Here is a 133,340-nt window from a genome sequence, read left to right as displayed (position 1 = left end):
ATTTGAATAGATAGGTGTCTTAGATGTCTGCAGGGCATCAGGGTAAAGATGTTTACAGAAAGCTGGTAATATCACAAGCACCTTCCACATTTTCTCCTGCTACTCTTCCTCAGATCATCTTGACAATCTAGTCCTTGCTCCAAACGCATATTTCCTGCCTTCATCTCCTTTGTTCATTCCACTCCCTCTGTAAAATGTACATTCCATTGACCATCATCCTTACTGAAAATATTCCAAGGTCCAAGTCAAATCATATTTTCTCTGATAAGCCATTCCTAACACTACCTATTGCCCTAATCACTCCCTTCTCTGAAATCTCAATTTTTTCTCAGAACCTCTCTTACCATATTTTACATTTTCAATTTCAGTTATGTTATTTTTTAAAGGCATAAAGAGAGGGAAAGAAATCAAGATAGATGGTACAAATAGATACCAAATAGCAAGATGGAAATTTTAAACCTGACTATATCAAAAATCACATTGAATGTAACTGGTCTAAACACCCCAATTAAAAGGCAGAGTTTGTCAAATTGCAGTATAAAAGCAGTATATAACTATACAAGAAATACCTTTAAATATAAAGACATGAATTTAACCTATTCATGGTTATATTTAACTATATATTTATAAAAAGAAAGGGGAAAATATATATCATGCTAACACCAATCAAAATACAGTAGAAATGGCTATATTAATACTAACTGAAGTAAATTTCAACTGCTAATAAAGTAATTGGAGTAATACTTTAAGAATATTACCAGGAATAAAGAAGCTCATTTTATAATGGCAAAGAAGTCAATTCATCAAAAAGACATATCAGAGATTAAAAGTACAAAATCATCCCTGACTCACTGATTAGGCATTGGCTCAGTTCACAAATGCAGACTTCGCCAGTTTGATTCCCAGTCAGAGTACATGCCATGTTGAGGGGTTGGTCCCTGGTTGGGGCATGTGCAAGAGGCAACCAATTGATATTCCTCTCACACATCAATGTTTTTCTCCCTCTCTTTCTGCCTCTCTTCCCCTCTCTCTAAAAATAAATAAATAAAATACTTTTATTTTTAATGTACATGAATCAAAAACTAAAAGAGATGTGAGTAGAAATTGGCAAACCATAATTATAATCAGAAATGTCAATCCTTTCCTCTCAGTAATTGATAGAACAAGTAGACAAAAAGTCGGTAAAAATAAAAAGGACTAGACCAAAGTTATGAACTAGCTTGATTTAATTCAAATTTGTAGAACATGCCACTCAGCAGCAGAATGCACATTCTTTTCAAGTGCCCATGGAATATTTACCAAGATAGGCCATATCTTGGACCATAAAAGAAATCTAGATAAATTTAAAAGGAGTCAGATCATACACAATATATTCTCTGACCAAAATGCTATTAAATTATACGTCAATAATAGAAAGATATCTGGGAAATCCCCAAACAATCGGAAACCAAGTAACACAATTCTAAATAATTCATGGGTAAAGAAAGAAATCAAAAGAAAAATTTAAATTTTTGAACTGAGTGAAAATAGAAACACAGCATGATAAAATTAGTGGGATGTAGCTAAAGCAGTACTGAAAGGGAAATTTGTGGCTCTAACAGCTTACATTAGAAAAGGGAGAAAGTCTTGAGTTGATGACATTATCTTCTACCTTTCAAAATTAGAGAAAAACATAAATGAAATCCAAAGTGAGATGAAGAAAGGAAATAAAGATCAAGCAGAAATCAATAAAATAGAAAATGGAAAATCAACAGAAAAAAATCAGTTAAACCAAAAGCTGGTTCTCTGAAACAATAGGTAAAAATAGATAAATCTAGCCAGACTGATAAAGAAAGAAAGAAAGAAAGAAAGAAAGAAAGAAAGAAAGAAAGAAAGAAAGAGAAAGAAAGAAAGAAAGAAAGAAAGAAAGAAAGAAAGAAAGAAAGAAAGAAAGAAAGAAAGAAAGAGAAAGAAAGAAAGAAAGAGAAAGAAAGAAAGAAAGAAAACTCCAATGACTAGTATCAGGAATGGGAGAGGCAACATCACTACAGATTCTACAGATATCAAAAAGATAATAAAAGAATATTATGAATGGCTTTATGCCAATAAATTTGACACATTAGATGAGTGTAAAAATCCCTTGAAAGTAACAAAGTATCAAACTCATTCAAAAATAAATAGATCTTTTGAATCCCTCTACAGCTATTAAAGAAATTGAATTGTAGTTAAAAACCCTCCCACAAAGAAAATACTAGGTCTAAATGTCTTTATTGGTGAATTTTACCAAACATTTGCAAAAGAACTAATGCCAATTTTACACAAAGTCTTCCAGAAAACTGAAGCATTGGGAATACTTCCCAATTCATTATATGAACCCTGCATTACTCTGACACCAGAGTGAAACAAAGACATCACAAGAAAACTACAGACCAATATCCCAAATGAACATAGATGCAAAAATCCTTAACAAAAATCTCACTAAATCAAATATTAACATTATATAAAAAGGACAATACATCATGACCAAAAATGCAAGGTGGTTTTACTATTTAAAACACTGAAAGCATTTTAGAAGATTTTTAAAAAACAAAAATAAACAAAATATGATTATCCTACTATCAAAAACATTTAACAAAAATCCAATACTGGTTTTTGATTAAAAAGCAAAAAAAAACAAAACAAAAAAAAACCTCTCAACACATTTGAAATAGGAGGGAACTTCCTCAACCTGATAAAATGCATCTACAAAAAATTATGGAAAACATCATATGTAATAGTGAAAGGTTGAATACTCTCCTCTTAAGATCAGGAACAAGGCACGGATATCTGCTCTCACAACTTTATTCAACATTATAATAGAGGTTTTACCCAGTGCAATATAAAGCAAGAAAATGAAATAATGGCATCCAGATTAGAAAAAAAAGAAAACCATCTTTATTCAGAGATGACAACATCATCTACATAGAAAATTCAATGAAATCTTTGAAAAAGTTACTAGAACTAAAAACTGAGTTTATCAAGGTTTCAGAATACAGGATCAATGTGCAAAAAATAATTATATTTTTACATACTCACTGCATTCGTTCCCTAGTTCTGCCGTAACAAACTATCACAAACTGGAGTGACTTAAATCAGCAGAAATTGATTCCCTCACAATTCTGGAGACTAGAAGTTGATATTAAGGTATGTGCAGGGCCATGTTTTCTTGTAAGGATATAGAGACGAACCCTTCGTTGCTTCTTTCAGTTTATGGTGTTTCCTGCCAATCTGTGACTGCCTTGGCTTATAAATGCATCACTTCAATCTCTACCTCCATTGTCAAATGGCAGTCTTTTTCCTCTCATTTTCTTTCCTGTCTGTTTGCCTGTGTCCAAATTTCCTTCTTCTTACAAGGACACCAATCATGGATTTAGGGCCCATCCTACCACAGTATAAACTCATCTTAACTAAATCTTAACTAATTATATCTACAGAGACCCAATTTTAAATAAGATCACATTCACAGGTACTGTGGGTTAGGACTTCAAAATATCTTTTTTAAAAATATATATTTCATTGATTATGCTATTACAGTTGTCCCATTTTCCCCCCTTTATTCTCCTCTTTACTGCACACCCCCTCCCACTCACATTCCCCCCCTTTAGTTCATGTCCATGGGTCATACATATAAGTTCTTTGGCTTCTACATTTCCCATACTATTCTTATCCTCCCCTGTCTATTTTCTACCTACCATTTATGCTTCTTATTCCCCGTACCTTTTCTCCCATTGTTCCGATAACCCTCCATGTGATCTCCATTTCTGTGGTTCTGTTCCTGTTCTAGTTGTTTGTGTAGTTTGCTTTTGTTTTTGTTTTAGGTGTGGTTGTTAATAACTGTGAGTTTGCTGTCATTTTACTGTTCATATTTTTAATCTTCTTTTTCTTAGATAAATCCCTTTAACATTTCATATAATAAGGGCTTGGTGATGGTGAATTCCTTTAACTTGACCTTTTTGAGAGGCACTTTATCTGCCCTTCCATTCCAAATGAAAGCTTTGCTGGATAGAGCAATTTTGGATGTAGGTCCTTGCCTTTCATGACTTGGAGTACTTCTTTCCAGCCCCTTCTTGCCTGCAAGGTCTCTTTTGAAAAATTAGCTGACAGTCTGATGGGAACTCCTTTGTAAGTAACTGTCTTCTTTTCTCTTGCTGCTTTTAAGATTCTCTCCTTATTTTTAATCTTGGCTAACGTAATTATGATGTGCCTTTGCGTGTTCCTCCTTGGGTCCAACTTCTCTGGGACTCTCTGAGCTTCCTGAACTTCCTGGAAGTCTATGTCCTCTGCCAGATTGGGGAAGTTCTCCTTCATTATGTTTTCAAATAAGTTTTCAATTTCTTTGTCTTCCTCTTCTCTTTCTGGTACCTCTATGATTCAAATGTTGGAACATTTAAAGATGTCCTGGAGGTTTCTAAGCCTGACCTCACTTTTTTGAATTCTTGTTTCTTCATTCTGTTCTGGTTAAATGTTTCCTTCTTCCTTCTGATCTACACCATTGATTTGAGACCCAGTTTCCTTCCTGTCACTGTTGGTTCCCTGTAGATTTTTCTTTATTTTACATAATGCAATTTTCATTGCTGCCTGGGTCTTTTTTTGTGTGCTGTTGAAGTACCCAGTGAATTCCTGGAGCATCCTGATAACCAGTGTTTCGAACTGTGTATCTGATAGGTTGGCTAGCTCTTTGTCACTTAGTTGTATTTTTTCTGGAGCTTTGAACTTTTCTTTCCTTTGGGCCTTTTTTCTTTTTGTCGTGGCATGGCTGCTATGTAGTAAGGGGCGGATTCGTAGGTGTTCACCAAGGTGGGCAACCCTTGTTGCTGTGTTGTGATGCTGTATGTGGGGGAGGGATCCGAGAAAGGACAGTGCTGCTTGCTTCAGTCACTTCCCCCTGCTATCCACCAGCAAATTGGACCCTTCTGGTGCTGATTCCCAGGTGGGTGGGTTTGTGTACATTCTAGGACCCTGTGGATCTCTCCAACAAACTCTCCTGTGAGGATGGAAGTTTCTCCCACTGCTGCCTCAACCCCCACAGGTGTTCTCAGTCAGAGGTTTTGAGACTTTATTTCCCTGCACTGGAACCCTGGGTTGTGCAGTCTGTCTCGCTCCCTAGTTGTTCCTCCCAGTTTATCTGCATGTGAATGTGGGACTGCCCAGTCTGCAAGGCATGCTGCGAGTCCTTTCTACCTGGCTGCCCATCTCCACCCCTCCTACCAGTCTGGATGAATGTTTCTTCTTTAACTCCCTGGTTGTCAGACTTCCATACAGTTTGATTTTCTGTCAGTTCTGGGTTTGTTTGTTTGTTTGTTTGTTTTTAAATTTGTTGTTGTCTTTCTTTTGGTTGTATGAGAATGCAAAGTGTAACAACCTATGCCTCCATCTTGGCCAGAGTCAAATGATTTTTGACAAATGTGTTAGGGCAATGCAGTAGACACAAGATAGTCTTTTTAATATAGGACAATTAGATACCAATGTGCCAAAATAACAAGAAGAATATCATTCTATGCCTTGCATCAAACATAGAAATTAACTCTTAATTGATCATAAAACTAAATGTAAATCATGAAACTTCCAGAACAAAACAAAGGAGAAAATTTTTGTGACCTTTGAGTTAAATAAAGATTTTCTTAGCTCTGACACTAAAAGCATGATCCATAAAAGATATACAATCTTAATTGGACTTTACCAAAATTAATAATTTCTGATTTCAAAAGATACTTTAAAGAGGTAAAATGACAAGTCATACTCTCGGGGGAAATGCTTACAAATAACATATTTAATAAAGAACTTGTATCCTTGTTATATAAATAGCTCTCAAAACTAAAACATAGAAACAAGAAAGAAAGGAAAAGAAAAGGAAAGGAAAGGAAAATAAATATGTAAACATATTGCAAGTGAAGAAATAAGAGTGTTATTTCAATAAATAAAAGACAGATTGTTCATACACGGTATTGGGATAATTGGGTAACCACTTGAAAAAAAGTAAAACTAAGTTTCTATCTCACTTTTTATCAAATGACATGCAAATAGATAAAAGTCCAAAGGTAAACAATAAGAACAACAAAATAATAATAAGTATTAGAAGAAAGTAATGTAGTGTTTTGTTTTGTTTTGTTTTTTTCATTTGTGAACTTGGAGCAGGGAAAGCCAAGGCCTAAAAACCAGAAGCCATAGAAAAAAATTATAAATTTGAGGAAATAGAAATGTTCTGCATAGCAAAAGAGTTATTGTCCATATATTGTGGATGCTACAATCTTGTAATTTTAGAGATCCTACCATCAATTGCAAAATTCCCAACCATCAAAGAAAATAGGAAAAGAATGCCTCTGACTTTACACCTACCTGAACAGCAAAATTTAAAAATTAGATAATATTAAGTGCTAGTGAGGTGGTAGGAAATAGAGATCTTCATGAGTAGCTGGGATGGGTATAAATTGATGTTTTGTAGGGCAATTTAGATGTTCTTAGTAAAATAGAATATGTGTATTATAGACTATAATCCACTTGCCTTTTTAGGAATACATTGCAAAAATAATCTTGAAAATGATACATAAAATGACATATTCTAGGATACTCATCATAGCAAAGAATTGTAGAAAATCTTATATGATATATACATGGTGAAATGAACATATGGTATATGTAGATAAAACTGAACTAGTTCACCACACACTGTGTTTTAAATTCAACCTCATAAATTAAAACAGAATAGAATCTTAAAACACAATGTTTAGTAAGAAAAAAAGAAAAAGAAACATAGTGAGATGTATATCACAATATTGTCCTGAAATGTAAAACACGCAAAATAATATAATATGTCAATCATTGTTACATATATGCGTAAATAAATAAATGAAAGAGAGATTCAAAGATGTACACTAACTAAATGAGTAAATGCCTCTGGGAGGGGTGGCAAAGAAATCAAGGTCAGGGATGGGAAAAGAGAAAGCAACAAAAGGGAAGTATGGACCAATTATTTAATGTGCCACATTAAATAATTTAATTAATCACAGCAGCTGAATTTGGTGAAGAACAAAAACATTTTTGTTTTAATTAAAATAAACTACATTTTTAAAAAGAAAAATTACTGCATAAAGTTAAAAAAATAAATAAATAAAACAATAGGCCAAAGATGTGAATAGGTAATTTACAGAAGAAATACAAACATCTAGTAACTGTACATTATTATCAACTTAAAATATAAGAAAAATTCTTATTAAAGAAAAATCTGTTATTTCTTTTACCCATCAAATTAGAGAAAATTTTAAAAGAATGCTGATACTTATTGCTATAAGTATCAAAAGGGTGTATAGAAATGTGTAGCTAGAAATAGTGTATATTGATAAAGAGTTTTTCGAGGGCAATTTGGAAGTGCCTATCAAAATTTAAAATGTACATTCTCTTTAATCCAAAAATTGTTTAATGAATTTATCTTCCAAAAATGCTCACATAAGTGTACAAATATGTATGCATAAAATTGCGTGCACTGTTAGTAACAAAAGATTGGAATTTATTTTTTATTTTTAAAAATTATATTTTACTGATTATGCTATTACAGTTGTCCTGATTTTTCCCCCTATGCCTGCTCCATCCAGCAGCCCCCACCCCCTCAGGCAATCCATCCACATTTGTTCATGTCCATGGGTCATGCATGTAAGTTCTTTGGGTACTCCATTTCTTATACTGTACTTTAGATCACCATGGCTATTCTGTAACTACATATTTGTACTTCTTAATCCCTTCCCCTCTTCACCCATTCTCCCATAACCCCCCTCCCATCTGGCAACCATCCAAATGCTCCCTGTATCCATGATTCTGACTCTATTCTTCTTGTTTGCTTAGTTTGTTTTTTAGATTCAATTGTTGTTAGATATGAATTTATTGGCATTTTATTGTTCATAGTTTTGATCTTCTTTTTCTTAAATAAGGCCCTTTAACATTTCATATAATAATGGTTTGGTGATGATGAACTCCTTTAGTTTTTTCTTGTCTTAGAAGCTCTTTATCTGCCCTTTGATCCTGAATGATAGCTTTGCTGAGTACAGCAATCTTGACTGTAGGTCCCTCCCTGCTTTTCTCGACTTTGAATATTTCTTGCCAATCTCTTCTAGCCTGCAAAGTTTCTTTTGAGAAATCAGCTGACAGTCTTATGGAAACTCCGCTGTAGGTAACTAACTTTTTTTCTGTTGCTGCTTTTAAGATTCTCTCTTTATCTTTAATCTTTTGCTTTTTAATTATGACATGTCTTGGTGTCGGCCTCTTTGCAATGTCTTGTTTGGGACTCTTTGTACTTCCTGGGCCTGCATATCTATTTCCTTCACCAAATTAGGGAAGTTTTCTTTCATTATTTTTTTTCAAGTAGATTTCCAATTTCTTGCTCTTACTCTTCTCTTTCTGGCACCCCTATGATGCAAATGTTGAACTGCTTGAGTTTGTCCCAAAGGCTGCTTATATTATCCTCATTTGGGGGGATTCTTTTTTCTTCTTGTTGTTCTGATTGGTTGTTTTTTGCTTCCTTATGTTCCAAGTCATTGATTTGATTCTTGGCTTCGTCCATTCTACTGTTGTTTTCCTGTAAATTGTTCTTTATTTCAATTAGTGTATCCTTCATCTCTGACTGGATCTTTTTTATGCTGTTGAGGTCCTCACTAAGTTTCTTCAGCATCCTTATAACCATTGTTTTGAGCTCTGCATCTGATAGATTGCTTATCTCCATTTCATTTAGCTCTTTTTCTGGAGTTTTGATCTGTTCTTTCATTTGGACCATGTTTCTTTGTCTCCTCATTTTTGCAGCCTACTTGTGTTTGTTTCTGTTATTAGGTAGAGCTGCTTTTGACTCTGTCTTGGTAGTGTGGCCTAATGTAGCAGGTGTCCTTGAGGGTCCAGTGGCACAGCATCCCTTATCACCCAAGTCGGGTATTCAAGGTGCATCATTTATGTGAATTGAGTACACCCTCCTCTTGTAGTTGAGGCTTGATCACTATTGGCAGGTCAATGGGAGAGATTTACCCAGGCCAATCAGCTGCAAAAATTGGCTGTGACCAATGACCACCAACCTTTGCCCTCCGTGGAGTATCAGCTGTGCAGGGGCAAGGTGGTAGTGCTCTGACATGGTTTGTAGCTGCCTACTGGGTATGCAGGCTCTGAGATTTCCCCAGGTGGAGAAGGAAAAGGTCAGTCCCCCACCTGTTTTGCCTGGGGACATCTGCCTGAGCTATAAAGCAATTGGAAATGGCTGCTACTTATGCTGGGCTTGGAGATTCCCAGGCAAAGCCAAGCTGTGAATCTAAGCTGGCTGCTGTTAGTGCTGGGCCTGGGTGTCACTGAAGCCAGCTGTTGCTTGTTTGAGATGATTTAGGAAGGTGTTGAAGCATGAGCCAACACCAGCCATTCATATAGAAAAGCAGCTTGGGTGGGTTCGTAAGTTGGGTGGGTCGGAATCTCTGGGGATCTCCAATGCAGGTCAAACAATGTTAGCCAGGTTGGGAGTTTTAGATATGGCACCAGCTTACCAGCTCTGTGGCTCTGTGGCTCTGTAGGGGAAGGTTCAGAAAAGGACAATGGCCTCTGCTCACCTTGATGCCAGACACTTCAGCTTCTCCCTGTATACCACTGGTGCCTTTCAAGCTGCTACCCCATCGCTGGAGCTCAGAGGGAGTGAGTCTGTATAGGGGAGTCTGTGTGTGGGTTCTTTAGGAGGAACTGCCTGGGGCTCCAGAAGTTTCTTCCACCTACTCTATCCCCACTTGGTTTTGCAGACAGAAGTTGTGGGGACTTATCTTCCTGGCCCTGTAACCTTGGGCTAGGGGGCCTGGTGTGGCGCTGGTACTCCTTGCTCCTGAGATAACCCTCTTGAATTTTAACCCACCACATTCTGCATCTGCATCCTTCCTACCAGTATGGATGGAGGTGGTTTCTTTAATTCCATATTTGACAGACTTCATTCAACTTGATTTCTGAGAGTTCTAAGGGACAGTTATTCTGTATTTTAATTGTACTTTTGATGTGGTTGTGCAAGAAGCGATCCATGATTGCCTATGCCACCATCTTGACCAGAAGTCAAGATTGGAATTAATTTAAATGTCCATCAGCAGGACAGTGGTTATACATAGGTCCTATGCAGAAGTTTAAAAAGTGAAGTTAGTCCACATATAAAAATATAAAAAGATGTTTATAATGTATTGTTAAAGGAGTAGTACATGTAAGGTAAAAAAAGTCTAATAGTAAATGTGCAATACAATTTTAATTTTAAATGCATGCACCTATATATTTGTATAGATTTATAAAACCTAAAGTCTGGAAGGATATAGACCAAGTGGTTAATATGGATTTCTTTTGGGGAAGAATGTGTAATTCATACCTACACAATTGGTATGTAGGGGTCATACATTTACTTTTATGTTTATGTACTGTAGTATTATTTGAATTTGTTACAATAGGCATATATTACTTTGGTAATTTTTTAAACTTTTTAAAAATTAGTATCTTATGGCTCACAGTGAAGTGAAAAGATAAGACACAGCTTTACAGGAGAGATAATGTATGAGAACCCCACCTGAAATGTCAAATGGATTGGAATATATGAACAAATCTGTATTCTCAAGGTGAATAGTAAAAGGTAGATGTTGGGACAACTCAACAAATTGAAGTGGAAAGTAATAAAAGCAGTAATGATCCTCTAATAATCACCATTTACTGAGCTTTGTTATACACTAGCATTGGACTAAGGGCCTTACATGTTGTCTTTGATGAGGACACAGATGCTCAGAGATTTTAGTAACTCATCCCAGGTCACACTGAAATTCATTAATGATTTCAGTACAATTCATCAGGAGGAGGGCAATCATAGAGATATGCATAGAAAGTTAAGGGGTCCAGGAGGAGCCAAGCTTAGGGGCATTGGAGGGCATACAAAGTCAGGAGGTGTCCTGGAGGGGAGGATATCTGCATTGTCTTGAAGGATGAGTAGGACTTACCTAGGTGAAGTAAGAGGAGGAATTCCAAGAGCACAGGCACAGAAATAGGGGACAATAGGGAGTGTGCATGAGATTTGAATTCTGTTGAATGTTAAAGCACAGTTTGGCAAAGGATGGAAGGTGGGGCTGGACAGACTGGCAGGAGCTGCCTTGTAAAGGAAATTTCATGCCATATTGAAGAATTTGGATTTTATTCTGGAAAAAACAGGGCGCCAATAAAGGACTTCAGTATGGAACTGTCCTGATTGGTTGTACATTTTAGGTGGGTCACTCTGATGGCAGTCTAGATGGTGGATTTAAGGGAAGTTAGCCAGAAGGCAGGGAGATCAGATCAGGACTGCAATAGTGACAGTGAAGGAATGCAGGAGTGTTACAGGTAGAAATATAGAAACCGTTCCAAGTCACATTTAGAACACAAAATAAATAGATGTTGATGATGGACTGGAGGTGAGAGTGAGGGAAAGAAAAGTGTGATATCGTCAGGGCAATTTTATGCTGACAATGCCATGTATTCATTTGAGGAACACCAAGGGAAAAGTAGGGTTGAGGGAGGAGGAAATGAGGAGTGCAGTTTAGGGTATGTGGAAATTCCTGGGAAAGTCCTAGTAGAGAGGTCCTGTCCCATCTACAAACCCAGGAAGCCAACTTCCTTCTGGAGACCTCCACGGGAAAGAACAGTTCTCATTCAATTTGTCCTCATTATGTCACCACTACTGCCACCAGCTATAATTTCGCACAAAGTTTCTCCTATATGGCCTCTTTTGGAATGTGGCCCCACTGTTTATTCAGGCCCTTAAGTCAGAAACCTGAGAGTTCTTTTCTAGCACACCACATTTAATCAATTATCAAACCTTATTGAATCTACCATTTAAACAGCCTTCCTAAATCTGTCCTTTTTCTCTATTCCCACTGCCACTGCCTAAATACAGACACTTATCCTCTCTCCCATGACCTTGCAATGACTTCCTAAAACTTTCTCCTATGCAGATCTTCACTTGTCTATCTTCAGAATTGCCCTTAAAATTATTTTTCTCACATGTGAATCTGATCTACCCTACTGAAGAACATCCACTCGTTTCCTATTACTATGTGGCAAAGTACAAGCTTCCCAGCATAACATACACTTCCTCTCCTGACCTGGCCCATGCTTACTTTTCCAGGCCATTCTCCATCACTTTCCTGTCCCACCAGCCCCTTGCATTTTATGTCCTAACAGTATCAAACTGCTTATAGTGTGCTCTTGTTCACCATGTCTCTTCAGGCCTCCATGCCTTCATCCCTATAGTGCCTTCTACCTGGAACGTCACACTCTTAGGTAGGGTTCCCTGGGAAACAGATTCTTGAACTCTGAGATTATATGCAGGAGAGTGCTCTTAGGCATGCTCCTGGGAACACCCATTAAGTGTGTGGAAGCTGGATTAAACACAGAGAAAAGCTGAAATGCAGTGCAATTACAGCAGAGGCCTCTGGTAATCTCAAAGGGGATCTCAAGCTGAGATGGTCCACTGTGAGTCAACACTGCTGCAGCTGAGGAAGTGAGTGTTCCAGTCCAGTGAAGGAGGAAATTTGTGAAGGGGGCTCTTGACAGCACACCACGGAATTCTCCGCAAGCACCTTTGCAGACCTGGAAAACCCCTATTAATCTTCAAAGCACAACTTGGGTTTTACCCGCTCCCTCCCTCATCAACATTCCCTCTAAGTTAATCTTTCTGTCCTTGAATTACTTCTATTCCATGTGTGTGCTATTCACTGTCAAAAAATTAATGTGTTTACATGTCCGTGTCCCCACTCTACCTCCCCAGAAGATGGTCAGAAGAGCCTGGATCTGTATCTCAGAACCTAGAACAGTGCCTGGCACACACTGGCTATTCAATTAATGTGTAGGAAATTGAATAAAATGGGATTGACTAATGAAGGAGACAGCTACAAGGCTATGAAAGGAGAAGGCTGGAGTTTAAATGCCAGTAAGGATAAAAGGGATGATGGTAGCAAAGAGGCTCTGATCTCAGGGCCCTCCATTTCCTCTCACTTCACTTGGGTACCAAGGTCCTTCTGGGGAGGTCTAAAAGTCCCAGGTGAGAGCAAAGCAAGGCTCTGAGCTTAGAATATCCAACGTGGGGCAGAAGCCAACAAAAGACTGTCACGTATAAATAGCCCTGTGGCTTATGGAGCTAGAAGACAGAAGTAAAACCTAGAGAAAAGGAAAGGGCTTCTAGGGGAAGAAGAAATGAAACAGGGTCCAGCCTGACAGCTGTCACTCAGATTCCTATGTAAAAAAGAACACACACCCTGGCCAAGTGGCTCAGGTGGTTGGAGCATTGTCCCATGCAACAAAAGTTTGTAGGTTTGATCCTGGTCAGGGCACATACCTAGTTTGTGGATTCAATCCCTGGTTGGCCGTGTATGGGAGGCAACCAATCTATGATTCTCTCTCACATAGATATCTCTCTTTCTCTTTCTCTCTCTCTAACCCCCTTCCCCTCTCTCTCTAAAATTAATAAAAACATATCCTCATTTGATTTTTTTAAAAGGACACAAAAACAACACATTGATGTACACATACACAGAAACCACAGAAGCAGGCAAACACCTCCAGAGACAGAATACACATACTATACACACATACACACAAAACAAATTAAATGAATAAAGGCAGGGGGAAAATCAATCTGAAAATTATAGACCATTAATATATGTAAATGAACACCTATGAATTCTGGTCTCTATTTATCCCTAGTCAGTAATCAACTCTCATTCACCTTAAAGAATTCTGGATGGCAGTTTCCCCCACATCTTTTTCACTCTGTGTACCCTGTCTGGTCTTCTGTTTTCAGATTCTTAGCAGCTCCCAGCCAAAAAGAGGGGAAGAGTGAGAAAGTCTCTGAGTGTGGCCAGCAGGCGGCAGTGTTCAACAAGCATTACTCAGACCAGGCTTAGGGGAGGGAATGGAAGAGGAGTGAGGATCAGAGGTCAATAAACCAACACAATTTTCTGATCACATTCCCCACCCAGCTCTCCCTCTTTTTCTGTTTTTTTTTTGTTTTTTTTTTTTTATCACACCTCCTCTCAGTTGCAGTGTGTCTCCTCAGCTGCAGTGTGTCTGTCTTCAGTTTAGCAAATTTCATAGTTTGTTTTTTTCTAACTTTCCAGAGAACACTGAACTAAGGGATCTTCCTCTCTGATGTTCCCATAGTCTCTTGTCTCCTCCTATTCTATCTTGGTTTCCAAGGTAGTTGGGACCTATAACTTTTCTGTTGGACTTGTGACTGATGCTCAGCACTCCACAGAAGGGATCTGATTCCAGGGCCACCACCTCTCAGGGGTTGCATACATCCTCACTGGCGCACAACTGGTATGATGGAGCAGAGGCTGGATGTCAGGCCCCTTCACTGCCCTGGCTTAGCTACTTTGTACAGTGCACAAGCTGTACAAGAGTAGAGGTTGACCCCACTACTTACTGCCCCTGAACCAGCGCATGGTGACACTTACTGCACTGAGCACCACGAGGATGAAATCATTTAATCCTCCTAACACTCTGTGAGATAGGTCTTATTATTTTCCTCAGTTTACAGATGAGGAAGCTGAGTCCCAGGAAGGCATGTGGTTTGCTCATTGTGGCACAAAGAGGAAAGGTGAGTATGGAGCCTAGATGCACACAGGTACTTTGGCTGCCAGGTATGCACTCTCTCATCCCTTTAGCCCAATATTGCTGTTGTGGCTGCTGCTGCTGCTGCTACCCACACTGCTGGCCACCAGCCACACTGACTCCCTTCTCCACATTCCCTCTATGCTTGTATTCTTCTCTCCCCAAACCAGCAGTCAAGGACTGTGACCCTCCTATCAGCTTCTTTCTCCAGCTCACAATCCTCACACAGTAGGATTTCAAGAGCTCAGGAAAGAGGCAGAAAGATGAAGGAAGGGATCATAAAAGAGGCCTTCCACATAGAGAAAGAGAAGGCAAAGAAGGTGGACACTGGATTGGGGATAGAGAAGAAAGGAGGCTGGGCAAACCGAGGAAGAGGGCACTGGTAAGGCCTCCATTGTGTTGGCACAAAGGGGCCATCTGCCTGGCAGCCTACACAAAGTGCATGTGTGGGTGGGGAGGAGTGGCTAAGAGTCCTTCCTCCCCCTCCTTATCAAACCCCAGGGGCCCTGCTGTCTGCTCTGACACTGGGGGGTGGGGTTTGCTGAGAAAGAGGGCAGAGGGGAGCAATTATGACAGACAGGACTGGAGGGTTAGGGCCTATAGCAACTAGGAATGGAATAGGACATGGACAGCTGGAAGTGGTATGGCCTGATGAGAAGAGATTGGAGGAAGAAGGGGAGGGTGATGTGCCAGAGCCCCCCTGGTCTGGAGCCCCAAACTGCCCCTCTCTCACCCCACTGGCACACTTGCTGGGTTTTGGAGGATATGAAATGAGGATCCCAAGAGGGCATGCTCTTCTAGCCTTCCCTTCCTCCCTCCTCTGTGTCTGTTAGCCCTGGAGTTCTCACTTTCCCTTCATCCCTTAGCCTCAGGACTCCATCTCCCCAACAATCTCCTCTCCCAGTGTCCTGTCCCTTCCTCCTCTCACCCCCACCTCCTTCCTTGCCTGTCTTTCAGAGCCCAGCAATAGCGAGGCCAATTGATTATCTGAAGAAATTTGGAGCTAGCAGTAGAACAGCTGCAGCTGCCCCTTGAAACCACCCCCAGGTCATCAGGGATCCCTGAAGAGGTTGCCCAATAACCCCTTCTGCCTTCCAGCCTGGCAAAGTGAAAAGTGAGGGGGGCAGGGAGCTTGAGGCTGTGGCTGCTGTGCAGGGGAAGCAAAAGCACTCAGGGCCAGAAGTGGAAGACCCAGGTTCTAGTCCCATTCCACCATCATGTGTGAGACAGCAGCATTGTGGACAATAATAACCTGCCTTTAAAACAAAGGTGTCAGGTTCATTGCTTTCTGTGCTCCCTTCCCACTCTTGCTCCTTGTAGTCCTCTACAAGAACTGAACTGGCCTCAGTTCAGCCCTTCTTCTTGTAGTGTTCTGGGAAGAGCACGTTTCACTCTAACTCAGTGGGGGAAGGGAAGATATCAACTCTCCTTAAGTCTAACTCAAACCTCTTGCTGCTGATGTCATTCATTCTGTGCTCATTGCAGATGAAAATGGCATCTTTCAGAAACTGTATTTCCCTCCCACTGTCTGCCTGCAGCCTTCTCAGATGACCTCAAGTTTGAAAAGGATCTTAAAGACCACCTAAGCAGGAATGTGCTCAGAGGTACCAGTGCCTGTCTACTTGGACCCCTACTCCTTGAGGCTGGCCCTTCTACTGTGGGACAGGTCCAAGGCTTGAAAAGTTTTTGTTGCACTAAAAATCCGTTTCCTATAACTTCTACCTACTAGTTCTGGTTCTGACTCCCGGGAACCCACAGAATGTTGGTTTTTGTTTCTTCTTTCAGTATTTAAAGATGGGTAGCACGCTGCCCCTAAATCTACTATTATAAAAACACATATCCTCACTTTTTCAACTATTCCTTCTGTGAAGTAGTCACGGGCCTTTCGCCTTCTTGGCCACACAATTCTGAATACTCTAGTTTATCAATGTTCCATTAAAATAAGGAGTTTATAGGGTGCCACCTGTTAGGCCATCATTTCAGGGAGGCAGAGGGGCCTTGGCAGTATAGAGGGGCCTTGAATTTTATCTCTGCCCACAACTACCTGTGTGACCTTGGGCAAAGCCTTCCTCCTCTCTGGGCTTTAGTTTCCTCATCTATAAATTGATTGTAGGTGCCTTTTAGGATTCCTTTGATATTCCTTCAGAACTCCTTTTTGTCCCTTTCCTTATTATATTCTCTTAGTCCTAGGTCCTCTACTGTGTTCTCCCTAGTATCCTAATGTTGGGGATCACAAAATGAGTCAAGAACTGGGACTGTAAGGAATTTTGATCCTGCTTAGGGACAATAATGGGGAAGGCAATGGTTCATGCCATGGCTTTTCCTAGGAACATGGACTCACAGACACATGTTTAACTTATGGTAGGTTCTGCTGGGACACTCAGCTCCTTCTTAGGCCCATATAGAGCAGCAGCAGAGCACATCAGAGAGATCAGAAAGTGTCAAGATGGGGGTACAAGGTACTTTAGATGGGGAGGTCTGGGACCTGTGTGTTACACCTTCCTCTGCACCTCTCTACTCTGTGACCCCTTCTCCTTTCTGTCTTCATTTACTGACCAGGCTGAGCTCTCATGATCCAATGAGAAGAGCCATCAAGGCCTAGAACCCTTAATGCCTTCCCTACCATAACCTGCAGGCCACCTTCACAACCTAATCAAATGATCCAAGCCATACCTGATGCTACAATGAGGTCACTTTAATTTTTCTTTTTGTATGAAATCAGAAATGCAACAGGAGGGAATCATACAGAGGAAATTGGACATAGACCCCTAAGGCCCACTCTTGGGGGTACTAGGAAGGAGGGTCATGGGGGAGGGCTGGAGAGAGAACAGAAGCAGGTGGGACAGGGTGGAATTGTCTGGGAATGGAGGGAGGGAGGGAGGAAAGATCCGGGATCCCTGGAGCTGGGAGAGGGGCACCATCCCAGAGGACTAGGATATCAGGACAAATGGATCTGAGGAAGGGACATGGGTGTTGTCAGCAAAGGGGATCCCTACACATACCTGGAGTTGCAGAAGGACAAAAGGGAAAGCAGTAATCAGGGAGGAAGCAAGAGGGACTGGCTAGGGCCCCCCTTGCCCTACCCCAAAGTGCACAATTGGGCAATAAATAGTAATATTTATAAATAAATAAATAAATAAATAAATAAATAAATAAATAAAATTGTAGAGCTAGGAGTTTGGTATGAGGGAGGAGCATATAAGTGTAGTGAGCTCCTTTCTTCTACACAGGTCTCAGGGCCCTTGCTCTACTACTGACCCTAGGCTCTAGTGAGCAGGTTGGGGCTCAGCTACATGGGTGGTGAGGGCAGAAAGCCTGGAGGTTGGGTAGGTGGGGTCTCTTCCATTGCTGAAGGCAGCTTAAAGAAGGAAAGAAAAGTAATAAAGACCCTATGGCCAGGAGAGCTGCACATTCCCAGAGGGCAATGATGGGGCACCCCGTGCATCTAAGGGAGGAACTGGTGTGGGTTTGCACATTTCCATGGTGGGCTTGGATGGAGAAAGCAGGTGTGAGATCTGGCCCACCCATTCCCTGGGATGGGAATGGGTGACATCACCCCCTACTGCAAGATCTAGGTTTCCTTTTCTCTAGCTCTACACCCAGGGAGAAAATTGGGACTGTAGAAGCAGGAGGGCACACAGAGGGGGCCAAATAGCACAGAGAGGGCAAGGCACTCACTACCAAGTAAGATCCAAGGTCTGCATCCTCAGAAACAAGATAGAAAACAAGATAGGAAGCCTTATTCCTTAATTTCAGCTACTGAGATTCACCTCACAGGTATTAGCTCCCCAGGCCCTTCTGCCAAACTAGACTGAGATCTTTGAGGAAGAAGCTCACTCCACTCTAAGCCCAGCCTACCCCCTTCCTGTTCTGATGCCCCTACCCTAAAAGGGGCAGAAGCTGGAACAGGGTGGAAAGAAGATGGCTGTGTGTGTCTGGATCCCTGATAATTTGGATGTGGGGTAGAAGAGGCAGTAGCCCATGAGAGAGCTAGGGGAGACCCATGTGTGGTGGGCTTAGTAAATCCAGCAAGGACTGTATACTGGCCTCCCAAGCAGACACTTCTAACAGTGGGGGCCCAACCACAAACTGCAGAAGGTGTCCATAACAGCCTTGGGATGCCTGGGTTGGTAATAGAAAGTTGCCTTCATGACCAGCTGGTAATGGGGCACTGTTCCTGGGCCCGGTGCCTGGGGGACTCCATGTCAGGGTATAGGGCTCAGGGAAGAGGTGGCTGTTGTAGCCAGTTGGTGATGAGAAGGGACCTAGTCAGGCCCGGCAGGGGGTCACATCCAGGCTGCCTTCAGACATCCAGCACGTGGTTCAGGTAGGAAATGTAGCAGATGGCCAGACGCAGGATCTCAATTTTGGAGAGCTTCTTGTCCGGGGGCAGTGTGGGTAGCAGCTTGCGCAGCTCAGCGAAGGCTAGGTTGAAGGCCTCCACACGGATTCTCTCCCGCGTGGCATGGGCTGTACGGTACTTGGCTGTGGCCCGGCGCCTGCGCCGCCGTTCCTCCCGGCTCAAGTGCTGCAGGTCTTTCCTGCCAGGCTCTCCTGGCTCCAGGCCCCGGGTCTGGCCCCCTTCTAGACCCTTGGGCCCAGCCTGGTCAGGGGCCGCCATGCCCCCACAGTCGCTGAAGCCTGACTCTGGCTCTGAGTGGGTGGGGGGCAGATCCAGCTCCATCGTGTCTGAGTTGAGCATCATGATGGATGCTCCCTGCTCTGTGAGATCAGGATTCCCTCCCCACCTCTTCCCTCTGAGAGCCTGAAAACTGGTTGTGGGAAAGGCAGGAAGGGCCTGGGGTGGTAGGGTCTGCCACTGAGCTGAAGAAGTCAGAACCACTTCAGGGTTCCATGGTCAGGGTTCCAGTTGGGAGCCTGAAAGAGAGAAGAGGAAACTGATAGGAAGGAAGGAAGGACACAACTCAGAGATGAGGAGAGCATAAGGAAGGTTTGAGACAGACTTGGAGGAAGGAGGTATTGTAAGTATAGGGGAAGGAGGACAGAAACAAGGGCAGGAGGTAGGGGTGGGCAGCAGGATAGTTAGGCAGATGGGCACATTGTGAAGGAGTAATAGAAAAGATGGTAAGAAGGAAGAGAATACAGAAAGTGAGGTACAGGAAAGGAGGAGAAGTAATGAAGAGGACATGGCACAGGATAAAACCATGCAAGAGGATTAAAGACCTAAAACTATATAGCTCCTAGAAGAAAACATGGGGGGAATTTCATGACATTGGATTTTGCAATTATTTCTTACATATGGCACCAAAAGCACACGTAACAAAAATAAAAATAGACAAGGACTACATCAAAATTAAAAACTTCTGTGTATCAAAGGTCACAGTCAACAGAATAACAAGGCAACCTACAGAATGGAGGAAAATATTTGCAAATCATCTATTTGATAAGGGCTTAAAATCCAGAATAGTATAAAGAACTGTACCTCGGCCCTGGCTGGTGTAGCTCAGTGGATTGAGCATGGGCTGTGAACCAAAGTGTCGCAGGTTCGATTCCCAGCCAGGGTACATGCCTGGGTTGCAGGCCATAACCCCCAGCAACTGCACATTGATGTTTCTCTCTCTCTCTATCTCCCTCCCTTCCCTCTCTAAAAATAAATAAATAAAATCTTTAAAAAAAAAAAGAACTATACCTCAACAACAAAAGATCAAGTAACTTGATTAAAACATAGGCAAAGGACTTAATTAAACATTTCTCCAAAGACAATATACAAACAGCCAACAACTATATGAAAAGAAGATTAACATGATCGCTCATTAGAGAAATGCAAATCAAAACCATGAGATATCACCTCACACCAATTAGGGTGTATGCTATCAAAAATACAGAAAATAACAAGTGTGAAGATGTAGAGAAATTGGGACACTTGTACCACGTTAATGGGATTGTAAAATGGTGCGACCACTATTAAAAACAGTTTGGGTTGTTACCATATCCAAAAAAACTGAAATCAGAAATCAGGATCTTGAAAAGGGAGGTATCTGCTAATGTAATGTTCATTCACAATTACAAAGATATGGTAACAACCCAAATGTCCATTTGCAGATGAATGGATAAGAAACCACATAGATGAACCTTGAGGACATTATGCTAAACGAAATAAGCCAGTCACAAAAAGACATATTGTATGATCTCACTCATATAAGGTATCTAAGCAGTCAATTTCACTAAAACAGAAACTAGAATGGTGTGTCAGGAGCTGGGGGAGGCAGAAAGGGGAGGTACTGTCTCATGTGTACAAGGTGAAAAATTATGGAGATCTGTTTCACTGCAATGTGAATATACTTAACATTATTGAACTGCACACTTAAAATGGTAAATTTTATGTTGTATTTTTTACCCCAATAAAATTTTTAAAGAAATGATAACAGAAAAAGAAAAAGAATTGAGCAACATGAAGCCACAGCTCTGAGAGATTGGCTGTGACTCTAAACTTTTATTAGTGATGGGGAGAACCGCAAGCCTTGGCCCTGTGATCCCCTCCCTCCCATGGCCCTTTTCTATCCTTGTGTGCGTGGGGTGAGGGTGGGGGGGGGGTGGGGGTGGGGAGAAGGCAGGAATAAATACACAGATTGCCCATTGTAGAGGGGACTGGGACATATGGAGCTCTGCCCAGCTGCCCCAGCTCAGTGACTACCAGCCCACATTTCACTCCCAAACATGACCACTGCAGACACCAGATCCCACCAGCTTGTCCACTAGAGTCAGGGGAAGGTATCTCCTCTGGCTGTGATTCCCCTGCTCAGGACCAGCTCTTTCCTCTAGCTCTGAAGTCAATAACCTCAGACTTTCCTCTGGCCCTTCCTCTGCAAGGAAGGTTGGAGAAAGGGAATATAAGCAGCTTTGCACTTAGCACCCTCCCACAGCCCGAGGTCAGTTCATATGCAGCCTACAGAGGAGGATGTGGAAAACTTCTTGGGGCCACCATTATGGAGCTCACCTAAGGTTTGCTTGTCCATGGGACCAAAAGATGTCAGGGCAAGGCAGCAGGAACATGGCCTGGGAAGGCTAAGGAAAGGGCTCTGCTTATAGGGAGTGTTTAGCAGGAATTCACTGTGAGCTCAGCTGGACTTAACAGCCAGAAGCAGAAGCACTGAGGCTCCCCCACAGTCACCATCACCCCTTCCTAACCAACCTTGGTTCTTCTGCCTGACAGACACCCTCACAGGCATCAGGAACCCCCAAGCTTGCCCCACCCTACTGCATAGCAGACAGACTCAATTGCAGTGGACAAATAGTAACTATGCTCTGGGGGCAGGGGGCATCAACATTTGACTGGCAGGTACAATACAACCATAACACAAAACAGAAGGTGGTTAGTCCTGAAATTTAGAAACAGTCCATAGTCTGGGGTCCAGAGGAACAAGAGGGGATGGCAATAGTGTGGGAGGCGCCACAATCCGCACCTTCTGGTACATGTTCAGTTCCCCAACTTCCCACCCCCATGCTTCAGGAGTCCAGCTGTGGAGTTCTAAAGACATCTCTCATCTGGCCTAATTCTCCCTCTGGCCAGTCCCCATGTCCCTGCATCCCTGATCACTTTGCCATGCCCTCTCTTCCCCTGTCTGCTCCCAACCTGACCCCTTCCCCATCTCCACCTGGCCCCACTGTCCTTCCCAGCTCCAGTCCTGGCAGCAGCTTCTGTTTACCCATCAAGTCCTCACTCCAAATCCACTTCTGGTCTCAAAGTTCCAGGCTCCAAGGATCAGAGAGAGCAGCAATTCCAAGCATCCAGGACATGACTTCCTGTCCCACTTCTGCCATCCCCAACCCAAATGAAGAGAGGAAGGCACAGAGTCAACAGGGAGAAGTAGGTAAGAGGGTGGTGCAGGGCAGAGAGACACAACACACTAGAGGGAGAAGTAAAGGGAGGCTCTGGGAGGGGACTTTAGCCAGAATGGGAGGGACATGCCCACCCCTCCCTAACCCGTGGTTCCCCTTTTACCTAGGAGGACCCTGTGAGGGGATCCAAGCTGGCAGGACAGGGGCAGCGCTGATAGCCCCAGTCTCTTCTGGCTGCTCAAAGCTCATCCATCTGCAAAGTTAGTGACCAGCTTTCTATAGCTCTCAGGGTCAGCGTGGCGTGGCTGTACAGGCTCCAGGGCAGATGAGAGGGGTACACATGGTGGGGATATAGGACCCAGGCGGAAGGGGTGGGCTTGGTCAGGTACTGGGTCACCAGTACTCACACACGGGCACACACACTCACAGACACATGCACACCTGGGCTGGCTCAGCCCTATGTGTATATATATGGAGACACATACACACCCCCAGCTCTCCATTGGCTGGCCCAGGCTCCCCCCTCATCAATATTAAACAGGCAGGCCAGGCAGTCATTGGCAGAGGGACCTTGGAACCCCCCACTCCGGGAGCTGGGGGCGGGGGCTGGCCCTGGGGGGCGGGCAGGCAGTAGGGGAGCAGGGACATCTGTTCTCCATGCATATTTCATAAGAAAGAAATAGAGAGCTGGGGAAGGGGTGGGGCTGGGGCGAGAGCCAGGGCAGGATCACAGATGAACCCCTCAGTCTCCCACAGCAGAAGCAGCAGGGACACAGACCCCCAGCAAGCTCAATTTTAGTGCCATGGTCCCATTCTAAGTCCCAGCATGACTTTGACAACTCCTTCCCATGTCTCCTTCTCCCTGGGAAGAAGGTTCTCCAAGGCATTAACAGGGAAATGTAGAAAGTACAAGTAGATGGTACAAAGATGCAGAAGAGGACCCGTGAGTCCTTGCCCTCATCATTGTGGGACTCAATCACCCACACCTTCTTATTCCAGCCCCCATTCTCCCACCTACTCTATCACTTGGGGAAACAGGATCAGATTCCTGACACAGATCCCATAAGGAGTTTTTCTATGCTGCCCAGCCCAACCTGACCCACTGGGAATTAGGGGCTCCTAGGAGGAGTCAAGACTAAAGGAACAAAGTGGAGGAGAAAGGAAAAACAGCATATGATGTACACTGGGGTAGGAGGGCAGGGCGGCCCCGGCAGGCTTCACATATGCTGGAGCATCTAATGAGCAATTAGAAAACTAGATACGAAATTATATGCAGCTTTGGCTGGTGTGGCTCTGTGGGCTGAGTGCCGGCCTGAGAAACAACTGGTTCAATTCCCGGTCAGGGCACACGCCTGGGTTTCAGACCAGGTCCCCAGTTGGGGCTGCGCGAGAGGCGACCACACATTGATGTTTTTCTCCCTCTTTTTCTCCTTCCTTTCTCCCCTAAAAAAAAAAACTTTTTAAAAATTATATGCAAATGGGCATTAAGTTCATATCAATAGTTCAGCTGCCTCCAGCCTGTGTGTGCATGAGCATGAGTGCATGCATGTGTGTGTTGCAGGGTGGCAGGAGCAGGGACCAAGGGAAGCACAAACAACAGGCTAGGTGTCAGTATCTGTAGTTCTCTCCCCCCTTCAGCTGTTGAAGGTTTTCACTGAACCTTTCCAAGTATCTAGAACAAACCATGGCTAGGACTCAGAGGCAATGTGCTACAGTGAAGAAAGCCCTGTCGGCTGTGTGACCTCTGACAAGCAACATAACATCTTGATCCTCAACTGTTCTTTTCTGTAAAATGAGGTTAACTCTCGCTGCTTCTTAGGTTGCCATGGAAATTAAGTGAGATAATGCAAGTGACAGGCCTAGACCTTAGTAGGACCAACCACATCTCCTGTTTAGGCTGTAGGAGGCATTTGCCATTTCCCTTGCTGATCAACCTTTTCTGGTTGAGACATTCCCTAAGGAAGGCCTGCAATTCTTCCCCAAGGTCCCCCACCCGTTCCCACTGCCAGGTCTGGGAGATGAGGTGCCAACTCCCACCTGGGCAGGCCCAGACAGGTGCCCAGGCACCAACAGATGGGCTGAGCTAGAGGGGAAAGGAGGCTTGAGGAGGGGGGTTGAGAGGGCAGGGGATCAGGTGGCATCTCAGTTCTTGCATCATCATTTCCATGGTGCTGATTAAAAACCAATCTCCACCTAATGAGCCCCCAGCAACAACAATTTTAGCTCCCCCACCCTCCTGCCCTCTATGCCATCCAAAAAACTGGGAAACCGAGATATAGGCGAGTGTGCTATGAGGGAGAGGAGAGATACTGACAAATGGGAGATGGAAAGGAAGCAGATGAAATGAAGGGGGAGCTGTGGGGAGAGTGGGAAAGGGTGGGGGTGGGAAGGGGGGGAGAGAGACAGAGAGACAGAGAGATGACCAAACAGAATCATCAGAATCACTGGGTAACAAGCATGGAGAAGAACTGTCACAGAGAGATGGAGACATAGGGGAGATGGAGATAAAAAAGAGGGGAAGGGAACAGAATTCTCCCAGGTTGCCTAGGCTTTGTGGGAGACTCAGAGTTGCAAGACGTGAGTGGGGCAGGGACACAGGATGAAACCTGAAAAGAGGAGAGCATTAAAGAGACACGGACCTGGGAGAAATACAAACGTGGAGAAACACAGATGTTCAGGGATGGGCAGATACTGATCCTGGAACAGAGTCCCGAGGAAATTCCCAAGACAGGGTAGAGACATACAGACATGGGAAAGACAGAGCCCAGACAGTTGTAAGAAACCAAAAAAAAATACCCCAGATGAGAAATAGGTGGGGAGACACAATAAACAGAACTAAAGAGATGAGGGACCGTTACTGATCCCAAAGGATAAGATAGTGAGGGAAACAAAAGCAGAGACTACAGAGACCTCAGAAGCAGGAGGGAAATATGGTGGGGGTGGGGAGATGTGGAGAAAGAAAGAACCAAATCCCTGTACCTAGTCTCCCTCCTTCAGGCCCTTCAGCTCAGATTTTTGATCCTCCAGACTTGAAGCATCCAGCCCATGCTCTCCCCAGTGCAAACTGAGGTTTGATGGTAAAGGGCGGGCGGGGGCGAGGGGAGGGGCGGTCTGAGAGTGCTCTGGAACCACCTCCTTGTCCTCTGTCATCTCAGGATCCTGGACTCTGGGGTCCCAGTCAGTCATCATTCAGGGATTCAGTTTTTGCTCCTTAGGGGAGTAATGAGAACATAAGTGTGTGACAAAACGGAGCTAAAAGCCTAAAATGGTAGAAAGAACCACTAATTGTACTGAACCTGGGGCCAGTAGACTTGGATCTAAGGCCTGGTGACCCTGAACAAGTCACTTAAGCTTGACTGAGTCTGTTTTTGTCATCTGTGAAGTAGGGACAATGGTGCTTTCCACACAGGGCTTTTGTCATACAATGCATGGCAAAGTGTCTAATAAATTGTGAAGTGCTGACCCCAACCTTTACATCTGTGCACAGTGATCTAAAGGTGGCAAGAAGTCTCCTACACATGTATATGGGGCATTATGATTGAGGGAGGTTGGAGGGCTCAGGCTGCCCTCCAGCCCCTCTCAAGAGTTGTGTGGGGTCTTTGCTTAAGGGAAATAGGAGGAACAGAGCCACATGATGAGGGGATGCTGATGGTTCTATAGTTTTATTTTGTATTTTATAGGTGTTCTCTTTTTCAGCTTTGTACAATCTTTTCATCTCCACACAGCCTTCGAGGTAGACTGCTGGAAAAGGAGGTTGGAGTATAGGGAAGACCCTGGGGCCTATGCCTAGTCCTTGAGGGTGGGGGAAGGGCCTGAGGAGCTTGGAAGCAGTGGGTTTGGCAGGAGAGAGGGTGACATATGTGGGGAGCCCTGGGGACCCAACCAGGCAAGTGGCTGGCAAGGAGAGCTGACAGTATTAACCCTTGCTGTGCCACATGGCCTGACCCTTCCTGGAGTAGCCCAAGACAGGGTGCTGTGTTCTGGGTCACAGGAACAAGGCAAGCAGGAGGACTTGTTTTCCTGGGGAGCAGCTGCAAGTCTTGGATCTTCTTCCGTATTTGAGGTTCTCTCCTTGCCTGCTCCACGCATCTCTGTCTGTTTCCACCTCTGTGTCTCTAGAAGGTGACAGCGGGTCTCCACTCTGGCTAACTACACAATCTGTTACCCTCTGCTGCCAGCCTGGCTGGAAGCCCCCCTTTTCAGAGCCTGAGCCCCTGAGCCCTCTCTTGCTTCTGGCTCCCTACCCTTGCAGCCTTTGTCTCCTAAGGCAGCCTCCCCTTTCTTCCTTCCTCTCCACTCACCTCTCCTCAGCTCAGAGCCCATCTCCGTTCTTATTAAGACCTCCTATCATTGCATCCCCTCCCCCAGCTGCTTCTCTTCCCTCCCCCATCCATCTGTCTTCCCTGAAGCTCTCTTCTTTGTGTCCACCCATCTGTCACCAGCAGCTCAGGGCCCATTCCCCTCCCTGCCACGCCCACCTGGCCTTTCTCCCCCTCAGGCTCAGTTCCCTCCAGCACTCCCAGGCTTCCTTTCCCCCTTTAGCCCTACTAGGTCTCCTTACTTCCTATATCCCATTACTTCTTTGTCCACCCTCCTCCCCACCACCACCACCCCTGCTCCACCCCATACCCTCTTTCATCTGTTTTCCTTCTTTTCCTCCAATTTCTCCAACTACTCCTCAGTTGAAGGGGAAGCGGGGAGAGTGGGGACTCTAGGGTCCTAGCCCCCAGCCCCTGAGCAGCTAGTCAGCCTGGACCAGAGGCTGGTAACATTTACTCACAGTTGCATCACCATCTTAGGCCTCCTGAGATACTTGCTGCACTCCTGCTCAGTTTTTCCTGGCTAGGAACAGAGGCTATAGCTTCCCTTCTCCACAAAAGGAGTGTGGAAGCTCTTCTACTGAGTGAAGATTCAGAAAGGAATTCAACCTGAGGCCCATTCAGACCCTGACCTTCCAAGGGTCTCTGCTTCCCAAGCTCAACTTTCAGCAATTCCTGCCAAGCTTTCTTTGCAGATGGGATTGAGGGCCAGGCCTCTTTTCTATGGCATATGCCACAATTTCCCCAAATTCCTACTATCTCTGGGTTAGAGGATAAGTACCTCTTAGGCCCCCCTCTCTAAATTGACCCCAAGACCTAGAAAGTTCATGAATTATCAACCTTTCAAATCAGCCCTGCCCGAAGGAGTTTAAGATGAAAGGGAGAAAGGAAGGCCACACAACCAGATGTCAGTGCTAACAGAGGGACCTCAGAGAGTACCCACTTCACATTTCGTGAATGAGAACACTGGGGCCCAAAGAAGGGGTGTGCCCTTTCCAAAGTCACACAGATCATCAGGCCATACCAGAAAATCTGGTCCTGAGCTCTTCCCACAACAGGAAGCTACCCTTTATTGGCCCCACCCAAAGCAAACCCTCCATCCTCTAGTTTCAAGTAGAACCTGTTTACAGCACTGGTTTGGTTTTACAAGCATATGCTGCCATGCCTGGTTGTTTTATATTGTATCACGTCCCATCCTGCCATCTAGACTTTGGGTCGTCAGTCTCTGAGGGAAGGCAGCCTTATCCCAAACTCATTTATGATGCTGGGATAATGCCTTGCCCATAGGCATGTTCAATAAATGTTTATTACTGCTACAGCTGTCAGTGCAGATATAAGAAATGTTCTAGTCTCAGCTCCTATTTGCTGTGTGACCTTGGGCAAGCCACATCATTCCTCTTGGTTACTGTTTCCCTCATCTATCAAATAGGTTAGACCATGCACATAACTTCTAAGTTCTTAATTATATGGTCCCTAGAAGAAACAAAGTACTACTGATTAAGGTGGAATCGCAGTGCAGAACACGACTCTTTGACAAATCTCCTCAGAGGATGGGATTTTTGGAGCAGTGGACAAGGTGTGGGAAACAGAAGAGGAGCTGGGGAAAGAGGTCTTGGGGAAGGATGTCTGTTACTCAACTTTCAGCATGGAGTGAAGAAAAGGTGCAGTGTGAGCTACCCATGGATAGAAGCAGGGAGGGAGGGAAGCCCTGTGAGAAAGGGAGGGGCTGAGAAGTAAATTTCAGAGAGCACAGGGGTGAGCAAGGCCTACAGCAAGTGAAAGGGAGGCTAAGGAATTAAACTCTGTGGCCCTAAGGTGCTGCCAGTCAGTCCCATGTGATCTCCAGGGCACAGGAGGTACCTGAGGAGTCAGATCAGTCTCAGAAAGGCAGCCCCAGTAGTTCATCTGGGGGCCTGTGCCCCTCCCACAAAGTCTAGCCTCCCAAGAGCCATAGAAAGATCTAGTTTTTTTTGGTTCTGTATTTTTGGGGCAGGGTGGTAGGGGTTGTGAGGTGGGATAGCATGAAAGGCAGAGAAGCAGCTTGAGGATTCTTCCCGAGGCAGGAGACTGAATATTGAATGCCCTACATTTTGTATCCTTTTTTCTTGCCCACCCTATTCCCTTGATTCTTCCCATCCCTCTGCTTCCCTGTTCAGCCCCCACTGATAACCTAGCCACTTCCTTGCTTCCTGAAGCCACCAGCAGAATGAGGGAGTAATGCTCTGTCCGCTGGGAAATGTGTTGGCCAAGGGAGGTGTGGAGTCAGCCCAGATGATGGTGGCAGCTGTGCTCAGCTCCCGCCAGCACAGCATACAGCTCTGTAGCTCAGACTGGAGGGGGGCAGTAAGGGGGGAGCAGTAGTGTGTATTTCCATTTCCCAGAACCCCAAACATTCCCCTGAGGGAACTTGGAAAGGAACCTGGAGAAAAACTACTTCCTCTCAGCAGGATTCAAAAAAGTAACCAGCCCAATCAGGAAACTAAGAGAAGGGTTTAGGACTCTGAAAATGGCCAGTTCTTTTCCATCTCTGCTGTCCCCAGGCACATGGAAAACAGCTTCCTGGCCACAGTGAGGGGAGACGGCTGGCTTCAGTGCCACTCCTGTCAGTTCTTTCCCCCTCAGCTGACTAAGCCTCTGCCCCTAATTTAACAGTGCTGCTACATTCCAGAATTTCGCCTCCATTAAGATCCAGGGCATCAGAGTGTCTCCAAAGAGTCCCAAACCATTCCTTGCTTTGGTCTACAAAATGCCCACAATCAACAGAAAGCACACCACCCAAGGGCGCCTTCGTGACCTAGCCCCAGCCTCTCCTGCTGATCCTTATGGCTTGAACACACTGAACAACTCAACGTTTCCAAACACGACTGGTGTTTTCTCTTGGCTCTGTGCTTCTGCATCTGGTGAATCTAAATCACACCTCAAATGCCTCCTCCTCTGTGTAGCCTTCCTAAATGCCACCACATTGCCCCAAGTCCCACTATGTGCTACCATGGCACTCTGGACATTCTGTAATTATTCCATTTATCACACTGGATCACGCCCATTTGGGAGTGTATCTGTCTCTCCCCTCATCCCAACTTGGAGCTACTCAAGGGATGTATCCCCTTCATCTCTGTACCCTTACCAGTATCTCAAAGTGAATAAAGAAATGTCTGTGAAACACAAAGGTGGGAAGAAACTGCTAACATTGTTCTTATGAAACAGAGACCAGGGCTCCAGGACTCCAGCTGGTTCTGACAGAGCCTTACTCCTTGGGCCTCAGAAGACCCAGAAGAGAGCATGAGGTAATAATTTTGTGACTCCCAGTCTAGGTCACTGAGCAAGAGAGCCCGGAACGCGTAATAGGTCATGTGGGATAATCTATTTTAATGAAACCCATTATTTATATATTTATACACAAACAAACAAAAAAAGGAAAACAACAAAAATAGATATTACAGCTTATTACAAATGACAACTCAGCACTGTGGGCTGGAGGTGGGATACCCACCCAGCAGCATGCCCATCCTGATGTGCCATCTAAAGGCCTGGAGACAGGAAGGCGGGAGGGAGACAGCAGGCTTGGCTCCCAGATCGCCCCATCCTCCTCCTCAGGGTTCCTTGTAGTTGGTTCCTGGCATTCAACCCTTCATGTCATTCTTCCTGGTCAGGAAGGTGGATGGGTACAGGAGGTGAAGTGGGGAGTAGAGGAAGGTATGGGGCAGGATGGAAAGAGCAGTAGAGGAAGTATGAGGAAGGGTAAGTTATGGTGGGTGGCTAGGAGTTAAACAGGAGCTAGAAGCTTCTGTTTGTTATCCTAGAATCTGGCAGAGGGGAGAAAGAAGAAATGGGAAAGGGAAGACTGGAAGGGGGAGCTGGGGAGGGAAGGAGACTTGTTTATCTCTCACTGTCTCTGTTGGGCAGTTCCTCTTCTTTATGTTAATCCCAGTCTGAGCCAGGACCAGAAAGGTTCCAGTGACAAACTAGTGGTTTCTGTCCCAGTGGGACAAATGATCTAGGGAATGAACCACAGAGCTGCAGGAAAAGCTGGGGTTCTCCTCAGAAAGACACAGCACCCGGCTCCCGGGGAGCAATGAAAAGGACATCGGCTTTAGCATTGATGCAGTAGGTGATGATGAGAGAGAAGACAAGGACGCCAAAGCCCACCGTCAGGGTGATGAACTGCAGGGGGGAGACAGGTGCTCTGATTATTCTCTCAGTGCAGTCTGGGGTAACTGCTTGGGGCTGGGAGCCAGGACATCGGAATTCTGGAGCTGGCTCCAAGCACCAAATACTGACCAATCATAGGCAACATCTCCCCAGTCTGGAGACTTATAGTCTCCACATTTAAAAAGAAAAGCAAAGTACCTCTGTTCTTGCTTGTCTTATATTACTTAGATTTTAGGCATCTTGAAGGCAAGACCCACAACTTTGACTCTCCCATGGCAATTACATTACTGACTTACTTGTGATAGGTACTTGATAAATACTGGATTGACCCATCCCAACTACGCCAGGTGGGAATGCTGGTGGGAGTGGAGCTGTGGAAGGACTACCTGGGGACTACCGGGCTAGCAGTGAGAACATATCTCCAGAATGAATACAGAATCGAATTATAAATGAAGATAAGCTTCCTAATGGGGTATACTAGCTGACAAGGGACAGATTTGCAGTAGGTTTTTGTGGCAAATCTGGGGCTAATGGGAAACAAAGGGATATGAGACAAGAGGCAACAGAGTCAAAGAGATCTCTGCCACCACCTGTCTCCCATCTTACCTCAAGCTCTTTGCTGGCTATCAGAAATATCCGGGCACGGATGTCTTTCCAGCGGCTTTCAGTCCATGTAGAATACTCAGTAGAGCCCCACTGCCCAAGTTCAAAGGCAGGGGACAAGGCCCTGGCCAGTCGTGCCGTGGAACGCACACACCGGGGGAGCCGGTCCGTCTCGTTGGAATTTAGAGGGCCCTGAACCCAGGTGTACTCATACAGCTGCCACAGGAAGACATGCCAGAGCATGGGCTGAGGTGACCCCCTCTCACCCACTCCCTTTACCCTTTAGACAGTCCTTTTGCACTCAGGCTACTGCCTGTTCAACACTCAAGTTCAAAGAGCTGCATCCCTCCACCTCTCCATCCCCAGCCTTGGGTCCAATTGGGCCCAGGAAATCTTCTAGTTTTCCCAAGGGAAAGGGACCCTCAGGGCACCTCCAACACCCACTACCACTCACATCCTTGTTTTCATTGGGGACTTTACTTGGATCCTGGCACTGCTCTCGGGTAAGGTCAGTCACCTTGCCGGTTAAATTTGCCAAGGCACACTGTACAACATAAGTGGCGTTGGTGGGGCTGGAGACAGCGATGTAATGCTGAAGAGGCCCGTCACCTGATTGGAAACCACAGGGAAGGGAAGGATTTTGTGGATAGATGGTGCAGTACAGATGGGCAGAGACAAAGAAAAAAAAAGGGAAACAAGGGAGGGGGGAGTAGAAAGGAAAAAGAAAAAAAGTAAAGATTAAAGCAAAATGAAGATTTTTCCTACCCTTTTCCTTGGCCAAGGGTCCCATTCCCACATCAGGTGCTTACCCAAGTAGGACCTCAGGTCCTGCCTGAGGATAGACTGGAACCATGAGTTGTTGGCTCTAACCAGGAAGCCATAGAGCAGGCGGGTGACCTAGGATTGGGACAGTGAGAAGAGAGAGTTTTGTGATTTGGATCCCAGGAACAGAGTGATTAGTGGAGGTCCAGTCATGGAGTGGAAACCACACTGACCAGATAGACTCTGGGGTTAGGGAGACAGTGGCTGACTCGTGAGAGTACAGATGAGGCCCAGTCAAGGGCTCCCTGGGGTGTCAGGTATCCTCACAGGCACATGCCGGCATGGTGAATTCCAAGGTGTTGGGAGACCAGGCAAGGGACATAAAGGCTGAGGCAGCCTGTGGTGTAAATGGACAGAAAGGAGTCAGGGCCATTTGTTCTTACTGTTTGGGGATCAGCCAGAATAGTGTCACTGAAGTTGGTTCCTCCTGCAAGCTGGTACAGTGCACGTCCCAGCACCGTGGCCACATCTGCAAGAGCCTGTGGTAGGTGAGGAGGGGGACTGAATGGCCCACCTCTCTTAATCCCAAACAGTAACATTCTAACCAACTTCTCTGTGTTCCCCATTACTCCCACCCAGCCCAGGCCAGTGCTACCTTGGCAGTGTCTGTCACAAAGTTCAAGTCCTCTTCAGGGCTCTGCCATTCAGGGTAGCTCACATTAATGTTCTCAGCAGTGTCATAAATGCTCTGGTAATAGCTGCCAGGAAAGCCAACATGAGCCTTGGCTACACTCATCAAGGGCCCTGCCCCTTCCCTCCCTCAAATGCCCCTTACACAGCAACTCAGTATTCATTTTTCATCATCCAGGACAGGTAAGAGACATTAGGATCCCATATTGAAGAAGGTGTGGAGAAAGGGGAGGTAGGAGTGAGGATAGCAGTGATTAGTTAAATACAAAGACTTTTCCAACAGACAAGATAGAGTAGGTGAATGAGAATAAAATGCAGGAATCTCCCTCCAGGAGATCTTTAAACATAAGAGACACTTTTGTCATTTGGGCTGGAGATACAGGAGGGTGGCGAAAATGACTTTCAGTGAAGCTGACACACATTACCAGAGCAATTGTGTGACTGTTCTAGTGAACACTTCTATTAAGGGTGGCTGAAAGTAGAGGGAGATTAGCACATCTATTCACAGATATATAATACTACACTGGGTCAAACTACCCCAACACTCCTTGGGGAACGCCAAGGAGACAGACCTTAGAGGTAGGACTAAGGAAAGAGAACTCCCAGTTTTTACCATCTATAAATGCCTCTCCCATACAGAATCAAGTCAGCCACGTAAGTCCAAATGTGTTCAAATGGTGAATCACCCCTTATCCTGAAGTGGTATGGTTGACAAACTGGGAGAAGAGAATTGACCTTATGCACCAGAACTGTTGCTGCCCAAAATAAATGAGAAGTTGCTATTTGGCTGTACTTGGAAAACCAGAACCTATGCACTGTCACTCAGAAATTTCTCTGACCTGTTACAAGAGGAAGGGAGGCTTGGGGCTTAGCAGTCCAGCCTGAGTAAGAACTGGCCTTTTAGTCCAGGGCTCAAGTTAGAGGCAGTTTAGAGGTGCCTACGACCAGGAAAGAGGTGACTAAAAGGTCTCACCCCTTATTTCTGGAGCTACCTCAACTGTAGTGGACATGATACCCTCACATTGAACCACATGCACTTACCACATGGCAACATGTGACATTTCAGAGTATGGTTTGCAGCACCCTTGGTGGGCCCCAGACAAGGACAACACTCTGTTCTATACCTTAAGAACCCTATCATCATTCCAGTGCCCGTGTTTGAGATGATACCCTCTACTGGCAGCCCTAGGGAATTCAAGTCCCCAGACAGCTTGGGGGAGGTAGAAGCACAAGCAAGGATTATGTAGGAAAGGGTCAAGGTGAGAACTGTTTTCTAAGCTGAACATCAAGTCATATGATGGGGCCAGGTTAGATATGAATACAGTACTGAACAAAGAACACAAACTGACCTGAAGTTTTAGAGAGGGTGGTGTGGGGAGAAGGGGCAGAAGTGATCTTTCTTGACACAGAAGTCATCTCTCTGTGGACCCTTGACTGCAGAACAGACTCTCTCCAACAAGTAAGAGGATGTAGGCCAGGTAAGTCTTACCGGTTATGGAAGCTAGTAGCGTGGTCAGCAAGAACAACACCAGAGATGTTTCGAGCTCGAAGAAATCGCTGCAGAGAAGATGGTGGGAGAGGCTGGGACTGGTTCACCCTCCTGAGGACAACAGCAGGTACACCAGCACCACTCTTCTCCAATGTGGTCCGGAGATGCTCCACCTGAGAGGGTGAGGGAGATTAACTCATGAGAGGATGGGAAATGGCAAGTGGGAGGTCTCTTTTAGGACTAAACTGCTTTCTACTTCAAGTTCCTAGCTTGGGAAGTTGCCCCACACCCTCCTAGATCTAAATGCCTCAAGCATTTTTGAATCAAGGCCCTCTAATTTTTGCAGCTCCTACCATCCTTTTGAATTACAGCATAGGCACGCTCTCCCTCCCTGAAGAATGCCCAAGCTTTTCTTTCCTCTCAGGGGTACATCTTTACTTTTCTCTCCTAAACTCTAAGGGTCCCCAGGAGACTTGCAACTAGGGGAGCAGTGGGAGGCAGCTCATCCTGGGCTAACCCCCTGAATCTATTTCCAAGTCCCCCCTTTCTCTGACTTCTCAGTGGGCTGACAGCAGCCCCACCTTGGCTCATTTTGACTTTTACTTCTTGGTGAGCCAATAGCAGCCCCATCTAGGTTCATTTGTTTCCTATAGCATGACTAGAGAGCCAAAGCAGCCTCGCCTAGACTCTCCTTTTGCTGCTTCTATCCTAGGTCCTTCCTTGTTTCACTGTCCCTGGCTTTAATAAATATACCCTTAAAGTAAAAAAGTAAAAAATAAAAAATTATGGCATAAAGAAGGAAGAGGCCTGTATTTTTTGTATTTATAGGTAAATACACTGTCCTCAGAACTCTGCCTTATCCTCAGTAGATGCTTCAGTTGTTATTTGTTGTGCAAAACTGGAGGAACAAATGATAATACAAAATAGGTAACCCAGTTGGCAAGGGCTGTAGGAGCCCAGAGCAGGGATGACACTGAAGCTGCAGTGGCAGGAAGAGACCTCTTGGGAAAAAACAGGCTTAAAGCTGGACATTGAGAAGATGCAGGAGCTTGAACAAGTAGTGAGGAAAGTGAGGGATATTTGGGGTCAGGAGTCTGGCATGCCAGGAATGGGGCAGCATGGCCTGGATGATCAGAACCATGGGGCAGCAGGGAGAGCAGGGAGAGATGGGAGCCAGCCACCACACTGTCCTAATGGCCAGCAACAGTTTGCTAGGCACCAAATGATGAAAGAACTATCCATCCCATGGAACCAGTGGTTCTTGCTGGGCAGCTGTAACAGTCATGATGTTCACCCTTTAGCCAATACCCAACCTAAGGTCCTGTCTCGCAGGCCTTGGGGGCAAGGGCCAGGGTAAGGGGATGCCTGTATTCTGAGCTGTTGAAAATAGAAGTGAAAATAGATGTTCAGATTACCTTGTTCCATATTGACTCATTTTTCTGAGACACAGGATCTGTGTGCATCCAAAGCTCTAGGGAATTTCTTAAGGCCACCTGGGGGAAGGATGAAGAAGCAACACTTATACTCAGTCTGCTGAGAGAAAGCAGTGGGTTCAAAAGAGAAGTCAAGGAAAGAAGTGATGGTACCTGCAGGGAGGACAACAGAACAAAAGAAGAGGAAACTTTAGGAAGGAAGGGGGCAGGGACACATGCTACACACCTGTCTCAGCTCCACAAATGAGTCAATGTTTTCTAACTGCACAGGAAACTTGCCCTTCTCCATATCATAGACCATTCTTGAGCTGCCAATGTAGTCAAAAGTTTCCTGAAAGGTAAAGATGGGTGAGAAAGGGAACAGAGATTCCAAAGGGTTAGGGCAACTTTGGTTCCTTGAGGCTAGATCAAAGCTCTCAGCATAAAGGCTGCTGTCTTATGGCATCTCAAGTGCTGGCTAGCTTTTGGAATCATGTGACTGTATCCTCTTCCCTACCTTGCCTCCCAGCTATGACTATCCCTCACATGTATATAGCACATGACCTTTTGAGCCTAAAAATGGATAGAACAGCCTGAGGCAAACATCAGCTGCTCTGTGCCTGCTTCCTGCCACTCTCATACCTCTACTGACTCATCCATGACTGCTGTTCCCTTATTCCAGGGCCAGGCTGTGGGGACAGGGAGAAAGTCAGGAGCCTCAAGGCTCCTGAGTGGAGGTGAGTGTAAAGGGCTCCAGGGAAAAAAGTAAAAGAATGCCTTAAGTAGATAGCATAAGTGGGGAAGAGAGGGGTGGGCAGTATACCACTTCAAGGGCAAGGTGCAGAGCCTTCCTAAAATGGGGGACTCTGAAGGAGATACATGTAGACATATCCAGAAGCTCTCTGTTGAATAACAACTTAGATCAAATATTGAGATCTTCCCCAGAAGATGGCCACTCCCACCTACACCCCCCAACTCCTATTCCTGGCCATTCCACTCAAGTCAGAGAGCCCTTACCCCTTGGAAGAAGACAAACATGACGTTGTGGGGTAGGGTCGTCACATCGGGAGCCTTGTGCAAAGCTTCAGCTGCAGCCAGCTGGGTGACGAAGGAGGCAACAGCACTCTCAGCCCCTGGGGCCACATTCCAGAAAAAGGAACGACTGTCCAGCTGGGTCCACCAGAAAAGGCAGGGAGGTACAGTTTGAAAATGGAAATTAGGACCAGGCCCCAGGCCCCTTCTCCTCTTTCAGTCAAGAGATTACCCATGTCCTGAAGTCCAGAGTCCCACAGCCCAGATCCCTCTCCATTTGAGGGTCCCACTATGGGAACTATGAAACCTGGTACGTGCAACAGAGGCCTGCCTGCCCCTCCCCCCTTTTAAAAATTTTATTTATCTTCAGAGAAGGGGGAAACGTGGGAGAGAAACAACAATGTGTGAGAAAAAACATTGATTGGTTACCTCTTGAATGTGCCCCAACCAGGGACCAGCCTGCAACCCAGGCATGTGTCCTGACCTGGAATTGAACCAGCGACCTTTCGCTTTGCTCAAGGATGCCCAAACAACTGAGCCATACCAGTCAGGGCTGCCTGCCCTTTCTGTACCAGCCCTACCCACCCTGATCAGAGGCCAACACTTACCTGGGTGGCAGCAACCACAACCTTCTCATCCGGTTCTAATGTCCCAGATGTATTTATAGGTTTAAGCATGCTCCATACGTTGTAGTCAGACAGGGGATCACAAACGATTTCTGAGCAGGACACAAACAGCGAGACATGAAAAATGTCAAGAAGAAAGTAGCTAAAAAGAAGGTGTGAAAGTCCTCTCTGACCAGTGCCCCATGGATTCTCTGAGTCACATTCTCTGTCTCTACTGCCATCATCCACTTCAGTGACAAGATGCAACTGTTGAGAACTATTTCCACTTCTCCCGCCAGTGCTCTCTGCCTGTGCCCACTCCTTCCCTACAGGTCTCCCATCATTCCTTGGCCTGGTCCCCTTATCCCCACCCTGCACACCCAGCATGTCTCAGATTTGCCCTACCTGGGTTGATGCTAAAGGTGCTCTGGATAGAGCTGCGTCTCATGCAGGTGACAGTGCTGATGACAGCATGCATGTGTGAGAAGAGCTGCATGGCGCACAGTGGGAAGGCTGGTGCTGAACCATTCTGTCTCAGGTTGTGATCTCGATAGCACTAGAAGGGGAGATGGACCCCACTGAGGCAGCTAGCTGGAGAGTCCCTCCCATACTTCCCAAAAAGAGGAGGGCCCAGCTCTATTCTAAAGCCACTCCTACATCTGTCCCAGAGCTGTAGCTGTCTGGCACAACCATGGGATCAATAAGGTTAGAGACAAAAACTCCTCAAGAAGTATGAAATGACTTAATTGGGGCAGAAGAAATCAACCTGTATTAAATGACCTGGCCCAATTTGGAGTTTCAGCCACTGTTCCTAATGTGGTTTGATGCAAACAGCACTGAACTGGAGATCAAAAATCAGATTCAAGACAGGTTGGACATCAACTCACCATGTAACTTTGGATAAATCTTGTAACTGCTCTGTGTGTTAAAATGAAGACGTTAGACTAGAACTGGAGAATATTAGAGCTGAAAAGAACTTCAGAAATTACTGAACTGAATCTCTCAATTCTTAGTTCAATGTTCTTTTTACCATAATAGGGGTTCTTAACCACGACTCTCTATTAAATATCCTTTACATTTCCTTCCAGTCTAAAAACCTTTAATGCTGTAAAGACAGAAGAGAAATGGGAGTGGGGAATGTGAGAAAAATTAATTTCTTGGCTCTTCTTGAAGCAACTGTCTTTCAGAGGGTATACTAATAGAATGAGATTCCTTCCACAAAAGAGGAGAGCCTACAAAATAATTCTTCTTAACTGGAATTGCTAGGAGCTGGCAGAGTCATTACCTGTTTGATGACATTGGTTTCATTTTCATCTTCAAGAAGAAAGATGGGAAAACTAAAGTCTTCATAAGCCAAGCCATCACCCAGGTAGTTCCACTGTATTTCCCTGCAGTGCGCAAACTCTGGCCCATAGGAGTTGGAGTACACACCTAAAGAAAAGGAGGGGGCTAGAATGTTGGGACACCAACCACATAAGGACCCGGTGAGGAAAGCTAAGATATTATGGAGTCAAAACAAAGAGTTCCAAAGAAAGGGGACTCAAAGAAGCAAGCATCAACCTTTCATCACCCACAGTAAAATAGACACTGGTATCTGGAAGCCATAGCTGTCCAATTAGGGATCTGAGCATGTGACAAAAGTGAAGATGGAAGGTTAGTGAAGAAGAGGAAACAGGAGAGGGAAGGGAAGAATGGCAAAGACAAGAAACACTATCTTCTTTTTGGGAGTCAGCTGCTCACACAACATACAAACACAGACACAGAGACAGATACCATTCCCACGCCCCCCACACACATACACAAAGACATGAGACTGATGCAACAATAAATTCTGGGTGACAGTAGTCTCCATTGATCCTTTAGGGCTCTTACCAAACCCATCATTGGGACACTGCACACTAGGAGAGAAGCCTGAGGCAGGGCTGGGTTTGGCCAAGGACACTGCAAGACCAGCAATTCGACCAGTGCTACCCTTCAGCTTCTCCATCACCTTCCTAGAACAGGGAGGGAACAACAAGAAGGAAGATAGAAAGGTTATCAGGCAGCCCAGTATCCTGCCCCTAAGGATAAACACAAATGGGGAATTAGGGGAATTAGGGGAATCAAACTTGCCTTTTCAGTCTCTACCTTCTAAAAGGACTATTACCCAATCTGAGTTGGGGCTTAATCTCATCTACTAGGTGCCTGAGTGACCCTGTGCACTCCTCCTCCCTCCCAGGCATCTTTACTCATTAGAGCTTTACTTACAAGGTCACTGAGATAATTCCTTTTGATGGTGCCTCTTTCCATCTGAGGAGCACCCCACCCCCTGTCCTGATCAGAGTAGGAAGCCAAGGGAAATTTTCACTCACAAGTGAGGCCTGTTCACTGAATTTTTCCACTCTCTGCATGCAGTTTCCAGCAGATACACCCAGTTTTTACCTGGTAAAGAGCGTGCCCTCCAGCAGAACCACATAAGGGGGGTTGGGGCCATCAATCAACACCCATTGCAGGTCCTCTTCTTTCTCCACTACATGAATAACCCCTGTGTCCCCACTAATGGAAGCTGCCAGGAGAGAACAGGTCAAATCAAAACCCCCACAGTTGGCAATTCTGACTTTGCCTCACTAACTCTGCAGATCATCTATCCCTAAACATGTCACAAAATATCTGGATTAATATTGTCATGTCTAGACTTGAACTAAAGAGCTGAAAGACCCTCATTCCATGTGAGGACTACAAGGAGGGAATGGAGGATGAAATCGCCTAAGAAGTCTACTCAGTAGGCTTTGTTCATTAAAGGTCAGAAAGGCTGTGTAATCTTCACTTTCCTCCCCTCTTCCTTCAATTGCATTTAGCCAAATATACAAGATTCCAGGACAGCACACATAAAGCGTTCAAACCTGTATTTTCTCTAGAAAATGGCAGGCTCTAAATCTCTAGCTTGTGGTTCTACCATTGAATCTTCCTTTGTGAAAATGTATGTGCAGATTCCATCGGACTCAGTAGCCTCCCTAGATCTCCATTCCTTTGCCCTACTTGAGAATAGCTTTACTTGCTTTTGGTCAGTTTTAGGTAAAATTCATCAAGAACTCCGAGGTCTCCAGAACACAGTTTCCCAACTGAGGGGCCTTAAATGGATTAGAGATGTGCTGATATTGATTCCCCTCATTTCTGGGGAATTAGGGTTTCCAAAGACCATAGGCTGCTCACTTCCAGTCAGGAAGAGACTCACCTATTACCCCAGGATACCCTATAAATATCCATTACTATATGAGCCAGAATCCCATTTTCTATGTGTCTTTTGACATGACAAAGATTGGGAAGCACTGTACTACAGGATGCATGACCCATAGTCTGGAATACCTTGAGTTCTATATAGTAGTACTCAGGTCCCTAGTGATCCATGTAGAGACATCAGAGGGTCCCTGCATGAGTCTCCTCCTCACTGAAATTTGGATGAGTTATTCACAAATTGTTTTAAAACAGTAGTTGTCAACCCTAGCTGTGTATCAGAATCACTTTGGAGTTTTAAAAAACACAGATCTACTAAATTAAAATCTCTAAAGGTGAGGCTTAGGTATGTGTATTTTCTTTTTCTTTTTTTCAAGATTTTATTTATTTATTTTTAGAGAGGGAAGGGAGGGAGAAGAGAGAAACATCAATGTACGGTTGCTGGGGGCCGTGGCCTGCAACCCAGGCATGTGTCCTGACTGGGAATCGAACCTACGACACTTTGATTCGCAGCCCACGCTCAATCCACTGTGCTATGCCAGCCAGGGCGGTATGTGTATTTTCAAAAAAACACCACATGTGGTTCTTTAATATACACAGCCAAGAATAATAATTATGGCTATAGGTCAATGCACTAAAATACTTGTAATCTGCATGAAACAGAAACCATAAGCATTGTCACACTGCCAGCCAGGTAGTATTTTTCTTCCATGGGATCTGGTAAAATCTAGACATGACAGCAAGTCCCCAAAATTCAACTATGTCTTATATACAGTAAATACTTAAGTTCATCTTGACAGTAATAAAATACTTAAGTATGTTGACAATAATAAAATATAAAGGAATATCATACTCTGGAATAACTTTAGTAATGATCTACCTACCAATAACAGTTTTAAATAAAACTAAAGACAAAAGTCCTTGCCAGAGCATTTAAAACATGGGCAAAGGAATAACTTATATTCTTCCTGAAAGAGGACAGGAAGAAAACAAGCTATGACATTGAACTTAAAAAACCTGGGCTCTGCCCTGGCTGGTGTGGCTCAGTGGATTGTGCACTGGCTGGCAAACCAAAGGGTCACTGGTTAGGGCTGATTCCCAATCAGGCCTGGGTTGTGGGCCAGGTTCCCAGTAGGGGGTGTGCAAGAGGCAACCACACATTGATGTTTCTCTCCCTCTCTTTCTCCCTCTTTCCCTTTGTCTAAAAATAAATAAAAAAATACATACATACATACACACATACATACATACATAAATAAAATCTTTAAAAAAATTAAAAAGCCTGGATTCTGATTTGGGTCCCAATGAGTGACTATGCGGTCTTAAGTAACTTGCTTACTTTCTCTGGACCTTCAATGAAGAGTTTTTCCAACCCTATTTATCTTATATTGTGGGAATATATTAATAAAGGAAAGAAAGGAAGGAACTAAAAGAAACCTACATAAGCTCTTTGAGCAATTTAAAAGGGTCCAATAGACACAGAACATTATAATCATAAAATTAAACCTGGGTCTCTTTCTCCTTTAATGCTAGCAACCCTAATTAAAGAGGGTATAGCTTGCTCAGGACAGAAAGATATGATAAAGAAAGGCTTATAAATGAGTAGGTTGAAAAGGAAATAAGATCTTTATTAGGAAGTGGCCAGAGTCCAGCCCCTCCCCGCTTGCTTCTGTGTACTGGCATTTGGCTACTGCTCTGCTTCCCACAGGTTTGCTCTAAGAACATGCAGCAGAATGACTCATTCCCAAAGGTGGTATCTTGGAGACCAGATCCAGGAGGCTGGGGTTCTAGCCTTTCACACTTGAGTGGAATTCGAGCAAGACCTGCAATTGGATCTCAGCCTACAATGGGCCTGGCTCAATTCTACCCACAAACCCAGTTTAAGAACTAAGTCCAACAAAAATTTTATTTGGAACTCTTTGGAACCAGTTAATCTACTCCCAGCACCTCCTGTAGCAGAGACATGGGACGATGAACACAGAGTATAGCTCAGGGAAGGATGGGTAAGAAAGTACCAACTGTCACCTTGAGCAAGTCCTTTACTTCTCAGTGTTCCAGTCTTCTCCTACCAAACTGGAAGGTTTCAGGAAATCACACAATACTGCTGAGAGCACACTACTTACTCAGCATCATCAACAAACATCTGCTAAAGGCAGTCTTTAAGCTTTGTGCAGGTATATACTGTTTTCATTAAGAGTAAAATGAAATTCAGAGGTGACCAATTTGATGATAGAGCCAAGATCTGATTCTATTTCCTGCTTACCAGCAAAATTATACTCTGACAGAGCTACTTACTATCCACAGAACAAAATCTGAAATTAGCAGGTTAAGCAGAAGAGGAAGTGAGACTCAGCCTTTAGATCACAACCCTTTCTCCCTTTCATAGTTTTATAATCATGTCATAGTACCCTGTTTTGAAATACATTTACAAAGCATGAACACAAATGCAAAGGCTCTACTAACTCCTCTTGCAATCATAAGGCTTTCTCAATGCCTTCTCTTCAAATAATTCATTGCCTTTAAAAAGACCATTTTGGTTCTAAAGAGATCAGAGTGCAGGTGATGACTGGACTCCTTACAGCACAGGTGGCAAACACAAGGACCAAGGGTCAAATCCGGTCCTCCTCCTTGTTTTATCCAGCCTGGCACCTTTTTCTACCCAGTGGCAGCACTGAGCTACTTGCCCCTAGTTAAGGAGTCGTTACATTTACACAGTCCTAAAATTACATTCAGCCCTTTGAAGGCAACTGTGAAGCTGATGTGGCCCCCCGGTGAAAATGAGTTTGACATTCCTGCCTTAGAATATGAACCTACTTCCTCCATAGAGAATAGCATAGTTTTCTAAATCTTCTGGGTGGTTAAGAGTCCTTGCTTAGAGCCTGGACCACCAGGACTCAAATCCTGGCTTCAACACTTAATAGCTGGATGATATTGGAAAAGTTACTCAACTTCTCTAAGTCTCAATTTCATCATTTGTAAAATGACATAATAATAGCAGCTACATCATGAGGATTAAATGAGATGTATGTTTAAGAACCTTAGTATTCAGCATTTACTAAATGTTAGATCTTCCTTATTATCTTGCCTGGTTTTACAAAATAGTTCTCTACCAGCTTCCACTCACATAACTTAATTTGTGTGCTGAGACTCTCAAGCAGGACTTGGGTCTTTGTATCTAGGGCACAGACTGAAATATCAACAGCCATGAACACAAATCCAAACCTGAACTCACAATGGCAGCCAATCTGATGAGTGGCATTGAGCAGACGGACACAGGGAGCTGTTCTATTTAAGGGGATGTAGATCTTCCTCTCCACTGAGTTTCCCCCACACAAATCTGATCAGAAAATAAAAAGTGTTAGAAAAAATTGATAGTACTAACCTCCACTTTGTCATTAGCTCACTGTATGGCTTGGGCATGTCATACTTTCTGATATGGGACTAATGTCTATTCTTCTCACTTTTTGGGCACATTATTGGAACACATAATGCACCTAGCTATGTGCCTCAGAGGATTATTACAAATTTCACATAGAGCAACTGACAGTAAAGCCAATAGAAAACTTCATGTGTCAAAGGAAAGGCATTTAACCTTAGATGTACCAGCTTTTGGTTGCAAGGGTGACCACACTTCCGCTTTTCTAGCCTATGTGTATATTACTAATTAGCTAATAGAATGGGTTCCAGTCTAAGAATATAGGTTACAACTTAAAAATTCTTTGAGACATTTTTCCAGGAGTCAAAACAGAATTGGGAGAAAATGTACGCCACACACCTTCTGTTAATCTATTGCCAGTAGCTCATTTGTGTGTGCCCACAGTGTGGGCCAGCTCCAGTTTCTCCTCTGGAGATCCTTGAAACCAGTGTGAATTGGGGGGAAGGTATGGTCATGGTCATATAGTGGCATGTTTGCATTTTAAGACTCGACAAACTAGAAGGCCATATACCATTATAAATGCCTCAAGCTCCTTGAATTACTGTTTCACGGTCTAAACAGTTAAGAATTCCCATATACTACTTTTGTTTCACTTTGCTGATGAAACAAACAGGCAAAGCACAGGGGCGCAGGTTTACGGTGGAATCAACAAAGAAATGAGGCATCTACTTTCTTAATAAACGCTGCACTGCCCCAACAGAACGAGGCTGCTTTCATCTTGAAATGTCTAAACAAGTAGAGAAGGAAGCTAAACTGACAAATGTCCTTTTTGATTGTGGGTGGGGTGCCTGTGGCTCTGGGGAAAAGGAAGCATCCGGATAAAGTGGGAGAGTCCAGTAGGAGGCCTGGAGGAGGAAGTGGGGCGATCCGACGTGCCACTGGGGAGAAGGGACCTTTAGATCCAGGTATAGGGGGAACTTCTATCGTGGGAACGTAAGAGAACAAGGATTTAAAGAATAGGGGGACAAGGGGGCAACAGGAACCAGAAGGAGACGGCGGCGCCCGCGGCTGGGCCGATCAGGAGAGTGAAACTCACGGGTAGGGGAAGCCTCACCTGCCAGGAGGACGCAGAAAGACAGAAGGCGAAGAAGAACTCGACTTTCCAGGCCAGCCACAAAGCCACCCCCAGCTGTAGCCATCTTGCCTCTCCGCGGAGCCGAAGCCTCGGTTCCCCTCCCGCCCGGCGTGGCCTCTCTAGGCTCGCTCTGGCGCTCTCTCGGTTGCCCGGAGCTCCAGGGACCGGAAGTTCTTGCGGGAGGAGCTTCCGGGAACCGTGGCTGAAGGCCGCTGACGTGGAGGCAACTGGAGGGCGTAAGCGAGTGGCTGGGGCTCGGATTAGAACCTCGGAGCTGCAGGCCTGAAGGATGCTAACCAAATTCGAGACTAAGAGCGCACGAGTCAAAGGTAGTGCAGTACAAAATGGGGAGCACAGGACACGGGGGCTGGATGTCAGGGGCGGCGCTGTCACGGGGGAAGAAGAGGGTAGAAGTATGGGCCGAATCGGCCCCCGGTACGAACCCCGAGGAAGGTGGGCGGGAGAGAGGTTGGACCCTGGCAGGGTGTTCTCTAGCCGACTCTTCTTTAGCATGTTCTTGCTGTTTGATATACCTGTAGTGGTTCTCACACCTCAGGAAATCCTTTAGGCCCGTTCTCTATTCTTTCCGTTCCCCTTCTCACCTATGCTGTGTGTTCAGCTCCCAAGGCCCTGTGTTGTCTTTTGATGACCGTGTTGTAGGGAGTGTCCCAGGGGACTGAGTCTCAACCTCTGCCATTTCTTACCCAAGTCAGTAGCTTTTTCGGTGATGAGCAGTGCCTGCCTCACTTAAGGAGTTCCTGGCTGCACCAGATCAACGTTGAGTGCCTCTAATGGCCTTTATTTCCTACCTGGAAACGGGACATAGAGGCCTGTAACCCCAGTCAAGTCTGAGCCTGATAAGGTTGCTTGGACGCCTAGTTGTATTTGAATTTCAGATAAACAGTGAGTAATTTTTTTGGTATTGCTCGTAGTTTACCTGAAATTCAAATTTAACTGGGCATCTTTATTTCCTAAATATGGCAACCTCAGAGCTTGAGTATCAGTGGTTGTGGTGGAGAGCAGATGGCTGAAACTGTAGCAGTAGTGTCTTAGAATGTTACAGTGGAAAAGGCAGAAGAGTAGGGTATTCTGAAATTGGGAAAGATATGTATCTTTAATATTTAGTAAGATGCAACATTGTGAAATGGTTAGGAACTTGGCCTTTGGAGTCAGTGGGCTTGCTTTGGAATGCCAAAGAATCCATTACCAAGGAGTATGACCTTGGGCCACTTAACATTTCTAAGTCTCTATTTCCTCATCTGTAAAACGTGTATAATTAACACTCTATTAAAATGAGAAAGTGTATGAGAAATACTTACTACAGTGCCTGGCACAAACTCAGGCTCAGAAACTAGAGGCTGTTTTTTAATGTGAGAATAAATTCTGAACAGTTTCTAACTATTTTGGGAATGTGATCATGATGAGTACCATTAAGAATTCTTGGATGGTTGAAATGGATCTTTATAATCCTTGTATTTTCTTTTCTGCCCATATTTTTTTTATTGGACAGTAGGGAAGGAAAGTGAGGGAAAAAAGATTTTAGAATATTTGAGAGTTAATATCCATTAATAAGTGCTCCTCTGTATCATAAAGTTAAAAAGGGAACAAGCTAATGGAAAAATACACAACTTAAAACAAGAAATGTTCAATAAATATGTGAAAATATTATATACCTTGCTGTATACCTGCAACTAATACGGAATAATGTTGAATGTAAACTAATTTTAAAAAGAGAGAGAAAATTAAATCTTGATGAAGTTTAAAAAATAAAAATATTATACACGTCACTAGTAATGAAAGAAATGTAAAAGCGAAAAAGAAAGTGAGAATGCCTTTATTTTCTTGGCCTTAGATTAGTCAAACAAACAAAACAAGTAACTGATTATATCTCATATTGGCCAACATGTGCAAAATTGGTACCTTTACAAAATGTCTGTATATTTATACACTTATTTTACAGTCACATAGTATCTGCCAAAACATTAAATGCACATACCCTGTTCTGAGCAGCCCCACTTCCAAATCTTTAGCCTAAGGCAGTAATAATGCAAATAGGTCGTGTATGTAGAAGTATCTCAATTTTGCACTGTTTTCTGATAGACAAGAGTTAGAGGGAAGAGCTTTAATGCCCATCGTTAGAGTAATTTTAAGATGGTGCATTTGTATGTTGTAGTTGCTAAAAAAGTGAGGTTTTGTTCATATGTAGTACTCAGATGTAGTAAGATCCGTGATACATAGTTAAATAATAAAATAAGTTTGCAGGAAAACATTGTTATCTCCATTTTCATAAAGTAATATGATCTACATGAAAAATTTGAAAGGACACACTCCAAACTGTTAGCAGTTGTTACTGTATTTTGTCATGTATAATGTGCTTCTGTGTATAATGCACACCCACGTTTTTGGCCCAACCTTTGAAGAAAAACATCTTGTTTTACTTTTTTTAATTCAATTTTTTAATTTCTCTATATTTAAAGACTTGTTTTTTATATTATAAAGGAATTTTAGCATTTATTTTTGAACATATGGTACAAGAAATTTTATGTGACAAATAATATGACCGATTACTGTATTCCAGGGTATTATTTTGCATACAGATAACGTTACTGCTTTCTAGAGTTACACTTTTAATGCATACACATAAGTGAAAGAATTAAAAACATTTATATAGATACAGAATCAGTTCTACCCATGTATAATGTGCATCTTTATCTTTCTCTCAAAAACTTGGGCAAAAAAGTGTGCATTATACGCAGCAAGTATGGTACTTCCTCCAACTTCCATTTCCAGTCATGATGGAGTAATAGAGACCAGATTTATCTTCCCACCTTAAATAGCTGCACAACTGAATAAAATGTATAAAACAAAGGATTTCAGACATTGAATGGCAGTCACTGCAGAAAAGTCATTCTTGAGAGAAGGGAAATAAACAAGATGAGTCCTATGATTGTTTTTAGCTTACTACCTGGAGAGAGTTTTCAGGTTGCAGTAGAGGGAGGGGAGTAGAGCTTTGGGATCTCACTGAGGAGGATAGAGTTTAGAGTTCAGGGAAGCCAAGACAGCTAGAATTGGCTTGGCAGAATACCAGAGAATAGGGAGGTGCTCAGAGAAAACCGGAGTTCTGCAGGGAATCCTGTCAGGCCTTTGAGTACTAATTCATGTGAGGAAAGGACCCAAAGACCGGAATGGAACTGCTGGAGAAAAGAGGGCAGACTACTTCCTGAAGCTCATACAGGGCTGGGAATAGTGTTCCTGCTAGCCAGGATGGAAAAACCTCCTTAATACATGGCATCATACAGAGACCTCAGAAGGGTATTGCCTCGACACTAATGCCAAATTAGACCTACACTAAAGGCTGCTGTGGACCCACCCTAACAAAGCTTAAAAGCTAGACTCAAAAGGATCAACTGATTCCAAGTAACTTAACTGCATCCTAAAACAGCCCAACAATATTTAAAGGAATATAACAAAAATCCAGCACCTCAGAACATAAATTCTCAAAGTCTAGCATCCAGTGAATGAATAAATGAACCTAGAATTAACCTAGGCTGTTCCTTCTTACCAGAATTGTCAGAAGGTAATGTTGTGGGGCTTACTTAGCTCACTGGATCATTCTCTGTCCTCCCACCCCACAGGGCTCAGTTTTCACCCCAAAAGACCCTGGATCCTGACCAGTTTACATAATGGGGTCATCCAGTTATGGGACTATCGGATGTGCACCCTTATCGACAAGTTTGATGAACACGATGGTAAGATAATAGTTTCTAGACGGAAATTAAAGATGTAAGTATATGTTTTATTCTGGAATAGCTTAAGCCTTGTTTGACATTAATTCTTTTAGGATTAAAAAATGTGGAGGGGATAGAACTGAAAAGTCCTGAATAAGAATCACCTTGGAGATTAGGAAATGTAGCTCTTTTTGACATATATTGCCTGCCTTCTTCTTCAGGTCCAGTCCGAGGCATTGACTTCCATAAGCAGCAGCCATTGTTTGTCTCTGGAGGAGATGACTATAAGATTAAGGTATAGAGAGTCTGTCATTACTGGGAGTAAAGGATAGAGAATGTGGGGTTTGGGAATTGTGAAAGGGACTAAAAAAGCAGTAGTACATTTTACTCATATAGAGCTCATGCTTTTGACAACAATATACAGAGCACTTATTCAGCAACATTTATTGAATGCTTACTGTGTACCATACATTGCTTTATTTTTTTGGGAATTCAAAAATAAATAAGAAATGATCTCTGGTCTTAAGGAACTTTTATTCTAATAGAAGCAATAAATATATACCCAAATAATAGCTGTACAGTTTAGTGAGTAATACAATAGAGAACAAAAGTGAAATATGGAAGGGCAATTCATGTACAAAGACAAAAAAGTCATGACATAGTTGGATACATTTGAGAAACTTATAAGTAGTTTTGTGTGGATAAAATCTGGAGAAAAGGTGAGAGAAAGGAGTGATCTTAGCACTTTAATGTGAAGTGATCATGGAGTTTGCAGCACTCAGCAGTTTGGATGTTATACAGATAACAAGTAGCCATTAAAAGTGCTTAAATAGAGGAATGACACATTTTTTAAAAAGATTATTTGGTGATAGTATAAAGAAAATATTGGGTAAATTGGGCAAGACTGGAAGCAGAGATACTAGTTAGGAGTCTGTGTGAGAGATGAACAAAGCCTGGGCTTAGGCAGTAGCGTTCCAAATGGAGAATGATCAATGTAAACACTCGAGGAAATTAACAAGTCTGTTACATGGATGTTAGAGGGATGTAAGGGAAACTAAATGAGATTACTCTATTTGTCTCAGGCTTCTGTTTGGGTCATTGGGTAAAAGGGGTACCATTAACTAGAAAAGGAAAAATAAGAGAAAGGACACTTTTCTGAAGTGGAAGAGGATGGTATCTTAGTCTGTTTGAGCCACTATCACAAAGTACCACACACTGGGTAGCTTATAAACAGCAGAAATTCATTTCTCAAAGTTCTGGATGCTGGAGGTTTAAGATCAGGATGTCAGCATGGTTGGGGTCTGAAAGGTCCTCATCTGGGTAGCAGATGGCTAACTTCTCATCGTGTGCTCTCATGGTGGAAGGGGAGGACACAGATGTGTAATAAATACTATCTTGGCTCTGATGTGTTTGAGGTACCTAAAGGACAGTGTAGTGGAGATATGTCTGCACTGGAGATATTTTGGGGAGTTGTCATCATGAAAGAGGGAACCAAAACAGAAATAGAACATACCACTCAGGGATTATATCGAATGAGAAAACAAACACATTTAAAAGATAGAGGAAGTAAAGTTAGTATAGAATGATTTGAGAGATTGGAGATGATTTAAGAGGGAGAAGCAGAGCACTCTTGGATACCAAGGAAGGACAGAATTTTTTTGAAGGAGAAAGTGGTCAGAATAAGGTAAAGACCAAGTAACCTTTGGATTGCTTATTTAGCAGGGCACATAAGTGATCTTAGTAGCACTTAGAAGCAGTATTCTTCTAAGTCTTCTAAGTCTTCTTCTAAGTCTTTTCTGCTTCTAAGCAGAGAAGAATACAGGCAATTCTTTGAAGAAGGTTGACTGACAAAAAGGCATGAGCTGGAGTCAGAGACTTTGAACCTTTTTTTTTTTTTTTTAAGCAAAATTTGCTCTGGTTACTTCCACAAAAAGTTTTTCCAAAACAATATTTTCTTAAAAGGAGTTATCTCCCACTTATGTGAAATGTCCAAAATAGGCAAACTTATAAGACAGAAAGTAGATTAGTGGTTGTCTATGGTTAGTGGGGGTATTGGTTAGGGAAAAAATGGGGAGTGACTGCTAATGAGTATAGTTTTTTTTGGTGGAGGGGGGCTAGACTGTTCTTAACATTGATTGTGGTGATGGTGCATAATTATGAATGTAGTAAACTGTAATTCTATACTTTAAATGGATGGATCATATGGGATTTGAATTATGTCTCAAAACAGTTATGAAATGAATTTGTCTTAGCCTAGCTAGTAGGTATATAGTGCTATCATACTGTAGCTTTAATTTATATTTCTCTGATAAAAGGGGGATTATCTAAAAACGTCATGTTTTTGGATCACTATATTGTTTGCTATATCCAGATTTACAAAGAGTAAGATAGAAGCCCAGCAAATGGTCAGAGCCTACATACCCTGTAGGTCTTTAGGGATTCAGAGTTCTGGAGTTTGATAAAGAGCTATAAAGGAACTAAGGCAGTTTGAAGCTAAAAATATGAAAGTTTAAAACATTGAACTCTGTAATGGAAAAAAGTCTAGTTACAGAATAGTATTTGTGGTATGACCTAAATATTTGTGTGAAACTCCAACTCTGCATACATAGATGAAGGTGAAGGTCTTGGGATACTTTCACTTTTCATGTTACTTATCTTTTCTCAGTTCTACACATTGAGCACCTAGTAAGTATTAGCTATTGTTTTATGTGCTTGAAGTATAGTGTTGAGCATGATGGACAAGGACCCTGCCTTTAGGGACTGTATATTCTTGTTAGCACAATCTTACTTTTGGGTTGTTTGAATTTTGTAATAAAAAACATTTTTTTAAAATTTTAAACTGAAAGAAAGAATAGTCACAAGCTGGCCAAGAAGAGATTATAAATAAGTATTAAATGTTAAAAAAGAAAAAGCATCTGACCTCTCATTTTTGTACTTTTGGGGGGGCTTCTATGTGGGTAGCATGAGCTATCTTACAGTTATTGTCCCGATTTTAGTATCTTCTTCCCTTGTGCCCATTGATGCTTGGTACTTTGGTAGTAAAGTCAACTTTATATCTGAATATGATGTTTCTCTGCTTTGCTTAGCCTAACTGAGCAATGTGCTATTTTCTGAAGGAATAAGTTAAAGTCTGTTTGCATGGTAGATGAATATAGGTCATGAATGTTTTGCTATCATTTGCCACCAAGTTAAGACTCTAAGAGAAGATGATGCCATATGTTACATTATTGTTTCCTTTGGAGTTATATTGTTTGTCCTACTTTTCTTTTTACCCTGAGCTAAAATGATTAGTAAAGCACTTAAGGGATCTGTATTAAAGCTGAGAACAATTATACAGTAGAAAGCAGAGCTTCAAGTTAAGCTTGAATAAGCATCTTGTCTCAAGTTATTAGAAATGGTTTCTCCCCAAAGAAAGGAAAAACCTTTCCATAATTTTAGCTTTCCATTTTCCCTAGCCCTGCCTTTTTTCCTTCCCCACAGGTTATTTGGTCTTTTCCCCTCCAACTTTAAACAAGACTCCTTGTCAGTGTTACCACCTACTTAGAAATGCTCAAATATAAATCCAAACTTAGAGGCTCAAAACTCTCAGGTCCTATTCCTTAGCTGTATTTCTCTCTTTGCAGGTTTGGAATTACAAGCTTCGGCGCTGTCTTTTCACATTACTAGGGCACTTAGACTACATACGTACCACATTTTTTCATCATGTAAGTAGTCACAGTGCCTCCGATTATAGAGCATTCTTCAGTTTCCCTGTAGGAATCATCTTCTTGTTCCTCAAGAAACCATACATTGATTACAGAATCATGTTATTGGAGTGACTTTTCTAGGATCCCTGTGGTGTTAACCTTCCTGTTTTGTTTCATTGTATAAAAGAAAGCACTGAGGGTTATATTGAATTAAATCAGAAGAAGCATTCCATTTGTTAATATAGCTGAGATGTTAGACAATGGAATTTTCCCTCCAAAGAGAGAAGTGGTTACAGGAGCCTGAAAGAACACATTTGTTTAGTGTTCAAACCCTTTATTTGGAATATTTTTCAGGAATATCCTTGGATTCTGAGTGCCTCAGATGATCAGACCATCCGAGTGTGGAACTGGCAGTCTAGAACCTGTGTCTGGTAAAGCAAGAAACAGAGGGCTCAAAAAGTGTCTTCATTCTTCCTTATAATCATAATCAAGAGAATATGATTATTCTCTTCAGAATAATCATCTCTCTCCCCTAATGGACAGTGTCTGATGATTAATTACTGATTGTATTTGTAAGATGATTTTACATACAAAATGATAAATATAGAAGTAATCTTATAAGTAATATATGAATCTGGATTTTCTGATTTATCAGAGAAGGGAGGTCATATAGTTAGGCTTTTAGAACAAAACTTTTAGCTAGTTTTCGGTTCTGTTCTTATGAAACCTGAGTCAGAGTCTAGACCTTTGTCTTGCTTTGTATTTGGCCTTGAGCTTTCCATGAAGATGTAAGGACTGTTTAAAATGATGCCCCTTAAAAGGGATATTCCATTAAAATTTAAAAGATAGTTTTCAGTAAGAATTACTAAGATTCCATTTATTTTGATAGTTTAAGGTGTCTTTTAAGAAGAGAGCTGTGCCATTTCAGTTCTCCTGAAATCAATAATATTAAGTACTAGAGCATTAGAGGTAAGGAGAGCTGTTGTTAAAACAGATGACCTTGTTTATTATTAGTTTCAAATTGTTAGGATGACTTGTCTTTATCTCAAAAAAAGTATGATTGGATTTCCATCTGTTGACTATGGAGAGGTGTTTAGTGTGTAGTAGTCTGGTGATTCCTGCCTCTAATTTGGTATTGTCTTTCTTTTTTTCTTCTGCAGTGTTTTAACAGGGCACAACCATTATGTAATGTGTGCTCAGTTCCACCCCTCCGAAGACCTGGTTGTATCAGCCAGCCTGGACCAGACTGTGCGAGTTTGGGACATTTCTGGTGAGCTGCCCAAGTTCAGGGGAAAACCTAGTCATGTATGGCACAAAACCGCAATTGCTTAAATAGTGAAGGTAGTTAACTTGAAACAGGAAAATTTAGAATATTCTCCTCTCATATAGTAGCATCTTTTTTTCTGAGGATATTAAATCTCCTTTGATGGTTCTTCATGTTAGAGGTATTTCCTAAGAAAAGTGGTTGCTCTAGGAAATTAATTTGGAGAAAGTTGAACTTTTTAGTTAGATCAGTTTTAGTTCAAATCTATATACCGTTGGCAGAATCTGATTAAGAATCAAGCTTTACACTAAAATTTTTTTAAAAATCTATGACAGAATCAAATTTGGGGAATAAATTAGTACAGGGAAGCAGAACTCTTGGATCCTGTGACTTTATTCAGAAATAAGGAAAGTCTTTTGTATTTCTTCTAGTGTAAGGAGTGTGGGAAAGTGGGATAGGGGGTGCTATGTCCAGAATGCCTTTTAATATTAGAACAGGCTTCTAGGACCAGAAGTTAAAATAACGTATAGATTTTGGATAGTTGGGATAATCTCTCCTTTCATAGTTTGTGTATCTTGATTTTGTGACAGTATTTAAATGTTTAGTGCTGTATGGAGAAGACATGACAAGTTGCTAACTAGAAAATTTAAATTCAGAGAAAGGACTGTAGCTATGAGATCCATATCATGGAGAAATGGAAGTGCTTTGCTGGAAGTCAGTATACGGAAATGAAACTCTAAATGCTGTGGTTCTCTGCCCAGTTCAATTTACTTATCATTTTCTGTATTATCTCTATTTGTTTGTTGCCTTAGAAATTCTTGGAAATCAGGTTCTCTGAAAGGTCCACAGACTACAAAACAGTGTTTTCATTCTGTAAAAGGAAGGCCCCCTCATAGGTCTTACTTGGTTCTTTTTTGGTAACAAAGGAGTCACCCTTCTATATTGTATAGCCAAGGTGATAACTTTTCTCAACTCTTTTGTGGCTTGGTGGGTTGGACAATATGGTAGTTGCTGTTCCAACAAGCCAATTTAAACAGCAAGTTGAAAATTTGAATCCCTGAGTGCAGCATTTGGATGTTGTGATAGGTATTTTTTAAGATTCTTGTAGCACAGAAAGCCCAAGGGAAGATAAGGACAGTTGGAGAGTAGACCTCTAGATCATGGGTTCCAAATTAGAAGGGAGTGGTATAAACAAGATTGTACTGGAGATAGTTGGACCCTCTTCAGCTAGGGCATTTGCCATTGCACTTTTTCATCAGGCTGGTAGGTGTTTTGCAGTACACTCAGATGTTGACCAGCCATGCCAGCAGGAGGAGTTAGGCACAGACACTGCAAGCCTGTGCCCTTTCTTTACTCCTAGTACTAGGGAGCTTATTTTTCACTCTCCCAGGACCTAGCTGTGGCTTTTCATGGATTTTCACTACGTGCACATTCAAAACACCCTCTCTGTCTCAGGGCATAGATCCTGGCATATGCTGTTCCATCTGGTCAGGGGTAGTTACAATATTTAAAATAGCCTTTCCCATCTGGGGTTCTGTGAGAGAATTAAAGTTACAGAAATGCTTTGAGTGACTATTTTCTCAGTTCTTCTAAGAACAATGTTCAACTAATATCATTCTAGATCATAAAGAAGTTAATTTGTTATGTGCATAAATTGATGTTTTGGCCATCAGGGCTTAATTCTTTGCTAGTGCACTGGGTTGAGAAGAGCCTTACAGTGCTCTAACTCTCAGAGTTTATGCTCCCTGTTACTAGCACAGCAGTTTCCCTGTGGCTTAACTAATGCACTGGGGCAGCTAGGTAGATGGATTCTCATTAGTGATCAGGAAATGCTCAAGGCAAGAAATTCTTTTCTCTTTTGTAGGCAGGAGAACATTTTTGCATCAGTATTAAGGTCCTTATTAGAGAAGAGAAGAAAGTGTGTGACCTCAGTTGGGGTTTATATTTGCTCTTGAAGGTGTGAAGTGCACGGATTACTATGTAATAACATCGCAGTCTGATATTGAAAAATTTGTGCTAACTGCTGTACTGATATTAATGCTCTCTTTACCATTTCTAAGTGTTTTTCTCTACTCAAAACTGTCCTGATTTCCAAAATCCCTGACCCAGAGTAGAAGGAGATGCTTTGGTATTAACCAAATGGAAGGAGCTTTTGGGTTAGACTTTTACATTTTTCTTTCCTTTTCTAGAAATAAAATACTTTTTTTAGCAGTTATTTTTGCCTGAGTTCCAGTAAGTCTGACCACAGGAAGAGGAATTAGCTTTCAGATCTATTAGGGACCAGAGCTAATATTTCCAGGAGAGGAAACATTGGTTCTGGGTCAGAAAATGAATACCTTCACTTTTAGAGAATTGTTCAAAATTCTGATTTTTTTTGAGTGTCTGAAAGGGAGCACTCTGAACCAGATAAGCAATAAGAAAACATCTTTAGCCCTGACTACTGTAGCTCAGTGGATTGAGCGCAGGCCTGCGAACCAAAGGGCACATGCCCAGTCAGGGCACATGCCTGGGTTGTGGGCCAGTTCCCAGTGGGGGATGCACAAGAGGCAACCGCACATTGATATTTGGCTCCCTCCCTCCTTCTCTTGCCCTCTAAAGATTAAAACAAAACAAAACAAAACAGATCTTTAAAGGGAACCCTGTCTTGTTGATACCTCTCCCATGAGAATTGAACCCCATGGGGCTTAGCTTAACCTGAATCTTTTCTGTTAGCCTGGCAAAAAAATATTTACAATCAAGACATAGATATATAGAAGATAGGTTGTTTTTTTATCTTCTAAGTAAACTGAACTTATCTTAATATGCTGACACCTTTGCATGTCAAACCCATGCAATTCAGGTTTAATCTTTGCAATGACTACTAAAAAAGTATTAATTTGCTGCCAGCTTCTGTTCTCATCCCTCTCTTCTTACTAGTTCACCTGGTCCCCACTTAGAGGTATGCATCAAATAGGTCCATTCTGAGAGTATCTTCTCCCTGTGGATTTGAGTAGCTGCTATAGAAATTTTCCATCTGTCATTCAGTCCTAGTGAGTGACTTATTGAAGGCTCAATTATTTCTTCTCTGAGTATCTTTTCACTGCCTGTCACCTCATCTGTTTGTATTTGCCCTTTCTCTTTCCTGGATCATTATGAGCAAGTGCAACAAAGGCTTCCATTCTGTCCTACAGCTTTCCCTTTTAATGTGTTTGTTTGAAGCTTATTGGAGGTGTAGTTCTTCACAGCTGTATTTTTCTTTGGATCTGCCTCATACCCCAGACTCAGAAAATGTTGACAGATCCAATTAAAGGGACATTGAAATAAGTGGGAGGAGGCATCCCTATGATAATGTATTTATGAAGTTTTCAGCAAGTGTTTTGTTTTTTAAAGTGTTGGCTTTATTTCTCTCTATTAGCTAAATCAAGATAATTAAAACTGTTGTGTCCTTTTAAGCACTTACTTCTCTAATGCTGATATTTACATGCCACTATAATAGAAGAGAGATTATGATTCTAATGCAATGAAAATAAATGTTATTTTTAAACTCAAATGTTAGTATTTCCTACAGATGCTAAAATTTAGGCTTAAAACTATTTAAGTTATATTTTCAATGATAGCTTATATTTTTCCCTCATTATAGATACTTGATTTTTATTTTACAAATACCAGATAGTTCATTTTTCTCTTCGTCCCACCCCCCAAATTACATCAAAAGATGGGAATTGAGTCCCATTCTATTACCATATTCATAAACTGGTATAATTATGCTTGCTTGCCTGTCTCAAAAGGTTATTATCAGGATCAAATCACAGAACATATGTTAGACTGCTTTGAAAACCACAAAATTTTTTTCAAATGTAAGGTAGTAATGTTGTTATTTTAGTTCTGAATATAGAGCACAAATAGTAAGCTTTTAAGGTAAGTATAATTTTTGCCATAAATTTGGGTCCTATACAAATAACTATTTTTTCTTTTTAATAATGTTTTTCACTTTTCAATTACAGTTTCAGGTGTACAACCCAGCCATTAGACACTTACATAACTTACTAAGTGATCATCCCAGTAAATCTAGTACCTATCTGAGGCCATACATAGTTACTACAATGTTCTTAACTGTATTTTCTGTGCTGTGTTTTACATCCTCGTGACCATTTTTTCATAAACTTTTTGTTTTAAAAATATTTGTTTATTTGTTTATTTTGGGGGAGAGGGAAGGGAGGGAGAAAGAGAGGGAGAGAAACATCAATGTGTGGTTGCCTCTTGAGTACTGCCCCTTGGGGACCTTGCCCACAACTTAGGCATGTGCCCTGACTGGGAATTGAAACCATGACCCTTTGGTTCGCAGGCTGGCATGCAGTCCCCTGAGCCACACCAGCCAGGGCCCTATAACCATTCTGTAGCTACAAATTTGTACCTCTTACTCCTTTCACCTTTTCCATCCACTCTCTTAAACCCCCTCCCATTTGGCAACCATCAAAATGTCCTATGAGTCTGTTTCTGTTATGCGTTCATTTATTTTGTTTCTCAGATTTCACATTTAAGTGAAATCACACAGCATTTGCCTTGCCTTTTTCTGTCTGAGTTATTTCAATCAGTACAATACCCTCTAGGTCCATCCATGTTGTTGAAGATGGCATGATTTCATTCTTTTTTATTGCTGCAAATAAGACTGTTCTTACCATGGTGTCTTTTTTCCATTGTTTTCAAATTATGGGCTAATTCCTCCAAATGAAACTAGCCTCCAGAAGTTTTAATGACAACGTATATGTATTGAAATCTATTACCAGTCTTTTAAGGAAGAGCTTAATGGGACATGACAGATTGAATTATTTTGTCCCCTGCCCAAGAGTCAAGTAGAAGACAGTACACTTTTTGCATAGTTTATAGTTTATAGTATCTTTCTCCATATAGCTCTTTTATATTTAATAGGCCTAGTTTCCTTATGTCTTTTGGAACTTCCTTATGAGTTGCCTAAAAGCTCCCAGTTTGAGAAACACTGAGCTGTGGTCTCCTTGAATACTTTTTCTTTGAAAATTCTTTGAGATGATGAAACAAAATTTGCTATAGATTTCATGAAGTTGAAAGTTGTAAAGTAGAAATTGAATATTTACCTCTTCAGGTGAGATTTGTTGAAGAAGTTAGTTGTGTTAGAAGTTTGGCCCTTGTCTTCCAAGGAGAAATCTCAGTAGTGGGCCTGGTAAGTGTTAAGGGAGCAGAAGAAAATGTAGTGAATGGACCCATTCTTCAAGATTTTGAACATTTCTAGAAAGAAATAGATAGGAGTCTCTAAATTTCTTTCTCCCTTTTCTTCAACATTAGTCTATCACTGTACCTTTCTGTGCTTCTGTTATGGTGCTCTTTTTGGTAACATGTTTATATCTTTCATCCCACTCCTTACCCCCTCAAAGGTCTAAGGAAAAAAAACTTGTCCCCTGGTGCAGTGGAGTCGGATGTGAGAGGAATAACTGGAGTTGATCTGTTTGGAACTACGGATGCAGTGGTGAAGCATGTACTAGAGGTACTTGTCTTTAGAGCCATCAGCTGATTATGAGCTCCAGGGAAACAGTGACAGTATGTCATTGAAGTGTTTATTCTTTCAATAATTATTTATGCAGTTCTTAATTAAGTGCTAGGCACTGTTTTGAGGCACTGGAAATAGAATCGTGGGTGAGTCCACGGAAATGAAACTTACATACTACCTAAGGGAGAATCATGGTATCTTACAGAAACGGTGAGAAGAGAAGGAGTAAGCTGTCATAAGCTCCATCACCATCCCAAAGCAGAGCCCATTCTCAAGCCTATTGTGAGGGAGAATGGGATTGAGGGGGAGAAGGGGGGATTTAATCAAAGTTATTGGAAACCAACCATAAATAAGTAATTTGCAAGCACAGTAGAAAAATACAAAAGCATTTCTATCTTAATAGAAAATAGATTTTTAAAAAATATCTAATTTAATCTTCATAGTTATCCATTGAAAGAGACATTGTTAGCCTCATTTTGCTGAAATGAGATTAAAAAATTGAGATTTAGAAAAATTAAGCAATTTCCCAAAGTCCACATGTATCTAGTAAATAGATTTCAACTTGGATTACTCCAAAACCCATGTGCTTTTCACCACATATCTCTCAGAAATAATGCTAATTTGAAACTGCCTTATCTATGATTATGTCACAATACAGAATACAACTATATAAATAGGGTACAATATAGCTTAAAAAATTAGCAGTACTTAAACTTTGTGGTCTGAACCTCTTTACATTCTTAAAACTTATTGCCCCCAAAGGGTTTTTGTTAATGTGAGTTATAGCTGTCAGTTTTTACCATATTTGAAATGTTTTAAAGCTAATAACCTTTAAAATATAAAATGTATAAGTACACATTCCATTAGCTATCAAAGCAATGACATCATATGTCATGTAACCTGTAGGAAACTGTACACTTATGAGAAAGTAAAATGAAGAAGCAAATAATGTCTTAGAGTTATTATGAAAATAGTTTTGACCTTGATTTCCTAAGAGAATCTGGATGATCAGTCAAGTATATTCTAACTACACTTTGAGAACTTCTTCATTAAGTTATAAAATTGGCCTTTTTTTTCTTTTTAAGATTTTATTTACTCATTTTTAGGGAGAGAGGAAAGGAGGGAGAAAGGGAAAGAAACATTGATTGGCCACCTCTTGCACATGATCCAAATGGGGACCTGGCCCACAACCCAGACATACGCCTGACTGGGATTGAACCAGTGGCACTTTAGTCTGTGGGACAACACCCAACCAATGGAGCCATATTGGTCAGGGCTGGTTGTTATTCTTGAGATGTTATAGTTAGTTGGAGAAATTTCTAAATGGACAAGTAACAAAACCAGGCAGTATATCACAAATGCAAATGAAGCTGAATTTGGGGATAATATTGGATAGATTGACATAGTAACTCTATTTCAAATCTTAGAGCAGCATCGTCTTACTATATGAAGAGTACAAATCAGAGACACTTCAACTGCCAGCATGGTTCATCGGCTTTCTTTGAGTAATGGACATAAAGCCATTTTAGAAGAACCGCTTCTTTTTTTCTGCAGGGTCATGATCGTGGAGTAAACTGGGCTGCCTTCCATCCCACTATGCCCCTTATTGTATCTGGGGCAGATGACCGTCAAGTGAAGATCTGGCGCATGAATGGTAAGTGAACAGTGATGATGGTATCACCATGATTAAAAAATTGACTGCTGGCCAGCAAGGTGATGTAGCTTTGGTGATCCAGGTTTTCTGGATTTAGTGACCCAATTTCTTACCTTAGGTGTTTATGCTAACCCCCAGGGGCATAAAAATTTCCTCATTCCCTGTTTTCTCACAATGGCATCCTGATTTTGAGGAGTATGAACACAGTGAAGAGTAAGAATTTATTCATTTCAACAAATGTTTATTTTTATTAATTTTTATTAAATTTATTGGGATGACATTGATTAATAGGATTATATAGGCTTCAAGTGTAGAATCTGTGATGCATGATCTGTATATTGCATTGTGTGCCTACCACCCAAAGTCAAATCACCTTCTATCACCATATATTTGGCTTCCTAATCCTTTACTATTCCCCAACCCCTCTTCCTTCTAGTAGCCCCCATACTCTTGTCTGTTTGTTTGAGTTTCAATTTTATATCCCACATATGAATGAAATCATATGCTTCTTAGCTTTTTCTGACTGACTTACTTCATTTAGCATAATATTCTCAAGATCTGTCTATGTTGTTGCAAATAGCAATATTTCATCTTTTCTTGAGGCTGAGTAGTATTCCATAGTATATACGTATCTTCTCTATTCAGTCATCTATTGAAGGACACTTTATTTATTTCATGTCTTGGCCATTGTGAATAGTGCTGCATTGAATATTGGGGTGTATATATCTTTGTGAATAAATGTTTTCAAGTTTTTCAGGTAGATACGCAGAAGAGAGGTTGCTGGGTCATATTGTAACTGTATTCTTAATTTTTTGAGGAACAGCCATACTGTTTTCCATAGTGGCTGTACCAGTTTATATCTCCACTTGCAGTAAATAGGAGTTTCTTTTCCTCCACAACCTCTTCAGCACTTAGTATTACTTGTCTTGTTGATAATAGCCATTCTAACAGGTGTGAGGTGGTATTTTATTGTAGTTTTGATTTGCATTTTCCTAATAGCTAGTGAAGTTGAGCATTTTTTCATGGATTTCTTGGCCATTTATATGGCTTATTGGGAGAAATATCTGTTCAGGTCCTCTGCCCATTTTTTAACTGGACTGTCTGTTTGGTGTTGAGTTCTATTAGTTCTTAATATATTTTGAATATTAACTCTATGTCAGAGCTGTTGTGTACAAATATCTCATATTTGGTTGGTTGCCTTTTTGTTTTGTTGGCTTTTTTCTTTTCTGTGCAGAAGCTTGTTAGTTTGATGTAGTCCCATTCATTTATTTTTGACTTTACTTCCCTTGCCTTTGGGGTCAAATTAATAAAATCTTCTGTAAGACCAAGGTCCATAAGTTTAGTATCTGTGTCTTCTGTTATGTAATTTATTGTTTCAGTTCTTACAGTTAGGTCTTAGATCCATTTGGAATTAATTTTTGTACATGGGAACAAACTATAGTCTAATTTCATACCATGCGGCTTTCTAGTTTTTCCAGAACCATTTATTGAAAGATACTCTTTTTTCCATTATGTGTTTTTGGCTCGTTTGTCAAAAATTATTTGCTCATATACATGGGTGTTTATTTCTGGGCTCTCAGTTCTGTCCCATTGGTCTGTGTGTTTCTGTTTTTCTGACAATACCATGCTGTTTTGATTATTGTTGCTCTGTAGTATAATTTGAAGCTAGGTGGTATGATACCTCCAGCTTCATTCTTTTTTCTCAGGATTGCTTTGGCTATTTGGGGTATTTTGTGGTTCCATACAAATCTGATTATTTTTTTGTTCTATTTCTTTAAAAAATGACATTGGGATTTTGGTGGGAATTGCATTAAATCTGTGAATTGCTTTGGATAATATGGACATTTTCACTATGTTGATTCTTCCAATCCATGACCACAGAACATCTTTCTATTTCATTTTGTCTTTTTCAATCTCTCTTAATAATGGTTTGTAGTTTTCAGTACATAGGTACTTCACATCCTCAGTTAAATTTATTCCTAGGTATTTATTCTTTTGTTGCAATTCCAAAGGAATAGTTATTGTTGTTGTTTTCATTTCTTTTTCTGAGATGTCATTATTATTACATAGGAATGTGGTGGATTTTTGCACATTGATTTTGTATCCTGCAAATTTACTGTATTTGTTTATTGTTCCTAATAGTTTTTGGTGAGGTCTTTAGGGTTTTCTATATATAGAATTATGTTATCTGCAAAAAGTGACACTTTTACTTCTTTCTTCCCAGTTTAGATGCCTTTTATTTCTCTTGTCCAGTTGTTCTGGCTAGGACTTACAGAACTATGTTAAGTAAGAGTAGTAGATTGGACATCCTTATCTTGTTCCTGATTTTGGAGGAAAAGCTTTCAGTTTTTCACCATTAAGTATATTAGCTGAGGGTTTGTCATATATAGCCTCTGTTATGTTGCGGTATTTTCCTTCTGTACCCATTTTATTGAGTATTTTTTTAAAGATTTTATTTGTTTATTTTTAGACAGAAGGGATGGGAGGGTGAAAGAGAGGGAGAGAAACATCAGTGTGTGGTTGCCTCTCACGTGGCCCCCACTGGGGATCTTGCAACCCAGGCATGTGCCCTGACTGGGAATCAAACCAGCAAGCCTTTGGTTTGAAGCCCGCACTCAATCCACTGAGCTACACCAGCCAGGGCCCATTTTATTGAGTATTTTAATCATAAACGTATATATCAAATGCTTTTTCTGCATCTTGATAAAATCACATTTCTATCTTTTATTTTATTAACGTGCTGTATTACATTGATTGATTTGAATATGTTGAATCATCCTTGTGCCCCTGGAATGAATGCCGTTTGATTGTGATGTATTGTTTTTGATGTATTTTAAAAAGATTTAAATTATTTTTAGAGAGGGAAAGGGAGAGATCAAGAGAGGGAAAGAATCATTGATCTGTTGTACTCCCAAACCTCCAGCTGGGGACCTGGCCAGCAACCCAGGCATGTGCCCTGACCAGGAATTGAACTGGCCATCTTTACATTTGCAGGCCAGTGCTCAATCCACTAAGCCACACCAGTCAGGGCTATTTTTTGATATGTTGTTGTATTCAATTTGCTGGTATTTTTTTTTTAAATTTTATTTATTTATTTTTAGAGAGGGGGGAAGGGAGGGAGGGAGAAAGAGAGGGAGAGAAACATCAATGTGCTAGAGATACATCAGTGGGTTGCCTCACACATGCCCCCAACTGGGGAACTGGTCTGCAGTCCAGGCATGTTCTGTGACTGGGAATTGAACCAGTGACCTTTAGGTTCACAGGCTGGCACTCAGTCCACTGAGCCACACTAACCAGGGCAATTTGCTAATATTTTGTTTAGGATTTTTGTATCTGCATGTATCAGAGATAGTGATCTGTAGTTTTCTTTTTTGTGTTATTGCCAGGTTTTGATATCATGGTTATGTTGGCCTCATAAAATGTCTTAGGATGTATTGCCTTTTCTTCAGTTTTTTTGGAAGAGTTTGAGAAAGACAGGTATCAAAGGGTTTTTTTAGTGTTTGCTAGAATTCACTGGTGAAGCCATCTGATCCTGGACTTTTATTTTGTGGGAGGATTTTGATAGTTGTTTCAACCTCATCACTATTGATTGTTCTATTTAGATTTTCCAGTTCTTCATGATTCAGTCTAAGAAGGTTATATTGTTTTACAAACTTACCTCTTTCTTCTAGGTTATTGAATTTATATACAGGGTCTGTCCAGAAAGTATCCAGACATGTAATATGAAAAATAGAGACATGTATTGAAGAAGATGCAAGAAAAATTGTGCATAGGTCAATGACACCTCAGTTCACTTCAAAGTAGGCACCTTGGGACTTCACACAGTTCTCCCAGTGGCCATCAGCTGCCTTGTCATATTTTCCTGAATCTTACTGACAGTCTGAAATCTCTTCCCCTTCAAAGGTGATTTTAGTTTTGGGAAAAGCTAGAAATCACAGGGTACCAAATCTGGGCTGTAGTGGGGCTGAGTCACCTGCGTGATTGTGTTTCACAAAAAATCTCTGCATCAGATATGATGCATGGGCATATACGTTGTCATGATGAGGCTGCCAATCGCCAGTTGTCCATAGTTGCAGCCTACTAAATCCAAATAGTTTCCATGGAGGAATGTTCAGGCTTAAAGCAAAATTTGATGCAGACTTGTTGCTCTACTCAGTCATTTTAAATGCAGTGACCACAGAGTACACATGCTCACTCAATGGCGTCTACCACCCCCACTGACTAGTACAGTGAAGTTGTTATTGTTCATGCATGTGCATTCCAGTCCACTCTCCTTGGCTGCCAGGTTACAGTGATGTTGTGCTAACCGTTCTCATTACATTAACAATGACTGGACTTTTTCTAGATAGGCCTTGTAGTTTTAGTATTCTAACATGATCCTTTGTATATCTATGATGTCTGTGGGAGCTTCTCCTCTTTCATTCCTTATTTTGTTTATGAGGTTTTTTTTTTGCTTGGTGAATCTAGCCAGGGGTTTGTCAATTTTATTAAACTTTTCAAAGGACAACTCTGCGTTGTATTTATTTTATGTACACTCTTTCTGTTCTCTGTTTTTTCAATTCTGCGTTAATTTTTATTATTTTCTTTCTTTTTTGTAAAATATATTTTATTGATTATGCTATTACAGTTGTCCCATTTTTTTCTCCCCTTAATTCCCCTCTGCTGTGCAACCCCCTTCCCACCAGCACTCCCCCTCCCTTAGTTCATGTCCGTGGGTCATACATATAAGTTCTTTGGCTTCTCCAAATCCTATACTATTCTTAACCTCTCCCTGTCTGTTTTGTATCTACCATTTTTGTTTCTTATTCCCTGTACCTTTTTCCTCATTCTCTCCCCTCCCACTCCCTGCTGATAACCCTCCATGTGATCTCCATTTCTGTGATTCTGTTCCTGTTCTAGTTGTCTGATTAGTTTTAGTTTTGTTTTTTTCTAGGTTCAGTTGTTGATAGATGTGAGTTTGTTGTCATTTTACTGTTCTTATTTTTCATCATCTTTTTCTTAGATATACCCCTTTAACATTTCATATAGTAAGAGCTTAGTGATGATGAACTCCTTCAACTTGACCTTATTTGGAAAGCACTTTATCTGCCCTTCCATTCTAAGTGATAGCTTTGCTGGATAGAGCAATCTTGGATGTAGGTCCTTGCCTTTCATGACTTGGAATACTTCTTTCCAGCCCCGTCTCGCCTGCAAGGTTTCTTTGGAAAAATCAGCTGACAGTCTGATGGGAACTTCTTTGTTGGTAATTGCCTCCTTTTCTCTTGCTGCTTTTAAGATTCTCTCCTTCTCTTTCATCTTGGGTGGTATAATTATGATGTGCCTTGGTATGTGCTTCCTTGGGCCCAACTTCTTTGGGACTCTGAGCCTCTTGGACTTCCTAGAAGTCTATTTCCTTCACCAGATTGGGGAGGTTCTCCTTCATCATTTTTTCACATAAGTTTTCAATGTCTTCTGTTTCTGGCACCCCTATGATTCAGATGTTGAAATGTTTAAAATTGTCCCAGAGGTTCCTAAGCCTCTCCTTGGGTTTTGAATTCTTGTTTCTTCATTCTGTTCTGGTTGAATATCTATTTCTTCCTTCTGCTCCAAACAATTTATTTGAGTCCCAGTTTCCTTTTCTTCACTGTTGGTCCCCTGTACATTTTCCTTTATTTCACTTTTTATAGCCTTCATTTTTTCCTCTATTTTGCAACAATACTCAACGAATTCTGTGAGCATCCTGATTACCAGTGTTTTGAACTCTGCATCTGATAGGTTGTCTGTCTCTTTATCACTTGGTTGTATTTTTTCTGGAGGTTTTGATCTGTTCTTTTATTTGGACCATTTTTTTTTTTTTATCTCAAGATGCCTGTTATGTAGTAAGGGGCAGAGCCTTAGGTATTGACCAGGGCAAGGCAACCCAGGTTGCTGCAGTTGGCAGTATGTGAGGGAGGTGTCAGAGAAGGAATAGTGCCTTGCTTGGCTCTGGGCTGGCTTTTAGTCACTTCCCCTGCTACCTACAAGCAAATTGGGGCCTTCTGGTGCTGATTCCAACGTGCATGTGTTTGTGTACATTCTAGGACCCTGTGGGTGACTCTAATGGATTCTCCTATGAGGCATGGGAGTTGCTGCCGCAACCCCCACACATTTTTTAATTTGTTGCTCTCCTTGTCTTGGTTGTGTAAGGAGGCAAAGTGTATCTACCTATGCCTCCATCTTGGCCAGAAGTTCTAATTTTTATTATTTTCTTTCTCCTGACTTTGGGTTGCTTTGTTCTTCCTCTTTTAGTTCTTTAAGATATAATGTTAGGTTGTTTACTTGGGATTTCTCTTGTTTTTTGAGATAGGCCTATAATGATATAAATTCTCTTATTACTATTTTCATTGCACTCCTGAAATTTTGATATGTCATATTGTCATTCTCATTTGTGTCTACATGTGTTTTGCTCTCACCTTTTTTTTCTTTGACTAATTTTTTAGTAGTATGTTGTTTTATCTGCACATATTTATAGGTTTCTTTACTTCCTTTTGCAGTTGATTTCTAATTTCAAGTCATTGTGGTCAGAGAATATGTTTGATATGATTTCCGCATTCTTAAATTTATTGAGGCTAGTTTTGTGACCCAACATATGGTCTGTCCTTGAGAATGTTCCATGTGCACTGGAAAAGAATGTATAATATGATGCTCTAGGGTGAAAGGCTCTATAAATATCAGTTAAGTCCATTCATTCTAATGTGTCATTTAAGGCTGATTTTTTCTTAATTGATTTTTTTGTTTGGGTGACCTATCTAGAGTTGTCAATGGAGTATTTAGGTCTCCTACTATGATTGTGTTTTTCTCAGTTTCTCCCTTTAATTCTGTTACTATTTGCTTTATGTATTTTGGGGTTTCCTGATTGGGTACATATGTATTGAGAAGTGTTATGTCTTCTTGGTGTAGGATTCCCTTTATCACTATAAAATGTTCATCTTTGTCTCTTGTTATCTTGAAATCTATTTTGTCATATATAAGTATGGCTGCATCTGCTTTTCCGTGGATGTTATTTGCTTGGAGAGTTATTTTTCACCCTTTCACTTTGAGTCTGTCTTTGTCTTTGCAACTTGATATGTTCCTGAAGGCAGGATGTGGTTTTGTGATCCAGTCTGCTACTATGTACCTTTTTATTGATGAATTCAGTCCATTTACATTTAGGGTGATTTTAATTTTAAAGATTTTATTTATATTTTTGTAGAGAGGGGAACAGAGGGAGAAAGAGAGGGAGAGAAACATCAGTGCCTCTCGCACACTCCCAGCTGGGGACCTGACCTGCAACCCAGGCATGTGCTCTAGACTGGGAATCGAACTGGTGACCCTTTGGTTCACAGGTTTGCAGGCCGGCACTGAGCAACTGAACCACACCAGCCAGGGCTAGGGTGATTATTGGTGTATGAGGATACCCTATGACCATTTAATCTTTTGTTTTCTGGTAGCTCTTTGCCTTTATTGGTTCTTTTCCTTTGTGTTTCTGTTTCTTTGGTTTGGTGGCATTTCATCATTTTTTCTGTTTCCTCCTTTTTTAAGTTATGTGTCTCAGTTTTGGGTTTTTTGCTGTGTGGGTACCATTAGATTTATGAAACAGGAAGTTTTATATGTACACTATTCCTTTTTATTTTGAATGCATCTGATATCCATCCTTCTTTGCAAATCCGGACCTTTATTCTCTCCCCTTTTATGTTTTTGATTCTCACAAATTATGCCTGTTTATGCTTTAAGTTTGTTGGGGATCTTACTTTTAGTTTTGTGACCTTTTGTTCTTTGTTTCATATGGAATAACCCCCTTGACTATTTTCTGAAATCGAGGTTTTCTGTGATTAATTCCCTTAGCTTCTTTATGTCTGGAAAAGTCTTTATTTCTTCTTCATAGCTAAATGATAACTTTGCTGGATATGTATGTTCTTGGCTGGTAATTTCTCTCAGTAGTTTGGATATTTGGTTCCACTCTCTTCTGGCTTGTAGTGTCTGTTGAGAAGTCCAATGATAACCTAATAGGCTTTCCTTTATAGGTTACTTCTTTTTTTCCCCTTGGCTGCCTTGAGAATTATTTCTTTGTCATTAGCCTTTGACAATTTTAATACACCATGCCTTGGAAAAGACCTTTTTGGATTGAGGTGATTAGGCATTCTGTTTGCTTCTTGGATCTGAGGATCTAATTTTCATAGGTTTAGAAAGTTCTTGTCGCCTTTTCGTCCGACATCTTCTCAGGTAGCAGTGAGATCTGGTGCTCCTCGAGTTTCAGAATGCCTCCGAAAGACGACAAGAAGAAGAAAAATGCTGGGAAGTCTGCCAAGAAAGACAAAGACCTAGTGAACAAATCTGGGGGCAAGGCTAAAAAGAACAAGTGGTCCAAAGGCAAAGTTCGGGACAAGCTCAATAACCTAGTCTTATTTGACAAAGCAACATATGATAAATTCTGTAAGGAATTCCCAACTACAAGCTTATAACCCCAGCTGTTGTCTCTGAGCGACTAAAGATCTGTGGTTCCTTGGCTAGGGCAGCTCCTTAGTAAAGGACTTATTAAACTAGTTTAAAAGCACAGAGCTCAAGTAATTTACACCAGAAACACCAAAGGTGGGGATGCCCCAGCTGTTGGTGAAGATGAATGAAACAACAGGTCCCACCAGCTGTACATTTTGAAAAATAAAACTTTATTAAACAAAAAAAAAGTTCTTGTCAACTATTTGTTTGAATAGGCTGTCTATTACCTTCTACTTATTTTCTTCTTTTGCTTCTCCTGATGGAGTCGGATAGTTCTCATAGAGTTATTTCTTTCTTTCTTTCCTTTTTAATGCTCAAGTCTCTGTCTTCTTCCCTCCCTGTCATTTCTAGATTTCTGTTTTTGATATCACTTACTCTTTTCTTCACCTGGTGAGCTCTATTTCTTATGCTTGCTAGTTAATTCTTGATTTATTTTATTGAGTTCCTCATCTCCAGAATTTCTGTTTCGTTCTTTTTTAAAGTTTTAAAGTTTTAGTCTCTTTGGCAATGTGCTCATTTTGTTTATTAATTTTTTTAAACTCATTAAATTGCCTATTTGTGTTTCCTTGAATCTCATTGAGTTTTTCAGAATTGCGATCTTGAAACCTCTGTCATTTAAGTCACATACTTCCATGTCTTTAAGTTTGTTTTCTGGAGATTTTTCATTTTCTTTCTGAGTTGCCTCGTTACCTTGGTTATTCATGGTATTTGATGAATTTCTTCTTGGTCTAGGCATCTATGTATGAGAGGCACTTCTTTAACAGATTGGTAAAAAGAATTTTCTCTTGTTTTCCAGTAGGTGGCACTGAATCACAAACTTCTTAGCTCTCTTGTATGTCTCTGGCTTTTCAGATTTCCACAGGGTGGTAGAAAATGGCCTGTGCTTCCTGAGAAGCTGGGTTATCTCCCCTGTAATTTGGTCATCCTGGTTTAAGGGGACCAACCCCATAGGGGAATGCTACTGGTGATATGACTCCACGTCTGTGACATCCCAGTGCTATCCTCCACAACCACATGCTGGCAGTGCAGCGGTGATGTGTAGGGATGGGTGAGCTGGAGGAAACGGCCGCCTCTTTTGTTGCTTTTCTTTCCAGGTAATGGTGACCAGTGAGGCTTTCCCCCAGCACCTTCACCCAAACCTGGGCTTAGTCACAAAGTGCCCCTGTCACTCAGGGAAACAGTGATTCTGTGGTACCAGTTCTTGGATTTGCAGATAATGTGCCCTGCAACCCAACATGTGGGATGAAGGGAGGTGCCTTCTGAGAGGTTAAGAAGAGGCCAGGCTTCTCCCAGGGAGTGGGGGAAATGGAGATAACTATACTTGAACAACAATAATAAATGAATGAATGAACAAACAAACAAATAAATAAGGAAGCCAGACTTTGTGGCTTTGTTTCTCTGTCTGAAATGACAGTTTCCAGACAACTAAGGCCATACCTCTGTGCTTCAAACCTGCCCAGGTCACCAGACTGAACCACAATTCATACTGCTCACTCCTGCAGGAATGTTCACTAAATCTCTTTGCTGCTCCAGGCTAAAAAGAGTGCCAGCCGCAGCCTGATTTTTTTCTCTCTAGGCTGAGCTCTGCCATAAGCTCTTGGCTGTAGGGCTGCCTCTGCCACAGGCTTTTTTCCCTTTTCGCCTCCCTGGTTCACTCCCACTTTCCCACCTTTAGATGTTTCAATATGTGGATCTGTCAGATGTGTTTGTGTGTTGAGCAGGGAATTCTTTGTTGAATTATGGCTCAAATTGTTGAAACTTTTAGGGGAGAGATGAGAGGATCTCTTACTCTGTCATTCCTCTGACATCACTTCAACAAATGTTTATTGTTACCTACTTTGTATTAACCATTTTTCAAAGCTCTGGAGATAAAACAGTGACTAAAACAGATAAAACTTTTGTCATATGAAGTTTATATTCTCTAATGTCAGCTAGTGACAAGTAAAATAGGGTAAGGATGATGAAGAAGAAGTGCTGTAATTAATAGGAAGGTCAAAATGGAAGAACAAAGAAATACGTAAAAATTCAGAGGCTCATTGAAAATTTCCCTATTAGAAAGAAGTTGCTAATTTTGTACTTTGTAGTATATCTTATATTTGGTTAGAGGATCTCATAATTCCAAATCCCAAACTTAAAGTAGTTGGGAGTTGTGATGACCTAATTCGTTTTTGTCCTTCAGAATCAAAGGCATGGGAGGTTGATACCTGCCGGGGCCATTACAACAATGTATCTTGTGCTGTCTTCCACCCTCGCCAAGAGTTGATCCTCAGCAATTCAGAGGACAAAAGTATCCGAGTCTGGGATATGTCTAAGCGGTAAGGGGATTATGATGCTGTGGGACAAAACTCAGGGGAAGGCCATTTCTTTCTCTTACCCTCTCTTTTTAAAAATTAAATTAGAATACTCATATTTGTTTCTCATTGTTTTCAGCATTTAGAGATACCGGCATACCTTGGAGATATTGTGGGTTAAGTTCCAGACTACTGCAATAAAGTAAATATGGCAATAGAGCAAGTCACACAAATGTTTTGGTTTCCCAGCACATTTAAAGGTTATATTAACCATCATTAGAGCTTGTTATAAAAATGGAGCCAATAGACTTGCTAGATGCTGGGTTGCCACAAACCTTCATTTTGTTAAAAACACAGTGTTTGCAAAGCACAATACAGTGAAACTCAATGGAATGCGGTATGCCTGTATTATGAAAACTTGAAAGGACCTAAAGATCAGCTAACAGTTACAAGTTTTCCATCAAATAGAGATCTCCATGTGTATTCTTCTTCTCCTGTAAATTTAAACATGTTCTTTTGTAGCCAGAGAAATAAATATGAAATGAAAGCAGTGTAGTAGAAAATTATGATGAATATGGAGAAATTGAAATATGAAAATAAAAGGGTCAGTTTATTTTTTTTATGTAGAAATAATTTTATTCACTTTTCTAGGTTTTTTTTTTTTTTAAAGATTTCATCCATCCATTTTTAGAGAGGGAAGGGAGGGACAAAGAGAGAGAGAGAGAGAAACATCAATGTGCAGTTGCTGGGGGCCGTGGCCTGCAACCTAGGCATGTGCCCTGACTGGGAATCGAACCTGCAATGCTTTGGTTCGCAGCCCACGCTCAGTCCACTGAGCTATGCCAGCCAGGGCCAAAAGGGTCAGTTTAGAGTTTCCTCTTTCTGTTTTGTAATAGAATTTATCACGACTACCGTTATTTAGGATATGAAATATAGTATTCCTGATTTATATCAGCATGCTGGCTTACCACTCAGTATTCTTATATATGATGGGCTGAAGATTTCTTGAAATCAATATTTTTGTTTGTACACGTTTTATTTTCTAGAACTGGAGTTCAGACCTTCCGAAGGGACCATGATCGTTTCTGGGTCCTAGCTGCCCACCCCAACCTTAACCTCTTTGCAGCCGGTAAGGGCCATATCTTCACATTTTCCTTGTTTCTGTTCAAAGTTTATAAGATGAGAGTGATTCTCCATTAGCTTTGTTTCCAGTCAATGTAGAGTAGGATGGCAAGGGGAAATATAATTCTCACAGCCATGTGTTGAGGCTTTTTTCCTATTTTCCCCCTCTTACCTTCTTGGAGTAGTATTCTTTCAGTATTCTTTCTTCACCAAGAGCCATTTAACAATAAAGCCCATTAGTTCCTAGGAGGCTTTGGAGGTTTATACTGGACACTTGAAATTCTCAGACTGAGGAGCTATAAGCTGAGTTTTACCCACTCATTTAGCAAATATATACTGAATGTCAGGCCCTGGTCTGAGTGCTAATGTTATAGCATAAAACAATGTCCCTGATTTGATGGAACATTTTTTTTGCAGTGTAGGAAGATAGACCATAAAACAATAAATATATAAAACAATGTATAGTGAAAAATGCTTTCAAGAAAAGTTAAACAAACATAAAGGAGAAGGAGAGGGATGAGTGTGGGGACTGACAAAGATTGTGATATAAAGGATGCTGAGCATGTTTGAAGAACATGCCAGTAGGAGCATAGTGAGTAAGGAGCTAAGTATAGGAGGTAAGACAAGGCCATATTGTACATGTTACTCTGAATGGAAAGCCATTGGAAGTGTCATGATCTAGCTTATGTGTGGAGAGGGGACTGGAGGGCAAAACTCAAGGTTTCTCTAAAAGATGGATAATGCCAGTAGGAAAAAAGCAAAACATTTGTTTAAAACAGAAGCACAAAGACTTAAAACTAGCATCTGTTTGTTCAGCAAATATGTTTATGTTCTTCTTATTATTATAAGCTAGGCACAGGGGAGAGATGGAAATTACTGTGATTTCTGCCTTCAGGGAGCTCATGGCATCATGGTGATGATAGAACTACACAATTACAGTATAGGATAAGTGCTATAATAGAAGTTTGTACAAAATGTTAGGAGAACACAGAGGAGAGCCTGTCTAAATGTAGCAGTGTGATAGAGTGCAGCAGGTCTTCAAATAACATCATTTTGTTTATTATTTTGTTATAATGTTAAGATGCTGAAGGCACTTAACCTTTGTTTATATCAATTAGCTATGGTAAAATTGGTTTCGTTATATACATGGTTTTACTTAAAGTTGCAAAACCTATTAACCATGTAAGTGTGGACTTAATGTATTAAGAAAGGATTCACAAAAATTTATTTGAAGAAAGATTCCAAAAATAATGGTAATTTAGGCAAACAAAGGATGCATACATATGTAATCCTTGTCTTTGTGTATCTTCTGTTTTCAGTTTTGTTTCTTGCCTAAAGCTAATTTCTTCTTTTCTCCCTGTGCCCCAGGCCATGATGGTGGAATGATTGTGTTTAAACTGGAACGGGAAAGGCCAGCCTATGCTGTTCATGGCAATACGCTACATTATGTCAAGGACCGATTCTTACGTCAACTGGATTTCAACAGCTCTAAAGATGTAGCTGTGATGCAGTTGCGGAGGTAAATCAGACTTCCCTTCAAACCCTCTCATCTGTCACCATAGTATGATACCCACAAACCAAAGTCTGTTATTTAGCAACATTTTGGATCTCATCTCCTGTCACAGGTGGAACCCCTATTGGCTGAGGCTATTCAGTTTAAATCCCAGGAGTACGGTGAGCAAGGAGGTAGCCATGAAGGAAATGGTTTCTTTGCTGAGAATGCTAGTGACCCTGTGGACAGGGAATCATACTACCATTTTTTGCCAGCTCTTGCAAACTGGAGAAAGATTCTGGTAGAGAGTAACCCAATTTGATGACAGGCCTTTTTGCCTTTGTTTGGCATTTCTCTAACTCATCTTTGCTTTCTGGCAAAATATATGCAGCTCTAAACCAGAAATATGTCTCTGGAAGCTCTTTAACTCTGAAGCTGTAATAACCTCTGGGATGCCTAGCAGAAGGAACTGTCCTCTTAGAAAGCTATTATCATGCTGAAACATTCATGGTGGCAAACTTCATCATGAGGGCTTGATAATGACCTTCTAGTATGACTACAATAAAAAGATGTGTTTATGTGAACAGGAAAAATTAACCAGAGACAAATCACCTCATTAATTCTGTGGCATCCACACAATTATGTGTAGGAATTTGTACCCAAGGAGAACCAATTCCACTTACTACAGCAGTGCTAACCCTACCTTCTGAATAATTTGACTTGTAGTAGGGTTTGCTTTTTAAAAAAACTGTTTGTTCAAAGCTGGGATAGGGAAGTCCCCAGGCCTTAAGAGAGGGAAGAGAATAGATGCACTATTTATTTACTTTTATTCCTAATTGTAAAGGTGATGAGTATATGTGTAAAGGTTAGACAAGTAAGAAGTATAGGAATAATTCCTTCCTTTTATTCTTATGCCTCTTTTCTATTTTCTCTCTTTTTTTAATACATATTTGTAGTGGTTCCAAGTTTCCAGTGTTCAATATGTCATACAATCCAGCAGAAAATGCAGTCCTACTGTGTACAGTAAGTAATTATTGAATGCTCCTAGGACCTCCCCATTTCTCATAGGTCTCTTTCTTGTGCCATAGGAATCGCTGATGTATTATTTAATGGTCACTTTGAGAGAACTAACATGAAACAGAGGCTCAAATCAAGTAGGCTTCAGTTGTTACAAGCATCTTAAGGGCTGGGAACATATCTTTCATAAGGCTAACACCTTTTAAACTTAATGAAGCATCAAAATGAGTGACCGAAATCATTAAAAGTAATTTCAGATAATGGTTAGGGCTATATCTTAGGGAAAAGAGATGCTTATCTTGATCCTTTCATTTGAGTGAAAATAGTGGAGCTGATTTTGAGAGGAGTTCCCTTTAGTGCAGTAGTCTTCAGGGTCATTAAGTAGAAATCATCCTTATTTCTCGCCATACAATTCAAAAAGGAAATGAAGTTCTAATTTTAGAGCCCTGGTTACCAAGTTAAAAAGAATGAAAACCTGTCTTTCCCCATATGACTTCCAGTGTTTAATCCCAGTTCTTTTTCAATATCTGACAGATCCATATTTTCCTCTTGGCAATTTTCTTTAATGTCTTTTTTATGTGTGTGATGTCTATTTCCCCCTTCAAGCAGACTTTTAAGTTGATGATTATATTCAAGTGGGGCACTGGACTATTGGGGTCTTAGTCTGTTAATTTGTGGAATAGAGAGTGATCCTTGCTTTCATTCCATTAATATCTGCATCTTTAGAGAATGAAAAAAGTGAAATGACAGGAATGCTGAGTTCTTTGGCAATAAACCTTATAAGTTTTAGCCATTGAGACATTCAAATGCCATCTGAGTGAAGGGTTAGAAATGTATAGTTTCATGTTGTGGTCTGTATAATCATAACTATTTTCTCTGTCAGAATAAACTTGTATCTTGGGTACCTCTGACAGTTTAATTTTTTCCTTCTACAGAGAGCCAGCAATTTAGAGAATAGTACCTATGATCTGTACACCATCCCCAAGGATGCTGACTCTCAGAATCCTGATGGTATGTGTTCTTTTTATCTACCCAACTCTATTTCCAGCTCTCCTCTCCCACATCATCACTCCTTTTTGAATTTTTCACATTCCATCCTCAAGCTGTGACCACATCATTCACTGCTGTGGCAGATGGCACTGACAATTGCATCACAGACGACCATGGTGTGAAATATTCATGTTCCTCCTCCATTATATTACTCCAGCTAGATATATATATTTTATAATTTGGTTATTAGAAACTCCATTTTCTCTTTCAGCACAGCATGTTATCCTAGTTTATTGTCAGCTGATATGACTTTCACCCTGGTAATTTCATTTATTTAAAAATGTGGTTCCAATCTTGCAGTGTCTCATTCTGGGACTAGGAATTTATGCTCCCGCATCCACATCCAGATCTGCTTTGCTTCCTTTTGCATGTCAAAAAGATGAAGCTGCTAAAAGCCCCACATTCCACTGGGGAACCCAGGATCCAGCTGAGACCCCTGCCTACCTCTTCCATCACCACCATATCTTGTTGATGTCTTTAATATTAGAACTTGCTAACAGATATTATCAGAATAGATTCGAGTCTTGCTAATGCTCTTTTCAGTGCATTTCCTCCATTTGGTTTATAGGTCAGGTTTATTCCTCAAGTCCTCACTCTTACTAACATACTTTCATAATAGTTTAGACCACATTAACAAACTCTGAGAAATATCGGGTTGGCCAAAAAGTTTTTTTCTGTAAGATGTCTGTAGTAGAGTTTAGCTGTCTTTAACTTGCATCTGAAACAATTTTGTTAGATTTTATTGTGACAGCTGTCATAATAGCGTGCATTTAAAAAAGAAGACATCAAAATTGGTGAATTTTTGTGTAGCTATTTTCATATTAAGGTGGAAGAAAATATGCAACATTTTGCTTTATTATTTCAAGAAAGGTAAAAATGCAACTAAAACGCAAAAAAAGATTTGTGTAGTATATGGAGAAGGTTGAGCGAATGTGTCAGAAGTGGATTGTGAAGTTTCATGCTGGAGGTTTTTCACTGGATAATGCTCCAAAGTTGGGTAGACCGGCTGAAGTTGATAGTGATCAAATCAAGACATTAATTGAGAACAATCAGTCTTTTGCCACATGGGAGAGAGCTGACATACTCAAAATATCTAGATCAATAAAGTTGTTGGTGAAAAGGAAAAATGTGTCTTTTATTTTACAGAAAAAACCATATAGACTTTTTGGCTAACCCAATATTTTGCTAGCTCTGTCCCTGTTGTGGGTGCCATTGTGTCATTATTGTTGCTAATATGATTCATTCTCAAGTGTCATTATGGCAAAAAAAGAGAAAACATGTGTCTTTGGTATCCATAAATCAAAGTCTCTCCTATAAATCAGTTGAGCCATTTCTGACTGGATTTTGTGATTTGGTCCCTTCCTACCCACCCCCTTGCTTTTTTTCTCCATGTGTTTACAGTGATTAGAGTTTAAAATACCTTAGTTTTGTCTTCTTTGCTGATTTTATTGTCTCTTCATCTTTTGAGGGAGATGGTAATTAGTAAAGGAGTAAAGATGCATTACAATGGTAGGCAGCAGAGAGGAAGAAGAGCAAAAGCCTGAAGAGTGAGGCCCCTCAGCCTCTAGAAAGTGAGAGTGTTTGTCCTAAGAATTAGTTTTGTGACTGGCCTATCACTCCTAGGTGCCAGAAATGTACAAAGCAGCTGGCCAGCACATTTTGTCCAGTACCCCCCGCCACCCATACCAATAGGTGAAATAATATTGGAGGACACCCTTTGGTGTATCTTTCTTGAAGTTTTCCAGAGAGTGGAGTGCCCATACTGAATTCTAATCAGCCAGTGAAATGTTGGGAACTAAGGAACATTTTGTAACTTTCTTCAGGGTAATGAGAACAATTTGTTGATATTTATGGAGCAACAGCTTGGTGTTAAACACTGCCCAACGTAGATTTTGGGAGTGCTCTGTCCTACCCTCCTCTATTAGGAGGTCTGTATTTACATGTTAAAAGTAGCAGAGCAGCTGCATTCTGGGGAGGAGGCTCTGTCTCTACTGCAGCTTGTTGAGATAGGAGGTCCAATGACAATGACAGGCTGCTTGCAATGTGCCACAACTTGGCCAGTGAGGCCCTGCTCGTTAGCTTGATGGAGTGTGCTGTCTTCCAAGATGGGCAGTCCTTCTGCCAGTACATAGTGTTGGCTGAAATGCAGTCAGTTGGCCTAGAGAAGAAGGCTTGGCAGGGGTGGAGGTTGGAGTTTGGAGGGGACTGGTGGGAAAAAGTCACTGACAATAGCCCCCAGTTACAGCTGAATTAGTTATGAAGCAGCTGAACTGGCAAAGCCAACATGGCAGCCAGCAAGACTGGCAGCTCCATGGCACCTGACTCTGTCACCTGCCAGTTGCTCACCACATGCTCCCGCCCTTTGGTTTTGTTCTTCTCAGCTCCTGAAGGGAAACGATCCTCGGGGCTCACAGCCGTTTGGGTTGCTCGAAATCGGTTTGCTGTCCTAGATCGGATGCACTCGGTGAGTTAAGACTAAAGGTGGAAACTAATTTGGGGACTGTGGTAGCAGTGGCCTCTGTATGGCAGAATAAAGAGGGGTTTTTTTCTGTTACTCACCTCTGGGCAGCTCTGATGCTTGTGTGTCAGCTCTACTTCTATCCTTAGCCTTACAACCCAATCCCCCTGTGGAAAAATGGCCTTAAAATTGATTTCCTTGGGTTACTGTGGCCCTGGGCTTAGGAACCAAGCTAAAGTCACTCTTGAAAACATAGGAGACAATATCAAGTTTGAGAAAGGTAGGCTGAGTGTGGAGTTGACCCTCCTCCTTATCCTACTACTCCATTGGTGTTTAAATTTTAGTATGTCCTAAACAAGATAAATAAAGCTCTCTCAAGAAAACATTTCACAAATTTAAGCCCAGAAGCACTTTTCTCTCTCTTCAGATGTTTGAGGAATTAAGACTTTAGTTGGATTTCTCAGGATATTTCAATTAAAAAAAAAGAGCCATCAGGGCCCTTGGAGAGAATCTTGGAGTCTTTTTATACCACTGATTAACCTGGACAGGAAAATAAAAAATAAGTTTGTTTATTGAAGCTAAGGAACAGTGGCTGAGGGACGTTGTCAGCTCTTGTCATCTTATATACACATGCTTCTCTTAAGCTCTCCTCTAATACTCATTTCAGCTTCTGATCAAGAATCTGAAGAATGAGATCACCAAAAAAGTTCAGGTGCCCAACTGTGATGAAATCTTTTATGCTGGCACAGGCAACCTCTTGCTTCGAGATGCAGAATCCATCACACTCTTTGATGTACAGCAGAAGCGGTATCGTGTCAAGTGCCCTTGAGACAGGCGTGTAGTGGGGGAGAGTAGACGTTTTTAGTGGGAACTTTTTCCCCCCAAATGAGTTTGCCTCTTGGCTTGATCACTTCTTGTGCTATAACTCCAAGCCATGTTTTTCCCTCTCTGATCACTCTCCATCCTTTATGTACACGTTAACATTACAACAAGGGGCTTATTTGTTTTTAGAGCACTAGTATAATCAAAGAATGCTCTTGGGATTTAGAATATTAGGAACACAGGGAAGAAAACAGTTTCTGTACTTAAAGGAATTTATAGTCCAGTGGTGAAAACATACATACAAAACTTTCTAATAATACATAGGAATAAAACCATGTCTTATTATATTAATAAAGAAGTTGAGGAAAGGGGAAGTGCCCAATGTGAGCCAGAATGTTTAAGTCACTGAGCTACAATGCAGAGAATGTTTATTTGGTACTATTTTAAGAAATTAGGGTTCCCATTTATTTGGAGATGAGAAGTTAGGTCATAACCTGGGACAAAAAAGTCAGGTCTGCTTATTTTTGTCCTTCTCTTTCTTTCCCAGAACTCTGGCATCTGTAAAGATTTCCAAGGTGAAATATGTTATCTGGTCAGCAGACATGTCCCATGTAGCACTACTGGCCAAACATGGTAAGTCTTCATTATATCTTCCCTGATTTGGAGACCAATCCCACCCTTCCTATCCTTGCAAGTCTCCTTCACTCACCCTATCCAACAGAGCACTCATGCCCTTTGCCTCTTACAGCCATTGTGATCTGTAACCGCAAATTGGAGGCTCTGTGTAACATTCATGAGAACATTCGTGTCAAGAGTGGGGCCTGGGATGAAAGTGGGGTATTTATCTACACCACAAGCAACCACATCAAATATGCTGTCACCACTGGGTAAGTTAATTATCTATTGTAAGATACAAAGTGGGAGAAGTTGGCTTCTTGAAATCACTGTTCTATCTCAAGAGATGTAACTGAACTCCTTCCTGAACTTTCTTTGTGGAAAAGCTTTATGTAGCATATATGTACTAGACATATATGTGCTAGGGGCATCAGAACATTCTTTTTTTAACTCTTTTAAAATTGTGAAATAAGGTACAAATATAGAAAATTATGTAGATTTTATATATGTATAGAATAGCAAATAATTAAGTAAACATCTGTACAAGTGTCACCCAAGTCAAGAAATAGAACATTTCTGAAACCCCAGAAGCCCTTTGCCATGTGGTCATTATTGGTTGAGACCCCCTCCAAAAATAACATTATTCTGACTTTTTTTAAAAAAGATTTTATTTATTTATTCTTAGAGGGGGGAAGGGAAGGAAAAAGAAAGGGAAAGAAACATTGATATGTGAGAGAAACATTGATTGCCCTCACATGCCCCCAACTGGGGACCTGGCCTACAACTGTGGCACGTTTTCTGACCAGGAATCAACTGTCAACAGGCAACCTTTTGGTTCATGGGACAGTACCCAACCCACAGAGCAGAATAACCAGTCAGGGTTATTCTGACTTTTATGGTAATTTTTTCCTTGCTTCTCTTTGCAATTTTGCCACTCAGTGAGTGCCTTAAAATATGATTTTATTTGTCTGGTTTTGAACACCATATGAATGAAATCATACTGAATATATGATTTCATGTTTTTCTTACTTTGTTCAATATTTTGTTTAAGATTCATCTATGATGTGGGTCTAGTTTATTTATTTTCAGTGTTGTATAATGTTCTATTATATGAGTATACCAGTTTATCATTTCTACTTTTGAGGGATATATGAATGATTTCTATTTTTGGCTATTGTGAACAATGTTCTTTTAAATATTCTTTTATAACAACAGAACACATATTTTTCAGGAGCACATGGGACATTCATCGAGATAGATCATATCCTAGGTCATAAAAATACTTCAAATTGAAAGAATAAAAACTTAGATCTATTACTATAAACTGACAGCTATGGGAAAAACCAGCTCCTTACCCCAGAGGTATTACACCACTTAAGGACGATGGTGTGAATACAGTGGTAAAATTAAAACTGGAAAAATTACGACCTAAAAGAAAATAATTAAATGGCAAAAGTATACGTATGTTCTGTGAATCATTCAACTTTCCTAAAGTCCATCAATTGGATAATGTTTTTACACAGTATATATGTGGATTTAATAAAGTTTTATTAACATACTGATAAAAATGTAAATATTCTTTTGCATGTATTCTGGTGCAAATGCACATGTATTTCTCTTGGGTGTCTACCCAGAGCAGACACTGCTGGGTCATAAAGTATGCATGTCTTTACATTCATAAGATAATGTGAAACTGCTCTCCGAAGTGGTTGCACTATTTTGCACGCTCATCAGCATTGTATAAAAGTTTTTTTTGTTTGTCATCTGGCCTCATTATTGCCTTTTTCAAACTGATTTTTGTCTCTCTGGTGGATGTGTAACAGTATCTCATAATTTTACTTTGCTATTCTCTGATTCCCAATGAGATTAAGCAACTTTTCATTTGCCTATCCATCAGGATTTCCTCTTCTATGAATTCTATTCAAGGCTTTTCTCTTTTATTTTTATGAATTTGTAGGAGTAGGTATAGTTAACCTTAGAACAAGGCTGTGGTTAGGGGCACCACACCCCTCCCACACTCTACCCCATCCTCCACGAAGTTGAGATTCCTTCTTTAACTTTCGACTTTCCAAAAACTTAACCATTAATACCTTACTGTTGACCAGAAGGCTTACTGATCATGTAAATAGTTGATTAACACATATTTTGTATGTTACATGTACTATATACTGTATTCTTACAATAAAGTAAATTAAAGAAAAATGTTATTAAGAAAATCATAAGCAGGAGAAAATACATTTATAGTATTTATTGAAGAAAATCTGTGTATAAGTAGACCTGTACAGTTCAAACCCACATTGTTCGAGGGTCAACTATATTTGAATATCAGTACTTCATCAGGGATATGTGTTGTAGATATTAGTATCTCCTATCATTCCATGGCATGTCTTTTGATTCTCTTTATGATACCTTTTGATGAACAGAAGTTCCTAATTTTAATGTAGTTGAATCTATGAATCTTATCATTTATGGATGTTGAATTTTGTATCCTGCTTAAGAAATCTTTATTGACTTCAAGATCGTAAAGGCATTCTTTTTATTGTCTTGTAGAAACTTTATAGTTTTGCCTTTTATATCTAGGTCTGTCTCTCTGAAGGTGAGTTTTGTGTATGGTTTGAGGTATAAGGGACTCAGTTTCACCGTTTTCCATAAGGACACCCATCCATCCCATTTATTGTCATTTACTGAAACTATTGAAAAGACCAGCTTTTCCTTATAGTTTTGCAATACCATCTTTGTCATATATAAATCATGTTTACACAAATATAAGGATCTGTTTTCTATGGTCTGTTTGTCTATCTCGGATCTAATTCTATACTTCAAGTATTATAGATTTATGAGCCTTCTGATCTGGTAAAGCAGGTTCTTCCAATCTTTCCCACTTTGTGTGTATGTGTTTTTTTAAAGTTATTCAGCTATTTTCAAATTAATTTTGCCTTAAAAAGGCAAAGTTTTCAGAATTTTTTGCCTTGAAAATATATAAGTTTTAGAATCAGTTTGTGAAATTGCACACAGAAAAAAAGCAAAAAAAAAATCTGTGATTTTTAGTAGGGATTATATTGAATTTGTATTTCATTTTGGGCATAATTGTCATCTTTACAATATTAAATTTTCTTCTTTTTAAAAATTTAATATTTTTATTGTTGCTCTCTTAAAGTTGTCCCAAATTTTCCCCTTTTGCTTTCCTCCACTCAACCCATTTACCCTCCACCCCTGCACCTACACTTAATCCTCACCCTGTTGTCCATGTCCATGAGTCAAATTTTCTAATCTGTGAACATGGTATAGTAGTGCTTTTTTACTTAGGTCTTCTGAAACATCTTTCAGTAAAGTTTTATCATTTTCTTGATAGAGATTTTGCATCTCTTTCATTAGATTTATTCTTAGGCACTTGATATATTTTACTGCTACTTTTAAATATGTAGTATCCATTAAAAATTTTATTGTCTAATTTTTGCTGATATTTAGAAATACAATTAAATTTTTTTATTAATTTTTTTACAGATTTTATTTATTTATTTTTAGAGAGAGGAGAAGGGAAAGAGAAAGAGAAAAACATCAGTATGTGGTTGCCTCTCGTTTGCCTCCAGGGGGGACCTGATCTGCTACCCAGGCATGTGCCCTAACTGGGAATCGAACAGAAAACCCTTTAGTTCACAGGCCAGTGCTCAATCCACTGAGCCACACCAGCCAGGGCAAATTTTTAAATTGATTTTATTTCAGAGACTGCTAGACTTACTTATTCTAGTAATTGTGTTTTTTTTTTTCGTTAGGATTTTCTTTACAGATAATCATAGCATCTTTGTGGGGATAATGATAATGGTAGTTTTATTTCTTGTTTTTCAGTACTTACACTTTTTTTAAAGTAACTTTTTATTTTTCATTTACAGTTGAGATACAATATTATATTAGTTTCAGATATACAACATAGTGATTACACATTTATATAACTTAAGTGATCACCCTAATAGTTTAGTACCATATATAATTTTTACAATATTATTGACTGTATTCCCCATGCTGTACCTTACATCCTCATGGCTGTTTTTATAACTGGCAATTTGCACATCTTAATCCTTTGCCCGTTATCATCCCCTGCCCGTGCCCCACCTCCCCCCCCCCCGTGAACCCCCCCTTCCCCCGCCTGCCAACACTCCTCCCATCTGGTAACCATCAAAATGTTCTCTGTATTTATGAATTTGTTTCTAGTTTCCTTGTTCATTTATATTATATTTTTAGATTTGACATCTAGGTGAAATCATATAGTATTTGTCTTTCTCTGACGTATTGTACTTACTATAATACCCTCTAGGTCCATCCATGATTTTGCAAATGGCAAGACTTCACTCTTTTATGTGACTGAGTAACAATCTTTTGTATACAGGTACCACATCTTTTTTATCCACTCATCCATGACAGACACTTAGGTTGCTTCTGTATCTTGGCTATTATAAATAATGTGGCAGTAAACATAGGGATGCATATGTCTTTTTGAATTAGTATTTTGAGTTTCGTTAGTTAAATACCTAGAAGTGGAATTGCTGGGTCCTTCTATTTTTTTAATGTATTTTATTGATTATGCTATTACATTTGTCCCAATTTTCCCCCCTTTGACCCCCTCTACCCAGGACCCCCCATTTCCCCATCCAGCCATCCCCCCCCTTATTTCATGTCCATAGGTTACACATATAAGTTCTTCGGCTACTCCATTTCCTGTACTCATCTCTCTGTCTATTCTGTATCTACCAATTTGTACTTACTAATCCCTGTAACTTTTCCCCATTCTCTCCCTTCCCCCTCCCAACTGGTAACTATCCAAATGATCTCCATAGGTTTGATTCTGTTCTGCTAGTTTGCTTAGTTTGTATTTCAGATTCAGTTGTTGATAGTTGTGAATTTATTGCCATTTTAATGTTCATAGTTTTGATCTTTCTCTTAAATAAGTCTCTTAATATTTCATATAATAATGACTTGGTAATGATGAACTCCTTTAGCTTTACCTTATCTAAGAAGCACTTTATCTGCCCTTTGATTCTAAATGATATCTTTGCTGGATAGGATAATCTAGGTTGTAGGTCCTTGCTTTTCATCAGTTTGAATACTTCTTGCCTTTCCCTTCTAGCCTACAAAGTTTCATTTTAAAAATCAGTGGACAGTCTTATGGGAACTTCTTTGTAGGCAACTCTCTGCTTTTCCGTTGCTGCTTTTAAGATTCTCTTATATTTTTAACCTTTGGCATTTTAATTATGATATGTCCTAGTGTGGTCCTCTTTGTATCTAGCTTGTTTGGGACTCTTTGTGCTTCCTGGACTTGTATGTCTGTTTCCTTTGCCAAATTAGGGAAGTTTTGTTTCATTATTTTTTCAAGTAAGTTTTCAGTTTCTTGCCCTTCCTCTTCAACTTCTGGCACCTCTATGATTCGAATGTTTGTACATCTGAAGTGGTCCCAGAGACTCCTTAACCTGTCCTCATTTTTTTTTGGATTTTTTTCCTTGTTGCTGTTCTGATTGAATGTTTTTTTCTTCCTTATGTACTAAATCATTGATTTGATTCTCGGCTTCATCCACTCCACTATTGGTTCCCTATAAATTTTTCTTTATTTCACTTAGTGTAACTTTCATTTCTTCATGGGTCTTTTCCATGCTGTTGAAGAATCCAATGAGTTCCTTGAGCATCCTAATAGCCAGTGCTTTGTACTCTGCATCTTATAGATTGCTTATCTCCATTTTGTTTAGTTCTTTTTCTGGAGTTTTGTTCAGTTCTTTTGTCTGAGCCATATTTCTTTGTCTCCTCATTTTGGCAGCCTTCCTGTGTTTGTTTCTGTGTATTAGGCAGAGCTGCTTTGACTCCCTGACTTAGTAGTGTAGCCTATTGTAGAAAAGTGCACCAGTAGTTGGATGGGGTAGAGCCTTAGGTAATCAACAGGGTGCGGAAGCCCATGTGAACCTGGTTTACAGTCTCTCCAATATGGTATCACTGCTCTATGGCTCTCTGTGGGGGAGGGCTCAGAAAGGGAAGAGTGCTACTGCCTGGCCTTTGGACTTTTGTCCTGGAGGAAGCTTTCCTCTGGCTCTCACTCTGGTACCAAGCACTTCAGTTTCTTCACATATGCTACTGGTGCCCTTCCTACTGCTGCTGCCCCAGTGCTGGATACCAGAGGGAGTGAGTCTGCGAAAGTCCTAAGTTCATTGAAGGCCCTTTAAGAGGAGATATCTAAGAATCCTGCAGTGTCTTCTGTCACCCCAACCCCACTGGTTTTTACAGCCTGAAGTTATAGGGACTTATCTTCCTGGCACTGGAACTCCTGGCTGGGTGGTCTGGTGTGGGGCTGGGGATCTCTCACTCCCGTGGTAACCCTACCAATTTTTATCTACCACATGTGGGTTTGGAACCACCAATTCTGCATCTCCTCATCTTTGCTTCTCCTGCCTGTCTAGATGAATGTGACTTCTTTAATTCCTGGGTGCCGTACTTCCATATAGCTCTATTTTCTGACAATTCAGGATGATAGTTGTTTTATAATTTAGTTGTAATTCTTATTGTGGTTGTGCGAGGAGATAAGCCATGTTTAACTATTCCTCCATCTTGACCGGAAGTCATTGAGTCCTTCTTTGTCTCTTGTTGCAGACTTTGCTTTAAAATCTATTTTATCTGAATAAGTATTGTTACACCAGCTTTTTTTTTTCATTTGCATAAAGTGTCTTTTTCCATCCCTTTCAGTTTGTGTGTGTCTTGACCTGAAGTGAGTCTCTTGGAGGCAGCACATATAAAGGTCTTGTTTTCTTATCTATTCAGCCATCCCTATGTCTTTTGATTGGAGCATTTAATCCATTTACAGTTAAAGTAACTGAGGATAGGTATGTAGTTATTGCCCATTATAAGAGAAAATTTATTTAGAAAATGACAGAGGTAGAAAAGAGGAGCCAGCTGGGCTGTGTGGGCCCAGGAAATAAGTTACAGAGACAAAAGAAGGGCCCTTCGGGCTTAGAGAATAAGGGAAAGGTAATGCACCTGGGGGCAAAAAAGAGGGGGAAGAGAAAAGTATGGGCACATGAGAGAGAGAGAGAGAGAGCGCGCGAGCGCCCCAGGGAAAGAAGGTGGGGAGGCACAGTTGTGCTTCAGAGGAGAACACACCTATTGCCATTTTATTATTCATATCTTTGATCTTTTTTCCTTATTCTTAAAGAAGTTTCTTTAACATTTCTTGTAATACTGGTTTGGTGGTGATGAACACCTTTAGCTTTTTCTTGGCTGGGAAGCTCTTTATTTCTTCTTTGATTCTGATAGCATTGCTGGGTAGAGTAATCTTGGTTGTTAGGTCCTTGCTTTTCATCACTTTGAATATTTTGTGCCATCCCTTTCTCGCCTACAAAATGTTTCTGTTGAGAAATCAGCTGACAGTTTTATGGGCATTCCTTGTAGGTAATTTACTGCTTTTCTCTTGCTGCTTTCAAGATTCTCTCTTTTTAACATTTGGCATTTTAATTATGATGTGTATTCGTATGGGCCTCTTTGGGTTCATCTTGTCTGAGATTCTCTCTGCTTCTGGGACTTGTAGGTCTATTTCCTTTGCCAGGTCAGTGGAGTTTTCCATCATTATTTCTTCAAACAGGTTTTTAATCCTTTGTTCTCTGTCTTTTACTTCTGGCACTCATGATGTGAATGTCAGTGTGCTTGATGTGGTCCTGGATGCACCTCAAGCTATCTTATTTTTTGGATTTTTTTCTTCTCTGATTTGGTGTTTTTTGATTTGATTCTCTGCTTCATCTAATCTGCTGTTGATTTCTTATAATGTATTCTTTGTTTTTAGTTACTGTATTCTTCTAACGTATTCTTCATTTTAGTTATTGTATTCTTCATTTCTGACATTTTAAAAATCTTTTTTATCTCCATTTTATTTCTTTATCTCTTTGTTAAAGTTCTCACCGAGTTCATCTAATCTTCCCCTGAGATCATTGAGCAGCCTTATAACCAGTGCCTTGAACTCTGCATCTGGTAGGTTGCTTGTCTCCATTTTTAGTTTAGGTCCTGTTACGGAGTTTTGTTCTGTTCATTTGTGATGTGTTTCTTTGTTTCCTCATTTTGACTGACTTCCTATGCTTGTTTCTATGTATTAGGTAGATCTTCTCTGTCTCCCAGTCTTGGTAGAATGACATTACATACTAGGTGTACTGTGAAGCTCAGTGCAACAGTCTCCCTGTTCACCTGAGCAAGGTGTTCCAGGGGTGTTTCTTGTGTGGGTTGTGCATGTTCTTCTCCTATAGTTGAGCTTTGATTACTGTTGGCATATCAATAGGAGGGATTGACCCTCAGGCTGACTGGCTTTGGGGAATAGCCATGACTATAACGGAAGAACTGTTGTAAGGATCAGACCCCACAGAGGGTGATTTCCTTTTAGGTAGGCTCTGGTACTTGAATTTGTGGAGGTAGTTGGGTGGTGCTCTAGTGTGGTTTGAAGCTGGCCACTGGAATGTGTTTGTTTCTGGGGCCTTTTTGGAGGTGCTCTGGTACCAGCCAAGGTCAGCTGCTGCCTGTGCCTGACCCACTACCACCTGTATGAGCTACAGAGTGATCTACAGATGGTTGTCACTTAAACTGCATTTGGAGGCAACTTGGACAGGCTAACCTTCAAACTGATGCTGGCTGCCAGTAGTGCCAGGCTTTGGGTTGCTAGCAAGAAATATGGGGCACACCAAGACCAGATATTTGTCTGGGGTTTGTGCACCTTTGAGAGATTTTAGAAAAGTCCACTGTGCCTGCCAAGACAGGCCATTTGTTTGGATAGCCACTGGAAGAGTCTTGGGCTGGTCTACAATTTGGGTGGGGCAGGGTCTCAGAGAATCACCAGGATGGGGCAAAACTGTTAGCGAGGTTCATGGAGACTTCATACGTGGCGCCTACCTGTTCCTGCAGGCTGGGTAGGGGAGTGTTCAACAAAGAAACAATGGTGTCTGCCAGCACTTGTGTCTGGAAAAAAGCTGTCTCTGCAGACCTCACCCTGACGCCAGAAAACTCAGTTTCTCCCCATTTGACCCTGGTGCTCTCAGACTGGCTGCCCCAGCACTGCAGCTCAGAGCAAATGAATTAGTCACTGAGTGAATCCATGTGTGGGCCCTGTAAGAGGAATGCCTGGGGCTCCAAAAGGCCTTCATCTCACTCAGCCATACTCCCTGCTGGTTTTCCCAGCCAGAAGTTATGGTGACTTCTATTCCCAGCACTGGAACCCCAGGCTGGGGAGCCAGGTGTGGAACTGGGATCCCTCACTCCTCAGGGTGGGACCTCTGCAGCCAAGATATCTCTCCTGATACTTAACCCCTTCATGTGGGTGTGAGACCAACCTGTTCTGTGCCTTTGCCCCTCCTACCATTCTCCACGTGGCTTCTTTTGTATATCCTTAGTTATAAGACTTCTGTTCAGCTAGATTTCAGGTAGTTCTTAATGAAGTTTGTTTTCTGTTCACTCATAATTTTGATGTGGTCTTGAGAGGAGGTGAATATAGTACTTATACTTTTATATATTTTTCTTTTTTTTTTTTTTTATTTATTGTTTGGAGACTTCTGGCCAAGATGTAGGCATAAGTAGGTATACCTTGCCTCCTCACACAACCAAAAGAAGGACAACAACAAATACAAAAACAAAAAGTAACAAGAACTGCTGGAAAATTGAACTCTCTGGAAGTCCATCAACCAAAGAGATAAAGAAAAAACAAGAAACATTTGTCCAGACTTGTATGAGGGGAAGAGAGAAGCAGCTGTGGTGGAGAGGACTCTTAGAAAGGCAGTGGCAGGAGGACCAGACAAGGCAGCAGCTGGCAGAGGGAATGGTCCCACATTTGTGTGAGAATCTACTGGGAGGAACAACTAGGGAGCAACACAGACAACAGAACCCAGGGTTCCAGCACAGGGAAATAAAGCCTCAAAACCTGTGACTGAAAAAACCTGTCGGGGTTATGGCTGTGAGAGAAACTCCCAACCTCATAGGAAAGTTGGTTGAAGAGAGCCACAGGGACCTAGAATGGACCGACCTAGAATGGGTTTGTGTAAACCCACCCACCAAGGACTCAGTGCGAGAAGTGCCCAATTTGCTTGTGGGTAGCGGGGGGACTATAAGCCAGCCCACAGCTGAGCAAGAGGCATTGCTCCCTTTTGGACACATGCCCCTCACCTGATGAATACCTAAGGGTCTGTCCCTTACAATGTAACAGGCAAGCCAAGACAAAAAATATATGGCCCAAATGAAACAACAGATCAAAACCTCCAGAAAAAATACAACTAAGTGATGAAGAGATAGCCAACCTATCAGATGCAGAGTTCAAAACACTGGTAATGAGGATAATCACAGAAATGATTGAGTATGTTCGCAAAATAGAGGGAAAAGTGAAGGCTATAAAAAGTGAAATAAAGTAAAATGAACAGGGAACTAACAGTGAAGGGAAGGAAACCAGGACTCAAATCAAAGATTTGGAGCAGAAGGGAAAAAATAAACATTCAGCCAGAACAGAATGAAGAAACAAGAATTCAAAACCCAAGGAGAGGCTTCGTAACCTCCGGGACACTTTTAAACATCCCAACATCTGAATCATAGGGGTGCCAGAAAGAGAAGACAAAGAGCGAGACGTTGAAAACTTATTTCAAAATATAATGAAGGAGATCTTCCTTAATCTGGCAAAGGAAATAGACTTATGGGAAATCCCAGAAGCCCAGAGAGTCCCAAAGAAGCTGGACCCAAGGGAGCACACACTAAGACACACCATAATTACACTATCCAAGATTAAAGAGAAGGAGAGAATCTTAAAAGCAGCAAGAGAAAAAGGAGGCAGTTACCTACAAAGGAGTTCCCATTAGACTATCAGCTGATTTTCCCAAAGAAACCTTGCAGGCAAGAAGGGGCTGGGAAAAAGTATTCCAAGTCATGAAAGGCAAGGACCTACTACATCCAAGATGACTCTATCCAGCAAAGCTATCATTATAGAATGGAAGGGTATATAAAGTACTTTCCAGATAAGATGAAGTTAAAGGAGTTCATCATCACCAAGTCCTTATTATTTGAAATAATAATAAGTTAAAGGGACTTATCTCAGAAAAATAAGATAAAAAAATATGAAGTGTTTTTACAACAAAATCACAACTATCAGCAACCATACCTAAAAACAAAAAGCTAAGCAAACAACTAGAACAGGAAGAGAACCACAGAAATAGAGATCACATGGAGTGTTATCAGTGGGGAGGGAAGTGGGAGAATGGGGGAAAAGTTACAGAGAATAAGAAGCATAAATGACAGATACAAAACAGACAGGGGGAGGTTGAGAATAGTATGGGAAATGGAGAAGCCAAAGAACTTATATGTATGACCCATGGACATGAACTAAGGGGGGAAATGAAGGTGGGTGGCGGGTACAGGGCATATGGGAATAAAGGAGAGAAAAAATGGGATGATTATAATAGCACAACCAATAAAATATTTTTTAAAAATTATTGATTGATTTTGGAGAGTGGGAGAGACATCAATTTGTTGTTCTACTCATTTATGCAGTAATTGATTCTTTTTTTAAATATATTTTATTGATTATGCTATGACAGTTGTCCCATTTCCCCCCTTCATTCCCCTCTACCCTGCACACCCTCTCCCACCCACTTCCCCCCCTTTAGTTCATGTCCATGTGTCATACTTATAAGTTCTTTAGCTTCTACAGTTCTCATACTATTCTTACCCTCCCCCTGTCTATTTTCTACCTACCATCTATGCTACTTATTCTCTGTACCTTTTCCCCCCTCTCCTCCTCCCACTCCCCTGTTGCTAACCCTCCATGTGATCTCCATTTCTGTGGTTCTGTTCCTGTTGTAGTTGTTTGCTTAGTTTCTTTTGGTTTTGCTTTAGGTGTGGTTGTTAATAATTGTGAGTTTGCTGTCCTTTTACTATACATGTTTTTTATCTTCTTTTTCTTAGATAAGTCCTTTAACATTTCATAAAATAAGGGCTTGGTGAGGATGAACTCCTTTAAGTTGACCTTATCTGAGAAGCATTTTATCTGCCCTTCCATTCTAAATGAAAGCTTTGCTGGATAGAGTAATTTTGGATATAGGTCCTTGTCTTTCATGACTTGGAATACTTCTTTCCAGCCCCTACTTGCCTGTAAGGTCTCTTTTGAGAAATCAGCTGACAGTCTGATTGGAGCTCCTTTGTAGGTTACTGTCCCCTTATCTCTTGCTGCTTCTAGGAGTCTCTCCTTCATTTTTACCTTGGGTAATGTAATTATGATGTACCTTTGTGTGTTTCTTCTTGGGTCCAACTTCTTTGGGACTCTCTGAGCTTCCTGGACTTCCTGGAAGTCTATTTCCTTTGCCAGAATGGGGAAGTTCTCCTTTATTATTTGTTCAAATACGTTTTCAATCTGTTGTTCTACCTCTTTCCCTTCTGGTACCCCTGTAATTCAGATGGAACGTTTAAAGATGTCCTGGAGGTTCCTAAGCTTGTCCTCGTTTTCGTTTTTGTTTTTTGAATTCTTATTTCTCCATTCTTTTCTGTTTGGTTGTTTCTTTCTTCCTTCTGGTCCACTCTATTGTTTTGAGTCCCAGTTTCCTTCTCATCACTTTTGGTTCCCTGTGCATTTTTCTTCATTTCTTTTATGGTCACCTGCATTTGTTCATCTAACTTGTGACCCAAATCAACCAATTCTGTGAGCTTCCTGATCCCCAGTGTTTTGAACTGTGCATCTGATAGGTTGGCTATCTCTCGGTCGCTTAAAAGGATGAGTTCTAGGGCATTGATTTGTTCTTCTGTTGAGCCATCTCTCTTTTGTTTTTTGGTCTGATCGCTCCTCTTATGGTGAGTGGCAGAGCCTTAGGTGTTCACCAGTGCTGGGCACCCCTAGATTGTGACACAATCCCTAGATTGTGATGTTGTACATAGGGGCCGGGGGGTCGAGAGGGAAGAATGGCAGCTGCTCCGTTCTACATGGAACTTCAGTTCCTTCTCTGGGATCCTGGGTTGTGTGCTCTGCCCTGCTCCACGATCACCACCTCACTGGGTCTGCCAGCTGCCGCTTGTGTACTCAGGGTCCACCCACTGCAATCTTGCACGCCCCAGATGCCTTAGGCACTCCCGGTTGTCTTATGCGCCCAATTCTCCTGTTCTCAGCGCTGCGACCCGCGCCGGCTGCTCGTCTCCGCCCCTCCTACCGGTCTGGATGAATGGGTCTATTTCAAATTCTTGGCTGTCCGACTTCCATTCAGATAAATTTTCTGTCAGTTCTGGGTGTTATTCTGCCTCTAAATTGTTGTTCCAATCTTGGTTGTGTGTGGAGGTACGAAGGGTCCACCTATGCCTCCATCTTGGCTGGAAGTCTGATTTATTCTTATATGTGTGAATGTAGATCAATTTTAGAGAGAAAGGAAGGGGGAGAGTGAGTGTTGGGAAGGGAGAGGAGGGTGGAGGGAAGAGGAGGGAGGAGAAGAGGGGTCAAGGGAGTGAAGGGAGGTTCAGGGAGGGGGAGAGAGAAAGAAACATTGGTTTGTTGTTCCACTTATTTATGCATTCTTGGTTGTTCTTGCATGTTCCCTGACTAAGCATTGAATCCACAACCTTGGCATATCAGGACAGTGCTCTAACCAACTGAACTATCTGGCCAAGGCTGTATTTTCCCTGTTTTACTGCACTGACGAAGATCTCCAGCACAATGTGGAATAAACATGGTTGTTGCAAACTTCATTGTGTTGTTCCCAATTTAAAGGATGAACTTTCAGTGTATTAGTCTTATGCCAACTCGAAGTAGATTTTTATAGGTACCCTTTACCTATTGAATTTCCTTCCTATATTTTGAATGAATATTGGATTTTATTAGACACCTTTCTGCACCTAAAATTTTTCTCTTTTCATAAATCTAACTTGCTCATGTTGTTTTACACTTTTCAAATACTGGTAGTTTTAGCTTACTAATATTTTGTTTAGGATTTTTCCGTGTGTGTGTGTGAGATTGGCGCTGATTTCTTCCCTTATTTTCTCCTGTCATCTGGGTTTGGTGTTGAAGTGGTGCTTATTTCAAAATAAGAAGCAGAATAATATGCCTGCCTTCTTCTCTTCTCTTAGTTTGTGTAAGATTGGAATTTATTTTTTCTTGAATGTTGGGTAGAATTTGCAAATGAAGTCATCCGGGCCTGGGGCTTTATATATAGGAAGGTTTTTTGTTTTTTTTTTAATCTGAGTCAGTGTATTTTGTTAACAATTATAGGACTGTAGGGGTCTTCTATTACTTTTTTTGTCAATTTTGGTAAATTATATTTTTATCAGAATTAGATTGTAGGATCTGTAGTGATAGATACCCTTTTCATTTCTATTATTGCCTTTTCTCTTTTCTCTTATACTCTCATAAAAGGTTTATTAATTTTTTAATATATTTTATTGATTATGCTATTACAGTTGTCCCATTTCCCCCCTTCACTCCCCTCCGCACCCTTATCCCACCTGCATTCTCCCCCCCTTTAGTTCATGTCCATGTGTCATAAGTTCTTTAGCTTCTACATTTCCCATACTATTCTTGCCCTCCCCCTGTCTATTTTCTACCTACCATCTATGCTACTTATTCTTTGTACCTTTTCCCCCTCTTCCCCCATCCCACTCCCCTGTTGCTAACCCTCCCTGTGATCTTCATTTCTGTGATTCTGTTCCTGTTCTAGTTGATTGCTTAGTTTGTTTTTGTTTTGGTTTTAGATGTGGTTGTTCATAATGGTGAGTTTTCTGTCATTTACTACCCATGTGTTTTACCTTCTTTTTCTTAGCTAAGTCCCTTTAACATTTCATAAAATAAGGGCTTGGTGATGATGATCTCCTTTAACTTAACCTTATCTGGGAAGCACTTTATCTGCTCTCCCATTCTAAATGAAAGCTTTGCTGGATAGAGCAATCTTGGATGTAGGTCCTTGCCTTTCATGACTTGGAATACTTCTTTCCAGCCCCTTCTTGCCTGCAAGGTCTCTTTTGAAAAATCAGCTGACAGTCTGATGGGAACTCCTTTGTAGGTTACTGTCCCTTTATCTCTTGCTGCTTCTAGGATTCTCTCCTTAGTTTTAATCTTGACTAATGTAATTATGATGTGCCTTGGTGTGTTTCTTCTTGGGTCCAACTTCTTTGGGACTCTCTGAGCTTTCTGGACTTCCTGGAAGTCTATTTCCTTTGCCAGAATGGGGAAGTTCTCCTTTATGATTTGTTCAAATATGCGTTCAATCTGTTGCTTTTCCTCTTCCCCTTCAGGTACCCCTATAATTCAGATGTTGGAACATTTAAAGATGTCCTGGAGGTTCCTAAGCCTCTCCTCATTTTTTGAATTCTTATTTCTCCATTCTTTTCTGTTTGGTTGTTTCTTTCTTCCTTCTGGTCCACTCCATTGATTTGAGCCCTAGTTTCCTTCTCATCACTTTTGGTTCCCTGTGCATTTTCCTTCATTTCTCTTATCGTAGCCTTCATTTTTTCATCTAATTTGTGACCAAATTCAACCAATTATGTCAGCATCCTGATCACCAGTGCTTTGAACTGTGCATCTGATAGGTTGGCTCTCTCTTGGTTGTTTAAAAGTATTGGCTCTGGAGCTTCTGTTTGAGCCATTTTATTTTATTTTATTTGGTCTGGTTGCGCCTGTTACGTGTAAGGGGTGGAACCTTAGGTGTTCTCCAGGGTGGGGCAACCCAGTCTCTGGGTTGTGACGTTGTATGTGGAGGCGGAGTCTGAGAGGAAACAATGGCACTTACTCCTCTCTCTGTTGGATTTCAGTCCCTTCCACCGCTTCCCCCAAGTAAACTGGGGGCTGATTCCCATGTGGGTGGGCTTGTATGTGTTCTAGTACCCTCTCGGTCTCTCCAATGCACTCTCCTGTGAGGCTGGGAGTCTCTCCCTGCGGCGCCTCATCCCCCACAGGTGTTTTCAGTCAGTGTCCTGAGGTTCTGTTTCTGGCACTGGGAACCTGGGTTGCTTGGTCTGTCTCACTGTCCAATTTTGCCTGGTTTATTTGCATGCGAATGTGGCCCGGACATGCAGGTGTCTTGTGTGCAGTGCCTCGCTTCACAGTTGCCGCCTCACTGGGTCTGCCAGCCATGCTCCCAGGGTCCACCCGCTGGGGTCTTGTGCTTGGGATGCCTTACGCACCCAGGATGTGTTATGTGTCTGGTGTCACTGCTTTTTGTGCCGCAACTCCACTCCACCTGACTACCCAACTCCGCCCCTCCTAGTGGTCTGGATGAATGTGTATATTTTAACTCCTTGGTTGTCTGACTTCCATAAAGTTCAATTTTCTGTCAGGTTTGGTTTTTATCTTGTTTCTGAGTTGTTGCTGACCTTATTTTGGTTGTGCGAGGAGGCACAGTATGTCTACCTATGTCTCCATCTTGGCTGGACATCTCTCAGGTTTATCGATTTTATTCACCTTTTGCCTTTATTGAATTTCTCTATTGTATTTTTGTTTTCTTTTATTGTTTTGTATTATTTCTCTTACCATTTATCCCCCTTTTACCGACTTCCACCTTCACCCGTTCCTCCCCTCCCCACAATCACCACACTGTTGTCCATGTCCTTTTTCTTTTTTATTTGATTCCTCCACCTCTTCACCCCAACCCAGAGCTGTCAGCCTGCTCTCTATCTATGTCTGTCTCTATTTTGCTGTTAATTCAGTTTTTTCATTAGATGCTACATATAAGTGAAATCATATGCTATTTGTTTTTCTCTGACTAGTTCATTTCACTTAGTATAATATTCTCCAGGTCCACCCATACTATCTCCAAGGGTAAAATTTTCTTCTTATTTAATGGCCAAGTAGTATTTCATTGTGTAAATGTGCCATAGTTGTATCCACTCATTTACTGATGGACATTTGGGCTGCTTCTAAATCTTGGCTATTGTAAACAACACTGCAATGAACATAGGGGTGCTTACTTTCTTTTGAATTAGGATTTTAGGTTTCTTTGGATAAATCCAGAAGTGGAATCACAGAGTTATAAAGCCGGTCCTTTTTTAGTTTTTTAAGATAACACCATACTACTTTCCACAGTGACTACACCAATCTGCATTCCCACCAACACAGCAAAAGGGTTCCCCTTTCTCCACATCTGTGCAGCACTAGTTGTTTGTGGATTTATTCATGATAGTCATTCTGACCAGTGTGAGGTAATATCTTATTGTGGTTTTAATTTGCATTTTTCTGATGATACAAGATGTTGAACATCTTTTCATATGTCTATTTGCCATGTGTATGTCCTCTTTGGAGAAGTGTTTGTTCAGGTCCTTTGTCCGTTTTTATGTTGGATTGTTTTTTGTTTTGGTGTTGAGTTTTATAAGTTCTTTATAAATTTTGTTTTTTGAAAAAGACTTTATTTATTTTTAGAGAGGAGAAGGGAGGGAAAAAGAGAGAGAGAGAAACATCAGTGTGTGGTTGCCTCTCACGCATCATCCAACAGGGACCTGGCCCACAACCCAGGCATGTGCCCTGGACTGGGAATCAAAGCAGCACCCCCTCAGATCGCAGGCCGGCACTCAATCCACTGAGCCATACCAGCCAGGGCTAAATTTTGGATACTAGCCCCTCATCAGATGTATCAGCAAATATGTTCTCCCATTCAGTGGGTTGTCTTTTTATTTTGTTGATGGTTTTCTTTTCTGTGCAAACACTTTTTAGTTTGATATAGTCCAATTTGTTTATTTTTTATTTTGTTTCTCTTGCCGTAGAAGATATGTCAGAAAAAAATATTGCTACAAGCAGTGTCTGAGCTTTTACTGCCTATGTTTTCTTCCCGGACTTTTAAGGTTCAAGTCTAACATTTAAGTCTTTAATCCACTTTGAATTTATTCTTGTGTGTGATGTATGAAGGTGGTCTACTTTCATTTTTCTTCAGGTATCTCTCCAATTCTCCCAACACCATTTATTAAATAAGCTATCTTTTGCTCGTTGTATGTGCTTGCTTCCTTTGTCAAATATTGAGTATAAAGGCATGGACTTGTTTCTGGGCTCCCTATTCTGTTCTCTTGAGCTATCATGCTGTTTTGATTACTGTGGCATTATAGTTTGATATTATAGGTAGCATGATCCCTCCAACTTTGTTCTTCTTTTTATTATCAATATATTTTATTGACTTCTGGCTAAGATAGAAACATAGACACACACACTGTGCCTCCTGGCACAACCAAAAGGAGGCCAACAACAAATTTAAAAACAAAAAACAACCAAAAGTGACATAAAATTGAACTGTATGGAAGTCTGACAACCAAAGAGTTAAAGGAGAAACATTCATCCAGACTGGTAGGAGGGGTGGAGACGGGCAGCCAGGTAGAAAGGACTCGCAGCATGCCTTGTGGACTGGGCAGTCCCACATACACATGCAGATAAACCAGGAGGAACAACTGGGGAGCAAGATAGAGCACACAACCCAGGGTTCCAGTGCAGGGAAATAAAGCCTCAAAACCTGTGCCTGTAAAAACCTGTGGGGGTTGAGGTGGCAGTGAAAGAAACTCCCAGCCTCACAGGAGAGTTTGTTGGAGAGACCCACAGGGTCCTAGAATGTACACAAACCCACCCACCTGGGAATCAGCACCAGAAGGGTCCAGTTTGCTGGTGGATGGCAGGGGGAAGTGACTGAAAGCTGGCAGGGAGTGGAGCAAGCACCACTGTTCCCTCTTGGACCCCTTCCCCACATACCCAGTGTCATGGGTTGCCCCACCTGGAGAATACCTAAGGCTCTGCTCCTTACAATGTAACAAGCACTTTGAGGCAAAACAAAAGAAAACAAAAATATGACCCAGATGAAAGGACAGCTCATGCTCCAGAAAAAATACAACTAAGTGACAAAGTGATAGCCAACCAATCAGATGCACAGTTCAAAACACTGGTAATCAGGATAATCACAGAAATGGTTGAGTATGGTTGCAAAATAGAGAAAAAAGTGAAGGCTATGAAAAATGAAATGAAGGAAAATATATAGGGAACCAACAGTGAAGGGAAGGAAACTGGGACTCAGATCAGTGGTTTAGACCAGAAGAAAGAAACAGTCAACCAGAACAGAATAAAGAAACAAGAATTCAGAAAATGAGGAGATGCTTAGGAACCTCTGTGATGACTTTAGATGTTCCAATATTAGAATCATAGGGATGCCAGAAGGAGAAGAGGAAAAGCAAGAAATGGAAAACTTATTTGAACAAATAATGAAGGAGAACTTCCCCAGTCTGACAAAGGAAATAGACTTCTAAGAAGTTTAGCAAGCTCAGACAGTCCCCAAAGCTTTGGACCCAGGGAAGCACATACCAAGGCACATCATAATTACATTAGCCAAGATTAAAGAGAAGGAGAGAATCTTGAAAGCAGCAAGAGAAAAGGAGGCAGTTACCTACAAAGGAGTTTCCATTAGACTATCAACTGATTTCTCAAGAGACTTTGCAGGCAAGAAGGGGCTGGAAAGAAGTATTCCAAGTCATGAAAGACAATGACCTCCATCCAAGATGACTCTATGCAGCAAAGCTATCATTATAGAATGGAAGGGCATATAAAGTGCTTTCCAGCTAAGGTGAAGTTAAAGGAGTTCATCATCATCAAGCTCTTATTATATGAAATGTTAAAGGGCCTTATCTAAGAAAAGCAGATTTAAAATATGAACAGTAAAATTACAACAAACTCACAGCTGTTAACAACTGAACCTAAAAAGAACAAAAAGAAACTAAGCAAACAACTAGAACAGGAACAGAATCACAGAAATGGAGATCATATGGAGGGTTATCAGTGGGAAGGGGGAGGGGAGAAAGAGGGAAAAGGTACAGGTATACTTTTTAAAAATGTATTTTAAAAAATACATAGGAAATAAAGTCAAATCGAACAATTATCTGGTAGGTTACAGTTTTTCCCTCAGTTCTTTCTGTTCACTGAAATCAATAAATTGTGGGTTACGTGAAATATATATGTATATATATATATTTTATATATATTATTTTCTATTACAGTTCCATATTTTCTTCCCTTTATTCCTCTCCACCCTGCACCCCCCCGCATCCACATTCCTTCCCCCTTTGTTCATGTCCATGGATCATACATATAAGTTCTTTGGCTCTCCATTTCCCATACTATTCTTAAGCTCCCCCTGTCTGTTTTGTATCTGTCATTTATGCTTCGTATTCTCTGTACCTTTTCCCCCATTCTTCCTCTCCCCCCTCCCCATGATAACACTCCTCATGATCTCTGTTTCTGTGGTTCTCTTCCTTTTTGTAGTTGTTTGCTTAGTTTGTTTTTTTCTAGGTTCAGCTGTTGATAGTTGTGAGTTTGTTGTAAAAACACTGTTCATAGTTTTGATCTTGTTTTTCTTAGGTAAGTCCCTTAAACATTTCATATGATGAGGACTTGGTGATGATGAACTCCTTTAACTTCACCTTATCTGGATAGCACTTTATATACCCTTCCATTCTATAATGATAGCTTTGCTGGATAGAGTCATCTTGGATGTAGTAGGTCCTTGCCTTTCATGACTTGGAATACTTTTTCCCAGCCCCTTCTTGCCTGCAAGGTTTCTTTGGGAAAATCAGCTGATAGTCTAATGGGAACTCCTTTGTAGGTAACTGCCTCCTTTTTCTCTTGCTGCTTTTAAGATTCTCTCCTTCTCTTTAATCTTGGATAGTGTAATTATGGTGTGTCTTAGTGTGTGCTCCCTTGGGTCCAGCTTCTTTGGGACTCTCTGGGCTTCTGGGATTTCCCATAAGTCTATTTCCTTTGCCAGATTAAGGAAGATCTCCTTCATTATATTTTGAAATAAGTTTTCAACGTCTCGCTCTTTGTCTTCTCTTTCTGGCACCCCTATGATTCAGATGTTGGGATGTTTAAAAGTGTCCCGGAGGTTACGAAGCCTCTCCTTGGGTTTTGAATTCTTGTTTCTTCATTCTGTTCTGGCTGAATGTTTATTTTTCCCTTCTGCTCCAAATCTTTGATTTGAGTCCTGGTTTCCTTCCCTTCACTGTTAGTTCCCTGTTCATTTTACTTTATTTCACTTTTTATAGCCTTCACTTTTCCCTCTATTTTGCGAACATACTCAATCATTTCTGTGATTATCCTCATTACCAGTGTTTTGAACTCTGCATCTGATAGGTTGGCTATCTCTTCATCACTTAGTTGTATTTTTTCTGGAGGTTTTGATCTGTTGTTTCATTTGGGCCGTATATTTTTTGTCTTGGTTTGCCTGTTACATTGTAAGGGACAGACCCTTAGGTATTCTCCAGGTGGGGTAATCCATGATACTGGCTTCTGGTGCTATATGTGGGAGAGGGGTCTAAGAGGGAACAATGCTTGTTGTTCAGCTCTTGAATGGCTGTCAGCCACTTCCCCCTGCTACCCACCAGTAAATTGGGCCGTTCTCGCGCTTATTCCCCCATGGATGGGTTTGTGCACGTTGTATGACCCTGTGGGTCTCTGCAACAAACTGTCCTGTGAGGCTGGGTGTTTCTCCCACCACTGCAACCCCCCTTTGTTTTATAGCCAGAGGTTTTGAGGCTTTATTTCCCTGTGCTGGCACTCTGGGTTACTCAGTTCTTCTCTCTCTCCAGTTGTCCCTCCTGACTTATATGCACGCAAATGTGGGACTGCCTGGTCTCCCACTTACTGCCTCACCCATCCTGGTCAACCAGCCCCTGCCTTGCTGTGCCTCCTCTCCACCCTAACTTCCCATCTTTGCCCATCCTACTATTCTGTATGAAAGTTTCTTCTTTAATTCTTTGGTTGTTTGACTTCCATACAGTTTAGTTTTCTGGCAGTTCTGATTGGTTTTTGTTTTTAAATTTGTTGTTGTCCTTCTTTTGGTTGTGTGAGGAGGTAAGGTATATCTTCCTACACCTCCATCTTGGCTGGAAGTCCCGGTAGTGTGGACATTTTAATGATGTTAATTCTTTCTATCCATGAATATGGTATTGCTTCCACTTATTTGTATCTTCTTCAGTGTCTTACAATTTTCCGAGAACAGGTCTTTTACATCCTTGGTTGGATTTATTTCTAGGTATTTTATTGTTTTCTGTTTCGTAGTTTCTACTCTTGGCTTTATTATTTTCTTGTAAATACATTATTGGTAACTTTAAAAAGAACAATAAAAATTTTGAGATGGTGCTTATTAATTTTTGGTCTTTCTCCTAATATATGCATTAGAGCTCATTAGTTTTCAGTATTTCTTCTAATACAGTATATGCATTTAACACTCTAAATCACAGGTGGCAAACACAAGACCCGCGGGGCTGAATCCAGCTCTCCACCTTGTTTTATCCAGTCCGGCACCTTGTCTCTACCTGGTGGCAGCACCAGCTCTCGCTTAACTGTTAAGGAGTAATTACGTTTTTACAGTCCTAAAATTATATTTGGCCCTTTGAAGGCAACCTCGAGGCTGATGTGGCCCCCAGTGAAAATGAGTTTGATAGCCCTGCTAAGTTACCCATCAAGTATTATGTTAGCTATACCTATAAGTTTTAATTTGTGAACTTTTTATTTTCATTTCTCTTAAATTTCTTTGTGTGTCAGAACTCTTTACATCTATCTCTCTTCTGCTTTCTCCTATACTTTATAAGAAGGAGTTAACTATCTACAGTGGACTATTGATTATATATCAGAACTTGAGTTAACTTCTATGTCTGATTCCTATAGCCATGTCTGTTAGCTCCTAAATTAATGGCTTATGAAGAAAGATTATACTATTTGCCCTTATCTTTCCCCATCACACAAGATAATAAAATAAGTAAATATGGCTTTAATCCTGCTCTTTTTTGAATCATTTCCCATCTATACCTTTGTTCAAATGGTACTTGACAAAAGGGTAACAAGGAGATAAAAGGCTTGTCCTAGGCTTGTTCCATTTTTTTACAGGCTGGATTTTCCCCCTCACTCCCTGAAAATTGTGTTCTCTTACTCATCTTAGGGACTATGGGATCATTCGAACTCTGGATTTACCCATCTATGTCACAAGAGTGAAAGGCAATAATGTATATTGCCTAGATAGGGAGTGTCGTCCTCGTGTGCTCACCATTGATCCTACTGAGTTCAAGTTCAAGTTGGCCCTTATCAACAGAAAATATGATGAGGTACGAAAGAAGAAAACAAGCAGGGAGTATTGAGAGGGACAAAAGTCCATTTTTCCTATAAGTAATCTCTATTTCCTGCCTTACCCCATCCCAAATGTCTAGGTACTACACATGGTAAGAAATGCCAAACTAGTAGGCCAGTCTATCATTGCTTATCTCCAGAAGAAGGGGTATCCTGAAGTGGCACTGCATTTTGTCAAGGATGAGAAAACTCGCTTTAGTCTGGCACTGGAGTGTGGAAACATAGAGGTGAGAAAAATGTGGTTATAAGCTCCATATCAGTGTGGAGAAGGTAAGAGGATTAGGGTAGCATTGGGAAGGCATTATTCTAGGCTTGCTTCTTTAGTCAATATAAGAGAGTTTGGGATTTTTTTAGTTGTTAGATAGAGCCATCTTTCTGTTGCTGTTTACCCATCTCTACTTTTTCCTATCTGCCTCTGCCACAGCATTTCTACTGTTGTCATACTCAGTCTGAATCCAATAACTTATACAATAAGAGCAAGATAGCATGGAATTAGAAAAATCGCATTACTTCCTAAGTAGCCTAAATGGCTACTTAGATGAAAGACTGCTTATTCAATATTGGGGCCTAGGGGCTACAGGCATTATTTTTCAATACAGAGAGGGTATAGGAACATTAATTTTTCAGTTTGGAACTTCTTCTTTTATTACTTCTTCTGCCTTTCCTAAAGCCCCTTCAGACTTGACAAGTGGGAAATAAGGTATTTAAGAAAGAATTGGTCCTGTGGAAACAGCAACTGCTAGGAGATAATTTTGTAAAAAATAAATTTCTGAGGAGGATAAAGTGATGTAATTCTTCTTTCGTTGGATCCAAATGGATCATATTTGTTGATGGGATTTTCATTAGAATTAGACTGAAAACTAGGTGTGATTGAATGTATAGAGGGTTCCTTGGGAGACTTATGTAGGGGCAAACACTTTGACTGTATTCCTGGTTTGGAAGTACAGTACCCATCGTGTTAACTCTGACCCTGGGGATTCTTTAGATTGCCCTGGAAGCGGCCAAAGCGCTGGATGACAAAAACTGCTGGGAAAAGCTGGGAGAAGTGGCATTGCTACAGGGGAACCACCAGATTGTGGAAATGTGTTATCAGCGCACTAAAAACTTTGACAAACTTTCCTTTCTGTACCTTATCACTGGCAACTTAGAGAAACTTCGCAAGATGATGAAGATTGGTGAGGCCCCAGAAATAGGGCTGAAAGAGGGACCCTTGGGGGGAGGAGGAAGGTAAATAGAGGAGAGAGAGAATTTAAGAGAGAAGACCTAATTTGGTGTCTCTAACTGACTTGGTGCAGCTGAGATTCGAAAGGACATGAGTGGCCATTATCAGAATGCCCTGTACCTGGGTGATGTGTCAGAACGGGTGCGGATCCTGAAGAACTGTGGACAGAGTAAGTATGTAACCAAACCTGCCAGCTCCTTTGGGGGCTTAGAAAGTATTTTCTCTTCATGGTGAGTTGTTCACGTATAGTGGTGAAGGATTTGCCTTCATTGTGTAGGTTTTCAGAAGAGACAGTATGCTCCTACCGTGCTTAGAAGACTTTCTTCAAAGCCAAATGGAGGCACAGCCAGAGTACCTCAGTCTGGCCAAGCACTGTTAGGAAAATATTTAATAGTAATGGGGGAGTTAGAAGGTATTAAAAGATCCTGGAGCAGGCACGCTAGTTAATGCAGTTAGTTAGATGCCATTAGAATTTTATTCTTGCAGTTCAAGTCTGGAGATTTTGCTCATTTGTTTATATATTCAAGGGATTTTTTTTTTTGAAGATGTTACTATATACTGAGCATTATATTAGCATGTGAGATACCTTAGGGAACAAGAAAGAAAAGATGTGGTTTGGACCAAGGTACTAGGAGTGAAGGGGTGAGCAGTGTTCAGATTTAGCATATAAAGGTAGAATCAACATGATTTATTAAAGGACTGGATGTGGGATGTTTAAAAGAGGAGCCTGCAGTGATTCCCAGATTTTCATCAACGTTGGTGATAGATCTTAAGGATAAGCTACTGTATTAGTAATTAATTGTTAACAAGTAGCACCCAAATTTAGTACTTTAAAACAACAATCATTGACTATTTTAGTATGCAGCATGGCGTAGCTGGGTGCCTCTGTCTCATTGTCTCTCCTGAGGCTGCAATCAAAGTGTTGACCAAGGTTGCAGACATCTCAAGGCTCAAGTGGAGGAGGATCCACTCCCATGCTCACTAAATGTCTGTGGGCAGTCCTTAGGTTCCCGCAGGCTGTTAGCTGGAAGATGGCATTTTTCTGCCATGTAGGCTTCTCTGTAGTGCTGTTCACAACAGCACTATATGACAACTGGTTTCCCTCAGAGCAAGTAAGCAAGAAAGGGCACCCAGGATGGAAGCCAGTCTTTATATCCTAATCTCAGGATTGATTTGTCATTACTTCTGCCTGTTCTGTTCATTAGAAGGGAGTCAACAAGTACAGCCCACACTTAAGGGGAGGGGATTATACAAGGACTTGAATACCAGGAGGCAGGGATCACTGGGGAGACATCGTTGAGTCTGCCTACCCACTGCAGCATTCACTTGGAAATGTACCTGTACCACAAAGCCTGTTTTCTTTACAGAGTCACTGGCCTATCTCACAGCTGCTACCCATGGCTTAGATGAAGAAGCTGAGAGCCTGAAGGAGTCATTTGATCCAGAGAAGGAGAGAGTGAGTCTTTATTTATATGTGTGTCTCTGATTACAAGATTATCTCTGAGATCTTGAGACATTTTAAACCTACAGATATCACTGTCCTACCTGAGGCTCTATTACCTTCCCTACATAATTCCTGAGAACTGTTTGCTTTTAACCTTTTTTTACCTTTTAGATTCCAGACATTGACCTTAATGCCAAGTTGCTCCAGCCACCTGCACCTATCATGCCACTGGATACCAATTGGCCCTTATTGACTGTGTCCAAAGGGTTCTTTGAAGGCTCCATTGCCAGCAAGGGTAACTGCCCACTTTTTTTATAGCATTTTTGTTGTTTGTTTTGTAAAGAACTGTCCTAGAGCCCTGGTCAGGTAGTTCCATTGGTTAGAGTGTTGTCCTGATACACCTAGGTTGCAGGGGTCAATCTCCTGTTGAGGCACATGCAAGAATCAACCAATGACTGCATAAATAAATGGAACAATAAATCAGTGTTTCTCTCTCTTTTTGTCAAAAAAAAATCAACTTTAAAAACGATTGATAAAAAGCTACATTAAAAAAAGAACTGTCCTAAAGAGTACCATCTGCTCTCCTGTCCTTTTCATCTATCTTTTTTTTTTTCTGTATGAAGTACTGAGAGTACTTCATGGGGTACCTCATGGAGTACTGAGATGCCAAACAGAGTCATAGTATACAATCTTTTTAAATCCAAATAAAAGTATTATGAGATCTCCTTAACATTTAAAAATAGGTGGGAAAAAAGAGAGAGCTTCTGATAACCACTGCTAATAAGATTTTGGTGTATTTCCTTAGTTTTACCATGTATGTAGTAATGCTCTTTAGTATTTTATCACTTGTGATGAACAATGATAAAGGTGCAAATTCAGCTACCTCAAATTCTGTTATACTGGCATATGCAGATGTATGCCACTACACCCACCCTTAGCCCTCCTCCATTTTCTCAGATATGTCTACTAAGTCATTTGTCTTGACTTAGAGCCTAAATAGATCCTTGGGCATTTTGTGCCCAACTCTGCTCTGTCCTCCATCCCCTCTAATTGAGTCTGTGTCCTCATGCCCTGTGTACACTGTACTGATAACTTAGCATAAGATCAGCAAGAAATTTGAAAGTTGACTGTAGTCCCTGGTTTGGAACCACAGTAGCCGAAGGTTGGCAAGTAAAAAATCATTTAAGAGGCAGTTTTGGTAGCAGGAAGGCCAGTTGTTTCTCTCTCTTTTCTGTTCCCTCTGTGAAACCTACTGAAAGTTAGCATAATTTATATATTACAAAAGTAAATAATAAAAACAGTAAATGGACAGAACCTTGTCACCTTTTGTAAGCATGCAACTTGTCTGCAGAGGAGGCCATATCTTAGACTTGCCTGACTATAACCAGCTTATTTTTTGTCCTTTCCCTCTATAGGGAAGGGAGGAGCACTGGCTGCTGACATTGACATCGACACGGTTGGTACTGAGGGCTGGGGAGAAGATGCAGAGCTGCAGCTGGATGAAGGTAAAAATACTGTGCTAGGACTGGTCTGGGCAGATGGCCCCTCTGGTTTAGGAGTGGTCTATGGGCAGTTGTGCAGGGTTCTAAACCATGGGATTAACAAGGATCTCAAGGATGTTTGGCTAAGAATCTGTCACTACAAGGATCTATTCTGAGCCTGGATTTTCCTTACAGATGGGTTTGTGGAAGCTCCAGAAGGTTTGGGGGATGATGCTCTCGGGAAGGGACAGGAAGAAGGTGGTGGCTGGGATGTAGAAGAAGATCTGGAGCTCCCTCCTGAGTTGGTATGTGGAATTCTTACCCCTGTAAGGTCTTTTCTTCTCCCTGTGGAAGCCAGAGGCCTTATCGTCCCCTGCCACTACCACCCCAGTCCCAAGGACCCCAAAAGGAAAAGGGGCTAGACCCTCCTAATCTGATGCTTTATCTCCCATTTCAGAGAAAGAAGAATAAGGTAATCAGGGTTGTGCCAGTAGCAGCTTAAGAAAAGGCAGCAAGCTTTTTGTCAGCAAGCTTTTGATATATTATTTTATTATTGGTGAAGCTGTTCCTATTTTGAGGGTCTTTTCCTACAACCACCATCCCTCCCTCCCAACAGAGGCTGGGAACAAGGAAGGAAAAGGGCTCTGTTTAGAGACATCAGGACAGAGTGCTTAAATGGCTTTTAAAAAATGACATACTTTTTGTTTTTCCCCTAGGATGTATCCCCTGGGGCAGCTGGTGGGACTGAGGGTGGTTTCTTTGTGCCCCCCACCAAGGGAATCAGCCCAACTCAGGTAAGCAGGGAAACATAGCCCTGTGGAGATGAGTATTTCTGAGCTGGCTATAATTGATTGATGTTTAAAAAGTATTGATATTTTTCTACTGTACATACATTGTAGGAGAGTTTGGGAAGAGTAAGAACAAGATCTCACTTGGCTTGGGTTTTCTGTTTCTTGTTAGATCTGGTGCAATAACTCTCAGCTTCCAGTTGATCACATCCTTGCAGGCTCTTTTGAAACCGCCATGCGGGTAAGTCTTAAAGTAACTTCAGCTTTTGTTGAGTATATCTTGACCAGGGTCCCAGGGAGATGGTTAACTCACTTTAACCAAACAGAAACTATCCCACCCACAAGGGGACAGCCTTGTATTTATCATTGAAATCCTTGATCTTGACTGAGGAAACTTTTGTCATAAGGCCTTCCTTTTACCTGCTTTCCATTTGGCGTAGTAATCTCCTAGGGTAGATCCATCCAGCCATCTTCCACTCATTTTATAGCCTGTTTTCTGGCTTACATCAGTGAAGTAAGAAGCATCCCTTCATGAACAGGTATATGTTTTGAACACTAAGCGATGTGCTATAATAGCAATAATAACCACCACCACAACTTCAGCAACTAACATCTTTTCACTATTGACTGTGTGCCAGGCACTATCTTAAATGCTTTATAGGTATTATTGACTGAGGTAGGTCCTATAACTAAGTATAATCTGATGAGGAAACAAGTACAGAGAAGTTAAGTACCTTAGTTTTTAAGTGGTAGGGCCAAAATCCTTATGTCTCTTTCTTCCTATATTCCAGCTCCTTCATGACCAGGTAGGGGTAACCCAGTTTGGCCCCTATAAGCAACTGTTCCTACAGACCTATGCCCGAGGCCGTACCACCTATCAGGCTCTGCCCTGTCTGCCCTCCATGTATGGCTACCCTAATCGCAATTGGTAAGACCCCTTGCTCCTGGTTTTTATCTGTTCCAACCTGGCATAGACATTTCAGGTTGTAGCTTCAGGGATGGTCACATTTGCCCCAAAGCTGAGGTTTCCTAGTAGGAGAAGATCTTTGTCTTGCCACTCTATAAGATTTGGTTTACACCTTCAGCATCCTATTCCCCAGCTATTTTAGTAGGGTAATTGTGATTATATTGCCGGGAAAAGAAATTGAGTCCTAGTGGACTCCTAATTATTGTCTGTTGTCTTCCTACTTTTCCCTTTCTAGGAAGGATGCAGGGCTGAAGAATGGTATACCAGCTGTGGGCCTGAAGCTTAACGACCTCATCCAACGGTTGCAGCTGTGCTACCAGCTCACCACAGTTGGCAAGTTTGAGGAGGCTGTGGAAAAATTCCGTTCCATTTTACTCAGTGTACCACTCCTTGTTGTGGACAATAAACAGGAGATTTCAGAGGTTAGGTGGGGTCTAGCTCTGTGTCCTAGGCATGGGCACCTCCACATTTTTGCCTCTGTACCATGACCTTTGGCCCCTCCCTCCAGGCTCAACAGCTCATCACCATTTGCCGTGAGTACATTGTGGGTTTGTCCATGGAGATAGAAAGGAAGAAGCTGCCCAAAGAGACTCTGGAACAGCAGAAGCGCATCTGCGAGGTAAGACCTCTGGCCCTCTGAGCAGTAAAGAGGTGTCCTTCCCTTCATCCTTCATTAGGTCTGAATTCCATACCTAGATCTCAACCTGGGGAATAAGAAATTTGGTCCCTTTTCTGGCAGGAGTGAATGTATTTCTCCACCTTCCTTATCCCATCAGTCTTCCATACCTAGGAAGCAGAACACTTGTCTGCTTTATAGCCAGTCCTGTGTTTAATTTTTGTATTTTTTATGTATTTATTTTTTAATGCATGTGTATGTAGCACCTATGAATGCCCTGTCTCAGCTGTAGCATCAGTCTGGCATGTATTCCTCTTTCTTTCCACCAGATGGCAGCCTATTTCACCCACTCCAACCTGCAGCCTGTGCACATGATCCTGGTGCTCCGGACAGCCCTCAATCTCTTCTTCAAGCTTAAGAACTTTAAAACAGCTGCCACCTTTGCTCGGCGCCTGTTGGAACTAGGGCCCAAGCCGGAAGTGGCTCAGCAGGTAGATAGGAACTCCTTCAGTGAGCATAAGGGAACCACATCTGCTCTTACATGGAGGGAGTAGAAGACCAAGGCCTCGGCTCTGAAACAAAGCACTGAATAATATTCAACAAAAAGAGTGAGAGTGACTGGCAACCTAGAATAGCTCCATCATATCTGAAAATAACCCTCTGCTTGTCCTTAAGCTCCAGATCTCCCATTACCACCACCAGTAACCTCTACATACATGTCCCATTGTGTTCTCCAAAAGGATTCTTGAGCAGTGAAGCTAGTTCTCACTCTTTCAGGCCTGACCCTGATAATTCTCAGACTTGGTAGAGGAGTATGGGTCTAGATCCATGGAGCCTCTTTGATATTGAGAAGGGGAAAGCTTGATACCACAGGAATGGTAGCTGTTACCCTTTCATAAATTGTCCTGTGTAGAGGATGTATTCTGTATTCATTTAGTACAATTTCATCCTGCATCAAAGAAACTATTCACCCTTGAAGATGAAATCATTAGAGTTGTGTCCAGCTTTCATTCCTCTTAAAATAAAATACTATTCCCCTCTCTTAGACCCGCAAAATCCTGGCTGCCTGTGAGAAGAACCCCACAGATGCCTACCAACTTAATTATGACATGCACAACCCTTTTGACATCTGTGCTGCATCTTATCGGCCTATCTACCGTGGAAAGCCAGTGGAGAAATGTCCACTCAGTGGGGCCTGCTATTCCCCTGAATTCAAGGGTCAAATCTGCAGGGTCACCACAGTAAGTACTGTCCTCAAGAAATGCATGTAGCCCTGGCCAGGTTGGAGCACTTAGTCAGAGCATTGTCCCATACACCAAAATGATGCAGTTTCAGCTTCACTTCCCAGTCAGAGAATATACCTGGGTTGTGGGTTCAATTCTCGGTCAGGGTGTGTACAAGAGAGATGTTTCTTTGTCATGTCAATGTTTCCTTCTCTCTCTCTCCTCTCTCTCTCTCTCTCTCTCTCTCTCTCTCTCTCTCTCTCTCTCTCTCTCTCCTCCTCTCTAAAAATCTATAAACATATCCTTGAGTGAAGGTTTAAAAAAAAGAATTCGTCTAGCCTTCAGGCAAGGGGACCAACTTAAAAAGAAAGAAGAAAATGCATCTAGGATATTGAGGGAAGGAAAAGAAAAAAAAAAAACACATTGGTCCATTTTCTCCTGTCTTTACCCCCACCTCCTTGAGACAGTGATACTTGATAAAGCTAGAGCTTCTCACTGTTCTTTATCAATCACTACTAATAACAAAGCCCTCTACTGTGCTCATTGAAGAGTGGAGGGAGTAAGCTTTCTAGGCTTCTCATCCTCACAAATCCCTAACTTTTTTCTGTTTCCTTTTCCACAGGTGACAGAGATTGGCAAAGATGTGATTGGTTTAAGGATCAGTCCTCTACAGTTTCGCTAAGGCCCCCTTTGTATGTATAGGGTCAGTCACCATATTCCCCCCAACCTAAAAATTAATCTGTATCCTTCTAACTTGCTGTTCCTTAACTACCTTTCAAATTGACATTTAGCTTTTCCTGCCCTGAAGTCAAATGTCCTTCTTTCTTGTACTGTGGCTAATCAAATGTTTAAGCTTGACTTTTTTGGCCTCCGAAGACCTTTCATTCTCTCAAGGACATTACAGTTGTAGTCACAGTGGGACTTATCTTCCAAGCTTAGCTCTTTCAAGGAACAAATGAAAACTCAGTGGTGGACATTTGTTTAGTAAATTTCTTCAATATCCTTTTTCCCCTGTGTAATCTTTTGCTAGAAGGAGCAGGATGTAATAAATAAGGTAGCATCTTTTACTCAGTCACAGCAAACTGTTAGCCATACTGCATTTTAAATTTCTAGGCAGGTACCCTCTGTGTGCCCAGAAACTTAAAGTCTGAAAAGAAACTTTAGTTTTCCAAAAATGCGTATCAATTTTTATTGATTTGTTCTTTACAATCATTGTTCTTATTTTTTGTTTCTCACACTGAATAAAGTAAATTTCTGCAAGAGTTTCATGGCTTGCCATTTGTTTCCTGGATACTCTCATGTTCCTACTTACTCCATGCAGCTGCCCCACCAAAGCAGATCTTTCCTTTGATAATTATTTTTAATTACAAAAGTAGTAAATACCCATTGTTTAAAACAAAGCACACATCTTTCATAGGATATATTAAACTGCCGTGAGAATGGTAGAAAGCAAATATCCCCCCTATTCCATTACTGACTGCAGTCTTCCATCTGTTGCTAATTATAGCCTGTACTTACTGAGCACCTATCATGTCTGTTACTGTACTAGATGTTTTGTGTGTACTATACATATATAAGATTAATTAGAAATAAAAAATTACAATGATTACATTGCCAATACAGTATTTTGCTTGCTATGTGCTAAGACTGAGTAGAGGGACATGCTGTGCCTTTGATTAAAATTATGTTTTCAGCCCTGGCTGGTATGGCTCAGTGGATTGAGCGCCGACCTGCAAACCAAAGGGTCATTGGTTCGATTCCCAGTCAGGGCACCTGCCTGGGTTGGAGGCCCGGTCCCCAGGGGGTGTGTGAGAAGCAGCCAGTCAATGTATCTCTTGCACATTGATGTTTCTCTCCCTCTCTCTCTCCCTCCCCCTCTTTCTTCAAGTAAAAATCTTTATAGCAAATTATGTTTTCAATAAAAAGTATACTCATATAGTTCAAAAATCAATAAGCTGTTCTGTGGCATCTTCTTCCCATCCCTTTCCGCAGCCACTGAGTTCATACCACCTTCCCCAAAACAAGTAAACGCTGTTGTTAGCTTCCTTACCTTTCCAGAAATTTTTATGTATATACAAGTAGGTGTGATGATTTTCTTTGCTATCCTCTTGTTATACATAAATGGAAACATACTATTTAATGATTTTGCATCTTGTTAGTTATTTCATTTAACATATTTTAGAGACTTTTTTATATCAGCATTTTAAAGAGCTTCATTCTTTTTACTTCTCTGCATAGTGTACCATGTATGATTTACCATAATTTATGTAAGTTGCTTTCTTGATGTATATTTGGGTTATTTCTAGTCTTTGGCTATTATAAACAGTGCTGCAGTCAATAACTTGAACATACAAGTTACTGTATGTTTAAGTAGGGGAAGTGTGTTTGTAGGATAAACTAGAAATGGAATCCCTGTGTCAAAAGAGCAGAGGCCTTTATATTTTTTTTAGCTTTAAGAGTTGTTTTCTCAAGTATAGTATCTGCAAACCAAGCCTGCCTTACTTTGATAACACATTCTCAAGTTATTAACATTCTTTTTGTAAATACATGCAAATTGGTGATAAACTTTGGCAAAAAAAATCTTTTGTAAGTTTAAAAATTAAATTACAGTTAACTTTGCATACAAACATAAACATTATTCTGAACTCAGAGATGTGAAAAAAGTGGGTAACCCATGCCTCTTGAAGCTTATGGAATTGGGGAATATAAGCTTATGGATATATGTGAAATAATTGTGAATACCAGGAAAGAATGTAATAAGCAGTGGAGAGCCATTATGTCTTTAAATGAGGTTGATATAAAGAAAATGCTGTAAATTACTGTTTTGCAACACCATTCACAATACATTAGAAAGGCAGGAGGTGAGTAAATACTGAGATGATGAGATGAAGCGTTAGGAGCATCAGCAATAAAGACAAAAGCAGAAGCAAGTTTAAGAAATAATGCAAAAGAAAAAAAAGAACCATGCTTGTTTTCAATTCCGTCTTCATTTTCTCCATTACCATCTAGTGTTTTCCTTACTGACATGCTTGTATTACCACATTAATGAAAAGCAAACAAATGCCTGTTTTATTTTTAAACATATGCTTGGTATAATTATAGTCATGTTAAAGATACACGTGAGCAGTTTGGAGTTGAATGAGAAAGTTAGCTTGTGATAGATTGTTAACAGGTGTTGGGTACAAAGCAGCCAGGGGATTCGATTATAGGTTAGAATTGAAAAGGACCCTAGGGTTCCAACTTTATTGTTATGTATTTGTAATCTGAGGCCTGGAGTGGTGAAGAGTTTTGACCAAGTAATGTAGTGAGAGTTGGGACTAGAATTTACAAGTGTATTCCCTGTCTGTAAAGGAACAAAAATGTACCAAATCTGGTGCTTGAAACAGTATTCAGGCATGAAAGCCAGGAAGCGACATTTTTCCATTTTTACTTGATTTTTTCTTTTTAAACTTCATAGCAGTTTACTCTTACCTCTTTTAAGACCATGTGCCATTCTTACTATATATGTCTAGTCCCTACCTCCAGCCTACTTTACAACTGGTCCTAATTCATCTGACCTCCACTGTGTGGGGTCTTAAACAAAAGTAGATGCCCTCTAAGTGCTAAAATAGATTTGTGTCTGAGGCAGTTTCTTTATTCTGACAGTTCTGAATAGGAGAACAATCCCAGATGAGGGAGATGTCTTGAATTCTTTGTGTGTGATCCTTCCTAAATTCACTCCATTGGAGGTTGGGTTCTGTACAAAGAAAAGGAGATGGATCAGGGAAGGAAGGTCTGTTACTACTACATTCATTGCCCTCTTGCTTAGTTCAAGGTCCCAGCGTCACTTTTTCTGCCTGAATTGATTCAACCAACGTTGAATTCCAAGGTCCTGGCCCTGTATCCTTTGATTGAACAGTCTAATTGAGAACAGGAAACTGCTGTCCGTTATATTCCGCAGAGAAATGTGCTTCATAAGGGTGCGGGGAGAGCCCATCGAACTTCCTTAGGGCCTAGGCCTTAGCCTAGGAGCTGAGAATACAGCAGTGAAGACAACAGGACGAAGATCCTTGCCTCATAGTGCTAAAATTCTATTGGGAGAGAGACCGGGGAAGAGGGAAAGGAAGACAATAAACCATATAAATAAGCAAAATACATAGTATGGCAGAAAGTGTTAAGTGTCGAGAAAAATAATGGAAGAGCTATTTCTCTGGAAAATGCGGAAAGTTGACAGAAAGGATAGGCCATAAGAAACCTAGCAAAAGATAATGGTAAGGCCTCTTCTGTTCCGGTTCTGACAAAAAAGGGGAGGAAAAATCCCCAAAGCTCCCTGTCCCTTTAAAAACGACGGCGCCGCACTGACCCACGTTGCTATTGGTCGCAGAAGCGGAAGAGGCGGGAAACGCAGCACCAAGGAGTCTCGCCTCCTACGGTGCGACAGAGGGAACAAGATGGCTGCCGCACAGGAGGACTGTGGGGTCGGGGCTGACGCGGATCAGGAATTGGAAGAGCTTTTGGAAAGTAGGAACCCGTCATGGAAATACCCGAGGAGGGCGGGTGTGAGGACCCGTTCAAGGCGTTAAGTTAGATATTTGGGGCGGAGTTGGGGAGGCTGCCCAAAGATTGGACGGGGGCTGAGGGTCTGACTGCGACTTAGAAGAACATCTCACAGTCCCCTTCTCCTTCCTCCGCAACGGGAGCTGGGGAGTTCGCCTTGAGCCCATGAGGGCTCAGACTGTTGATCTCCCTGCCAAAGGAGAGACAGTAACACAGCTGATGATGTTTCAAGATCAGGCTCCAAAGCCCGCTTGCTTTAGATTAGTAAGTTCTCGAAGTCGAACTTCCTTCCAGCCAGCAGAAGCATTTGGTCCTCTGTCAGCTGTGAAGCGGACACCTACAAATTGCTTATATAAACTCTTAGTGTACCATTCTTTGCAGTGCCCTATCCCCTTTAACACAGAAGACACGTCCTTCCTTCTCCCAGGCTTTTGACCTTAACCTCACGAGGCCCCTTTATCCAGTTTTTTCCTCATGTCAGAGCTGAAGCTGACTCCCTTTCTATTATTTTGAAAAACTGGAAATGAGAAAGTCTCAGGGAAGACAATTCACCCTCCTGAATGAGGGTGAATGTTCTTTTTTCCTTAGCCATGTCCTCCATTCCTCTTGGTGTGTTGCCCAGAGTGGGGCTAATGCTCTCCTCTTAGGCCTGGCAAGCAGAATGGTAGTGAGGACCCAGGCTTTTCAGGGCAAAGGTAAATATTTTTTTCTCATGCCCAGTCACAGAGATATGGGCAGGCGGAAGGATGAACAGAAACAGTCAAGAGTGCCAAGTGTGAATTGGTACACAGTCATCTGTAGAAATAGGGCCAGAGGGACCTCTCGGAGCTTTGCCAAAGGGGAGCTAAATTGGAAAATAAGAGAGTTTAATAGCCTTCCATAGAGTGCTGTTTGGTGTCCCTCAGTTTGCATTAGTACCAGGACCCCATGGGAAGTTGGGTGGGACACCTTGTGGCTTTTGCTTTCTTGACAAAGATTATTCCCTTTGGGGCTTCAGTGTGAGATGGGGGTGGGGGGTGCATAAGGACAGTCGGTGTTCTCTGCTCCTGTTGCATCTATTACAGTGTGACAAAGAAGGCACACTATGTAGGTAGGTTTCTGCAGAATTTCTTTTAACTTACTTCCTGGCTCTGAGAGAGATGCCTGTTCCACCTTAAGGTGTTTTCCCTCCTTTGACTACAATAAATCAGGTAATGTGGAGGGAATTGGGAGGCTTACTGAGGAGTGGGCCATAATAGGGAGACTCAAAAAAAGGAGAAAAATTGAGGAAAGTTGGCAGCTTGAAAGATTGTTCTCTCAGTGCTTTGTCCAGAACCCCACCCCCAGCCTTTCATTCTCATTCATCCCCAACACACATGCCATGTATCTTGTCTCTGAAGGTGCTCTTGATGATTTCGATAAAGCCAGACCCTCCCCAGCACCCCCTCCTACCACCACGGCCCCTGATGCTTCAGGGCCCCAGAAGAGATCGCCAGGAGACACTGCCAAAGTATAAATTCCACCTTCTTAAGGGAGGGGGACGGGATGGCATGCAGCTTTGAATAGAGGAGGTGGGGGCAGGCCTCTGGACCAGAGGGGAGTGGGAGGAGGGTGTCTTGAGGTCACATTGCTGAGTGTTCTTGCAAGCCTCAGTCCCTGTAAAACAGGGAGTTGAGGTGGAGTGGTATCAAGGAAGTTCCTTGAGAAAAGAGCAAGTTTAAATGATTGGTTTGGGAATGCCACTCTATACCCTTCCCTCAGAGGCCAGATACTTTTCTTGCTGTCCTCATAAGGGAGGTAATTAGAATTTCCAGTGGAGGTAGGTAGGAGGAAGGCACGGTATTTCCCAGAGCCTCTGACTGTGGCGTCTGTCAGAGGCAAGGTGCAGTGCAGTGCCAAGAGATACATTTTGGCCACTCTTCCCCTGTAGGATGCCCTCTTCGCCTCCCAAGAGAAGTTTTTCCAGGAACTGTTTGATAGTGAGCTGGCTTCCCAAGCCACTGCAGAGTTCGAGAATGCAATGAAGGAGTTGGCTGAGGAAGAGCCCCACCTGGTGGAGCAGTTTCAAAAGCTCTCAGAGGCTGCTGGAAGAGTGGGTGAGAGGGGGCCCAGACAACTGGAAATATCTGAACAAATACCTTAAGTCATCCTTGCTTGAGACCACCAAAATTCTTAGTAAAATTGATAGCAATCATGATACCACTGCCATAGGGTGAAGGAGGAGATGACAGAGGGATGGGAACCCTGCTGATGAAAGGAATGAGATAGGTGGAATGTAATTGGAAGTATTATTGAAAACTGGTCCTTTTAAAGGTTGCAGTGTTATCATGGGTGTCATCATGGAGTACAGACTAACACACAGTCCATGTAGATTTGTTAAAATGACTGAAAATAACCATAGAGTGTTAAAAAATTGGGAGTGCTAGTGACTTACTACTAAATATTCCATACCCAAGCTGGTAATGGATCAGTCTAGGTAAGCAAATAGTTAAAATTACAAATGACCTTGGCTCTTTTGATTTCACCTAGGTAGTGATGCGACTTCCCAACAAGAATTCACTTCTTGCCTAAAGGAGACACTAAGTGGACTAGCCAAAAATGCCACTGACCTGCAGGTGAGGGGGAAGAGGTAGGGAACCACTAGGAGCCCATTCTCAGATACTTCACTAGCAGAGTCTCAAAGACAGGCTCTCTTGGTATTATCCCAAGTCTGTCCCTTCCTTGCTGTTTTGCTACAGGCAAATTTAAATAGTTTTTTTTCCCACCTCAAAGGGTAGTAAGCATCCCAAGAAGGTGATATACTTGCTTACCTCTCTCCTATCCTTCCTAGAACTCAGGCATGTCAGAAGAGGAGCTAACCAAGGCCATAGAAGGGCTGGGCATGGATGAAGGGGATGGAGAAGGAAACATCCTCCCTATCATGCAGAGTATCATGCAGAACCTACTGTCCAAGGATGTGCTGTACCCATCACTGAAGGAGATCACAGAAAAGGTTTGTGAGCTCCTATTTCTGCTTTTTTTTTTCCATTGTATCAACTTACATGGGCTACTTTGCTTAGAACCTACAGAGATAGAGAAACTCCAGTACATAAGTCCATTTGTTTTTCTTTCTCTCATGTTTATTTATGCAGATTGGCGAGAGTTGGAGAGAAGTTGTGTCTCTAAGAGAATAAAGCACTACCACACTGAGGATAGTTAAGGTGGAAGGGGAAATCCTTCAGCTCTAGTTTGTTGTACACTAGTTTAATATTCTTTTGTTGTCTGATCAAACCCCTTGCATTTCTAACTTCATTCGTTTCTCCAACAAGCTTTCACTGAAGATGTACTGGCTTTTTGCTATGAAAAACTTAAAAGTAATTTAAATGATGGTCCCTGCCATGAAAGACCTTATAGTTTTTTTAACTAGATGAAATACTGGAATAGAAGCTTTTCAGTGATACAGGGCAACATGTGATCAAGTGTGAAATGAATAGTGTATCAAGGAGTCAGCAGACAAGGATCTGGGTGGACCAGATCTAATTCTTACATTTTTAAAGGTTGTAAAATTGAAGAAAATGAGAGAAAAGAGAAAATATGTGACAGAGACCATATGTGGCCCTTAAAGCCTAAAATATTTACTGCCTGGCCTTTCGTGGAGGAAGTTTGCCATTGTCTGGTGATCATAAATGCCAGGTGGTTGGTTGGGGTCAGTGCTACTTTTCATGCTGAACTAGCTTATATACCTTTTCCATCTCTTCTGTTCCCCTCCTCTTGGTACTTTGTTGTTCTTCATATTTTATTGCCCTTCCTTATCCATTGTTGACTCAATTCTTCTCATTTTCTCTTTCCTTAGTATCCAGAATGGTTACAGAGTCACCGGGAATCTCTACCTCCACAACAATTTGAAAAATATCAGGAACAACACAGTGTCATGGGCAAGATATGTAAGCAATTTGAGGCAGAAACCCCCACAGACAATGAGGCCACCCAGAAAGCTCGTTTTGAGGTGGTGCTGGATCTAATGCAACAGGTAAGGAAGGCAATTCTACCAACTGCCCACTGTTGAGTGTTTGGTGGAGGATGTGTCTGGGAAGGAGACCACATTGCCAAACCCAGGTGGAACAGAGAGCACAAGAGAGGCTACATAGCATGGTCCTCGGGAGAAAGCAAAGATCATAGCTCAGATTATTTTTTTTAGCTGCCATATTGTCCTTTGGGATTTTTTCTGTCTCATGTTTCTCTTTATTTTCCAGCTACAAGATTTGGGCCATCCTCCAAAAGAACTGGCTGGGGAGATGGTGAGTATATCTTCTAGATTTTAATCTTAGCCCAGGGTTCTAGAATTCTTTAACCTTTAGTGATTGCACCTCAAGTGATAATTGTGGCTACTGGGGACAAACCTTCAGGTGCTCTGACCTAAAATGTGAGCAGTTATCTGAGTCCCTTCATCTCTCTCCAGCCTCCTGGCCTCAACTTTGACCTGGATGCCCTCAATCTGTCAGGCCCACCAGGTGCCAGTGGCGAACAGTGTCTGATCATGTGAAACACAACACGTTTCCTCCCTGATTCCCAGCCATGGGGAATGTCTGGAGTCAGCAGAACCACTGGGAGCTGAGGCAGGAATGTTGCCTGTGGGAGTGGTCTGCCCGCTGCCCTCTGTCATCCCATCCAAGATGGTGCCAATACCAACTGATGTTTTTCCCCTCTCTTTCTAGGAATAAGACCTGTTCTGCGGGGCCATTTCTGTGAGCCCTTTTGATTGTGGTTTCTGCTGCTAGCAAAGGCACAGATACCTACCTACCAAGTGAAGGAAGGCTTCCCTTTTAGGAAGCATGCATCTTCTTCCTCCTCCCAAAATAAGGTTACGTTTGCCCACATTGATGTTCACCTTTGTACCCAGGGTCTTCGTGCCTTGTCTCCACTCCCTTCTCTGGGGCCTGAGGAGCAGGGACGGAGTCTTGGGACTCTATTTCTGTAGTCTCTTGGACAGGTCATTTGGAAATGAATGGGGAGTAACCTTGCCTCGGCTGGAGCTATAGGTCTGTCACCATACCCTCTTGCCTTCAGACAGACCTTTTTGAATTCTCTGAGGGGAAAGGCAGTGCAGGCTTTTGCATCTAATGACAGTAGGGTTGAAAGACAAGTCCTGGGATTCTCCTCTCCCGACGTGCTGAGTCCTCAACTTCCTGTTGCAGCCTGAGAACTCAAGTTGCTGTGCTGGTTCTTTCCATAATGCTATGTGATCTGGATGAATCCAGCCCCTGACCTTTCTTTGCCTTTCTTATCTCCCCTCATTAAAAAAATACTGATTTATTTCGACCTTTCTCCAAGCCCAAACTGACAAAGAAGGGCCTGTCCTGTTTCCTCTCATCTAGTCCATCTACTGTTTTCACTGGCCCCTTCTCTCCCTGGTAAACACAATATAATTATAATGTCAGATATAGGAAGTGAGTGACTGTTCTTCCCCAGATACATTTGGACTTATCTGAAACAACTACTTTGAATCCTGTCCCTTGATTCAGGAAGGTGGTTTGGGAAAGTGTGGGGTGTGGCCTAGGTCCTTTTTCCAGACTAATAAATATTTTGAGTGAGGAGTGTGGCCTGTTTTTCATCCAGGTCTTTTTCTGATCTTCCTCAACTTGTGTCAGCTGAATAAAATTATTCAGCTGCTGGATAATTTTAGCAGACTAGTCCTGTATAACATTGCACTGATGTGTTCCACCACCACCCCTCTTCCCCAGCTCAATTTGTACTTCATTTGGCAAAGGAGACTGATGACCTTTCCTCATTTCCTCTGAGTATTTCAATCTGGGAAGCCCTTTCATTTGTATTGATTTTAATATTTCACATTTTTATTAATGTTAATATTTTGTTGTTATGTTTTCTAAATTATTTTTCTTTGAAGTGATCTTGTCCTTCTCTATGAGAGCTAGTGGATTTGTGGGCCTTGGCTGCCATATGTTGATGGATATTGGTCAGACCAGCTGGCCGTCCTGGTTCAGCACTCAGAAAATAACTACCAAAGCAAATTCACTTTCAGCTCCTGACATGTCACTTTCCCCTGGGGTAAGCCTTTTGAGCCCATAAGATCTCACATGTTCTGTGGTATTGGCAAGGGAGGTGGTATTCCTGAGGCCCCAGGCTTTTGGGGATAGTCTAGCTACTGTTCCTTATCAGAGTATGGAACAGCCCAGGTCCGAATCTGAGACTCCTACTCTGTAAGAGAAGGGGAAAGTGTAGACAGACTTGTGATGATGGTTATTGACCTAAATGGCCAGAATAATCCCTTCTTTAGCTCCTGCCAAAAACCAGATAAGGATGGAGAAGGAGGAGAGAAGACTACAGGGCCCTGCCCCTTGAACTGTGTACCTACTGTACTGCCAATTTTCTTTATAAATTCTCACCTTTTGCTGGACTGGCCAGGGCTTACTCCAGGAATCTAAACAGATGCTGTAGTCCAGTGGTCCCCAACCTTTTTGGCACCAGGAACCAATTTTGTGGAAGACTATTTTTCCATGGACTGGGGTGGAGGGAATAGTTTTGAGATGATTCAAGTGTATTCCATTCCAGATCACCTCCTGTTATGTGGCCTGCTTCCTAACAGGGTCCATGGCCCAGGGGTTGGGGACCCCTGTCCTAGTCTACTTTAGTTTTGTTCTCAAGCCACTTAATTTTAATTTTGATTGAATGTGAACAAACTAGCTTTGTGTTCTAAAAACACTACTTGAATTATTCTAAGACTTGTAGAAGGATAGCGCAGTCTTTCTCAGACTGTGGTAAAGGACCAGGTTTTTTGTTTTATAAATATCCAGTGCTTTGTACCACTAATATGTGTTCCTGTTGCCTGTGACGAGTGTGCAGTTCAAACTGAATGCTCACCACCACGCAAATTTGACAGTAGTCAAACTGATCAGGATAAGTCCATTGATCATGCACTTTAATATCATGACAGTGTCAAAATGCTACAAAGTTTCTGAACACCCCAAATATATGGTAAAAAAAAAAATGTTCAGAGGCCAGTGTAAGTCTTCAAACCACCTTTGAGTAGCACTACTCTGGGGCCCTCCCCAGTCTCTCAGTAGCTCTACCAGTCAAATTGATACATTTCTATATTTACGTCTTTCCTAGGTAAGGGTTGCCTCTAGTAAACTTTCTTCAACAATCAGTCACTATAAGGATATCTCTAGTGTTTTTCTAGGCTACCTTTTCTGACACTTAAAAATGATCATCACAAAGCTTGGGTTTCAGCTACATATGAAGTGTTTATGCTGCTCTCAAACTTTAAAGGAGGTGCTTCTTTGTTCCAAAGTTCTCTGTGTTAGAAATTTGGTTGTTTGCATGGTTTCAGAATTAAGAATCAAATTTATACAGAATTTGTGATCATATGGACACTTTCTTATGGCTGTGAATCATCCTGGCAAGGTCCCTGTGAGGTACTTATAATAGGCTTTTGGGAGCTTGGGAAAAATAATGGCCCATAGTAAATGAAGTTGAGGTGACAGACCATATGAGATATAATCAAAAGCCTTAGAGAAAGTGGGTATATAGGATTGAATGTCTGTTATACTGGAAACCCTACCAGCTGACTGTTCCTCATGAAGGCCTGGGAAAAAAATTTCTTATAAAGGAAAGGCACTATTAAAGGGGTAACTAGCATCTTTGTGAAGTTTAGAAGTGGCTGTCTCTCTGTTGATGGAGGCTGATGGAAGGAGATGTTTAAGATCTGATATTCCTCAAAGTAGTGGGGATGACATGACTTTGGCAGGATGGGTAAATTCTGTTTTGGCAGCATGATTCAACAAATATGGCCAACAGAACATGGGTGATCCTACAGACCAGAGAGAGGGGCAGCTCAGGAGGATATTGATTTATATATAATTTAAATAGAGACCAAGAATGGGTGAATAGGATGCTGAGATCAGTAACTTCAATGAAAAGTCACAATTCCTTGCCCAGCTTCCAGGCTGCATTTAACAACATCGATAGGTTCTGTGAATTAAGTGAAACATGTAATGAAACCAATTTTACCATAGGCTAATTAATACAAACAAGACTTAAGTTCCTGCAGCATCTCATCATTATAAGGAAACAACATTATTCAGGGACCTGCTGTACTCTGGATTCCTTGGTGAGACACGCATCCAGGGGGTGGGAGATAAAAACCTGCAAAAGTGCAGGGCCCTGTCACATTAAATTTTTGAGTCCAGCATTCTAAAACATCCTCTCCAAAGTAAAAGGTAAGTTATTGGATCTTGTATCTTTTACCCCCAAGAAAGAAGCACAGTGCCTCAGAAAATTCCATGGCACTGGCGGTATCTGTGGAATGAAAATATGCTTGGTGGATTCTCTGGCAAGCCACGGTAGGAGATGCCCAATATAGACCTTTAAGGTTCTGGAGTAAGGTAATGTCATCTCTACTAAAGTTTCACCATTTGAAAAGTGTCTTCTGGCATACTGTTAGTTTCTGATAGAGACTCGGTGCCTAACCACAAGATATCAAGTGACTGTGACCAGTTACCTATGTAATCAGCTGGTTCTTGTCAGACCTGCCAGGCTATAAGATTGGGTGGATACAATAGCAATCTATCTTACAGTGGAAATTACACATTTGAGAAGAAACCCAGGTAAACTTGGTGGGCACAAGTAAGTTAAATTGAACAAGGAGCCCTAGACCTCCATATTACTTACGTGTGTTGCACTGATACCTTTCTCCTAGTTCATACGTAAGGTAGCATAAGAATTCTTTAACCATTTGATAGAGGAGGAAACACATCCAGGTCTGGTTCATGGATGGGTTGGCATGATATGTTAGGGAAAGCCAGCTGTGGACCACCACTTCTCAACAGCCCTATCCAGAGTAATCCTGAAAGACAATGGTGAGGGGAAATTCAATGAGTAGGGCTTTAGACAATGTACCTAATCATCCATGTCTGGAGAGAGAAGTGGCCTGAGGCAAAGATATATAGCCCACGGTCAGTGGGCTATTGGTCAGGGACCCAAGTGGAGCAAAATAGGGAAATGGTGGGAAACAAGGTCTGATGTGGAGCATTTGGGGTGATCTATGAGAGTGGGACTTGTAAAAGTGCTCACCAGAAAAGTACTAAATAACCAAATGGATGGGATGATTTCAAGACTGCCTTACCTATCCCAGGTCACCACCATGGCAGAGGTAGAAGGTATTTATTGGCCTATTAGCATGGACTTCTTTCTCACCTAGCTAGTGCTGTTTCTAAATGTCCAACCTGTCACCAACAAAGCAATGCTAATCCCCTAGGTCAGTACCACTGCTCTAAAAGAACAACCAGCCACTTGGTGACAAGTTGATTATATTGAACCTTTTCCATTCTGAAAAAGGCAACAATTCTCATTAGGACTGATACATATTTTGCTTTGCCTATCCTACCTAAAGTGCCTCAGCCAGTACTGCCACCCAAGGAGTCAGATATTTGATTTACTGCCATGGGGTTCTACATAATTATACCTTGAAACAAGGGACCCACTTAATGGCAAAACAGGTGCAGCAATGGGCACATAATGTGATCCGCTGTTCCTACCAAATACTTTTCCATCTAGAAGCTTCTGACCTGGTAGAGTAGTAGAATGGCCTTTTGAAGGTATTTTTGTGACACCAGCAAGAATAGGGTGCTTTATCCCCCGTAGGTAGATATATCATAGGCTCTAGAATCAAGGAGTAAAAATAATAGGGACGCTTATTCAGCATTATTCCCACTCATCCACCAGAGGATTTGTGCTTCCTATCCCTACAACTTATTTCTGTGGGTCTAGAGGTCGTGGTTCCCAGAAGGGGGAATGCTTCTGTAAGGCACTACATAAGACTCTTGGTAAATTTAAAGATAGGGCTGTCATCTGGTCACATTGGGCTGCTAATGCCAGCAAACTATCTGGCAAAGAAAGGAGCTACTGTACTGTTTGAGATAATTGACTGTTATGCGGAGGTAGGACTGTTGCTACATTATGGATGCAAGAGGAAAGTGTTTGATGCACATGTGATCCCTAGGCTATTTCTTGATCCTCTGATACTGTTTTATGTGAGTAAACAATTATGGCCTGATGGCAGCATGATCTCCAGGGCTCGGAATCTCCTCTTCTAGGTCTTCCCAGAAATAGGGACCAGAATACTGGAGAATCTGCCTGAATAGAGTGAACTTAATGTACAAAGCAAATGAATCTGAGCAATGCTAGAGTTTGACTATAATAAACATTGTTGGTATTGTGTCTAGATCCCTTTTACTGGGAAGTATGAATGTTAGCTGCTAATAGCTCATAGCTACATCCCTTGAGAACTGCTCTTTGTGCCAACAGGGGCCACTGCTGGAAACTTCTGGAAGGTTATACCCTCCCAGGGACAGCGCCACGGCCAATGGCATGATATCAATTTCTGCAAAGAAGTCAGCTGGCGTTTTGATAGAAATTACATTATCAGCAATACTATGTAATAAGTGTTATTTGCAAATGATACGAGGGTGCGATATTCCTCAAGCTGGGATAAATGTGCCAGAAGTTCCCAGTGGAAGCTAATCAGCCGAACCCATATTTTTCCCCTGTCTTGTCTTGCTTCTCTCACTACTAAACATGTAGTTAACCACTTGCATAGAATCACTTTCTCAGACTAGTTCCAGGGAATGCAACCAAAGACAGAACAATGGTGTGAACTAAGACATAAGAATAGGAGCAGTTTGAGTTTGACAGAAGGTAGAGCAAAGGTTGTTCAGTTTGGTAATGTTAAAGTGCCATTGATGGGAATAGGAAGGAACATCCTCAACTTGATAAAGTGCATGGTACAAAAAACCTACGGCTAACATAATAGTGGAACTCTAGATGCTGAGATCAGGAACAACAAACACAAGAATATCAGCTCTTGCCACTTCTAGTCAATGTGCTGGAGGTTCTAGCCTGGAATTAGGGAAGAAAAGGAAATAAAAAGCATTGAGATTGGAAAGGAAGAAATAAAATATTTGCAGATGGCATGATCTTGTATGTAGAAAATCCTAAGGAATCCCTTACAAAACTGTAAGAACTAAATGAGCTCAACAGGGTTTCAGAACATAAGGTCAATGTACAAAAATCAATTGTATTTCTATACATTTGCAGTGAACAATCCAAAAAATGAAATTAGGAAAGCAGTGCCATTCACAATAGCATCAAAAAGAATACTTAAGGAAAGAATAGTTAGAAATAAATTTAACAAAACATACAAAATTTAATGTGAAAACTGCAAAACTATTGAAGGAAGGAAAACCTAAAATGGAAAAACATCTCATGTTCATGAAGCAGAAGACTTAACACTGTTAAAATAGCAACATTCCCTAAACAATCTCTAGATTTAGTGCAATCCCTGCCAGAATCCCAGCTGACTTTGTGGAAACTGATTAGCTAGTTCTAAAATTCCTATGGAGTCACAATGGACTCAGAAAAAACAATCGTGAAAAAGAAAAATAGATGAAGTTCACACTTTCCAATTTCAAAACTTACTACACAACAATGGCAATCCAACCAGTGTGGTACTGGCACAAGAATAGACATAGATACCAATGGAATACAATTAAGGGCCCAGAAATAAACTCATGCATCCATGATGAGGTCATTTTTTACAAGGGTGAAAAACCGTCCAATGGGGAAAGAATGGTTTTGGGACAACTGGATAGCCACATGCAAAAGACTGAGTTCAGTCCTTCCCTTGCACCATATACAAAAACTCAGAATAGATAAAGACCTAAAAGTAACAAAACTATAAAGCTCTTAGAAGAAACCACAGGGGTAAAAACTTAATAACTTTGGATTTGATTAAGGGTTCTTAAAAAGGACATCAAAAACAAGCAACAAACCCTGGCTGGTGTGGTTCAGTGGACTGAGTGCCAGCCTGTGGACCAAATGGTCACCAGTTCGATTCCCAGTTGGCAGATGCCTGGGTTGTAGTGCAAGGTCCCAGGTACTCGGTTGTGGGTGTGCCAGAGGCAACTGGTTGGTGTATCTCTCACACATCAATGTTTCTCTGCCTCTTTCTCCCTCCTTCCCTATCTCTCTAAAAAATTAAAATCTTTAAAGAAAGAAAAAAAAAAAACAGGGACTTCCGGCCAAAATGCAGGCATAGGTAGACACACTGTGCCTCCTCGCACAACCAAAAGGACAACAATTTAAAAACAATAAATAACCAGTACTGACAGAAGAGTGAACTGTATGGAAGTCCAACAACCAAGGTGTTAAAGTAGACACATTCATGCAGACTGGTAGGAGGGGTGGAGTCGGGCAGCCAGGACCAAGAGGGCTTGCAGTTAAGTGGTGGCTGGCAGACCAGGTGGTCCCACATGCACGTGCAGATAAACCAGGCAAAACTTGGAAGTGAGACAGACCGCACAACCCAGGGTCCCAGCATGGGGGAATAAAGCCTCAAAACACTGATTGAAAACACCTGTTGGGGTTGAGGTGCCAGGAGAAACTCCCAGCCTCACAGGAGAATTAGTTGGAGAGACCCACAGGGTCCCAGAATGTACACAAACCCACACACCTGGGAATCAGCACCAGAAGGGCCCAATTTGCTTGTGGGAAGTGGGGGAAGTATCTGAAAACTAGCAGAGAGCAGAGCAACCTCTGTTGTTCCTTCTCGGACCCCTGCCCCACATACAGCATCACAATCCAGTGACTGGGTTGCTCCCCCCCACCCCCGCCCGGGGTGAACACCTAAGGCTCCACCCCTCACAATGTAGTACTAGGTGAGTCAAGACAAAAGAAAAAAAATGGCCCAAATGAAAGAACAGAGCAAAGCTCCAGAAAAAAATACAACGGAGTGATGAAGAGATAGCCAACCTATCAGATGCACAGTTCAAAACACTAGTAATAAGGATGCTCACAGAATTGGTTGAATTTAGTCACAAATTAGATGAAAAAATTGAGGCTACACTAAGTGAAATAAAGGAAAATGTACAGGGAACCAATAGTAATGGGAAGGAAACTGGGACTCAAAATTGAGTGGACCAGAAGGAAGAAAGAAACACCCAATCAGAAAAGAATGAAAAGAAAAGAATTAAAAAAAATGAGAGGCTTAGGAACCTCCAGGACATCTTTAAACATTCTGCATCCAAATTATACGGGTACCAGAAAGAAGAGGAAGAGCAACTAGTGGAAAACTTATTTGAACAAATAATGAAGGAGAACTTCCCCAGTCTGGCAAAGGAATAGACTTCTAGGAAGTCCAGGAAACTCAAGAGAGTTCCAAAGAAGTTGGACCCAAGGAAGCACACACCAAGGCACATCATAATTACATTACCCAAGATGAAAGATAAGGACAGAACCTTAAAAGCAGCAAGACAAAAGGAGAGAGTTACCTACAAAGGCGTTCCCATCAGACTATCAGCTAATTTCTCAAAAGAGACCTTACAGGCAAGAAGGGGCTGGAAAGAAGTATTCCAAGTCATGGAAGGCAAGGACCTACATCCAAGATTATCCAGCAAAGCTTTCATTTAGAATGGAAGGGCAGATAAAGTGCTTCTCAGATAAGGTCAAGTTACAGGAGTTCATCATCACTAACCTCTTATTATATGAAATGTTAAAGGGACTTATCTAAGAAAAAAAGACAAAAAAATGTACAGTAAAATGACAGCAAACACAATTATTAACAACCATGCCTAACACAAAAACAAAAACAAACTAAGCAAACAACTAGAACAGGAACAGAATCAGAAATGGAGATCACATGGAGGGTTAACAGTGGGTAAGGGGAGGGGGAAAGGGGTAAAAGGTACAGAGAATAAGTAGCATAGATGGTAGGTAGAAAATAGACAGGGGGAGGGTAAGAATAGTATGGGAAATGTAGAAGCCAAAGAACTTATGACATATGGACATGAGCTAAAGGTGGGGGGAATGTGGGTGGGATGGTGCGCACAGGGTGGAGGGGAGTGAATGGAGGAAAATGGGACAACTGTAACAGCATAATCAATAAAATATTTTAAAAGAAAAATGAGCAACAGAAGAAAGGTAAGCTGGACCTCATCAAAATTAAAAATTTTGTCCTTCTAAAGGACACCATCAAAAAAGTGAAAAAACAACCCACAGAATGGGAGAAAACACTTGCAAATCATATGTGAAAAGGGTCTGTATGTAGAATATATAAAAAGCTTACAACCCAATAATAAAGAAGACAAATAGCCCAACATAAAAAGGTCAAACTATCTGATAGGCATTTCTCCAAAGAAGACAAAAGTGTTCAATAAGTGCATGAAAAGAAGCTTGACATCACTAGTCATCAGGGAAGTGCAAATCAAAACCACAATGAAGTAACCACTTCAGATCCACTAGGATGTCTAGAACAAAACAGTCAGATATCAAGTATTAGCAAGGATAATTGGGGCTCTCAAACATTGCTGGTGCGAAATGTGAAATGATAAAACAGCTCTGAAAAACAGACTGTTGATTCCCCAAATGATTAAATAGAGAGTTAATCATAAGCCAGCAATTCCATTGCTGGGTATGTATGCAAGAAAAATGAAATAAAACATATGTTCACACAGAAACCTATACGTGAAGGTTTATACCAGCATTCATAAGAATGAAAAGGTAGACACAATCCAAATGTCTGTCAACAGACAAATGGACAAACAAAATGTGGTTTATCCATACAGTGGAATATTTGGTGATAAAAAAGAATGAAGTTACTGATATGTGCTACAACATGGATGAACCTTGAAAACATGCTACGTGAAAGCAACCTGTCACAAAAGGCTATATTCCATATGATTCCCTATCTTGTCCATGATTCCATTCATATAAAAGTCCAGAGTAGGGAAATCTATAGAAGCAAAGTAGATTAAAGATATCTTAGGAAGATAGGGGGGATGGTAGCTAACGTGTACTGGGTTTCTTTTCAAGGTGATGAAAATGGTTGAAAATTAACTGTGGTGATGGTTGCACATATCTTAATGTACTAAAACACCTTCAGTTTTACACTTTAAATGGGTGAATTGTATGGTATGTGAATTTCATCTCAATAAACCTATTTTTTTTAATGTGCCATGGGTTATCCAGTATGTGAGTCTAAAGCTTGAAGGAAAAGCCTCAGTTGGAAATACTTAGGAATCATTATATGGATGGTAGTTTAAACTGTGGGAATGGATAAGATCAGTTTGGGAGACCATGTAGAATGAAGCTCATTAAATAAGTGGACAGAGAAATAGAACTATGGAATGCTGTGTTACAGAAATCAGTGGGATTGAATACATAGAAAGTGTTACCACAACTTAAGGTGCAATAGGAAAGCCCAAAATGAAGAGATGTGGTGGTAATAGCAATTTGGCAATAGTAGCAGTGGTGTCCATCAAAACAGCACAGAAAACACATCACTGAAGTAGAGACTCTTTCCATAGGTCCACTAAAATCACTCTTGTCAAGGTCTTAACCTCCATGCTTCTGAATCCAATTGTCAATTTTCAGTCATTTTCAACCTCAAACTCTTTAAAGAGGAATGATAGGTGATAGTGCCCTTTTTGAAACATTTTAAGGGTTTGTTTCACAAGACCTCTTGCTCTCTTGATTCTTCCCGTTTCTTTCCCGCTTGCTCCTTTTATTTTTTTAAATTATATTTTATTGATTATGCCATTACAGTTGTCCCAATTTTTCCCCGTTTATCTCCTCCACCCAGCACCCCCCCCCCCATTTCCTCAGGTAATCACCCCCCCCACCACCATTGTTCATGTCCATGGGTCATGCATATAAGTTCTTTGGCTACTTCATTTCCTATACTGTACTTTACATCCCCAGGGCTATTCTGTAACTATCTGTTTGTACTTCTTAATCCCCTCACCTCTTCACCTATTCCCCCACTCCCCTCTTCCACCTAGCAACCATCAAAACACTCTCCATATTCATGATTCTGTCTCTGTTCTTGTTTGCTTAGTTTTTTAGATTCAATTGTGGATAGATACATTTTTCTTTCTGCCATTTTATTGTTGATTTTATAGTTTTGGTCTTTTTAATAAATAAGTCCCTTAAACATTTCATACAATAATGGTTTTTTAATGTATTTTATACATTATGCTATTAGAGTTGTCCCATTCCCCCCATTTATTCCCCTCCACCTTGCACAATCCCTCCCACCTGAATTCTCCCACACCTTGGTTCATGTCCATGGGTCATACATATAAGTTCTTGGGCTTTGCCATTTCCCATACTGTTCTTAACCTCCCCCTGTCTATTTTCTACCTACCATTTATGCTACTTATTCTCTGTACCTTTCCCTCCTTCCTGTCCTCCCCTTCTCCACTGATAACCCTCCATGTGATCTCCATTTCTGTGATTCTGTTCCTGTTCTAGTTGTTTGCTTAGTTTTTTTTTGTTTGTTTGTTTTTTAGGTTCGGTGGTTGATAGTTGTGAGCTTGTTGTAATTTTAGTGTTCGTATTTTTTTAATATTTTATTTGTTTATTTTTAGAGAGGAAAGGGAGGGAGAGAGAGAGAAACATCAATGTGCAGTTGCTGGGGGTCATGGCCTGCAACCCAGGCATGTACCCTGACTGGGAATCGAACCTATGACGCTACTGTTCATATTTTTAATCTTTTTCTTAGATAATTCCCTTTAACATTTCTTATAATAAGGGCTTTGTGATGATGAACTCCTGTAACTTGACCTTATCTGGGAAGCACTTTATATGCCCTTCCATTCTAAATGATAGCTTTGCTGAATAGAGCAATCTTGGATGTAGGTCCTTGCCTTTCATGACTTGGAATACTTTTTTCTAGCCTCTTCTTGCTTGCTTGCTTTTGAGAAATCAGCTGATTGTCTGATGGGAATTCCTTTGCAGGTAACTGTCACCTTTTCCCTTGCTGCTTTTAAGATTCTGTCCTTATCTTTCATCTTGGGTAATGTAATTATGATGTGCCTTAGTGTGTGCTTCCTTGGGTCCAACTTCTTTGGAACTCTCTTGAGTTTCCTGGACTTCCTAGAAGTCTATTCCTTTGCCAGACTGGGGAAGTTCTCCTTCATTATGTGTTCAAATAAGTTTTCTACTTGTTGCTCTTCCTCTTCTCCTTCTGGCACCCCTATGATTTGCATGTTAGAACCAGAGGTTTAAACTTGTCCCAGAAGTTCCTAAGCCTATCCTCATTTTTTTTTTTTGAATTCTTGTTTCCTCATTCTGTTCTGGTTGAATGTTTATTTCTTCCTTCTGTCCCAGACCATTGATTTGAGTCCCAGTTTCCTTCCTTCACTGTTGGTTTGCTGTACATTTTAGTTTATTTCATTTTTTATAGCCTTCACTTTTTCCTCTGTTTTGTGAACATACTCAACCAAATCTGTGAGCATCCTGATTACCAGTGTTTTGAACTGTGCATCTGATAGGCTGGCTATCTCTTCCTCGCTTAGTTGCATTTTTTCTGGAGCTTTGATTTATTCTTTCATTTGAGCCATATTTTCTTTGTCTTGGCATGCCTGTTATGTGGTAAGGGGTGGGGCCTTCAGTATTTGCCAGGGTGGGGCAACCCACATGGCTGTGTTGTGGTGCTGTATATTGGGGAGGGGTCCAAAAGGGAACAATGCTGCTTACTGGGCTTTCTCAGCTGGCTCTCAGTCACTTCCCTAGTTACCCACAAGTCAGTTGG

At 41.4% G+C, this 133,340-nt stretch overlaps 4 protein-coding genes and 1 pseudogene across 4 annotated transcripts; 3 read left to right on the top strand and 2 right to left on the bottom strand.

The window, feature by feature from the left end:
- Positions 1 to 17,333: 17,333 nt before the first annotated feature.
- On the bottom strand, positions 17,334 to 19,503 carry NHLH1 (nescient helix-loop-helix 1). Its single transcript, XM_045841534.1, has one exon. The coding sequence runs from the start codon at positions 19,337 to 19,339 to the stop codon at positions 18,938 to 18,940; it is 402 nt and encodes a 133-aa protein (XP_045697490.1). The 5' UTR covers positions 19,340 to 19,503; the 3' UTR covers positions 17,334 to 18,937.
- Positions 19,504 to 30,099: 10,596 nt separating this feature from the next.
- On the bottom strand, positions 30,100 to 45,334 carry NCSTN (nicastrin). Its single transcript, XM_045841617.1, has 17 exons — positions 45,199 to 45,334; positions 43,941 to 44,045; positions 39,917 to 40,040; positions 39,368 to 39,489; positions 38,781 to 38,926; positions 37,901 to 38,051; positions 37,499 to 37,608; positions 36,876 to 37,028; positions 36,106 to 36,210; positions 35,862 to 35,939; positions 34,447 to 34,619; positions 32,923 to 33,025; positions 32,711 to 32,806; positions 32,315 to 32,402; positions 31,960 to 32,114; positions 31,509 to 31,721; positions 30,100 to 30,914 (listed from the first exon to the last, which is right to left on the bottom strand). The coding sequence occupies exons 1-17, from the start codon at positions 45,281 to 45,283 to the stop codon at positions 30,792 to 30,794; spliced, it is 2,130 nt and encodes a 709-aa protein (XP_045697573.1). The 5' UTR covers positions 45,284 to 45,334; the 3' UTR covers positions 30,100 to 30,791.
- A 76-nt stretch (positions 45,335 to 45,410) lies between these two features.
- COPA (COPI coat complex subunit alpha) lies at positions 45,411 to 112,100 on the top strand. The gene is made up of 33 exons (XM_045841616.1): positions 45,411 to 45,548; positions 48,855 to 48,968; positions 49,169 to 49,242; positions 52,571 to 52,651; positions 52,988 to 53,064; positions 53,794 to 53,903; positions 59,285 to 59,394; positions 60,952 to 61,051; positions 71,724 to 71,859; positions 72,882 to 72,964; positions 74,326 to 74,476; positions 75,406 to 75,472; positions 76,402 to 76,477; positions 78,898 to 78,980; positions 79,642 to 79,781; positions 80,344 to 80,429; positions 80,545 to 80,683; positions 103,316 to 103,478; positions 103,581 to 103,727; positions 104,486 to 104,675; positions 104,796 to 104,891; positions 106,090 to 106,178; positions 106,338 to 106,461; positions 107,582 to 107,671; positions 107,843 to 107,952; positions 108,364 to 108,441; positions 108,608 to 108,676; positions 109,227 to 109,363; positions 109,638 to 109,824; positions 109,911 to 110,021; positions 110,348 to 110,509; positions 111,065 to 111,259; positions 111,864 to 112,100. The coding sequence occupies exons 1-33, from the start codon at positions 45,509 to 45,511 to the stop codon at positions 111,921 to 111,923; spliced, it is 3,675 nt and encodes a 1,224-aa protein (XP_045697572.1). The 5' UTR covers positions 45,411 to 45,508; the 3' UTR covers positions 111,924 to 112,100.
- On the top strand, positions 69,245 to 69,732 carry LOC123820689 (annotated as a pseudogene).
- A 3,523-nt stretch (positions 112,101 to 115,623) lies between the features above and the next one.
- PEX19 (peroxisomal biogenesis factor 19) lies at positions 115,624 to 121,329 on the top strand. Its single transcript, XM_045841477.1, has 8 exons — positions 115,624 to 115,741; positions 117,157 to 117,266; positions 117,687 to 117,852; positions 118,286 to 118,371; positions 118,587 to 118,748; positions 119,589 to 119,765; positions 119,989 to 120,033; positions 120,195 to 121,329. Exons 1-8 carry the CDS (start codon positions 115,672 to 115,674, stop codon positions 120,276 to 120,278), a joined length of 900 nt encoding a protein of 299 aa, XP_045697433.1. The 5' UTR covers positions 115,624 to 115,671; the 3' UTR covers positions 120,279 to 121,329.
- Positions 121,330 to 133,340: the final 12,011 nt, after the last annotated feature.

This window comes from Phyllostomus hastatus, unplaced genomic scaffold, assembly GCF_019186645.2.
Source record: "Phyllostomus hastatus isolate PE091 unplaced genomic scaffold, TTU_PhHast_1.1 phas_contig_36, whole genome shotgun sequence".
Taxonomy (NCBI): Eukaryota; Metazoa; Chordata; class Mammalia; order Chiroptera; family Phyllostomidae; genus Phyllostomus; species Phyllostomus hastatus.
Note: the sequence above shows the minus strand (reverse complement) of the source record. Positions and strands in the feature narration are given on the sequence as shown.

Excerpts from the sequence above, each read along its gene's own strand:
- NHLH1 (XM_045841534.1), bottom strand. The coding sequence starts at position 19,339 with ATGATGCTCAACTCAGACACGATGGAGCTGGATCTGCCCCCCACCCAC.
- NCSTN (XM_045841617.1), bottom strand. The coding sequence starts at position 45,283 with ATGGCTACAGCTGGGGGTGGCTTTGTGGCTGGCCTGGAAAGTCGAGTT. Across the intron at positions 38,927-39,367 it reads GTGTCCCAATGATGGGTTTG|GTGTGTACTCCAACTCCTAT; the intron begins GTAAGAGCCCTA and ends CCTTTTCTTTAG. Across the intron at positions 33,026-34,446 it reads GCTACTAGCTTCCATAACCG|CTATTACCAGAGCATTTATG; the intron begins GTAAGACTTACC and ends CTTTCCTGGCAG.
- COPA (XM_045841616.1), top strand. The coding sequence starts at position 45,509 with ATGCTAACCAAATTCGAGACTAAGAGCGCACGAGTCAAAG. Across the intron at positions 107,672-107,842 it reads AGAGCTGCAGCTGGATGAAG|ATGGGTTTGTGGAAGCTCCA; the intron begins GTAAAAATACTG and ends TTTTCCTTACAG. Across the intron at positions 108,442-108,607 it reads AGGGAATCAGCCCAACTCAG|ATCTGGTGCAATAACTCTCA; the intron begins GTAAGCAGGGAA and ends GTTTCTTGTTAG.
- PEX19 (XM_045841477.1), top strand. The coding sequence starts at position 115,672 with ATGGCTGCCGCACAGGAGGACTGTGGGGTCGGGGCTGACGCGGATCAG. Across the intron at positions 117,853-118,285 it reads AGAGGCTGCTGGAAGAGTGG|GTAGTGATGCGACTTCCCAA; the intron begins GTGAGAGGGGGC and ends GATTTCACCTAG. Across the intron at positions 118,372-118,586 it reads AAAATGCCACTGACCTGCAG|AACTCAGGCATGTCAGAAGA; the intron begins GTGAGGGGGAAG and ends TATCCTTCCTAG.